A 144,179-nucleotide genomic window follows, 5' to 3' on the forward strand; every position below is an offset into this window, starting at 1 on the left:
GCACTTCCAAATGTAGCCCAGAGGCAGTATCCATTTCCACCCTGGTACAGCCTTCCCTCTACATGTGACTTCACACTGACAGTCGTCCGGAAAAATCAAACAGCACACTAACACATATTACAAGAATTCCTAGCACTACGAGAGAAGTATACGAATTCACCGAATTTTTCACAGATGGATCAAAAACAGCAAATTATGTTGGATGTGCTATTGTGCAAGGCAACAGGGAAAAAGTAGTAAGGCTACCTAATAGTGCCTCCATATTTACTGCAGAATGTTACGCTGTCTATGTAGCTGTAAATAAAATTATGAAATAGAACTGTGAAAAGAGCATAATCTATACCGATTCTTTAAGGGGAGACGCGGGTCTTAAAACGGTCGAAAATGGTCAAAAAGTCGATTTTGGGAAAAACTCATTTTCGGAAGGTTTATCCTTTCGAGCATCTACAGTAAAATTATTAACGCTGAATTCGGTCGGGAAATGCGATAAAATCGGCTTTCAAAACACCACGGCAGCGACGAAATGGCCCCGAAAAGAGAGACTTTGTTCGAACTTCCCGCGCGCGCCGCCGGCGTTGCAGCCGGCCGATCGCCGCCATCTTGGGCTTGTTTTGAAGCTGGTTTCTTTGTGCGCAATTTGAGCTATCTCAAAATGGCGTCGCTCAAGCCGAGCGGCGGTTCGGGCCGGTTTCCCGAAGGCCGTTTTCGGGTCGCTGATTGGCTCGCACGCGGCGCGCGCCGTTCTGCGCCTCCCATTGGCTGGTGTGACCGTCTATGTCATTTTTTTTTCTTTCTCTTGCGTTCGCCGCTGTGGCTGTCGCTTCGTGCGCGTCTGTTTTTGCGCTCGTGTTTCTCTACACGCCGTGTTTCCGCCTTGTGCCGGGAGTTTCTCTTTGCGATCGAGATGCCGGGAGACAGTCGATTGAAACCGAGCACGCAACGAGCTTTTGGAAGCCGGAAGAAACGTCCGTGGAACAAAAAACAGCAGGCAGCGGCCACCAGTGCGTCGCCGGGGCCTGCAGTGCCGGACTCGTTGGATCCGCCGGGTACGTCAAGCACGCTGCCCGATGACGACACCGCGGGACCAAGTTGCAGCACGAATCGTATCTCGGATCGTGGTACACTTCGTGTTGATGCTGTGTACTATTCGTCGACCGAGCAGGCGCAGCGTGTTGAGCGATCGGCGCAAGCAAAGTCCGTTCTGTCGGAAAAGTCAGCAACCCAGCGCAAGTTTGACCTTCTTGGCGTCAGTGCGGATTACCAGACAGCTGATGCCGGTACCCAGTTCGTGATTGTGGACTTGAAGGTTTTGAACAATTTTTTCGCGCAAGCGAAGTGCGGAACCTGCGGCGCAGGAAGTCTGCGTTTGAGCAAGGCAACAGATAAGAAGTACGGCCTTGCTGTAAAGCTTCTGCTTGTCTGCGAAAACTGCGATTTCGAACAGAAGCAGTTCTCTTCCCCAAGAATAAGCGAAGCAGTTCTCTTCCCCAACTGTTTGCCCGGTGGAGCTCTCGTCTCCTTGGCTCCGGTCCTCACTTTCACCTCAAAAAAAAAAAAAAAAACAAAACAAAACAAAACAAAAAAAAAAAAGTCAACCCCTAACTTCTCGAAAGTAACCTCTATAATTTCATCACACTTACACATTCGACATTTTTTTTTTTAAATGTTTCCTTGGATGGAATAAGACACTTTTTGTTTTGTTTTGTAGGGAAACTGATAGGGAACATCTGAGTAACATCCGTTGTCGAAGATTCTTCCCAATATTTTCTGCACTCAGTGTCAAAACTTCAAACGAGTTTTTCTCAGCTTCATGTTTTTTGGTGACATGACTAGCCTTACGGAACTTTTCATTGGGTTTTTGTGGTGCAATTTTAATAAATCTTATACCGTTGAATTCAGAAAGGTTTGAACTGTGGAGCTATGCTATTTTTATATTGCTAAGTTGAACATATCAAATTTATTGAACAATGTCAGCTAATTATATTTTCGAATTGTGGGGCATCTACATAATTGAATATTTTTATACTGTGATGTACATCAATGATAATATAAATAGCATAGCTCCACATGGCAGGTCTTTGGCTACAACTACATTTTAATCGGAACGAAAAAATATTGAGGGAAACTGTCCTAACGACCCGTAAGAAATTACCAAATTAGGCTTTGGTTATTTCCCAATAACATTAGAACTAATTGAGATAGAGTAAAACTAATTACATTTTTGAAAACAGGAGGAAGAAATACATATACACACCCAATTTCGTTATTATATCTCTAAAAATAAAAATTTTCATTTTAAGACCAGTGTCTCCCCTTAAGTGTGCTTATGGCTTTACATTCTAAAAATGCAGTTCAGCCTATAGTAGGAAACATCATTCACGGCATAGAGGAAATCACAATGCAAGGCCAAACCATAATATTTTGCTGGGTTCCTAGCCATGTCGGGATAGATGGTAATGAAGTAGCCGACTCATGTGCTGCACAAGCTCGAAATAAGGAAATAAAGAAAATACACATCCCCTACAATGATTGTATCAGGTTAGTACAAAAAAGCTTGAAAGAGAAATGGCAGAATAAATGGAATAATGAAGAGCAAAATAAGCTACACACAGTAAAACCCATAGCAGGAGAATGGAAGTCATGTACACAGAAGGACCGCTTCAGTGAGGTGATTTTGTGCCGTCTTTGAATTGGACATACACACTTGACACACAATTTTTTACTGAGGAAAGAGCAAAAACCATTATGCGAAAAATGTGGAGGTGAGCTCACTGTGAACCACATTTTGATCTCGTGCTCAGAACTTGAGCAGTTAAGAAAAAAATATTTTACTCCATTTTATAATGAACGCATCCCATTCCACCCTTGCTTACTGTTAGGAGACAACCCACTTGTTGAAATTTCATCTGTATTTAGTTTTCTTAAAGAGTTAGGGATTATAAATAAACAGTAATTTCGTAAACACGTTTCATTTTCACTCATAAAGAAGCTCAACAACCTCGTGTTTGGCGCATGATGGCCTTAGTTGCCTATGTGCCAAAAAACCCGACTCAACACACAACACAAATCTTCTAGCCCTCATGCAGCATTGCAATAGTCTGATCCCTCAGGAGGGTCGTTTATTAGTTTGCTTTGAATAAATTTTGCTCTATGCTCTCTTTGTTCCAATTGTCATGAATCGGGTGCATATTCTTAGGGATCGGTGCAATTTTGAATATTTTCCGCGTCTCAAGCTCCAGGAGTTCAACTACATAAGGTGGCTCACCTGACTGAAGCTGTAGTTCTTGTAGTATTTTTCGGCCCACTACAGTGGAGTTGTGCCGCCAGATCTGGGCCTCCCTGACCGCTTTAGCAATCTCTTCCCAGGTGTTGTGCGTTCCCATAGCTAGAATAAGCTTCTCTGTCAACGAGTTGGGGGAGATGCCTAAAGCCCTTTTGAGTGACGTTTTAGTGAGTGAGTGAGAAGACTTTATTACACCAACATGGACCTCGGGGCAGGGGCTCAGCCAGTGGCAGGGTCTCCTTGCCGGCTGTCCTGCGCCGTGGCCGCAGAGAAGGTCTTGGAGTAAGCCGGCCCCCTCCTCCAGGCGTAGGACGATCTTTTGTTCATCCACATGTGGGCTGCAGATATAGGACTCCCAGGTAATTTGATCAAGGGGATCAGTTTTTGTAGCTCCCGGAGAATCGGGGCATTGCCAGATTAGGCGATTTTGACTCAGAGGTACGTTGCAGAGATTGCAAGCCTCTGGTCCCTTGTCAACTCATTATGCAGAGTAACGTGAGGAAAGAAAAACGATTGGCCCGAATTTTTCGCCAGGCCCTGCATTCTGAGGGTATTAGGGACCTATCTGGTGGTGGATAGATCCTTCTGTTTAGTCTGGGAGTCTCAGAGAGCTCCTTGTAGGTGATGAGGGGGTCTTTGTCTCCGGGTAGCGGGGTCTCTATGGCCGCACGGGTGTATACATCTCGAGCGAGGCGATGGGCAGCCTCATTGCGTAGACACTCGTGAGCTGGAACCCAGATGACTGAAACCTCCCGGTTTAGCGGGTGCTTTCTCAGTAGACTGCAGCCGCCTGCTTGGAAATTAGGCCTTTGCCGAAGTTCCTAACAGCCGCCTTATTATCTGAGATAGCTCTGGCTTTAGTGCCTGTACATGCTATAGCGTTATCGCAGCCTCTTCAGCTATTAAAGCGTTATGCATATTAATAAATTCAATTACTTTCTGGGAGTGGTTTCCATATACTACTGCTATGACCGCGGCCCCTTCTAGCCCGCAGGCAGCATCGCAATAGACTGATTCCTCAGGGTCGTTTATTATAGCTTGTTTTGAATAAATTTTGCTCTATATCTTCGTTCCTTGTCATGAATCGGGTGCATATTCTTAGGAATCGGTGCAATTTTGAATAGTTTCCGCGTCTCAAGCTACAGGAATTCAGCGACATAGGGTGGCTCACCTGACTGAAGCTGTACTTGCAGTATTTTTCAGCCCACTACAGTGGAGTTGAGCCACCAAATCTGGGCCTCCCTGACCGCTTTAGCAATCTCTTCCCAGGTATTATGCATTCCCATAGCTAGAAGCTTCTCTGCCGACGAGTTGGGGGGTGGGGGGTGGATACCTAAAGCCCTTTTGAATGACATTCTGATCATTCTCTCTAACTTCTCTTCTTCACCAGGAGTGAGATTGAGAAATGGGGTGGCATAAAGCTATCCTGCTGATTACAAAGGCACGAGCATGCAGTTTTACTAGGTGTTGTCTGAGGCCTTTGTTCCTGAGAGAGATTCGCCTGAATATCCCCGTTACCTGGTCGACATACGTCTGCAGCTTTTTCAGGATGGTGGTGTTTTTCCTATTCTGCTGTAGGAAATACCCCAGGATCCTAATGCTGCCGACTCTCGGTACCTTGCTCCCTCCCACGTATACCTCCACTGGTTTGTGTAGGTGCGGTAGGTGGGATTCTCTGGTTAGTTGTGATTTGCTGCACATTGAGAAAAGTTTAGATTTGTGAGGAGAGCAAGATAGTCCTCTATCTAGGGCGTAATTTTAAATTATATACTCCGCTTCCGGCAGCCTATGCGATATATCAGCGCTGGAGCTTCCATCGGTCTAGATTGTTATATCGTCTGCATAGATGCTATGTTTGATGCCAATTCTATCTTAAGATGAGATGATGAGATCTTTCATTGCAAAATTGAAGAGTACCGGGGAGAGGACAGATCCCTGGGGCGTTCCTCTGCCCCCGGTGTATGATGGGCTCGGACCTAAGTCCCACGAAGCTAACTTCAGTTTTCCTGCAGGTGAGAAAATCTTTGACATAGTTGAAGCACTTGCTTCCCACTCCAGCCGAATTGAGGCCTTCGAGAACCGCTCTGTGCTCAACATTATCAAATGCCTTAGTGAGATCAAGTCCCAGGATGGCACTATATGAAGCATCGTCCTCGGGAGCGTCCATGATGTCGTGTTTTAATCTGAGCATGACATCCTGTGCGCTTAATTTAATCCCGGTCTATACCCTACCATCTCCACTGGCCAGAGTTCCTTGGTTTCCATATGCCTAGAGATTCTGATTTGGACCACTTTTTCCATGAGCTTTCCCAGACAAGAGGTGAGAGATATGGGCCTCATGTTGGATAGTTCAATTGTTTCTTGCCCGCTTTAGGAATAAGGACCAATCTGGAGATTTTCCACTCCTCTGGAATTTTGGCCCCTTCCCAAATTTTATTCATTACTTCGCAAATGAAGTGTAAAGAGTCTTCGTCCAGATTTTTAAGCATGTTTGTGATATTAATTGTCTGGCCCTGGAGCAGATCTCTTTCTGAGACCCTGCAGGATCGCCCTAATTTCTGCAAATTCAGTTGAAGCATCCATGGCCTTATTCTTGGGCCCGGTATAGCAGGGTAGAGGGGGGCTGGGATCCTGACATGCATATGTTGTCCTGATTGCATCTAGCAGCTCCTCGTTTCCCCCTTGGAACTTATGCTTGATCTTAATCTGGTCTAGTCTGGTCCGTCGCTTAGTGTTATTGGGATCGATGAGGTAGCGGAGGATAGCCCAGGTCTTGGGAAGGCTCATCTTGAAGTTCATCTCATCACACACCTCGGCCCAGCTCCTTTCGGACAGCTTGGCCGCAGACCGCTCAATTTCCATATATTGAGGTTAGCAACCCCTCTTCTGAGATTTCTGTTCCATTTTTTAGTTTTCCACCTTTCCTCCAATTCTCTCTTGGATTTAAGGAGATGTAGAAGGTGTCTGTCTAATTTTGGGACTTGGAGATTCGTCGCCTGTTCTTCCGTGGCCTCCTTTACATGCTGATTAAATTCTTGTGCCACTCAGTCAGTGAAGACCAGGACTTATTACCTGCAGCCCCTCTGATGGAGCGAAATTTATCCCAATCTATTATTTTGGCTCGTAACACGGTATCCCGAAGATTAAATCTGAGCCGATCGAATTTCTATGACCATATGATCGCTGCCGTAGTTCTTTCCCGTGCTGCACCATTCAACTGGGCCGCACCTGATCATTTTCTTTTTGAAGCCCGTTCAAAACTTGCGCGTTATTAGCACAGTAGCTAGACCAGCTAGAGAAGAAGAAAAGTCACTTCGCTCAACTCGACAAGAAATTTTATGTAATCATTAACCTTCTGTTTTATAATGTATATTATTTTGTAATAGAAAATTTGTTAGTACATAACAATTACCATTATGTTGTTGCTTTACTAAAATATGTTAACAAAAAATTTGACTCCGATTTTTTTTTTCCTTTGCGTCAAAATGGCAGCTCCCAGTGCGCTTAAATGTTGTCGGAACTACAGTGTAATCGGAACCTTCCTCTTGTCATAATCCTAGGCGCAACTGGGACAGGGAAGTCCAAGTTAGCCATAGAAATTGTTTCAAAGTTTAATGGGGAAATCATCAGTGCTGATTCTATGCAGGTAGGCTGTCTAGTCTTGCAGTTTTCGCCAACCTTCCTTCATCTTACCGCTCGCGTCGTCTGTCGCGCACACGTAGTTCCAGTGGTGTGGATTGTTGGTAACGATTGTTCCATTTTTGTTGATATGTCAAGATGGCCCAGGAGTCCCGAAAGCTGAGAGATGTCGGGTTCCAAATGGGGACTGGCGGAGGTGGAGGTAGGGTGGGACTCGCACTAGGAGGTGCAAGGACGTCGTGGTGGTATGAAGTTCGGCCCGCGGCGCCGGCGGTGTTAGTAGCCGCCCGGCATGAGGACGCGTCGCACAGAGACGGTGGGCTACCTGGAGCAGCCTCGTCGGCCATGGCCAAACAGGCAGCCGGTAGGCCTAACCTGAGCCAGTAGCCAAAGACCAGAACGGGGGAAAAAACGATCCAAGGGCACGGCCCGCCAGGAAGGAGGCCACTCAGAGATTCTCCCAGGTCTTACCGGGCTCCTCCGAGCTACATGGGTACCAAGACACCCGGCAATTAATATAAAAGCCAAATTGCAAGAGAAGCGAAAAGCACAGCCTGTCAACCATCCATCTTCGTCTTCCTTAAACGTTTTCCACCGTCCAGCCACCGTCCGGCACTCACTGCTGGACGGGGGCTGTTGCTATGCGAATCTTGTAATTTCATGGAGCGTTTTTACCGCGTCGAGCCGGTGTTTTTTGCCCGACTGTGCGCACTCAACGCCCGGCGTCAGAAAAAACGCGCGCCGCCCTGCCAGATATTTGACGGGTGGGCGGCATGGCGTCCTCCCGAAACGGAAGCTGCTGCGGACTCGAGCCAAGAAGCTAGCATTTCCGATTTGAGCGGCCGCTCTCAACATGGTCGTCATGGCCGACGTGGTGTTATTACAGTGTATGTATGGCAGTTTGGCGAAGCTTTGTAGTATTTTTCGGCCCACTACAGTGGAGTTGAGCCGCCAGATCTGGGTCCCCCTGACCGCTTTAGCAATCTCTTCCCAGGTATTATGCATTCCCCTAGCTAGAAGCTTCTCTGTCGACGAGTTGGGGGGGGGGGGGGGGGGGGGGGGGGGGGGGGGGGATGCCTAAAGCCCTTTTGAATGACGTTCTGATCATTTTCTCTTTAAAGCCCGTTCAAAACTCGCGCGTTATCAGCACATAGTAGCTAGACCAGCTAGAGGAGAAAAAATACACCTCGCTCACCTCGATAAGAAATTTTATGCAATCGTTTACCTTTTGTTTTATAATGTGTATTATTTTGTGGTCGAATATTTGTTAGTACACAACAATTAGCATTATGTTGTTGCTTTACTAAAATATATTTTATAAGAAAAATTGGCTCCGGCCTTTTTTTTTTTTTTTGTTTGTTTGTTCCTTTGCGCCAAAATAGCAGCTCCCAGTGCGCTGAAGTGTTGTCGAAACCTTCCTCTTGTCGTAATCCTAGGCTCAACTGGGACAGGGAAGTCCAAGCTAGCCATAGAAATAGCTTCAAAGTTTAATGGGGAAATCATCAGTGCTGATTCTATGCAGGTAGGCTGTCTAGCCTTGCATGTTTCGCCAACCTTTCTTCACCTTACCGCTCGCGTCGTCTGTCGCGCACACGTAGTTTCAGTCAACGTTAATAGAACTAAGATTGGTTTCAGTGGTGGGGATTGTTTGTAACCTCATCCAAAAAACGGCGCTAACAAACGGGGACGAAAGGAAGAAACCACAGGGAAAAAGCGCTGTTTCTGTGGTTTCTTCCTTTCGTCCCCGTTTGTTCGCGCTGTTCGCGATGTATCACCAACTCGCCCGCTTAACTATTCTGTTGGTTGTAACGATTGTTCCGTTTTTGTTGACATGTCAAGGTGTACAAGTCACTTGACATCATCACTAATAAGGTGACGCCCTCCGAAAGAGATGCTGCCCCGCACCACCTTCTCGACTTTTTGGACTTTGTCGAATTTCACCGTAGCCGACATCCAAAGCAAGGCGCTTGGTGTTGTGAGTCTCTGGTCTTCGCTATCTTGATTTTACTCTTGTACTTCGTGCCTCCTTTATAATTAGGAAGCTGGCCCCGTATGATACACGTTTAAAATTGTTGACATTTTTTTTATTCTGCTGCGCTAATTAGTTTTGCGCGCGTGCATTCATAGTGCGATTACAGCGCATGTTGCAGGCTTACGAGTTCAAATAAGTAATGTGAAGTCCGTATTTGCGCGTTATTCCTATTCTTAGAGAAAAAAAAAAGAAAATATCCGGAAATACATATCAGTTGCTTCTCTTCTAACCTGGACCGTAAACATCACCTAAAAAGTAGACAGCTGAAGGCGCGCGGTTATAAGCAAACTTTTAAAAATCTACGTTGATTGCTGGTGAACCAAGCAGGTTATGCTTAAATCCTCATTATAACCGTCTTGGAGGGAGCATGCGCTGTTTGTCTGGAGTGACAAAGCGTTATCTATCATTTCTGCATCTTACTTAGATTGACAACTTGGTCAACAAACGAAAGCTGCCTATAATTGTTGGTGGCACAAACTATTACATCAAGTCCCTCCTGTGAAAGGTTCTTGTGCGGCCCGAGGTATCTCTTTTTTTCGTATTTGGTATTCCTAATGTGAGAGCAAGCTGGCTTGGTTTAATTTACCATAATGTAACTTCTTGATTATCATTGCCCTCACAGAAGCAGTCTGACGACCACTTCATATGCAACAGCAATCGCGTCTTAATAAAAGAAGTCATAACCCATTCCTGAAGTACAGAATTGACAGTGGCAGAGATGCCGAGGCAGCTGCAGCTGCATTATTTTCTGAAGTCTCCGACACTGCCATCCTGGAAGACATTTCGACGGAGCATCTGTACAAGTGCCTGGAGACAATAGATTCAGAACGTACTTTAATGCTCCACCAAAAGGACTGCTGAAAGATTGAATGGTAACAATCTATTTTGTGTCAGTTTGAACCAGGCTGGAGCTGCTGAGTGGTGTTTAATTATGGAGGTGGCTTGTAAGTTGCGTCACATGTCAGGCTCAGTTTTGAAATGGCTTCCACTGGGCCATCCGGGCCAGCTGCACTGCTCCCCTTGCCCTGTGACATATTTTAACATTGTGTCACAAACCTGTTGCTGCTCTCTCATTTTTTTAACAGTCCCATGCTATACAGTGCTTCAGTCGTCTTCTGAGGGTTGTCTTTGGTCTTTGCTTCAATTTTTCTTTAATAAGGGCCTAAAACAATAGATGTATAGAGTATGTCTTGTCTTATAGTAGCAGAACGTTTTTAGTAGAGCACGAATCAATTACTCAAAATCTGCTCCGCTTACCACACCAGGCCGAGTTGGTCCTCATGACGAAAAGAAATCGGCCAAGGAAAGGGGTGTGGATTAGAGGGAAAAGGGACTGAAAAACTAAAACTAGTAGAGAAGGCAGTGTGCAAAATCAATGTAGATTTCAGGGCAGTTAGATTAGAAGGGTTCAGAATGGAAGTGGTGTAATGTTTTGCAGTTGTAATGAGTGTGTTTGTCTACAATCTAAGCAGGGCTTAAGCTTGGGAAATTGAGAGGTGAGAGTGTAGTTTAGTGAGAGTGCTGAAGCTCTGTCTGAATTGACGGTAGAACTGGCAGATGGCGTTCTTTACTGGATGTCGATCATCCCACAGTATTTGGCTAGGCCGGTGGGTTGCTGGAAACCAGTCAAGTATCTCACGGGCAAGCTGATGCGCAGCTCATTTTCAGTTGTTGGTGTAAGCATGATGCTTTTTTAAAATGCATGGAAAGCAACTTGCGAGTCTGTGCGGAACACGCTGCTGAGTCGGGGAAAGGTGAGCAAATTTCTATATGAAAGGTGAGCGAAGTGATATATGCTACAGTGTGGCTGTTTAGGGGTGAGGAATGATGGGCAGCTTTAACTTGTGCGCATCCTGGGTGAAGGAGCGAAGACATTTTGTGGCGAATAGGTGCAGCTTAGAAGCTGGAGGCATGGGAAGCTAGGTATAAGAAATGGGGTGAGTTAGGGGGGGTGTAGTGGATCCATTTTAGGTGACCAAGTTGAGAATCTTGCAGGTGTATATGAACCAACATCATGGATCAGTAGTTGGAGAGCTGCTGTGTAAAGAGTATGAAGAACATATTCTAACTTATTATTTTGTTTTATGTGTAAAAGTGAGATAGAGAACTTATTATTAGATACTACTGAGTGTTAGGGCTTGGACAGGATAATGGGCCTGAGTTTAGAGGAGGGCAATCTTGGCTGCATGGCAGAGTGTCACCGTGTGGCAGATAGAGAGAGCTTGATTGGAAGCATGTACATATTTGTGCATGTCTAAGGCATGACAGAGGGAATCTCTGGGGATGGATGCTTAAGAGTAAGGCATATTAAATGATGGATTAGCTGGTTTTCTTTAGTGTGAGACCTGGGCCAGCTTTGAAAGGAAAATCGGGAATGATGTTAGTTCGCTGCCTGAGATTGGCGCCGACCTTCGCCACCAAGACTGAGGTGCAGTAAGGAGCAATGCTGTCTTTTATTTATTTGCATTTTCTCGCTTTAGGAGCCTGCAGGTGTTCCAAGTCCATGGAAGGCTGCACAGCGAGCTCATTGGGGAGCAGCAGCAGCTGGAAGGAAGTTCTCTTGGTGGACCTCTGCGGTTCTCATGACCATGTGTGTTCTGGCTGCATTGTGACCAGGATGGTTTGTGCAGATTTGCGCCACCTACCTGCATTTAGTATGGGGGCTGATCCGCATCTGAGAGCTTTTAACTGTGCAACTTAGTTATAAATGTTAGCTATCACAAGTCTCAAAATTACAAAGGAATGCAAGCAGTGACCAAGCATATGCCACATATTGGCAACTCATTTTATTAGTGGCCTACTTTAGTCATTGCATGATGCTGAAAGATGTGGGCTTTAGTGTTGATGCTATGGCAGTACGCAACTCTGCCTTATGACCCTACAGAAACATCTTTCTGTTGTCAGATCTAAATTGGAGCAAATGCCGTGAAAAGAGAAAAATCTCATCTCTAATGCTGCTTCCCAGAGTGCAGTTGGCTGCCTGTCGTTGTCTAGAGAAGGGCCGACCACTGATAAGGGGGATGATGATTCTGCCTTGCTGGTACCAGAACTTTCTTTTGGGCTCTGACTGGTCTTTGCGGTGTGCAGTTTTCCATGACTGTGGTGTTTTCTTGGTAGTAAGTTCTGCGTGTTGGGCTTGGAGGCGTAGGTTGTGTTGGTCATGGCTGCTCCAGAATTTCTCGATGTTTACTTGTGCTCTCCTTACTCCTTGTTGTGAAGCCATGGAGTTGTGCCCATGTCACTGAGGATCCATTGATACTGCAGCTCTTGAATTACTTGTCATCGGTAACATTCATTCACAGTGAGCCAAAGCTATGAGGCTGATTCCTGTGAGTACATATATTGACAGCATGAATGTGATAAGAATCAGTGACCATTGAAATAATAATGTGACACTGGTATGATTTTTATTTTTGAATGCTGTTTCGGGGAGCCTTCTTGAGTGGAGTCAGCACACGGTGCCAGAAGGACTTAAGGAAATATATTAAGTTTACGGTGCTAATTTTACCGTAAATATGGTGTGAAAATTCTTGTAGGGAAAATTGGGAATAATGTCAGTTTCCTGCCTGACATTGGTGTCGACTTTTCCTAAGAAGTCTCAGGTGCAATAAGGAGTGATGTCTTCTTTTATTTGTTTATATTCCCCCCCCCCCCCCCCCTCTTCCCCTTCCCTTTCCTTGTTATAATGCCAGAAAGTGATACAATCATTAAATTAAAAAAATATATATATATATTGACACTGCTTCCTTGTGCATTTGCTTCGAGGCTTAAGGCTACTGTTTGAAGTTGGCAAGCATACCGCATTCTCTACAAAAATTAGCTTTTCTGATGTATTTGACGAGTGCCAGTAACGGGTGAAACTTTTGAATAAGGTTTTTGTTCACAGGAGTAAAGTTTCGTCTCATTATTGTGCATCGTCGCATTGTAATGCTTTATGTTAAGTCTAGACTTGTGCCACACTCCAGAATTTATTATAAGCTTGATCCCTGCTACTTTAGGGGCTAGCTGGCATAGCACATGAATATAAAGGGTATGCTGCAATATATATCATATGAACACGGACACTAAGCCTCACTGCGTGGCTTTTGGCATTAATAAAAATGCCATACCCATGAACCTGAACATTTAACCTTATTCATACATCTATGTTTCCACAATGCTCCTGACAATAATGCAGTGCTGGATGAGAGACTGGATGTCCACGTTGACGAGATGACCGAAGCCGGCCTCATCCAAGAGATGGAAGAGTTTCACGAGCAGTACAACAAGCATTGCTTGGACCGCAATTTGTAAGTTTGTCTTATCAGTAAAGCTTAGTAAAAGGAATCGGAAAACAATGCGTTTAGAACAAGTTGGAAATCTTCTGAAGCTTTGTATTGTCACTAACATATTCGTTGTTTCTTTCTTCGTGTTCATTAGGACTCTTTTTATTTGCTTTGGGCAATCTTATTGTTAGTTGACCAGATGAAATTGATAGCCGATTGATTTTTGTATTTGAGAAGCTGCCAACAGCACTGCCCTGTTTCTGCACTATGCGGTTGGCCTGAAAACCCCATTTTAGAACTGCACTTTAAAAAGAAGAGAAAAGAAAAAGGAGTTGCTTTTTATGTCTGCTTCATGTTCTAAATTCTAAACAATTTAAATTGCAAGACAGAATTGGGAGCTTTTTTTCCTAGCTGATGTTAGCTTTGCAAAGGTCTCTCTCTAATCGCATGATTGTGGCTTTTTCGCTTCTCTATTTTATTCTCCTAGAGAAGCCGACTACACAAAAGGCATTTTCCAGTCAATTGGCTTCAAGGAGTTCCACAAATATCTTCTGATGGACACAGAAGAGAAAGCTTCTCCAGAAGGAGGAAAGCATTCACTGAAGGTTAGCCTTATTGCAGTTGTACTTAGCATATTGTTTTTTAAGTCATCATAAGTGCGAGATTGTCACATTCAAGGTTTAACAGCGCTTATATTGAGCTGCCACTTTAAGTAGTAGCTTTTTCATCTGTCGCATTGTTTCTTATGAGATTCATTCTGAGCACAAGTTTTCTTTTCTTTTTTTTCTTTTTCTTTTTTTTTTTTTTTTTTTTTTTTTTGAGACAATGTGGAGAAAGTGTTAATACATCTTCTTTGAACTTGCGGTTACAGGTGTTGCCATTTTGGGTGAAAATTTAAATATACATGAACAAAAGTGTGTGTGGAGGTATTGCAGACACTGCAGTGAAATTTCACTTGAACAAACTTACTTCAAGGGGCTTTATGAAAAATTGTGTTAAAGTGAAAATTCATAATCTGAAGTGAAATAAGTGCGTAGAAGCTTGTTTTCGTTAGCTCCGAGAAACATTGGGCGTTCAAATTTTACCTCAATCAAATAATTTGTCACTGCGCTCGTTTCCTAGCGCAAATGCAAACTTTAGCAGCGCTTTTGAAGTTAGGACCGCAATGGTCTTGAAATCAGTCACCGCGTCTAAGATCTTGTCAGCCTTGTCCAGCACAATGGTTTGCTGGGTAGTAAAGGCCTTTACATTCTCCAATCAGATCATTGCTTCAGCAGATCGTGGTTAACCAGCATGTATACCTACGCCTTTCTTGGACCTAAAAGACCTATTAGGCCTGAAGCTTTGGCTATAACCGTGGAGCCCATTAAGCCTGCAAAACCAGCTATGGATTCGGTCGGCTACAAGCTTGTTTATATAGCTAATTCAGTTTGAAGCTAAATGAAGGCCAATTTATGTCACGCGGTAATGAAACGTGGTCCAGCGTAACAATATGCAGCAAACAAAAAGTCCGGGTTGTGTTTGTTGAAGAGCTTCGTATGACGTGGGAGACACAGGATTTCCGTTCGGGAAATATTCGTCGAACTGAAATGAACAATAACTGAAATTCGTTGGAATGAAAGACATTTGCATAGCGTTTAATGAAGAAATTGAGATTTCGTGGGGGATCTAAGAGGGTTCGTGCAATGGAATACTTCGTTTAAATGACGTGCGTTCAAGTGGCATTCTGCTATATTACGGATTACTTTATTCCTTCAAGATGAAATGTAGCCACTTGTATGTACACATTTTTTCTAACTTAGAATGGACTTCTCTAGAGCTGAACTTAAAAGAGATACAGTCAAACCTTTGTGTAACGAACCTCCATGCAGTGAATTCCTCAATATTATGAAGTTTTTCAATTCTCCTTTATTGAAGTGCATGTATTTGAAAACTCGCTGTAACAAACATGCCATGGTGGTTAACCTTGATATAACAAACTCGTGACGGCGACTATCTCTTAACTTGTGCTGAATTACTAGAAATTTGGCAGAACCCCGCAAGTTTCATGTTAAGCGGACTGATATGAAAGGAACATCTACGGTAACAACGAGTGACCGCAGTTCATACAACATGTCATGTTTCACTGCCAACGGAGCATCTACGTGGAAAACTCAGCTGGCTCAATGCTTTCGCTTTTGGATTGTGGCACTACAATACTTATGCTCAAAAGCAGCGAGCAATAAAGGAATGAAGAAAAGGACATGGGACATGCAGTGTGCATCCATCACCGCCACGCAGTTGCTGGTGTGGTCCCTAGCGTAACAGGAACAGCGGAGAATGCTGGCGACACGAGGCTGAGTCGGCTTCCTTGGGCAAAGACAGTAGGCAAGTGGGAATGTGCGCAAAGACGTTAGCGCCTCCTCACTAGGTGGCGGCGCGAATGCGTGTGTTCTCCCCTAGACTGACTCTTCTGCCACTGCCCTTTCCCCGCTCCCTCATAGACGTGTTGAGAGCCGGTGCGGAAAAGGAGGCTGCTGCTGCAGTCTCGCCGCGCTTTCTGCGCGATTGCGAACAATTTTACCACTTCTTAAACATCGAATAATTCTGATTTACTGCAAATACTTTCAAGGTGGTCTCCTTTACAATCATTTCTTAATCTCGTTATCATTATGCATTATCGTCTTGAGCCTTCACGTGAAAGCTGCATATAACGAAAACCTCGATATAACGAAGAATCGTGGAAATTTTACAATTTCATTATAACCAGGTTTAACTGTATATTTAAAAATGTTGAATTTATCAGAAGCTTTAAGCAAAGGACACATATTTCTTGAAGCACAACTTTATTTAAATTGCACCAACCTTTATTAGTGTGGTGCTCAGAGAAAGAAAAAAGAAATTATCGACTGTGGGTCTGCCTCACATTGTTGGGAATTTTTTTTTTTTACAAATTAAATGTACATCTTTGAGGGGCTCGGTGCTCAAAGTATTGGTGCAAAAGTGCAGCTACTCCTCTTGCTGTACTGTCTTGCGCTTCACTGGGCACAGGGTCAATGCAATCATCACTGGAGGATGATCGACGCTTGGCTTGAACTTGAGCAATCATCTCGAGGCTTTTCTCATGCTTGTATCGGCATCCACCGCCTCCTAGTGAGGTCACTAAAAAGAGGCACAGGGCATTACTTGGCTGAATATGGTGTCAGCTTCAGCATTCTCAGTGGTACCTGCCTCTCCATAAGGTATTGGTTCATATGCTTCGAAACCTGTTTCATGGAAGCACCTGTTCACTTCTTGGTTTAGTGAGTATGTGCATAGGTGGCATTGTCAGGCATGAATTCGAGACTAATTCACTTGAGTTCTTCCGCTTGGATGAAAACAACTTTCCTGCCCTGCTAGCAAACCTTGCGTCTTCCTCCCACAGTCAGTTTTCAGAAATTGCCGCCATGGTTCACGCTTTTCTATTAGCATAGTAGATCACAGGGAGGTTTAGATTGCCCTTGAAGCAACTTGGATGCTTAGACTTCCCTACCACCCGCAGCTTCAACTTTTCGTCTTTTGCCATATTTGCGTTTACCAGTGCAGTAACGCAATCTTCACTTTATTTCCTACCTGTACAGGCTTCACCTTTGTAGGCCAGAGTCTTTCATGGAAGCGCGTCATAAAAAAGGCCCATCTCGTCAATGTTGGAGATGTCATACTGCTCATAGCTACATAGAATCACCCGCAGCAGGCCCTGTTGTCAATTGGTATGAACATATATGTTCACATCAGCACTTTTGCTTGAGACGGTCTTGAAGACTGGACCATGGCACCCTAAATGGGTTAAGCCATTCATCACTGGAAATGAAGTTTTCTACTCTTAATTGCGTGGCTATCTCCTCCATCTTCGGCTCCAAAATAGAACATTTTATTGGAGAACTGGCAGTGTACGCATGCGTAAACCGCAGAAAAAAAAATAAAAAATCTTTTTCTAGACATATGGCATTGTCCTCATTTGCATTTTATTGGAAGCAAAGGTTCCATTCTTGACAACACCTTCAATTGCAGCTTGTTTCCTTTAGCATGTCAAACTTTGACACTTCTGTTTTAGACCGACTGGATGCTTTGCTTAAACTCATGCTTAACTTGTAAGATTCTTCAAGCAAAAGCATGTTATGTGGTATTTCTCGACACTCTCCGCCAAACCAAAGTACCAATCCCGTGTAGGTGTAACGCTGAGCAAAAGTGACAATGAAAACAATTAAAAAGCCTAATGGAGGACTATTGGGTTGGCTGGTCCTGACTATAGTGCTGGCTATGGAGAATTTGTTCGAGGCTTTGAGACTTAGGCATATACTGGCACGAATACACCCTGGCAGATTCGAAATATTTCTATTGTTTAACCATAAAGAACAAGTAACTAACGTTTCAGTTAACCCAAAGAATTTTACTGTGGCATACATAAGAAACCAAGCTAATAACCATACTTTATTTCGTGTATCCGTAATTTTCTTATAACCAAGTTTTGTTTGCTAAGCGTTCACCATTTTCTGACACATTATGAAAGAGATCCAAACAAGGATAGAAGGGGAGCCTCAGCTCCCAAGCCAAGCCAACGTTTTGACAAGAGGCCAGTTGAAGACAAGTCCCTTTGTTAAAGCAGGTGTATTAGACATTAAAGAGAAGGAGATTTTTTTTTTTTTTTTTCTAGATAGTGAAAACAATTGCTTAGCAGATGCTGACACCTGAGTTCCATGCCTACATCTGCAAAGTAGCACTTGTTCCAACAGTCCAAAGCAGCCACTGTTTGCTGGGAATCCCAATTTCAAGCTCCCTCAGATCGTTGCAAATTGTTGTACACACTTTTCAAAGTGGTGACATAGTAAATACCGCTAAGCTGTGCAGAATGGCATTAGGAAATCGAGCGACAGCTCAGGAAACATTGCAAGAAAGTTTGCCTCATTTTCTAGTTTCTTTTATCTTTGCCAACTAACGCAGGTGCAAAAGATTTACTAGACAGTGTTCACAAGTCTACTGTAATTGTCAGTTTGTGTAGGCTCACACTGAATTATGAATTCTTCTTGGCCATCACTCTTTGCAAATGAATGCAGTAGTGAAATATATATTTCGTTCAGTTTTCGCAGCCATGCAAATAGAAAACATGGTAATAATGGTTTTGTTTTTATTGAAGCCTCTGTTTCCATTCCCTGGTCATAGACGTGGTTTGAAATTGCCAATGAATATAGGCATATCTGGAGACGTCCTACCGGAGGTTCACTTTTTAATAATGTCTTATATGTGCATGTTTAATAACTGTGTTCATGTGTGTTTTATAACCGAGGTACTGTCACTGCTTAGATGTGTGGACAGGCGATCTGACTTTTTCTTTTTTTTTTTTTGTTCAACCAAAAGAAAAATTGTCTTGGCATCACCTCACTGCACTTGTAGAAATGCTCAGTGCTGGAAATGTGCATGTTTTGTATTTTGCTTTCTTTCTAGGTTATAGAAATTTCTCACTGATAGTTGCCTCTTTGTCATCAGAAAGTGCCATAATTCATGAACGTAGGCCAACTTCAGCCTGACCCAGATTCATTTCAAGTTGAGCCAGTTGTTGTAAATGTTATTTATGGTGCCATTACCAAGACTAGCATTACCCCCCCCCCCCCCCCCCCCCTCGAAAAATTTACTGCTAGCAGTGGCAAAACCAAGAGTGTGATATAAAATCAGGAATTTGTATGTTGTTCAAAACCAAGGATGATCGTAACCAGTAGTGAGTAATGTAGTATATGTGATACGAGTTGCTGATTGTCAATTACTTTCTGCATATTGGACCCTGCCATGACCGAAATTAGCATCCCTTCACAAAAGAGCATTGTGGAAGGGGTCTGGCTTAACGTAGTCATTTGTTTCGTTAAATATGGGTCTCAAGTGGAGACTCCTCTGGTCGTCGAAAGGCAGTCAGAGCTTGGGTTTGGAGCTGGTTGTGTCACGGGATCAAGTCAGCAAGGGGAGCATGTTGTTTAAAATTCTTAGCGATAGTGGCCATAACCTTGGAGATAGTAGTCTCCAGTCTTCCTGGTGCAGACTGGAAGGTTCATGAGGTATAAGTGACGACTTGGTGAAGAGAACTATCATGATGACAGTGACTTGGACTGGCATCGTGTCTAAAGTGCAGGTGGTGCATTGGCTGTTAGTCACCAATCTATGCCGGGACGTCATTCACCACAGTGTGGCTGAGCTGTGTCTGGCCCTCATAGGTCTATCTGTCATTACAGGCAAGCTTTGCCACCATGGAAGCACGTGGGATATTTGTTCGATGTGCGCCACATGTGTGCTTTCTGACTTGGTATGTAAGCACGGGAATTATTGGGACAGCACAGTAGAAGGACAGTAGAACAACAGTGATGCTGGCGAAGGGCAGCGCTGCACGGCATTTTTTGTCATAACATACAGCACAGGTGGCTGGGGTGATGGCATTGGCTGCAGTGGTTGACATGTTTTTTTCCTGAAAAGCATCCAAGATGGCTCCAACACAGGAGTTGCTTGACCGAATTAAACTTCTGCAGCTCATTGTGCACAATGCTTCTGACAACCTCGCTAAGGGCCGCACCTTCATTGCCGGTCATCGGCATGTGGAAGGAAGTCTACAGGAGTAATATTTTCCAGGCAGCCATAATGCATCAACTTTTTCTGTAGGGCCTGCTCCATGCCTGTCGCATCTCTAATAAAGTTGATCACTGTGCTGGGAGGGTGGCACGCAAACCAAATGAGCAGCTGCGCTTTGACCCCTCTCATAACGCGGTGCCTCCTTTGCTTAGAACGTTGAATGACCAGTGCATGTGAAAAGCCGTGTCGTGTCCTCCATTCATATGGTGGTGCTCTCATTTGGCTGTTGCTGCATTGTGCACAGCAAGGCAAGTTCTGCCCCCTTCTCCCATTTATTGCTGTTGAAGTTTTCGAGCAACTGCCGCTGGAAATCTCATCAAATGATGATTGCAAACTCGGGTGTTCTTTTTTTTTTTTTTTTTTTCAAATCTTGTCTTGATGGCATCCTGAAGAGCAGAATGGACATTCCCACGCTTTTGTTATTCATCCGCCCTATTGAACACAGCGACCCAGATGTAGCAGTCCAATGCCTAAATGTCCTCAAACTTTTTGCTGTAAAACTATGTGACATACGAGCCGCATGAAGACGCAGTTGTGGAGAACTTGTAGAGTGATGGATGGTCTGGCTTGCTGTTTTGGATGTTGTATATTGAGATGCCGTGATGAGAAGCTTGAACTTGGAATCTCAGTTTAAACAGAGTTTCGGTATGAACATATGTGGAGCTTGGCGATTTGGTGCTTCTGACTTTCGCCTCATCCTCTCTTCAAACGCTTGTTTAGTTTTTGGCAGCACATTATCATCTCTGGGTGACTTACTTGAATATGAAGCTCATTTCATTGCATTTGTAAATTTTTATGAAAAAAAAAAAAAAAAGTAACCTTGACTTCTTTAAGTTTTTTTTTTACATGTGCTCATTTTTACTTCAGGGCTATGGCTCATGAAGCAAGTGACAAACCGGTATTCCAGAAAACAAGAAGTGGATCGTGCAGCGCTTCTTGCGGAGTGAGTGCTGTATTCGTCCTTTTCTCTTATTTTTTTTTTTTTTCAATGGTGGTGACACTGAGTGCTGCTGTTGTGAGATGGTTAACTCAAGACCAGTTCTCCGTTTTATTTACTTTGCTCACCCTCAAAAGAAGGCTGAGAAACAGTGGCAGGCCTTTGCCTTTCCAGTAGTTCATTGTCACTTGGAACATTTTACACTACACACTTTGTGTTCTTTTTTTTTATGCTTTTCATAGCCTATTTCTCTAACCATATTGTAAAATGTTTCGAATCCCAGCTCCAGATAGACAAGTGCCACCAATTTACAGCTTGGACGCAACAAACGTTTCGCGCTGGGATGAAACTACGAGAGACAAGGCCTTCGAGATTATCACTGACTTCATAGAGGCAAGTGGTATATTGTCGCTGCTCATTATGACACAGAGTTGGAGCATACATGCAGGGCAGAAACTCCCCATTGGAAAGTTCTTGAAGACTATGCTGGCTAGCATTGCACCAGTAACTGTTGCCAGATCTAGATGCATGCACTAGCGACACCGGATAGCACAGAGCGGTAAAAACTTCCCACATTATGCTTTGCTTGCGGAGTATATGGTGAGATGAAGCACCGGGTGCGCTTTTATTTGTCGGTGCATGCCTAAGTCGGGAACTACTTGGGAACAGAGGTCCAAATGCCCTTCACAGGAAGCCTTCCTTCAGCCAGTGGCATGAACCGATTTTCCCGAGGTTGTAGTTCATCCATGGTTAATCCCATCTAACGTGACAAGGGATTGTCCACATATCAAATGAGATGTTATGAAAATCAGTCGACATTGGCTAGAAGGCCTGGTCGTGGGAGAATTGGCTGCTTCCTTCTTTAGTGGGCAGTTAAATCTCGTTACAAGAGACACTGTTACAGAAGGCACTCAGTTATAAGAGACATTTGAAAATGGTTTGGTTGGTTTTTCTATGTCTGCCATGTATTGCATACAAGAGACACTCGGTTACTAAGGACAAGTTTTTCAGGTTCGTGGAGTAAATTTTTTGCTATTTAGAAGAGACACAGCCCAGGTGTGCTCATGCAATGCATCTGGAACGTACCAACTCGTACATGATGCACTTCAGATTCCCTTAGCTAAATTCTGTTCCATATCAGTGTCCTTTTTGTTGTGTATTTCAGGTGAGGAGTGCTTCCCCATGATTGGAAAGTCAAAACGGCATCGCATTACTGTTACCTACGAAGCAAATCAAAATGCATGAATGACATTCAGCATTTTTAACTCCTCACTGTTAAAATTTGATCACAAGATGAAAGCATAGACTCCTGATGTATGTCTCTTTGTGAATCATCTGAGTGTGACGAGCCTGTAAGCATCTGAGGGTGACGAGCATGTAAGAGTGCCTCAAAGGTTTTAGAGCAATAGGAAGGCTTGCAAAGGGAAGTGCTTTACCTCCAGAATTTGGGAAGGAATACACTCTGCACTCACGAAAATACATAACTTTAAGCTTTCCTAAACAATTTCCTGTTAATGCGTGTGAATGCATTTATATGCTGATGTGCAGTAAACTGATCAACGCAGTGCTTTTAGAGTTTTTGGTTACAAGAGACCTTGCTTACAAGAGACATGTTTTTCAGGTCCCTTGAGTGTCTCTTGTAACGAGGTTTTACTGATTATAAATACGGTATAGTACTAACTCTTAAGGTTTCTCAAAGGAGTCTGAACATCAAATTTTTGGTTTTGCGTTTTCATTGTAATGGTGCTCAACGGATTGACATACACTAGACCACTATAGCATATTTGACTACAACAGCAAAATAGTTTATAATTGGAATTTCTTCTCATATGCTCCTGTTTTTGGTCCAAGGTAGGAAGTCAAGATTTGCTAAGCTGTTTATGCAGCTTTCTCCCTGGTTTCCTCACACCCTCTGACTGCAAGAATACAGCGTGAAAACTTGAACAGTTGCTCTGATGTCAATGGTCAATATGTGAACTATGGGAGGCATAAAAAAACCAGCAATATAATCAATGCTTTATCATTTTAACTCAATACAATGCATTGGCCAGCCTGCCTGAAAAGCCGGAATGACAAAAAGCCAGTAGGACCAAGCACTTTACACCCGAAAACCATTGGGTCCTGTCCGGGTCCACTTTTCATTGGTTAGTGCACACCACTCAACCACCGTACACAAGAGTGACGAAGACTGTCTATTGTTTGCACACAGCAACATTGTAGAAGGTATTTTGATAGTAGTTCCACACTTGTTTGTAATATACGTAAGTATTCATTATAACCGCAGTCAGTGTAAGTCGCCTCCACTGTGCTGCAGTCTTTCGAACCTCATATAACCAATACTGGCATTTCACGTCACTGATATCATCGCCTGGTTTCTGAAACAGAAACCAAAACAGTGGGAGAGAAGAAATTCAATACAAATTATTTAGGCTGCGGCTGGAATCACGCCCGATCCCACACACGTTTTTCCTGCTGCAACGCACGAAAATACTTCGCACTCACGTGACCCGTGCATGATGACGTCAGTGGTTGTGCGCTTCCGTTTAAAATGGCGCGCTACCACCCAAGCCGAGTGGCATTTCATCTGTTTGAAATTTGCTCGTTGCCATAGCTTTAAAGCCATTAATTTTGTTGCGGCAGTGTTAATTATTGCTATTGGTAAGCATGAGTTATTTCGTGTTGTGAGTTGTGCGGTAAAGACGAAGTGTTGCACGCGTGCAGCGAGAAAACGAACTGAATACCATATTGCAACAACAGTCGATTGCTGCGTTCTTGTCTTGTGTACAATACAACATATTTTGGCGACGAGGATGTTAGCTTAAACCAGGACCTCCACGTGGACTACTGACCGTCCATCATGAGTTTGTCGAGTCTTCAGCCACCTCCGCGCTTCCTGCCAAACCCGGTCGTGTCCTTCTATGGGAGCAACGGGAGCTGGCGTTCCACACTACATGCTGGCATCTGGTGCCTTCACACTTCCTGCTAACCGGCGAGGGCTATCCTGCTGAACTGAGGTTTCAGCATGACAGGGCTGAGGTCACGCTGAAAATAAAAGCAGCCGTCTTTGAATGGTCCATCCAATGCATATGGTAGCATGTGAGCATCCAGAACTTCACAGTAGGCTTTAGCTGTGAACGATGGTGGCAGCTGAATTAGGGGGCCGAGTCTCTCTTTGCTGATGGCTCCCCAAACACTCACCGTGCACCGACCGCTGTGAAGAAAGTGAGTGAAGAAATATCCGGAATTATAGGCAAGTTTGGTCTTCGCGAGCCAAATGAAGCTGGGCAGAGGCTAGTAGAGTTTTGTCAAGAAAACAACCTGACCGTAGCGAATACAGTCGTGCCTCGTTAATATGGACACTTTGGTTTCCGACCAAAACTGTCCATAAAGCGAGTCATCCATAATAACGAGTCATGAATAAAAACTAAAAGATTTTCTGAGAAAAAAATTGTGTAATTAATGATTGCTTTTGTGCATACCGTTGTTCACTGGACTCATGCATACCGTTGTTCACTGGACTCAAAATTAGACAGAACACCGGCAATTTTGAGTGCATTATCCCGGTCATCGTTGTCCTCAAAATATTGCAGTGCAGTCTGAAGCGACTCGCGCACTATGACACGCGTAATGGTAGGCTTTATGTTGGTCGTACTCTCGAGCAATCAGTGTCCGATTCTATATTCGCCGCCACTTCCAAAATGACCTCGTCACTGAGCTGCTCCTCCACGTCCGCTTCGTCATCCGCGGCGAGGAGTTGTTCTGCGGCGCTCTCTGGGTCAGCTGCACCTGCCTCTTTTAGTGATTCTCGAAGCCTTGCCAGGGGAATGTCATCATCCAGACTACAACTTTCTGTGTCCAACTCCTGATGCGGTAAAATACCAGTGTGGCGCCAGCAGTTAGTGATGGTCGTTTCACTTACGGCATCTTACGCAAGCTTAAGCTGCCTCAAGCACCAGCGAAGATCTACTGTCTGCGGCTCCTGCTTCTCGGCACAACGAAGGTAGTGTCGGACCAAGGCAGCTCGGTAGTGTGCTTTTGTTGCTCTAATTATGCCGGCATCAAGTGGCTGAATCTTAGCAGTCATGTTTGGTGGGAGAAAGATGAGGTTGATATTTTTGAACTCTTCAGGGGAGATAGTGTGGCAGCCGGCATTATCAACGAGAAGAACCACTTTGCGACCGCTTAGCTTTAGTTTTTGGTCAAATGTTTGCAGAAACCCTCTAAAAGTATTTGAAGTCATCCATGATTTTCTATTTGCTTCATATGTACAGTATATAGATGGGGAGAATGTTTTTCCAAAGCATCGGGGTCTTTTTGATTTTGCCACTACGATTGGCTTCACCTTGTCCGTCCCACTCGCATTGCACATGAGGCCTACCGTAATTCGCTCCTTACTGCGCTTTTTTCCTGTTGCAGGGCCGCGAGCAAGAGTTGCGGATGGACCGAGGTTATAGAAGAAACCGGTTTCGTCAAAGTTGTAGATATCATCCAGGAGATAGCCGCTAAGTAGCTGTTTGAGATTTTCTTGAGACGAGGAAACAGCCGAGCTGTCGATGCTGCCCCCTTCTCCATGAATCCGTCGACTCGAAATGCCATGTCGGTTCTTAAACCTTGTCAGCCATCCTCTTGAGTAGCTGAAGTCAGTCACGTTTAGACAGAGCGCAGAATATTTTTTTCTCAGTAAACATCACCTTGTTTTACTGAACAAAATATTTCGTAAGTCATCACAGCTAAAGTCTATCAAGACGGAGGAGAAGGAACGGTACGTACCCATAATGTTGCCGAGGCAGCGAGCCTTCTCTTGAAGCATTTCGTCGCTCACTACAGCACCATTTGCGCGCACATTCCCGAACCACATCAATAAGGCCGACTCCATCTCTTCGAACTGTGCTGGGCGCTGTCGGACTGTGGCTGACGCTGCGATGCCGACGTTGAGCCATTTGTCGGAGTCTTTTAATATCGATGCTACCGTCGACCTGGCGAGGCTGAGGCCTAGCTTAACTTGGGCCCAGTCCCTCACGGCCTGGACTGACTGAGATGGCTTTTGCCGCTTGTGTTCACAGATCTCCCTCTTTGCGGCAACGTTCAGCTCCGTTCTTTTGCGTTTAACTCCCGCCATGCCAAAAGTTAGACTAAAGTTGAGGGTTACAGGCTCCTCATTCTTTGCACTTTTTTGTTTTTGCCTGGTTAACCTTTCTCTTTTTCCCTTTACTTTTTCTGTTCCTTTTACCTTTTATGTTCTTGAGCTGTTTTTGCTGTCCTGCTTGCCAACTTTAAGGAGAGGCGGGGCCAGTCAAGCTGCACCGCACCAGCTTTCTTCTCGCTTTCCTCACCACGTGTAGATTTTTAAACCTTCGGTATATGTGTGGTGAAAATAAAGTGAAAGCCAAAGCAAGGAAGCGAGGGAGTCATGTTGGCAGGCTGCTATGCAGATGGCTATCGAACAGCCCCTTCTAGCGCCGTTTGTATGTGTTCCTACGAAACAAACACTGCAAGCTGAAGTAAACGACGGCTAGCCGACTACGAAGAGCTCAGACCTTGTCAAGGCCGCATCGTTGACTCAAAGCGAAGCCGACGGTGCAAAATGTGACAGTTCGGCAGCGCAACAGTGACGAAAACCAGGAGCATGAAAGGGAAGCGCGTCCAGGACGGGACTCCCAGTCCCAGTTGCGTGCTCGTCGCATTTTTTTTTTTGTCGCTCTACTCCGTGAGTGTGTCTTAACTCTGACCGAAAAGCGTTAACGGCTTCATGGAACACACTTTGTGCTTTGGGAAAGAAAAACTTCAGTTCCTGCCGCCACGTTAGGCGCTTGTCTTTCTTCCTGTCATTTCTTTCTTACGCCTTTACCGGCCTCTCTGTTCACGTCCAGTAGAATTTATTGCAACCACCTGCTGCTGTTTTCCCGACTGCGGCCTCTCTTTGCGGCGCTTCCGCTGCACCCAGAAATCTCCCGGCTCCCTCCTGTCGGGGTCTTTCTTAGCTGGCCCTCGGTTTGCTCCTGCGCTCCCCCCTCCCCCTCCCTAAAACGGCGACGCGCCCGCTATGGTTCTTTCCAACCCCACAGGACTCATTCAAGCATCCGGCCGTATCGGCTATCGCGTAGGTTCGCGGGCGGCGCGCCTTTCTTTCACTTGCGTTCGGACTCCTCTGCTGTTTTTCAAGCGCTGTCCATATTAACGAGACAAAAATACATGGGCTCAAGTGGGCTGTGTGCATTCTTCCCCTGTCCATTGTCCAGACAGCGAGTTTCCATATTAACGAGGCATAAATACATTGAAAAAGTTTCGTCCCCAGAAAAACTGTCCATAATTCGGGTCGTCCATATTAACGGGGGTCATATTAACGGGGCACGACTGTACTCATTTTCAACAGCACAAGAGGCGCCTGTACACATGGACTTCACCGGACGGTCTGTACAGGAATCGGATCGATTATATTCTTCGCCAGCAGAGATGGAGAAGCGCTATACAAGCAGTAAAAACAAGGCCTGGGACCGACTGTGGCACCGATCATCAGCTTCTTGTTGCCAAAATTAAGCTTCGATTGAGGAAAACGCAGAAAACTAGAAGGCCTTTCAGGTATGATCTGGATCAAATTCCATTAGAATATGCTGTGGAAGTGAAGAATCGATTTCAAGAATTAGATATAGAAGACAGAGAGCCCGAAGAGATGTGGACTGATGTTCGTGATATAATACAAAAAGTTGCTACGAAGGTATTTCCAAAGCAAAAGAAATGCAAGAAAGCAAACTGGTTATCTGAAGAGGCTTTGCAAATAACTGAGGAAAGGAGGATGGCAAAAGTTATGGGGGAAAGAGAAAGATACAAGGTTCTCAATGCGGATTTTCAGAAAATAGCAAGGAGAGATAAGAATTCCTTCCTGAACATACAGTGCCAAGCAGTTGAGGACAACAGCCAATTAAGGAACACAAGAGCTCTGTATAAGACAATCAAAGATATCAAAGGAAGCTTCTGTGCTAAAGTGGGCGTGATAAAGGACAAACGAGGCAAGGACCTCACTGAAGCCTCAGAGATAAAGAAGAGGTGGCAGGAATACACAGAAGAACTGTACAAGGACCCGAATGTGCAAACCCAACATATAAGACTGTTGTGATTACTGATCTCGAGCCGGGCATCCTGAAGAGTGAAGTTGAATGGGCCTTAGCCAGCCTCGCTAAGAACAAAGCTAGCGGAATTGATGGCATTCCAGCCGAGTTACTTCAGAACCTCAACCATGACGCTGTTAACATTCTGCATACATTATGTCAGATTTGGACAACCCTGCAGTGGCCACAGGATTGGAGAAGGTCAGTTTACATCCCCATTCCAAAGAAAGGCAGTGCCAAAGATTGTTCCAACTACCGCACGATCGCGCTTATTTCACATGCTAGCAAGGTGATGTTGAAAATCCTCCAAGGAAGGCTGCAGCAGTATGTGGATCGGGAGCTTCCGGACGTGCAAGCTGGGTTTCGCAAGGGCAGAGGAACTAGAGACCAAATTGCCAACCTTCGCTGGATCATGGAAAAAGCAAGAGTTCCAGAAACCCATCTACTTCTGCTTTATTGATTATGCGAAAGCGTTTGACTGCGTAGATCACAGCAGATTGTGGCAAGCTCTCCAAGAGATGGGAGTTCCAATTCACCTCCTCTGTCTCCTCAGGAACCTGTATGAAGGACAAGAGGCCACAGTCAGAACTGGGCATGGTCTTACTGATTGGTTTCCGATTGAGAAAGGAGTGAGGCAAGGCTGCATACTGTCGCCCTGCCTATTTAACCCATATGCAGAGTGCATCATGAGGAAGGCCGGTCTGGACGAGTGTTCAGCTGGAGTGAAGATTGCTGGAAAACGTATCAACAACCTTAGATATGCGGATGATACCACTTTAATGGCAGAAAGTGAAGTGGAACTCAACAGACTTCTGATGCGCGTACAAGAAGAGAGTGAGAAGTTTGGGCTTAAACTGAAAATTAAAAAGACAAAGATCATGGCGTCTTGCCCTATCAAGTCCTGGAGCGTCAATGGACAAGAAGTGGAAGCTCTGATAGATTTTCTCTTCTTGGGCTCCAAGATTACCTCGGAAGGAGACTGCAGCCATGAAATTAGGAGACGCCTGCTTCTGGGAAAGAGAGCAAAGCAATGGTCAGCCTTGACTGCCTAGTAAAGAGCAGAGACATTAGTCTGCCAACCAAGATCCGTATAACTCGTGCTATGGTCTTTCCAGTTGTGATGTATAGATGCGAGAGTTGGACTGTGAAAAAAACTGACCGCCGAAAAATTGACGCGTTTGAATTGTGGTGCTGGCGAAGACTCTTGAGAGTTCCTTGGACTGCCAGAAGATCAAATCAGTCGATATTGTCGACCATAAACCCTGACTGCTCATTGGAGGGTCAAATTCTAAAGTTAAAGCTCAGCTACTTTGGTCATCTGATGAGAAGAGAGGAGTCGCTGGAGAAAGATTTGATGTTGGGAAAGGTTGAGGGTCGCCGGAGAAGGGGTAGGCAGCGAACGCGTTGGTTAGATGGCATCCTCGAGGCACTGCAGATGAAGTTATATGATGTTAGGAAGATAGTGAGAGACCGGAAAGCGTGGCGTGACATGGTCCATAGGGTCACGAAGAGTCGGACACGACTGAACTGAACAGTTGAACATTCGATAAAAAAATGTAAGAAACTGCTGTGCAGTTTGCATTATCTTTATAACCACATAAGTTGTGATTAAACGAAGTAACTCTGACCCCTGAAGATCTGCCACTGAATGCAAGAGGAGGGTCAAATGTGCGAGGTATATAAGCCCCAACAAAGAAAAGAGTGTGTCAACTCTTCGGGTATATATAGTGTTCCTATGGTTTGTATGTCATATGAATGCATGCTTGCCTGTCGCCCGCTTGAAGATGCCATTTCAGGTCAGTGCCAGTAAAGTAAGTACTATATAGTGCTCTAGAAGATTGGGCAGTGTGCCGACCGCGCCGCGAAATGTATGGGAGCGGGGGGGTCGCTTTTGCGATGATGGAGGTGTCAAAGCGCAGAGGGCGCCACCAGCAAGTGGTGTGTCAGCCATCCGGGCGCCCGCGTATGTGCGCTGTGCGGCGGGCGGATACCGTGTGCACTGTACGTTCTTGTTTTCTTGTGCGTCGCCTCGAGCTATTCGCGACAAGATTTTACAAATATGCGGGTTAGCAGGGCTCAGTACTGTTAGCAATCACCTAATTTATTTTCCATTTTGGCCGTCGGCAACACCTCGGGGAAGCAACATGACAGGAGTTGGGCTTTGAAGAAAGCAGCTTGGAGAGGGCGTACAAATTCAGACTCGCACAGCACGCTTCACTCGTCGTACAGCTCGCATTAGCATTCTTAATGCACCTAATTGACATCCAGAAATGTCATCATCATCATCAGCCTGACTATACCCACTGCAGGGCATAGGCCTCTCCCATATTTCTCCAATTAACCCGGTTCTGTGCTAGCTGCATCCACCTGACCCCTGCGAACTTCTTAATCTCACCCGCCCACCTAACTTTCTGCCGCCCCGTACTACGCGCTTTCCTTCCCTTGGAATCCAGTTTGTTACCGTGAGTGACCATCGGTTATCCTCTCTTCGCACTACATGTCTTGCCCATGCCCATTTCTTCTTAATTTCCACTAGAATGTCGGTAACTTGAGTTATTTCTCTGACCCACTCTGCACGCTTCTTATCTCTTAATGTTACCCCTACCATTTTTCGTTCCATAGCCCTCTGGGTTGTCCCCAACTTAAGTAGAACCCTCTTGGTTAGCCTCCACGTTTCAGCCCCATAGGTGAGTACATGTAAGATGCAACTGTTGTATACTTTCCTCTTGAGCGATACCGGTAAGCTGCTAGTCATAATCTGCGAGTGCTTGCCAAATGCGCTCCATCACAATCTTATTCTTCTTGTTATTTCCTTTTCATGGTCCGTATCTGCGGTTACTACCTGTCCTAAGTAGACATATTCGCAGTCGAGACTTAAACTGCTGTTCCATCCCGAGGTTGTTGAACATTACCTTAGTCTTCTGCATATTGATTTTTAAGCCTACCTTTCTACTTTGTCTGTCTAGGTCATCACTCATTATTTGCAGTTCACCCCCGAGTTACTTAGAAAGGCAATGTCATCAGCAAATCGCAGAATGTACTCATTTTGAAAAGAGGGCAGTGTGGAGACAGGACGCATGAAAACGTAATACATGTAACACGTGCGTTCGAGCGCTGACTAAAGCTGGCCACAGTGACCCCATTACCAAAACAGTCCAAAATGGTACATTCCATTGTTTGACATGCAAACTATGCGGTCTACACTACGTCACCTGAAGCCACAAGAGAAGACGGTATTTCGTTTGAATGAATTAAATGTACGAATGACACCACTCCAGGTAAAGGGCTACCGAATAACGGAACAGAGTGGGTCAGGAAAGGTGGAAATGGGAAGTAAAGGTTGCACAGGGAAAAAAAGAAAAAAAAGAGGCGTGTCGAGGGAGGGAGAAAGGGGTTGGTGGAAAGTACGCAGCGCAGTGAAAAGAGCGACCGCGAATGTGAACAAAGGTTTGGAATTTTCGTGCGGCACGGCAAACGCACGACGGAGAAGAAGGCAGGCAGCTAAAGACGAAGAAAAATGGAGATATATCAAAGGCAATAAAAAAAAAGGAAAGAACCAAATGAAGGCCTGGGAAGAGGAATGTAGTGCACAAACAGGCTGCAATCGAACGCGCATAAATATATATAAGCGTCGAAATTTGAGAGTCAACGGTAAAACTGTACACTAATCTAAGAACAAACCATTTTCTTTTCTCTCCATAAGCCGGAACATTGTTGTAACGGGTAGCTTTAAATACCCAGAGATGCGCGCTATTCTCATTGCACATAATGTGATAATGACTTAATTGTTCCAAAAAATGTCTAGGTAGTTTTTATTCTGCGTGCTCAAGCAACCGGTAATATGCAAGTCATTGCCCTCAGAAGATCTCTCTAGTCCTGTTTTGGTGCAGAGAAGCTCTGAAAAAGAAAGGACGGAAAATAGAGGACGCAGAGGCTGTAGTAAACGCCTAATTCGCTTCCGCTAGATCATCCTTCTGCAAAAGACAGGTTGTGAGGCAGGCACGGTTTCTCGCCACGAACAAAAACTGTGCCATAGGCTCGAAGCTGGGTAGAAATTTACCCAAAACTTTGGCTCGGGTGTACGGTCTTTTTGGACGCCTTTGCACTTCAGATTTTTCAACCTTCCTGTAAAATGTGGAAGTTCAAAAATTTTACGTATCTGGAGCACCAGAAAGCTCGCACTTGAAGTAATTATATAAATTTCATGTGTTTTTGCGAAGTAAGTGAACCCCGACAAAAGTTCCCAAAGGGAAAACAATTAAATTCCCTTGGAAGTATTCCACGTGTAATATCAACCTTGTTAACAATTATAGCCCGATTAGTTCTGCAAAGAGTAGCCGCGGCAAGTAGCCAGACTGTAGTCTGGCAAGCAGTAGTTGGCGAGTATATCCAGTCGATTACTCAGATTTCATACCATACACTCGAAGAATAAACAGGCATTAATGTCCGCATTTGAATTCGGCCTTATATTAATTGCAAGCGCATTAGGTGCCCGTCATCATTTTAGCTTTTTTTTTTTTTTCTCTCGGTGCGCGCCAAGAACTGCATCATACCTGCCAATACGAGGCGCAATTATAAGTGTGTTTTTTTTCTCAGTATAATTTGATGCCAGTAAAGCGTCCGTGCTCAAGTGCCCAATATATGAACGTATTCCCTCGTAAACGTATGTGACAGGTTTAATTTTTCATATTTTATCTGAAGTATTGCCCTAGCTGGTACTTGACCTTTTTTTTTGCATCTGTACAACTGGTTCAGCCTTTGGTTAACGGCACGTAAACAAATGTCCGCGATATATGCATTTGTTAATCACGAACAAAAACTAAATACTTGCGTCGTGTCTACGGTCTTTATTTTATTTTTTTTCCCCGTAACCGCAGTCCTTTAAATTTTCGCACACTGTGTCATTTCTGTAAGCGGTGATTAGGGCACATAAAGGACGATTAAAGAGATATATTACAGATTACTGGTGATTAAAGATAAACATTGTTATGTATTAATAGGCACAAGATGAAAAATGTGTTCGTGAATAAGGCTCGTAAAAAATATAAGGTGTATACTGTCTTTCTCCGCGTTTTAGTAGCGCTCTTCGGCAGTAGCCTTTATTCCCTTACTGGAAGAACGAATGCAAAACATCCCACTTCGTTGGAAGCATTAAGTACAAATTGCTCATCTGGACGATTTATGGCTGTCCGCAGGAAGAAGAAATGTTGAGAGTTTTCAAATAGCTATTCAAAAATCGCGCACTGCTCTGTAGGACTACCCAAGTGTGCATGGCGACTCCAGATTAACGTAAAGGAATGGCAGGGATCAGTTTAAGAACTTGGAATAAGTGGCCTCTTTATTAAATATCCACCAATTACGTAGCGTGTGAAAATAGCTCCAGAGAGAACCGCGACCCTCATCCGTACCGCCACTATCCCCGCGGCTGCTACGCGCCGAGTGGCGAACGTGGCACCCCTGTTGCACATCGCGCCCTCTCGCTGAAGTCGGTTCCTGTCATTGCCAAAGCGGCCCGCTCTCCGGCGCCGGTCATCACACTGCCCAATCTTCTAGAGCACTATAGTAAGTATTAAGACTGGAAGCCTTAGCTAAACTGCCTAATTGGAATGTTCAACTTATTCAGATTGTAGCTTTGAGTGTGTTCCAAAAGCGTATTTACAAATTTTGCAATTGCAAACTATATTTTTTTTCTTGACTGGGCCAGTGTCTCGATGAAAAACATACCATACTGCCCATATCGCAACTTTCACGCAAGAACAAGTCAAAAGTCAATGTGACTGCATTGACTTGAACAAATATCTGAACTATGGCAACTTTACAGAAATATGGGCGGGGAGGCTCCGCGAGAACTGCGGAGTTAATTCAGATACAAGGCATTACTGAGTACAACTGGACCTTCCAAAAATAAGAGCATTATGTCCAGTTTTTGCTGACCTATCAACTGAGCCATAATGCAAACCCAGTTCGCACTCATACGTATAAACTTTCATATAAATACCAAAAGCAACCTCGAATATTCAACTGTTCCTGACTGCAGTTCCTTTCTGACAAGCGATATTAACCGGCCATACAGCCTGTATTTCCTATCTCTACCAGATACATTGAACACTGAATTATTAATTGCAGACGCGTAGCCTAGCTGACCACAAAAAAGAATTCGGAGATAAATAAATGCAGTGCCTTAACATACAGCCTTAGAGCTATGGAACAGAACAGTGCAGCAGGGCTTTCGTATTTAAAGGTGGAATGCCTTTGGCAAAACGAGATAAGCAGCCCACAAGGAGCCAAATTTCCTTGCTTCGAGTGAAGCGCACAGTGCACAGCTGAACCCGAAGCCCAGAGTGAAACTAGAAATTGCACCACGAAAAAAACTTCCTCTGCACCTGTACGTCACAATCAAGTGGGTCCAAACTCCGTCATTCTGCGCGCAATGCCGACCAAGGTAGATTGGCATGAATGGGCCTTTATGCAGACCTAAAGCAGAGCCACGTGTTCCTCCATGCTTGGCGCGCTTGATTGGGAAACATTAAAACAGTCAAGGGGCGCTTAAGGCCCAGATCTAGGGGTCGGCCAAGACTCCTTGGAATCTGGCAGCTTCTAGAGCGAGGCCGATGAGCACTCATTGGTCGTCCAGGGTAGAGCTGTGTAGACGAGCCTCCCAGGTATGTTGTGTGGGTGTTGGCATGGGCTGTCGTGGACAAGTCCACACCATATGAAGGAGCGCGTCTACTGGGATATTGCAGTGTTTACACATCGGCATATACCGCTCAGTAAATATGTTATGGAATCTTTTGGGATTGGGGAATGTGTCCGCTTGAACTTGGCGCCACATGACGGCCTTTGTCTAAGTTCTTGGTGCGAACATGGATAGAGATGGCGAGGAAGACGATAGTGTTGGAGCTGGTCGCGCTTCCTGACCAAGACGGGCATGTTGGGGGCAGGAGGATAAGCTGCTCGAAAAGTGAGCCCTCGAGCTAGCTCATGTGCTCCCTCATTACCCTTGAGACCGATGTGGGTTGCAGCCCATATCAGGAGGGTCAGGTGTTTAGGAGGATTTGATATTACTATTACGGAAACTCGACTGAAATAGGCCAAGATTAAAAGCGCGACCAACGCGCCAATGCCTACATAAAGTAAAATTACTAAGAAAATAAAAACCTTTTTAGCGTGACGACGTAGCGTGACTTTTTGTGCGTGGCAGCAGCAGGTTACTGGTGCCATGGTGCGTCACCAGTTACTGCCTTTGACTTTTTTGCTATTCTGGTGTCTGCGCTGTTCTCACGTCCCCATGGCTATATTTGTGTTTGCGTTATTTTGACTCTGAGCCCTCCAATACAGCATGTTCCGACTGCCACGTGTCTCCGTTTCTTACTGGGCGGTTCAGGAGTCTACCGAGAAATGACAGATACATGCGCCTTTTCTTTCCTGTGAACCAATTTAACAATTTATTCCCACGGCCCCTGAAGTTACACGCCTGTTAAGGTTTCAATGACCAGAGGTCGTTGGTACGATTCCCACACGATAAAGCTCGATTCAACAAGCAATTTGCGTGCATTAACCCAACAAACCGTAACTCCCGTCCGAACCTCGGGTGACCCGCGATTGGACTACAATTTTCAACTAAATCATCCTTCCGCTTAAGGCCTGGCGGTCTTTTGCTCACGACACGAAAATTTATTTGGACGATAGAGGTATACAGCTTCGTTGTAAACACTAGACTGGCTGGAACTACCACGCAAATTAAAAAACGGCATCGAGCGGGTGGGAACACTGTCATGAAACCAAATTATTCCCCAGAAAGACACAGTCGCGGATGCTTCCCCCCTGTGGCCTTCCCTTGATCGCCATAAGGGACTGTGGTGAATCAAGTAAAATTTCTGGGGCCTTGCCTATGGCATCACCTTACGCTTTTCTGTTCCAGTTCACGTTGCGTTTAGAAAAAAGACTGCGAAATAAAATACATTCCACAGAAAGGTTGCCAAGTGAGCAGAGAATACAAGAACATTTTTATTAAAAAGTTCACATAGTTTCGTGAATAACAAGTCAGTTCCACCACTACAGAGACAACGATCCGCACCAGAGGAATTTTCGTTTATAGAGCTTCGGGACTGCCTTCGTAGCTATCTTCAGTCGTCTTAGGTTCGCATTTCCATCCATCCGGCGTTTACCACAGTTGGCACATCTTCCGCTCCACGGCTGGAGTATCTTGGAATAACTTCTATGGCTGGAAAGGAATAATTTCCCTTCAATTCCACCACTACAGAGACAACGATCTGCACCAGAGAAATTTTCGTTTATAGAGCTTCGGGACTGCTTTCGTAGCTATCTTCAGTCGTCTTAGGTTCGCATTTCCATCCATCCGGCGTTTACCACAGTTGGCACATCTTCCGCTCCACGGCTGGAGTATCTTGGAATAACTTCTGCGGCTGGAAAGGAATAATTTCCCTTCAGTTCCACCACTACAGAGACAACGATCCGCACCAGAGGAATTTTCGTTTATAGAGCTTCGGACTGCCTTCGTAGCTATCTTCAGTCGTCTTAGGTTCGCATTTCCATCCATCCGGCATTTACCACAGTTGGCACATCTTCCGCTCCACGGCTGGAGTATCTTGGAATAACTTCTATGGCTGGAAAGGAATAATTTCCCTTCAGTTCCACCACTACAGAGACGACGATCCGCACCAGAGGAATTTTCCTTCATGGAGCTTCGGGACTGTGGCCTTCGTAGCTATCTTCAGTCGTCTTAGGTTCGCATTTCCATTCATCCGCGTTTACCACAGTTGGCACATCTTCCGCTCCATGGCTGGAGTACCTTGGAATAACTTCTACGGCTGGAAAGGAATAATTTCCCTTCGAGCTTTACGGGGGGTCCGCGGCGCCGTTTAATTTCTTGTATACATTTGGCCTGTTTTTTCCCCGTTGATCCACCTTCCGCCGCAACTTTACGTGGCCGCCCACGGCCCCGTTTCTCTTCTCCCTGCCCTCGTGCCCGTTCAGCCATTTTCTTCACCGTTGACCCACCTTCCTTTGGGACTCTGCGTGGCCACACCCTGCCTTGCTTCAATCCTTGTTGCTTAGCCTTCTTCTGTCGTGCCTTCTTGTCCTTCGACCCGCACTCGTGGTTCCTCAGCTTGAACGACATTCGGCCTGTTTTTTTGCCCGTTGATCCACCTTCCGCCGCAACTTTACGTGGCCGCCCACGGCCCCGTTTCTCTTCTTTCTGCCCTCGTGCTTGTTCAGCCATTTTCTTCACCGTTGACCCGCCTTTCTTTGGGACTCTGCTTGGCCGCCCCCTGCCTTGCTTTGATCCTTGTTGCTTAGCCTTCTTCTGTCGTGCCTTCTTGTTTCCTCAGCTTGAACGACATTCGGCCTGTTTTTTCCCCGTTGATCCACTTTCCGCCGCAACTTTACGAGGCCGCCCACGGCCCCGTTTCTCTTCTTCCTGCCCTCGTGCTCGTTCAGCCATTTTCTTCACCGTTGACCCGCCTTTCTTTGGGACTCTGCTTGGCCGCCCCCTGCCTTGCTTCAATCCTTGTTGTTTAGCCTTTTTCTGTCGTGCCTTCCTGTCCTTCGACCCGCACTCGTGGTTCCTCAGCTTGAATGCGTCCACGACGCCAGCGCCACAGTGCGAGCAGTACAGTGGGTAGCGGCAGTAGTGGACCACGTCTTCGTGCCTTGTGGCATGGCTTTGCTGCCTGAACTTTTTGTTGCACACCCTGCAAGGCATAGGGCTTCTCTTCAGAATGGGTCCTGTAGTGAACCTTGAGATTGTCCTGGCGGGAGAAGTGCTTGTTACATAGCTTACACATGAATGGCTACTTAGCCACGCAGATTTTCTCGTGCCTGGCGACATCGCAGTTGCGTTTCACAGTACAGTAATAGGTCCTTCCAAGCCAAGCGTCCTCAGCTTGTATGTGTCCTCGGCACCAGCGCCATAGTGCAGGCAGTATAGTGGCTAACAGCGTGCCTCGTGGCATGGCTTTGCTCCCTGAACTTTTTGTTGCACACCCTGCAGGCATAGGGTTTCTCTCTAGAATGGGTCCTGTAGAGAGAACCTTGAGATTGTCCTGGCAGGAGAAGTGCTTGTTACATATCTTAAACATGAATGGCTGCTTAGCCGCGTGGATTTTCTTGTGCCTGGCGACATCGTACCTGCGTACATCAAAGGCAAAGATGGAAAGGTAAAAAAGGATGGAAATCGTGATAAAAACAAGCTCCGAATGCCTACATCACGTGTTTATGTACGTCTCTCAGTATCACAATTTCGTCCCCGACGTGCCCACTACATCTACGCTTCTATTACTACTGCTTGTGGGTTTTTTATTATTAGTGCTCTTCTCCACCTTTTCTGCAGCCACACTGAATCAAATAAGCTTCGTTTTCTGGGAACACCCTACAATTCTGACTGGCAAATGTGGATATGCTCCCTGAACTTTTTGTTGCACACCCTGCAGGCATAGGGCTTCTCTCCAGAACGGGTCCTGTAGCAAACCTTGAGATTGTCCTGATGGGAGAAGTGCTTGTTACATACCTTACACACGAATGGCTGCTTAGCCACGTGGATTTTCTTGTGCCTGGTGACATCGTACCTGCGTACATCAAAGGCAAAGATAGAAAGGTGAAAAAGAATGCCAGAAAATCGTGATAAAAACAAGCTTCGAATGCCTGCATCACGTGTTTATGTACGTCTTTCAGTATCAATTTCGTCAAAGTGCTCACTATATCTACGCTTCTATTACTACTGCTTGTGGGTTTTTTGTTATTAGTGCCCTGCTCCACCTTTTCTGCAGCCGCACTGGAGCAAATAATCGGCGTTTTCCAAGGACACCCTATAATTCTGACTGGCAAATGTGGATCATGATGTCGCAGACCACGCGATCCAGCTAGCAGTTGGTAAGCGAGGGTGACCCAAGGTCGCTGAGAAAGCGGCGCTAGGTGGAACTTCAGCCAGCCGTATGATAGCGTCTCCGTGGCGAACTTTATTATGTTACTCTTGGCCGCTACTCTTCTACGATATGCCACTGTACCCATTGTCTGATCACCAGCCTTCTTCATGTCACCTTGCTAACGAAGCCGCAGACCAATACTGTCCATCGCGTTTCACACTACAGTAATGGGTCCTTCCAAGCCAAGCATCCAAAACACAGTGCTCGGCCATATTCAATTAGTTAAAACAAAACCTCACAAACTTACCACAACTTGCGCGATTTAGGCCTAAAATACTTTCACCCCAAAAAAAATATTTTTGAGGTGAAACAAGGCATAGTTATAACCATTAATATATATATATATATATATATTGCCGGTTATAAGTCGACCCCCCAACTCTCGACCCCCTTTGGGCAAAAAAAAGTTATACTCTGAATTTAGGTCGACGCTGCCGTACTCTGCGGTCCGAGCTCGCTCAAAAAGTATTTCAGAAGGCCGAGTCAAAGAAACATTGATTCGGTCACGTGACATCTGTCGTCGCTTGTGAGGACACATTCGCGATCATCTTATGAGCCACTGCTGCCACTGGTAGTCGGAAGCGGTGCCAAGATGCCGCATGTGGAGAACGCCGCAGAGGCCATGTCTGTTGGTAGTCATTGAGGCAGGCATCATTGAGCCACTTTGCCCAAAGAAGCTCGCTTCAGTTGCCCTGTTGGTGTTTTTGGGTTTTCTTGCTGGATCCACTCGTAGAATGCACCGATGCGGTCTGAATGACTTGTTCAACGCCACATCCAGTGGCTGAAAAATAGGTGTCAATCCGCCCGGAATGATGACTAAGTGTCACATCCTGCGTCCGCTGCCGCTTTTTTCACACGGTCGGTTATGTGGCCGCAGAGAGAGTCCAGGATGAGCATGCTGCGGGGCTTCAGCAGTGCCCTCGGACGCCTGTACTACACAAGACGAAACCATTCGAGGACCATTTCATCATTAAAAAATCCCTTCTCATTCACCTGCACGATGACTTTTGGCAGGAACTTTTTCTTCGTCGGGATCGTTTTCCTCTTGAACAGAAGAAATGGTGGTAACTTGTTCCCATCTGCCGTACAGCATAACATGACCGTGAAACGGTTGTGCGTGTTGCCCGTTGCCAGCAGGTGGACCTGGCGCTTCCCTTTTGCGGACACGGTCCTATTGCTAGGCATATCAAACCAGACTGGAGTCTGGTCACCGTTGCATACCAAGCAGGAATGAATGTGTTGGCCACAGGTCACTCACGTAGCACAGAAAGGCGCTCCGTTTTTCTTTGTAGGCTTCGGGCAACCGTTGGCATATGGTCGTTCGTTGCCTTAGGCTTCGGCCGTTCCTCTTCATGAAATTCGTCACCCATTTCTTAGACACTTCAAACTCGGTACGCGGGATGCACATCTCCTCCGCGACAGCGCGTGCTTTTGTTTCAATGTCATTGTAGCAAACTCAGGCTCTTGCTTCTCTGGTCGTGAACCCAATCTCGAACGGCAGGGTATTGTTCGGACTTCGGCTCACGAAAGCAATGGCGTGTAGCAGCACACGCACAAAGCTTACTAATTTTTCTCCAGCCTCTCATGCACTTTTCTGAGACGTCGAACTTCTGCCCTGCTTCAACATTGTTTTCCGACACTGCTTAGAGGATGACTTGCCGCTTGAAAGCAGCGCTGTACTGTTGCAGAGGTTGCGACGGCATCTTGCAAGGCGTCCGTCGAGTGATACAAACCACATACACCGCTTTTAGCTGTCACGTCGGCTAGAGTCCAGGCGGTATGACGAGAAGAAATGCGAAATGCACACAACATTGCACAACACGCGAAAATGCTTCTCAGCTCATGTGACTGGTCGTGTGTGGTCCTTTTGGATTGGATTCGATTTGTAGCTGTCCCATTTGTATCAAACATTGCCAGCCCGCCCGGCTTTGGCCGTTTTTCCGTGGAACGCCCACGGTTTGTCGATAACTAGTTGTTATCGCATTAAAACCAACCTTTGGTGCAAATCTCGATTTACATTATGGAATTACGAGCGCACGGGGTGCGATATCTGCGACTCGGTCGAAATTACTTTTGACCCCGCATATAAGCAGACTTTAAGACTTCGCATATACGTCGACCCCTCAACTTTTGGAAGGACATTTAAAAAAAAAAAAAAATCACTTATACGCAGCAGTATGCAGTATACACTGCAGGAAAGTGACAAATTTAGAGAACAACGAAGCGGCGGTGTGCAGCTCAAATCGCTGTGTTGCCACCAGCTCATGGAGAATAATATTCCCCTTTTGACAATTAAGGAGTGGCTGATTCACTTCTTTGCAGGTGGGATGTGCACAAAGTTTTTCACCTGAAGGAAAAGCATAAGCCAAAACCGTGGAAAGAATGCTGAAGGCATAGAAAAGTGCCCTTTCAACCTCAAGCATCCATTTATATCACCTTGAGGTGGCGCTAATCAAGTGAAACATGTGCGATAGCGGGCTTAGCAGACCACTTGATTGCCTTTGATTTCTGAAAATTTTGAAGAATATGCTTGTTTAAAGCACACTAGCATTGTGCCGCGCAACCTACATTACGTGGAAGACCGCCCTGCATATATTACCCCACTACAACCAAGCAGCATGAATGTGCCCGAGTATCCCAGGGGTAAGAGCTTGCCTGATTGTCGATGATAGAACCCCAAAAGGCTTGATGCTCATCCCATCCCCTAATCCCAAAGAGTTACCCGAGTTGATGGCTCCTGCCGTTAGACCATGTCATGTGGTCGATCGAGTGCACACCATCCGACGAACAGTCGTTGCCCGGTCATTTCGCATGTTGCCTACCCCCTGCCAGATTTTTTACTCAAAACACCAACGCCAGACTTTCTGGTAAATAGGGCCTCTAACGCTCTTGCGCTGATGTGAAAGAATTTTTGTGTGTGTATACACCTGCATGTAAATTCAGAATTGGGGGGTGCAACGCTGTGAAACTTTGTGTGGGCTGCGAGGGAGGCAGCAGTGGAGTTTTAAAGATCATGCGAGGCTCTTTAACGAGCACAGACTCTGCCGCACATCACACGGGTGCTTCTGCTTTTTGTCTCTTCCAAAACACGTCGTCGTAGACTGTATTAAACCCGTGTTCATTGCCGCAGTACTCGTGCACCTTTACTAATCCATGGCGGCGGGTCTCTATGCATATGTGACCTATAACCTCTGTAAGTGACTTCGGTAAAAATGCACCTACTGCACACCGGCCTTCACCACTTCAGCAGCTCCCATGTCACTAGAACGAAAACACATTGCTGCCCGATATTAATCGCATCACACCACACGATCATCTATTTGCGTATATGTCTACTCGTTTCGGACTCTGCTTCATTATAATAGGTTTTTAGACTTGAGCTCCATAAGACCAATATAACATTTAGACTATGCTGTCAACACGGCTGAATGCGAGTGATTCGGCCCGCAAAGCCTCATATTTGTACTTCTATTATGCATGTCTTTATTGATTAGGTGTGCGACCCCGGTTCAGAAAATACGACCCTAGGCTGCTGTAGTTCACAAGCTCTGGCGTGTTCTCTGAACTACAGTGGCATAGCACGTCCCCCCCCCTTTCGAGAATATAGGTATACAGCCCCTCATCCAGAGCTCACATGGACCACGGACATAATCACAAGGTGTAAAGAAGTGCACGTTGGTTTTCACGTGCCGCGACGCGATGTTCGAATGGTCTGTGGGACGGCCAATATGTTTTGATGGAGAGTAAGAGAGAAATGGTTGAAAATTCGACAGATATGTCCACTACTTATGGGTGAATAAAAACCCCTTGTAAGAATGGGTGACAGCAATAATAATGCTGCATAATATATAGTGTGTTATTTCATTTGAAACAGCTAGCAATTTTAACCAAAGGGTTTTTTATTTGAAAGCACACTTATTTCAGCATAGCAGTGTCAACAGCGCGGCACAGCGGAAGGAGCCAAGATGTGCTAGCCAGCAGGCAAAGAACAAAAAAAGTGGACGAGAATTATGGCCCCCGCTTACATGGGACAGGACCTTTGCAGATTCTGGTTTGGTTTGGTTTGTGGGGTTTAACGTCCCAAAGCAACTCAGGCTATGAGAGACGCCGTAGTGGAGGACTCCGGAAATTTCGACCACCTGGGGTTCTTTAACGTGCACTGACATCGCACAGCACACGGGCGCCTTGCTTTTCGCCTCCATCGAAAAGATCCCGCAGATTTTGTTTTTGTTCCAGAAGTGTGCCAAAAGACGTATTGGGTGCGATCGCCACCACTGCAGCGAATGGCGCTAGTGTCGATCTAGCGGAGAAAGTGGGATCACGTGACTCCTTTTACTGCTACTGAAGCAGATGCTCGATTGAATTTGTGCTTTTTAAAAGCTAATAGACACACTTATTTCTGTGGTTTGGGTTGATATAGAGTACCAGCCTTGCACTTTTTGATCTTGTATCGTTACGAAGATTGCTGAAGTTTATTTAAGCTGTTGCTACAGTCCGTTACTGCTCTGTACACGGACGTAAGCGAGGGAACCCAGCGCAAGCTCCCACTGCTAGCCGAAACGTATAGATTCTCTTTCCTTAATTAAAATTTGGATGGGCAAATCAGCGAGTGATCATTCTCATGATGTGCGCTGCACATTTCGGCGAGCGAGATTTTGTCCATAGAGTTGACGCTAAAAGTTCGGTGAGCGGCAGAAGAAACAGCGCGGGATCGTGTGAAGGCCAGAAGGTCTCAAATTATTCTGAATGAACACGTTGACACGGAAGCTTCCCCGAGTGAACTAGAAGATTCTGCCGCCTCTGGCAGCGATATGCATGGTGAGTTGTCTCGGGCAGCGTCTCCAGTACTGTAGTAATTTCAAATGACAGATTCCTTAAAGGGACAGAACACTGGCCAAAATATGTCATGAGATTATGATGGAGATGAAAAGATCTTGCCTCATACAGTACAGATCGAGCACAGATTGAGTACAATATCAAAGAAAATAGGCTTTACAATTTTAATTTGCCATTGAAAATCGCATAAAAACAACCGAGGCGCTATCTAGCGGAGAAACGCTAGTACTTTCAGTGTAACCCACCATGTGACTACATGTCATGAGGCTTGTTGCTATGCCCGGCACGTCCCTTCTCCTTTACCCTTGCACATCTACTCTGACTGCTTTTCTCTCTTTCAGGCAATCCATTCTCTTTCCATCCGAGATTTCCGCATTCGCGACATAAAATTTACCCTTGCCACCATTTCTCTTCACCATCCTGTCTTTTTATATCATGTCCCAGCCCACTGTGGTGTCTGGAGCAACGAGCTAACAGACAGGGCAGCCTCTCTGGCGGTGACGCGTGGCATCTTACAACCGTCGTGCCTATCGCCTTTGTCTGTGCGCACTCGTATGTACACTACTGTTAATCTGTGGGCATCCATCTGGACCACAGGTCATTCAGACACCCTCTTGCCTATTTTTGTCCCCTCCATTCTTCGTCTGCCCTCTCTTTCCCTCAGTCTCGTTGTCTTGTTCCTCTCCTAATGGGACACGGCCGCTTTCTTTCATACTTCCACCGCTTTGCACTTCTCTCTTCGCCTTCCTGTCTATGCAATGAAGCTAAGGGTGACGTGATTCGTTAGCTACGTGCCTGTTCACTCACTGCAAAGATGCTGCCTGGGTATCTGAACTTTGTTTCCCCTCAAAACTTCCCTTCTTTGTTATCCTCCGCTCGTTCTCACGCTCTATTTATATGCATTGCCGTTTGTGTCTCTTCCTTGCTTCCACTCGTCAATCACGTTCATTCCTACCCAGATGGTTCGTAGCCTTATAACATGTCTTGTGTGGTCGGGGGCGCCACATGGCCGATTTTGGTGGGCTGAGGCCCTGCCCCTGCCATGTGGACATGTGGCTTTCCTGTTTGATTGCCCTGAGCGTCCTTGTTTATTTTGATCTGTATTAATACAATCCGTAATGTCTGTTAGCTGAACTCTTCGTTTTTTTTTATCACTAATTGCGCTTCAGTTTCCTTGTTCCTGCCTGTTTCTCCTTGTTTTCTTTTCTCCCTCCCACGTTTCTTTTTTTTTTTCTGTTCTCGGAACCTGTATTCTTTACCCCCCCCCCCCCCCCAAATGAACTGCCTCTTTTCCCTTCTCTCCCCCTTTTTTTATTCCCCTCTTCTTGACTTCTCTTCCTTCCCACAGTTCCCCACCCCTTCCTTTATCATAGACTTGCAAGCACATCGCAAGGATCTTGGCTCGCTGGATCCAGCCTTGTTTTTTTTCATCTCTATAATGAGCCATTTTGTCTCGAGGCATTTCTGCCCTGAAAACCACTTTTGCCGCCCAACATTTGTGCCAGTTTTTTTTCTCTTCTGATTGGCTTTCTTTAAATTTTCTCTCGGGAGTTTACCATTGTCTTTTATTTTCAATTGGTTTTTGCCTGTGATAACCTCGGGTTTGGTGTGGGCTTTCTCTCACATTTATTTAGTTGTTATTTTTGTCATTTTGAGAGCGTTTACAATAAAGGGTCTCATACCTTAAAATAAGCTTATACAGGCCCAGACCGAGGTATATATTAAATAAATGCTAACATGCAACTGAACTGCCTAGAAAGCATCCTACAGCAGCCATTCAACGTGCGTTATCCCAATTCATCATCTGGGCGCTTCCGAGAGGTGGCGCCATGGTATGTCCTCGCGCACAAAGGTAGGAAAGGGAAGCTTTACTCATAGTTTGCCTTTGTAGTGACCACCATCGGTAAAACCTTGATGTCTACGATTTTCGTACTGAATCTGTGGCCAATAAAGTCCTGATGTGTGTGGTAATAGACGTCTCCACCAGACACAAGGCCAACCAGGTTGCGCCTGCTCTTGCTGCGTGCGTAGTTCACATTGTTCATCCAGTGACGAGACTCTTCTGGGTGCTTATCGACGACAAAAAAAACTCCGTAACGGCGTACTTGCACAAAGCATGGACCCAAATTTATAGATGCTCAGGCGAGGCTGCGTCTCGTCCGTTAGCAAGGAAAACAGTAGCGAATTTCAAGTGTTCTATGTTGGGTCAGTATTGCAAGTAGCAAAGAAAAGTTTTGCAAAATGCTGAAGCAATGCTGACAACAATAAAGTCGCGTACAGCGTATAACTGAGCGCCATAGCGGAACTGAAGCTCTAGTGTTTTCAGTGTTGCCTATGGCAGCACAATTAAAGAACGTCCGATCCTGAGCACTGTGCTCAGTGCAGTGGGAGTGAGCCACGACTGAACGAGATACGGATTCTGGGCAGAAGCGTTGATAAGAAGGCGCGCAAACTGCTTGAAGCATTTGATATAACGCATTTGATATAGAATAAGGGGGAACGGTGTTAGTGACACGTCTGCTGCTCTGTTGAGGGCAGAAATGCGATTTTTTGATTGGTTTCAGTGAAGGGAGCATGTCTGGTTGGTCTGCGCATGTGTGGTCATTGCTATATATCCCCTTCAGGCGCCAATTAAAGTTTTTGAAAGGAACATTTTTTTTTTTTTTTTGCACCAGGCATGATCAGTAGGCCATGCAGGATTCAAATATAAAAAATTATGCAAAAATATTTATTTTTTTTTCGCGTCCACGCATGTGGACATGGCGCCTCAAGGCTGCTACAGGAATGAAAACATTTTAGCATTTTCTGCATTTTATAACTAATTATTAGGCATGAATAAATGTTTTCCTCTCAGAATACCTTGCGCTTTCAAGACTATGACACCTGCACGCAAATAAGCGTATTACGTACTGCTCTGCACAAAATAACGAAGTGCCGCGGCCACTTTAACAATTTCGGCATTAAGACACCGTGTCCACATTTGTGGACGCGAAACTTTGAAAGTCCACTGAAGCACTTTTTCAATGTCTAAGATAACGAAATCTGGCACGTAACATCTACATTCCCTTGTTGACACCTTCATTACAAGAAATAGTATTATTAGGCATTGGTTTAGAAAGCGGCATGCAATAATTAGAGCTGCTGATTCGTCCTGGTGTGAAACGCTGCGACGTCCATCTTTGCTTGCTGTTTACAAAAACATTTCGCTGTAGCAACAAGATATGGCGCCATGTACTCGACAGGGCGGTTCCAAATGTTATGGGTGCCAAATTCAAAAGCAGAAATTCGCACTCCATGGAAAGATATAGGGAAATTTGGGTCACGTCCACATATGTGGACACAGCGCCTGAAGGGGATATTGTAGGTTTTTTCAGTGCAATAAACCAGATGTAGTAGCGCCTGTCCGGCGTCCTTCCTTTTCTTTCGTGTGCCCGTGTATTTTTAGCGCTAAGAATGACGTCTGAAGCGTATTCATTGGACAATTATTCATCGGGCATTCTTTGCTGCATGTCAGAAATAAAGGATGCCAGAAACTAGACTTTCAGGCTCTCTTCATGCACACACTACTGTTTTCGTAAATATGGACACTACAGCACATGCCAGATATTCTGGTCTCACATCAATAGCGAAACTTATACTCACGTCTCGTCACTGCGTTTCGTCCCCATGCTCTTCGTTTACGGTTAACTCCTCTGGTGGGTTCCCCACTGATTTGTCTGGGGCTGTCTCCTCTGGTAAGTCAAGGCTGCTGTCATTACTGGAAGACGCGTCTATGCCTGTCCCCTCCAGTGCACCAGGGGTGCTGCCGTTCCTGACCGAGAAGTCTGGGGCTGTCTCCTTTGGTAGATCAAGGCTGCTGTCGTTCCCAGACTACTCGTTCATGCCTGTCTCTTCCGGTGAATCAGGGCTGCTGTCGTTCCTGACCAACAAGTCTGGGACTGTCTCCTTTGGTAGATCAGGACTGCTGTCATTACTATACGACTCGTTCATGCCTGTCTCCTCCGGTAAATCAGGGCTGCTGCGTTCCTGACCGACAAGTCAGGGGCTGCCTCCTCTGGTAGATCAAGGCTGCTGTCGTTCCCAGACAACTCGTCCATGCCTGCCTCCTCCGGTGCATCAGTACTGCTGTCGTTCCTGACCGACAAGTCTGGGGCTGTCTCCTCTGGCAGGTCAGGGCTGCTGTCGCTACTGGACGACTCATCCATCGCTGTCCCCTCCAGTGCATCATGGCTGCCGTTGTTCCTGACCGACAAGTCTAGGGCTGTCCTCTGGCAGGTCAGGGCTGCTGTCATTACTATAAGACTCGTCCATGGCCCTCTCCTCTGGTGCATCAGGGGTGCTGCCGTTCCTGACCGACAAGTCTGGGGCTGTCGTCTTTGGTAGATCAATGCTTCTGTCGTTCCCAGACTACTCGTTCATGCCGGTCTTCTCCGGTGAATCAGGGCTGCTGTCCTTCCTGACCAACAAGTCTGGGGCTGTCTCCTTTGGTAGATCACGACTGCTGTCATTCCCAGATGACTTGTCCATGGCCCTCTCCTCTGGTGCATCAAGGGTGCTGTTGTTCTTGACCGACAAGTCTGGGGTGATCTCCTTGAGTAGATTAGGGCTGCTGTCATTTCCGGCTGACAAGCATGGGGCTGTCTCTGGTAGATCAGGGCTGCTGTCGTTCCCGTCGAGTCCAAGTGATTGGATAGGGCAGAAGCTGGTCTTGACGCAGGCACTTTGCTACTCTTCTCCAAACAGTCAAGTTCCTGCGAGAGATGCACATTCAGACTATCACATGACAATGATTTCCTTCAAATAGCAAGTAAATTGATCTCTGTTAGCTGTATGTCCACGTGGCAACACGGTAACAAGCTGGATGTGCTGCATTAAGGTAAATCAGGTTCCACAATGTCAAGTAATTCTTTAAGCAACATATTCAGACACGTCGAGTATGACTTGCAGTAAAAAGTGTGTGTAACGTGTCTGTCAACCAATTCCCTTTGCACTCTAGACGCTGGCATCGAGAGGTATTATTGCTGCTAGTGCCCCCTGGATACCTTGAATTGAGGTCGGAGCCTTTCCCATTGCCTTACAGCAATGAAACTGCTGAGAAGGCATATTGGACGGCTAAATAAGCAGCGAGGTCACCCCACGACGCTCTCGAACAGGCACCCTCAAAGCAAGTTCGTCTGTTGACCCTCTTTTCGGCTCAACCCGGACCTTTAAAAACGGCGGCTATGACACCCAGCACCGAAGATATTCAGGTCAAAAAGAAAGCCCCGATATTCAATGCACAGTATTCGAGGAAAAGCAAGGTAGCAACCTTTCAAACATGGGCTCCCTTGGCAGTATTACCATTTTAGTGGATTTCCCGCTAAATTTGGCAATCTTTTTTGGTGTCTTGGCGGAAAAAATTTTTTTTCTAGCGGCTAGCGGTGTTTTTAGTGGATTACTAATATTTGGCGGGTCCTGTTGGTTTGGGGGATTTCAGGTTTTTCAGTGGATGTTAAGCTCTGTCATTCATATCTGCTTAAAAGATGCCTGTAAGTTATGTGCGAAGAACGGTGGGATTCATCTCGGACAGCGACAGCTGCCCGATCGTCCGTGATGTGGTTAATTCCGTTGGCATTGGTGTGGACAGTTATATAATATGCTTTGAGGTTATTACCACAATATTCTCCGCAGCTGGTGCTGTTCTGCACTTGGCTGCTCTAGGGTGTCAAATAATCCCATCCATTCACCCGTCCGTCGAACCTGCGAGACGCGCTGCGATAGCCGACTTAACACGGAAGTTGAAAGATTGTTTAGCCAGCTGAACTTGCTGCATTTACCTAGCAGTGTGATTGGTATCCTTGTAATTGCTATATCTAAATGCTTAAAATAAATCTGTAATATATATTCCATATTGCCATTTTAAACAATATATTCCACACTATGCTTAATAACGCTAGAATTGCCTCACGGCCTATTTATGTCACTTTTTCTTGCATAAGAATTGCAGGGAAGAACACTCGTTGAAAGGCACGAACAGTACTGTGTAGTGCGAACTGCCCCGGATGCTGGCAACAAATGATGTGCTAAAATAGTGCGAATGAACACTCGAAAAAATAACTCTCTACTATTAGCCACATATATATGGGATACAATTTGACCGCTTTTCTTCTCGAGAATGCTTATGAATACTTACGCACGAGCTTATGAAGCACGCTAGCTGCTTACAACGGCGGTCGAAATTCTGGTTTTGCTTTTGCTTAACCTGTTCTGCTGAAGGCTGACTTCGAATAATAAATTCCTTTTCATTTTTAAGCCATACAGGGGTTTCATTGCACATATTTTCACATCCAGCACCGCAGTACATCTTAGTGGTAATTTTGGTGGTTTCTTTAAAATATTTAGCAGATTTTGAGACTATTTTGGCGGAATGCTGAACAATAGAGGTGGCAACACTTCTCCCTAGGTGAAAAAATCAATTAGGATAAGAGCGGCTGTGTTCCCGGCATAATGATGCGCGCTTACGAGACAGTTATTAGTAAAATACAATAAAATAATGCAAATAACTTACAGTGCACAACAACTTGGGTTTAGTTAGCAATTTTTAGTGGGAAGTTTGCATGCCTGACTAAAGGTGCGGCGGGACATGGCACGCCTCTGGAACCAAGCGACAGAATGATTGGGCGGCCTATGGTGCTTCACAGCAGCCACTTATCACTTCCTTATGTAGGGATACCAATACGAAGATGCATGTGAATAAGAGTACCTATTCAGAAAGAACTAGTCGGTTGCGAATAAAGTAGCTGTACTACCAAAAAGCACAGGGAGAGTAGGTTTAAAACTGCATCGAATTGTGGCAGAAACGAATTGAATGGAAACTGATCATTGGCGGAATATTCTTAAGTTCTCAAAAAATTTCTGCAAACTAATATAGCAATGCTAAAACTGAAGTCGAAACAAAAGCGTTCAGCCTTTGCGTTAGTCGTATCTGTCGGATAATCACGACGCTGACTTCCACTAGAGGTCGCGCGACATGGCATAGCTTGTCCTTTATGAAGAAGCAAAACCGGCTTCTGCTTCCAATGATGGGTGCAAGCCAGTGCAATATCACGATTGATTACACCGACGACATTGTAGCGCCAACCTCCGATGTCGGATATTAAAGGCAAGGTCTTCTAATCATGGCTGTAACAGCTCCTGCCGCGCAGTCTCGGGCCCTATATACAGTCGAACCTCGATATATCTGCAAAATAGTTCAATATAGCCGGAATTCGATATAAAAAATCACGTAGAAAACGCGTCAAAAACTAGTACAAATCAATCAATGAACCAATCGTAGCACAGTGGCGCAATAAATACTCACTTGAAGTTTCAAACAAAGTATTTATTCCTTTGGCTTAAAGTACTGTAGCAGCGTAGCTTGCTTCAAATTGGCAACCGCGTGCTTAACCACAGCGTCCTCAACGTAGTCTAAACGGTCCACAAGCGATAGTCCAGCGCCTTCTATTGCGCCGCAGTAGCGGCGTACAAGGTCCAAAGCAGCTACAGCCTCAGTTGCAGTCGGGAGCGGGGCAGCGCTTACGGGATCAACCTCGGCAGCGTCTTCGTTTGGCCACTCAGCAGTAACTTCCGCCGCAATCTCTACATCTGTCAACTCCGCCACTGTTCCGGTGCTGTCATCACCGCCAACGAAGTCATCAATGCTCATGCTGTGTGGCTCAGCACCGACAAAGCGCTCCAACTGGCTCCAGGTTTCTTCGAGCTGGCATTCTTCCTCTGTGCCGTCGTCCAACGCTGATTCTTCAGTTGCTTGCTCGGAAGCTTCTTCAATGCGGCTTACAAAACCCGCATGCCGAAAGCAGTGAACTACTGTCGACTGCTTGACGCTGTCCTACGAGGCTTTCAGCATTTGAATGGCACCCAAAAGGTCTATCTTAGCTCTTGACCCATCCGCAGCTTGAGAAGCAAAATGTCGATCAGCCGACGTTTATAAATGGATTTGAAAGCGCGAATAATGCCCTGGTCCAATGGTTGCAGCTTCGACGTCGTGTTCGGCGGCAAAAACTTAATTTCAATGTTGCTCAGCTGGACATCAGTGTGGTGTGCTGTGCAATTGTCAACGATGAGGCAAACCGTCCGGCCTTGACGCGCCAGCTCCGAGTCCCATGCCTTCAACCATTTTTGGAATATCTCCCGAGTCATCCACGATTTCTTGTTCCATGCGTATGTCACCGGAACACTGGGGCAGTTGCGCATGCATCTCGGGGTCTGGAACTTGCCTATGACAAGTGGCCGCAGCTTCGTGCTGCCGTCCATATTCGCAGCCAACAGAACTGTAATACGAGCCTTGCCTTGCTTGCCGCCGTGGCACTCGTCTCCACGCGTGTCGAGCGTTTGCCGCGGAAGCATTTGCCAGAACAGGCTCGTCTCGTCAGCATTGAATATCTGATTGGGTTCATACTTGACGAGAACCTTAGGCCACTCTTCTTCAAGCCACTTCTTGATCTCGCCTTCATTGGCGTCCTCACTTTCCCCCGGTACTGTCTTCCCGACAATGTTAAAGCGGGCCTTAAAAAGTTGCAGCAACCGCTGCTGGCATTGAAGTTCTTAGCACCGAGAATGAACGCAAAGTTCTTGGCCTTCTGTTGTATCATCGGTCCCGATACAGGAATATTCCGGGCCCTTGCGTCGAACCATTTGTGCAGCGCCTTCTCAACGTCTTCAAAGGCAGCTTTGCGCACCCGCCGCGCGCCTGAGTGCTGGTTTTGTTCCGCCTTGGCCTTTATGTCACTCTTGTTTTTCAGCAGAGTGCTCAAAGTGCTCCTCGGTATGCTGAAAGCTTCGGCGACGCTTGACTTTTTTTCACCATTTTCAACGCGGCGGATCACTTCCAATTTCGCAGCAAATGTCAGGGTCGTCCGCTTCGCATTTGCAGCCATCACAACACCGACCACGCTGTGACAGGCCTAGGCCACACACGATAACAACGACTGGCGCAGCACAAGTGGCGGCGCCGAGACGCGGTTAGTCGTTGACAAACTAAATCAGGCTAGCCACCCTAGCCCGGCCAAGCCGCCGCGTGCATACGCCGCTACGTTCAAATGGCGCCCTCGGCACGACCGATGTATGCAGCGATCGTGCGCAGCAGTCGGGAACGCCCATCGCGCCGCCACTATCTTCGAGGGCGTTGAGGGAAAGCTCGCCTCCTGTCAACAGAGTGCACATGGTTTGGGGTGGCGGAGTTCGATTTATCCATTTGGCAACCGACGCCGTTCGAAATAAAAAATTAAAAATGCATGCAATTTTCCGTGTGATATAGAAAGTATTCGGTATAATCAATAATTCGATGTGTTCGATATATCAAGGTTCGACTGTATACAACAATTACAAACGCTGCCACGCCTTTTCTCGCATATACTGATAGCAGCACATGCCATGCGGTGGAGTCGCCGGCTCTTGAAACAGTGGCGAAACAATTGGACTGTGGGATGTGCAGTAGTCAGCAGGCTTAACACAAATGCTCGAGTGTGGGCTTGACTGAACTTAAATGCCGCTCAGCTCTGGCAAATGAAATGGAATTTATTTCAGCAGACTCGGGGTACTTGAGAAATTTTTGCTGTTACGTTTGCCGAGGTTCATGAGAAAAAGGCGTCTATATGGTGCCTGACGTGGCGTCGTGAAAGTCGCGCACGGTGCGAATTTAATGAAGTGAGGTTTTGCAAATCACAGAGAACATGTCACATTCAATCTTCGTGCAGCCAACATGGCACACTAACACAAAACAAAAGAAATAAGCATTAATAATAAAAGCAAAAACAGAGCGATAAGAAACAGCCAATGGGTTGGACATCATGATAAGATGGTTAAAGGGCACCATGCTATCTCCACTGGCCTCAAACACATCGTGCGGCATGATTTCAGGCTTAGCGGCTAGCATTGAGTGGTACAAATTTTAAGTCCCTGCCACGCTTTCGAGCACTCGTTTTAATCGTGCCTATGGCTGCACGTGTAAGAGGGAAATGTTCCTATATTTTTTCGGATATGCAGCCTTCGATCCAATTTCTAATTATTTTGATAACCCACTATTTGATTCGAGCAGCAGATTGCTTCTAAAGGACATCCGATCACGTAATCCAAAGTTATTCGTGCATAAGTAACATTGATAACCATTTGCTAACAGGCAAGGTTTAACAGTAATTACAGTGCTATTTTGCCAGCCAATAATGCATTTATCTGTTCCATTTATTTTTTTATATCTGCTAATGCTGCCTCAACCTGCATCAGTCTTTACCGCAGAATGCTATGCCATTGTCCTAGCTGTGGAAAAAATAAAAAGCAACTTTGAAAAGTGTGTAATCTACAGTGACTCCCTCAGCATAATCACAGCAGTGCAGTCAGAAAATGCAACAGAACCCTTAGTAGGAAATATAATTCATTGCGTCAAAACAGCCAAAACTCAAGGTCATGATATTAATTTTGCTGGGTACCTAGCCATGTTGGAATCAGTGGCATTTAGACAACTGACGTATGCGCAGCAGCTGCCCGCAATGCTAAAATAGAAAACGAAAGCATACCTAATAAAAATATAAAATTTATACGAAGAAAACAGCAAAATGGCAGTTTTTGGCACATGGATATAAACAACAAACTCCACCTTGTGAATCCAGTCACAGGGTTCGTACAGGTGGGAAAGAAAAAAATTCAAGGATATTCAAGGAATTTCAAGCCCCCATAGGAGGATTTTCAAGGCCCCCTTCGAGGGCTTAATTTTTTTTTCCATGTCAAAGATCTTCGAACAGTGCTCTCAAAACGTCTGAAATATTTATTCCACAAAGAAAAAAAACATCACTACGCAGATTTGCTTCTATTGCACAGAAAAAAATTTAATATAGCTTCATAAAATATTACAGTGAAAGTTTGGTCATATCCCGCAGAAAAGTAAAAAATTAGTTTTATAAAATTGTTGGTTATTTCCTATACCCTCACAAAACATTATACACTGCTTCAACTGCACAAAACAAAAAAATCCTTAGGAAGCAGCTCCTCAGGGCTACTTCAGGGGAGCTCCAGCAGCTTTTGTTGAATTTGGAGCTTGATGGCGTGTAGCTCCTCACTCTTGTCTTTGGCAGTCTTTCTGAGGCTCTTGGACTTTACAATGTGTGTCACATTGTTTTCTGCCTCTGCTTTATCAGCATAGGCATTTGCAGATGCCATGAGATCAATTGTCAATCCCAGCTTCTTTTTCTTTCTTTTCATTGCATCAAGCTCTTCCTCAATGCAGTGCTTTTTTCTCTGCTTTGAAGCTTCAAGGTCCTGCTTTTTCTGGGCTTCCAAGTATGCTCCATACTTTTGCCTTGCAGCTGACACAGCGATCCTCAGTTCCTTGGTGATTGGAATGTTTAGAACACCACCTGCTTTCTCAACCGCATCGCATACGATCCGTTGTGAAACATATGAAAGGTCCTTCAGATTCTCAACGCACACCTGTCGGTTTACACTGAATCCACGCTCGACAATTGCCTGGCCATGACTGAGGACAAGCAGAAGTTTCACAATGCTCCACAACTTCGAGTAGGTTGAACCGAACTTCAAGAGATCAGGGTAAAATTCATCCAGTCTGTCAGCGCACTTGTCAAATTGTCTAAGCTGATGTTTCTGCTCGTGCAGGAGCTCCGTGTATTCGGCCAGCACCGTGTCTCGAAAGTGATCAGCCATTCTACCTGCAGTGATGAGGGTGTCCAACACTTTCCTGAAACCTGCAAGGCATTCCTCTGGCTTCGAGCACATCTGTCGTGGGTTTAGTGAAGAAAGGCCCCTAACAAATGCAAACTTCAAGGGGCTTCTGTCTAGAACTTTCTTTGTGGCACTGATCAAAAACTGTTTACATTCCATCTGGAATTGAAACACATCCTTTGATCTCACTTTAGAATTCTTGAGAACTTGCTCTGCTTTGTAGCCTATATCCACCTTTTCAAGTGGAACATGGGTTCTCGGCATTATCAATGTCGATCTTCAGCAGACCCACTATCCCTTTGGCAGACAGGATCGAACATTTCAAAAACTTCGTCAGCAGCTTTCTGAGAACAGTTTCTAAATCCCTTGCAAGGAAAAAAACCATTGGTTTGTCTGTCTGGTACTCTACCAGAAAAGGGTTCAGTGCCATCGCCACACATAAGGCAAAATTCAACTTTGCTGGCAGCAAAGCATCACAGCAGAACTCCCACAAGTTATTGAACGATGCACATTTTGGCAGGTTGACTTGTCAAGTCCCCATTTAGTCGCTGAAACTCCAGCCTTATAAGCATTGTGCACTGTGTGTAGCCCACAAGTGCCTAAGTCCACACACAGAACTTGGTGGTTTTGTTGCAAGTGCTCTTGAAGACCTTTGAAGAACTTCAGATTGACATTGGGCCCATCCATTGATATCTGAAGAATCTTGGCAAGAGGCAAAGGCTCGAGGGCGCTTAGCAACTTTTCCTGAATGTCATCGGCTGTGGAATGCCCCATAAAAACGGAGGTGTAATACCTGGTCGTCACTTGGTGAGCAGAGTCCCAACACCTCATGTGCACATCCATTTGCTTACTCTGCAGAAAGTCATTTGCCGACTTTTCAAACAGTACGACATAGAATTCACACTGTTCTATTTCTCGCTGCAATGCTGAAAGAAAGAAAGGCCCGAGACCGTGACGCGTCATATAGGCGCATTTCTTCTCACCACAAGAAAACGCCTTTGCCACTTCACTGTCCGGGAACATGCGCTGAAATAGCTCCCCTGCTTGGGATGACGACCGATACGAAAAGTGGGATGTCACAACTTTCAGAGTCCAAAGAATTTCAGCGTCAGTGACAAGCTCGTGCGCTTTGCAAGCATCGTTTAGGCTTGGCGACTGTGAGGAACATGCGCTAGTAGACTGCTCTACCGCGACCGGCGTCAGGTACCTTTTCAACGTGCTCCCTTGCGCTACCTTCATTGCGCCAATATGCTTGCCGCTTTTCATGTGACTTTTTAAAGCGGATTCACCCATGGCAGTCACATCCACAGTTTTACCGCAAAGCCTGCACTTAGCCCGATGCGGACTCATTGTATCAGGCGCAATCCATTGTTTGTATTCGTCATGCTGGAGCCACGTAGCCTGAAACTTGCTCTTTCCAGGCATTGTGTCACATATGAAAATATCACGTGCGCTGACAGGCAGAAGCCACGCTCATTCCAAAAATGCAAGCACTAGGGCAACGCCAGCGTAGACACGGCCGCACGGCTCGGTAAACCTATCTAAAAACGTTGGGCTCGGTGAGTGATGTCGATGCGATAGCGATGGGACGACGCAGCCGCGCGCCCACTGCAGTGTTGCCAGCCGCCTAACGAGAATGCGCTAAATAGGCTAAAAATCGATACGTTTCCTTCCCCGCAGTTCATTCAGAACTCAGTCAAGAATAAAAGTTTAGCAACAAAAACGTTTTCATGACAAAAAACACCAGTTCAAATTTAGTATTCAAGGAATTCAAGAATCTTCAAGGACTAGTCGTAAATTCAAGGTTTTTAAGGGCCTTGAAAACAGACTTCCGTAATTCAATGGTATTCAAGGTTTTCAAGCACCTGTGTGCACCCTGAGTCATTGAAAAATGAAAATCACGCAATCATCAAAAACGCTTCATTGTAGTAGTATTGAAGTGCTATTTCTGACAGTGGAGACATGCGATCAATGGTCAGCTGTTTTGCCAATTTGTTATTTCATAATAATAGCGCATTATTTTGGGAGCATAAAGTTTTGCGATATCTGGCTGTAGCCAAGTAGACTAGAAGCACTTGTTCAGAATTACTGCTAATAAAAACAAGTCCAGTATGTGCCACTGTACAGTCATACTCTGACCATAAATGCTACAGTAGCTAAATGGCGCGGTATGTACGGTTGTAACTTCGATATTCGAATTAGAGCAGCACTTCTATGCTGGAATATACTTTTCTTTTTGCACAATGCTGCTTATAATCCTGACAAAATATGTATACCTAACAATACTATTACTAGAATGCACTTGCAGATGGTGCACAGCATATAACTGAGCGCCATAGCGTAACTGAAGCTCTAGTGTTTTGAGTGTTGCCTATGACAGCACAATTAAAGAACGTCCGATCCAAGTGCCCTGCAGAGGATCGCACAAGCTCACCTGAAGAGTGCGACCGCCTTCATCCCTGCCAATCAACTTGACGCTGTGGTACAGACCGATGCGAACACGCCACCCTTGCCAACCTTGACAGTGGTCGACTTGCGGACTTCCAGGACAACACGATAGCCCGTCAAGACACCAATGGGTTCTTCCCAAAGCACCTGCACATAATTCCACCATGTTTGCCAGCCACCGACCTTTAAACTGTAGTTGCGCACAGGCACAATTTACGTTGCTTATCTTTATGTCTAAAGATGCCGTGTTTAACACCGTTGTCGAAATTGCCATCGCTACAGTCGTGGCGTGTGTTTGCAATTAAGTGAACATTATCATAGGTGTGCAAGCAACTAGAAGGAACAGAAGTACAGTAGGAAGACAGCTGAAGTGTTATATCAGAAAGCGACGTAGCTATAGGAGAATGTCAAGATATTCTGCAGCCTTCTTGACGTAATATGTTCCCGACTACAAATCACACAAATCACACTGCGCGGAGAGCGTGTATTCCATATAGAAAGCAAAGAGCACCCAGATGGAGAAGGGCTTCTAAGCAAAAAAGTTGCAGCACAGTTGACTGGTCGCCCATTCACAGAATAAAAACAAAAAGAAGTCCATCACTGGTGGGATGCCAGCCGAAAGCGAGAGTAAAGCAAGAGTGCGCAATAAAGCAAAAATTAAGACTTCGCGGCAGACACTTAAGACTGCCTAAGTGAATGCAGGTAAAAGGTGGCCAATGCGATGCACTGCCGATCCGCACAATTCCTCCTGTGCGGCGCGCCACCTCATGATTAAGCGTGAAGGCCTTTTTTTTTTGCTTCCATGACGGCACTTTCCCAATCCTGCTCCTCGGATGGTTCATAGGGTCGAATTCCTATCGCAAACTAGCCTCTAAACTGAACAGAAAACGCGTGCCAAATGAGAAGCGAAATAGTATGGCACCAGCCAAAACACTGCATGGAAAATGGTTGCGTTGCAGTCTTGCTAGGAAGGAGGATTATTCCCTCCAGTCTTCCTTTTATAAATCTCATCAATCTTCTCTTTGACCTTCACTTTGGCTTTCCGTTCAACCTTCGTTTCAACCTGTGATGTCTCTTTGGTAAAGTCAGCTGCCAGAAAGAATTCAGGACATGTTTATCAAAACGTGAACCGTAGAAAGAAATCAACAGCAGAAGCATCGTTAAATAGGCGACCTTTTAACAAAATGTGACACTCCTGAAAAACAATATACTGCCAAATCGAATTTAGTGAGCTGATCACATGCCACTATATAATATAAACTCACTTCAAAACAACCCAAAATCAATGCAAAACACTTCAGAAATGTGAGAGGAAGACTTTTTGTGTTCCACGCATGCCTGCCAGTTAGATTGTTGAAGGTGTGATGGTGCTGCATGTACAAGTGACTTCAAAAGAATACGGGATGCATGTTCAAAAAAAAATATTGGAAGACGCCTGGCAACCAAGATGTGTAGCATGTGCTGTCCTCTCACCGAACATCTGATTCGTCCACTTGAACTTGAGGCATTCCAGGGGAGATGCTACTTTCACTGACAGTGTTACCCATACACCCATATCTACTTCTGTTTGGTGAATGCCCCATTCCTTGGTATACCAGCCGAATATATCAACGCTCCGGTAGGGCATCATAACAGCTCTTCCTAATGAAAGGAACCAGCTGGGGAGTTCTATGGATAATTCAGCACCCAATTCCCCCTCCTGCAAAATCTGATACTCACCCATTCTACTTGTCACCTGTAATTACACTACCACAAAGGAATGTCTGACGTCCCGAGGCATGTCCTTGCTGCTAAATTGGGGAACTTCCTCTACTGTATTTATGTCAAAAAACGGTGGCATTCTTCACCTCCTTCATAGCAGAAGGCGCGAGTGATGACCAGATAAAACTTTATACAGTGACTTGTTCTCGCAGCTTCATGTATGATATTTTGTTTGCTGTACTGCTTCAGCAGTTTGTCCAAGAGTAGGCGATACACATGCATTTGCACGTGATTAATTTTCAATACGGCTTGACTGGCCTACAAAGGGACAGGCTTGATGTGAAAAAATCCAACTGTTAGTGTCACTGGTTCTCTCATTTGTGTGCCTTCTTTTGTCCTTGTCTGCCAGGTGCCATATTCATTTAAAAGAACTTGTAGACGGGCTACATGGTTTTCAGCTTCAGACAGCATACACACGCACATGAAGGAAAAGGAAGGACACTGGACAGGTGCTACTACATCTGGTTTATTACACTGAAAAAACCTACGATATATAGCAATGACCACACATGCGCAGAATCAACCAAACACCAAAACCACTAAAGAAACCACATCTCTGCCCCCAACAGAACGACAGATGTGTCACTAACACACCCCTGCGGACTTTGGGCAGGCACAGAAGGCTCTGCTTAGTTAAGAGTCACAATCCAAAACAGTTAAGAGGGACATTGCTAGCCTTTGCTTAAACTCCGCACTCGTGAAGTCGTGCCCGCATGCCATGGCTTCGAGGTAAAGGAGGCAGTTCGAGCGGCTGCATACAGCAAGCTTCCCCTGCACGGTCGTCACGTCTGTAATAGAAGGTCCGGTCAAAAACACAAAGCCATGTCAGGAAGGGTAAAAGAGCGGAGTAGGACTGCGGCTAAACCTGAAGTGGTGCCGCATGTCCACAAGATATCCCACAACATCAAAGAGGTAGCGAATAGACATGGTGTTCCTGTCGTGTTCTCCGCTCCCCAGAAGCTTTCAAGGCTGTGCTCATGCGTCATGCGTGACGACAGAAGGCTCGCCTGTGGCGTTAGGCACGAAAAATGATTTGTGTAGTGTCGCATGGGGGTTGTGTATGAGGTACCGTTGACTTGCGGGAAGGTTTACATAGGCCAGACAGGCAAATGTGTTGACTGCGCGGCTCAACATTTCCCCTCCTTGAGCTCCGACAAGGGCGCTAGGCTCCCCGAGCACTGTGCTCAGTGCAGTGGGTGTGAGCCGCAGCTGAACGAGATAGGGACTCTGGGCAGAAGTGTTGATAAGAAGGCGCGCAAACTGCTTGACGCATTTGATATAAGAAAGAAGGGGGAGCGGTGTTAGTGACACGTCTGCCGCTCTGTTGAGGGCAGAAATGCGATTTTTTGAGCGGTTTCGGTGAAGGGGATGGGCATGTCGGATTGGTCTGCGCATGTGTGGTCATTGCTACATATTGTAGGTCTTTTCAGTGCAATAAACCAGATGTAGTAGCGCCTGTCCGGCGTCCTTTTTCTTTTGTGTACACATGTATTTTTAGCGCTAAGTATGACGTCTGAAGCATATTCATTGGACAATTATTCATCGGCCATTCTTTACTGCATGTCAGACATAAACGCATTTTTGAATCTACTGTTTTCATAAATATGAACACTACAACACATGCCAGATATTCTAGTCTCACATTAATAGCGAAGCTTATGCTCACATGTCTCGTCGTCCTGCTTTCTGTCACTCTGCGTTTCGTCCCCATGCTCTTCGTTTACGGTTAACTCCTCTGGTGGATCTGGACTGCTGTCGTTCCCCACGGACTTGTTTGGGGTTGTCGCCTCTGTTAAGTCAAGGCGGCTGTCATTACTGGACGACTCGTCCATGCCTGTCTCCTCCGGTGCATCAGGGCTGCTGTCATTCCTGGCCTACTCGTCTACGGCTGAATTGTCCATGGCCGTCTTGTTTGGTGGATCAGGGCTGCTGTCATTCCTGACCGACAAGTCTAGGGCTATCTCTTCTGATGTGTCATGGCTGCTGTCATTACTGGGCGACTCGTCCACGGCTGTCCCCTCCACGGTGAATCAGGGCTGCTGCGTTCCTGACCGACAAGTCTGGGCCTGCCTCCTCTGGTAGATCAAGGCTGCTGCCGTTCCCAGACAACTCGTCCATGCCTGCCTCCTCCGGTGCATCAGTGCTGCTGTCGTTCCTGACCGACAAGTCTGGGGCTGTCTCCTCTGGCAGGTCGGGGCTGCTGTCGCTACTGGACGACTCATCCATGGCTGTCCCCTCCAGTGCATCAGGGGCGCTGCCGTTCCTGACCGACAAGTCTGGGGCTGTCTCCTTTGGTAGATCAAGGCTGCTGTCGTTCCCAGACTACTCGTTCATGCCTGTCTCCTCCGGTAAATCAGGGCTGCTGTCGTTCCTAACCAACAAGTCTGGGGGTGTCTTCTCTGGTAGATCAGGGCTGCTGTCATTCCCAGACTACCCATTCATGGCCCTCTCCTCTGGTGCATCAGGGGTGCTGTCGTTCCTGACTGACAAGTCTGGGGTGGTCTCCTTTGGTAGGTTAGGCCTGCTGTCATTTTCGGCCGACAAGTCTGGGGCTGTCTCTGGTATATCAGGGCTGCTGTCGCTCCCGGCCGACTCAAAGTGGTTGCATAGGGCAGGAGCTGGTCTTGACGCAGGTGCTTCGCTACGTTTCTCCGAACATTCGAGTTCCTGCGGGAGATGCACATTCAGACTATCACATGGCGTAATGATTTCCTTCAAATAGCAAGGAAATCGGTCGGTCTCGGTTAGCTGTATGTCCACGCGGCAACACGGTATTAAGCTGGATGTGCTGCATTAAGGTAAGTCAGGTTCCACAATGTTAAACAATTCTTTAGAAACATATTCAGACATGTCCAGTATGAGTCGCAGTTAAAAGTGTCTGTGACGTCTGTCAACCAATTCCTTTTGCACTCTAAACACTGGCATTGAGAGGTGTTGCTAGTGCCCCCTGGATACCTTAAATTGAGGTCGAAGCCTTTCCCATCACCTTACTGCAATGAAACTGCTGAGAAGGCATATTGTACTTCTCATGCTAGGTGTCTGCTAAATAAGCGGGAGTGAGGTCACCCTACGACGCTCTCGAACAGGCACTCCCAAAGCAAGTTCGTTTGTTGACCCTCTTCTTTTCGGCTCAACCCAGGCCTTTAAAAACAGGGAGGCTATGACACCTGGCGCCGAAGATATTATAGGCCAAAAATAAAGCCCCAAAGTTCAATGTACGGTATTCGAGGAAAAACAAGGTAGCAAGCTTTCAATCATGGGCTCCCTAGGTGAAGAAATCAATTAGGATAAGGGCGGCTGCGTTCCCGACATAATGATGCGCACTTACAAGACAGTTAGTAGTAAAATACAATAAAATAATGCAAATAACCTACAGTGCACAACAACTTGGGTTTAGTTAGCAATTTGTAGTGTTTGTGAAGTTTCGATGCCTGACTAAAGGTGCGGCGGGACACGGCACGCCTCTGGAACCAAGAGACAGAATGATGGACAGCACATGGTGCTTCACAGCAGCCACTTATCACTTATGTAGTGATACCAATACGAAGATGCATGTGAATAGTAGCACCCTTTCAGAAAGAACCTAATCAGTTGCGAATAAAGTTTTTTTGCAAACATTATTATTTTGCTCGCCACTTGTGATCGGCATGGGTCTTAGTTACACTACTTTGTATGGAGTGTGGACTCATCCGATGCAAAATGGGCTCACACGCATGGGGTTGTGCCCGTGTGCAACTATATGCCAAGAACCGCTCTACTTGTGAACAGCTATTTCTTGCCAGAACTAAGCAACATCCACAAATCAGGTAACCCCATAAAGAGGCCTTAAATGAGGTGGAACGTCGCCATGACGCAGTGTTTACCGACAACCAGCAATGCCATAATGAGAAGCAGCAGCATAAGACGCCTATTATGATTCAGGACTTATAAAGAACAAGTCCTTCAGTAACTGCCTGTATTACAGTGCCTAAGATACCCACATCCCGCTTTCCCAAGTTGTCTTCTGTCGCTGCTACCGTGCTCAGATGTGTGGGTGAAGGAAAATGGGGCAATTTCACGCATGTTCTTAATTTGCCGGTGAAGCTTACTAGCGCACCTGATTTATTTATTATACACCAAAGGCCCCAGATATGGGGCATTACACTCCTAAAGCCTTGCTTTCAAAATTCCGAAAAGTGATTTTCCCGTAGTTAGCAGGTGGAGTGGCGAACCGAATTATGTACGACGCCCTGTCTGACTGTTTAGAACTGGTTGTGTCGAGACCGTAGTTTGGGTCGGGCCCATTCCAGGTACAAAGTATGATGACAGCGGCACAATATGTAAGCACAAACAAATTTCTCATGCTTTCTTTTGCTACAGGCTCAAATCCTTCGCCTCGTCTGTCTAAAAGCATTGTCTATCGTCTTCAAAGCAAAACATTTGGCCGTGCTCGCAACTATCCAGTATGGTAAGTCCAAAGCATTGTCTTCGTTCAGAAAAGGGCGATTTGATTGGTGTGCATACTTCTATGGCACATAGTAGTACATAATGCTGACATCTGCCGTAGTCAATGTGTATATGATTCCCGCATTTTTTTTCTCTGCGATTTGGAGGCGTTAAGTGTAATGTACCCGGACTTTAAGGAATAAGCAAGTTTTTTAGCATATTACATTTTGCAAAAGTTAGAACAGTAAATGTGAAATGCTGGCAGGCATTAGGGTGTAATGCGGGACTAAAATAATATTTTTCATGAGAAATATGTTTTAAATATTTGTTGTTTTCGGTTAGGCAAGTGTAAAGAAACCGCTGACAAAGTTGGTTAATATCTGCACATTAGAAAAATTTTTTTTCTTCATAGATAGGATGCACTCACTACAGAAAGCACCTGTGAACGCCGATTTAAATGCGCTGTCCCACAGCAGGAAAAAAGTTGAATGCAGAGTATATCCCCAAGCTGGAAGTAGATAATGGAACCTAGGCGAAGAGACATGCCCAGCACCTAACCACTATAATGGCATAGTTCTTCCTTCTGCAGTTTCTGATGTTCAGGCATTATGTTAGTTGCTTATAGCTATTATGGTAATTGGCTGGTACTCAGCGATTACCTTATTGAAAACATGTACTATGTGCCAGCAGTATTCTAGCATAAATCTAGTTCGCTGTGTCAATTATTTCAAATAATAGGTGGTGGCAAGCTTTGTTACGCAGGGGTGCAACAGCTCAAATAGGATTTCTAGCAATTTTTGCAGCAGCAAAATCTTAGTTTTTGAGCGGTAAAATCCATATTTGGAGCAGCTAAGAGGAAAAAAAGTACTGCACTTTGCAGCACGAATTCAAATTTTGCAGCCGTTAAAAATAGAATAAACCTTACTTTCGGCAAAAAAAATAAAGCGATGTGGATATCAAACTGTAGAGGATCAAATTCATACATTCATACAATTTGATCAAAGGGCCACCTATAACTGGCACTGTGTGTACATATTTTTTGTGGCTAAGCGGTTTACACTGCAAGGCATGCTATCATAATAAAAAAATAATGCGAACCATAAGACCAAGGAGGTTAATTTTTCACACTTTTGGGGCAAAAAAAAAAAAAAGAAAGGCCGGGGAAAAAGCACTTTTTTTTTTTTTGCATATAGCGCAGTTTGACAATCTTAATCACAAGATCTTATATTGCTTGCAAGACGCATAAAACAATGTTTTACTGTTTGTGATAATCACAGCTTGTGTCGTGCGAGGGCAGCTCCAGAATAGCTTAATTCAAAGCCGTGACTGCAATCAACCTGTGCCCAAAAGCGAGCCCAGTACAGAAACAAAACAAAATGTTGATTCAAAAGCAGGCACAGAAAAAAAAAAGAAAAACAGCTACCAAAGGCAAAAGGGCAAATGCCGGAAGAGGATAAGAAAGCAATTCATATGCAAAGAAAACTGACGAGCGAGCACGTCTTCAGCCTGTAATTTACATTTTCTATCGGCTGGTGAAGACTGAGTAGTTTTAGGCACAATATTTTGATTCAGGGAAGGTAGGCGATGACTCGGGATATTAAATCATATATTTTGTGCACAGAGCAGGCTTTACAGTATTTCGACATTCCAGCATCCATAAATGTTAGTTTTGGTAGTCTTAGGCTACACTGCGGCGTTATGGAATTCAATGCTGCTGCGCAAATAACTTTTACATGTTCCACCTTAGCACTAACACAGAAGCCATGACTGACGCACCTGCTACACTATATGATGATTGGAAAGTGAGTCTATTGATGAGGCAGCATGTAAACTACCTTGCTGTACAGAGTCGATCACAATTGTCTAGAGCGCTCAAACAGCGCCATACATAAAACACAAGTGAAATTCTAAGGCAGTTAATGGTATAACAGATATTTGCTCTATAGCACAGCTGCAAATTCATTAGCGTGCCCCCTCCTGACAGAACAGCTGTGCTAAGAATTCACTTAATTTGCTCCGAAGCACATCGCTCGAGCGCTCTAGACTAGTATGATCGACTCTGTGTCCGAAAACTTCCAAGAGCCACATAAAAAACTAAAGCTACACCCATTAAAAGCATGCAGCGCTTAAAACATGGTGTTGAAGTATTACTCCAAAATCACTAGTACCACAACGCCCGTTTTTGCAATGGTAGCAGTGGTGCGGATCGTTACAAACGGCCCCTTTGCGTGATAGAGACGCTCCACGTACCACACGAGCTGTGACACATGCGGTGAAGCATCCTCAAACAGCAACGGTTCAGTGTACTCAAAAAGTGGAGGAAGCATCTGGATGCAAGAGAGAAAACTGAGTACGGCATTAAAACGGCGTGACGCCATTTGAAAATAGAACTAGTTTTGTCCACAACATGATTTCTCTGCGATCCTGCTTAGCTTCACTTCTCTCGGAGCTCACTTTTCCCACCCATTTACGGACAGGTCTCTACAGTTCAAAATTTTCAGGTAATGTCTGAAAGAGAGTGATTTGCTACAATGAATATGTTCAGTCACCGGGGATTTGCTGCGGGAAGTTGAAGAACCACACATGATTCGCAGAATGATCCTGGCACCAGCAGGATGGGTTTGAGCTGAGTTGTCGTTGCATTCTCCTGGTCAACTCTTCGCACTCTGTCCATTCCAAGAACACAGCCATCAAATGTGGTGGCCTCAATCGTCTCACAGGAATAACTGATGTCTCGGACCAGCTCACACTGTGATTATATAAGTAGAATTTTTTGTTACGAAACCAGCGATTCGTATGCGCTCTTCCACTATTTCAAGCAGTGTAGCATAGCTTAATAAAAAGTCTGTCATATATAAAAAGATTCTGTGCGCACCAACTTTTCTTTTTGACAACGAAAAAACATAGCCAAGTGAAGCATTCTGACAGTGACCTGCGCTGCAGTGCCTGAAACGTCACCACTGACTACATCACAGCCGCAGAAATTTGTCCCCGAGTACGGAAAATTTTTTCAGCTTCTCGGGGCATTTTGGCGCAGCGTGGCACAAATTCAACAAATTTCACATTTATGGCGCAGCTTGGCACACAAATATGCAGCTGTATAGAAATGACACAATTGGCGCAGCTGTTGCACCCCTGGTTACGGATAAATCTACTATTGTCTGTAGGCCAGCAATGGCCTGGAATAAATCTAGTTTGTCACTTATTGCACTTAAGAAGTGGTGACAAGCATTCTTACCAATAAATCTGGAACCAGGTGTTGTAATTCTATAATGGAACTCAATGTCAAAGTATGTGAGTTGTGAAGCACCTTCTTGACGGTATTTTTGGCTTTTGTTTAGAGTTTGAGTTACAACCTACCATTACGCTAATAATTCGTTGGTACCTTCTATTGCAATGTACCTGGCAGTAGGAGGGGTATGCGGTGTACAAGTACTATCGCTCCTGCCACTAAAGGTCAACCTGGCTTCTCCTAAACTGCACGAGGGCTCATGGCAATATGTGTATCTAGTACTACTGTGATGAAACCATTCATATATTTTGAGCTGCTGAGGAATAAATTTTTATAGCAAGTAATGGATCAAATAATGGCAACCTCATCTCATCCTGACTATCAATGTACTCTTATTTTGAAATTAATCTGTTTGCATTGTTCACACTCATTTTCAGGAGGAAGGTTATGTTCTCTGATGTAAATAATTTTGATTATTTCACACACACCTAATCAGTAGGTACAGCAGAACTGCTTTTACAGAAAAGTCGCTAGGACTAGTAGAAATCTACTATATCAGGGTCTTCATTTTGATGCTTACATGGCCGTGAAGATGCTGTCTGTTAAGTGGCTACCTAAGAACACTTGTTGCTGCTTTATGAAAAAAGCTACAAAATACCTTCCATCCCTCTCTTATAATCATTGTGCAATTTTTTTTTTTTTTTTCAGTTACATAGGATTTTTTGTTGCCATCTTGAGAAAGCACATCTTAAGCATGACTGCAACATGCTATGAATACCACAAAATTTGATTTCATGGGAAAACCACAGCCTTGCATGAACATGGTGTAATTTTACACTGTTTCTGTTATTTAAGAGGTAATAGACAAGACATGCACATGACATAGAAATGTGGAAAACCACATATAGTGTGCCTCTACTTCTTTCCACTGTCTTGTGGTTCACGCTGCGCAGTGCTGTGAATTTTCAGCTGTTTCTTCCCTTCCACATTTCTTACTGCAAATTTTTGCTGTCTTTTACTTTCTGAATGGACCGCACCACCTTCTTTTCATGTTCGTAGCTAGCTTTACTTTTTTTCCGACAAGCCGCATGCTTCCCTCACGGCTCCAAGGCCTACGCAAAGCTGACTTCTTAGAGCAGTTGAGTTTGGTGGTAAAGCCAAATAAACAAAAAGAACTTGGCGTTTTTTATTCTTTTTCAGGAAGAAAGGATAAAAAACGAATGGGTCTCCTAGACATCTCTTAAGAGGAGAATGACGAATGCATACCCTTAATCTCCTATCATTTCCCTCTCTTCGTTTACCAGTTATTGGCATTCACTGCAGTACTACATATAATTATAATTGGTTTTGCAGCAAAGGGCAGGTGCACTATCTGTCATACTTCTTCTAGAAAGTGTGTGTTTGGACGGTACACGATCGCTCCAGTCACGTGGCGTTCCTTGGCGTGCGTTCTAGTGTGGGATTGCAGATGTCAGGAACGCGTGACAAGGCGAACACACCTCGCGGAATTCTGCACACAATCCAATGCTTCCAAATAGGAGGCTTTGACAGATCTCATGCACAGATCTCGCGCGGAACTCTTGCACACGGGATTTCGTTCCATGAGCCTAGAAAGGCTTTCGCCTTAAAATTTGCTGTGTCATCCTTGATAGAACACGTGTGGCAATGTCATTTCACGAAAGTATGTCGGCGCAGCCAGATGCACTTTACTATAACTGATATTTATCAGAATGTCTACAATAAAGGGGGGGAAATGTACTGTCGTTTATGAAAGACAAACTAGGACTTTGGTTTCACACTGTTACTATACAGAGTTTTTACTATACTCAAATTTATTATAGCAGGTTCTGCTGTATTTTCACAACAGAATTACCCTTTAAAATATAATGATATGCTAGAAGCATGCGCATGACATGCCAGTGATATTTAAATTGTTTTTTTTTTTTTTTTCTTTTTTTTTTCTTTTTTTTTCTTGAAAAATACAATAAAGATATGTCCAACACTGTTTGGACCCGTAGCCATAGGCTAGTTATGGGTCCAAGAAATGAGATACAATGATGCAGATACTTCGTCTCGTGCACAATACAAACCAGGAACAGCGGGGAGTAGGATGTATACATCAATACAAATTCTAAAAACAAGCAGAACAATGAACAATCGCTTCATTTAAAAAAAGAGAAAAACATCGTGCGTGCTAAATTACAGTAATATATCAGATGCCAACGGTGCACAGTATTAGTATCACATATAATGAATGCGCTGAAATATGTTTTAGCTGTCGACGCGAAAGTTCGAGCGTATTTTATTTCTTGTGGTAGAGTGTTCCATATTTTAGCACCTATGAAAGACAGCCGTCGTTCTCCATACACATTATGGGTGGGCGGTAGATTAAAGTTTCCTAATACTGCATTTCTGGTAGTACGTGATGATGCATGAAAAAGGGATATATGGAAGGGGTGGTTATATCTTACGATGCTGTTAACTACAGTTGCTGTTTTTAGCTGGCGCAGTGAATCGAAGGGTAGTATCTGTAGGTCGCGGAATAATGGTTTGCTGGGGTGATCCAGTTTAGAATGTGTTATGATTCGTAACGATCGTTTCTGCAATTTTCTGATCGGCTCGAGATAGCTGTCGTACGTCCACCCCCATGATTCCAGACAGTATGAGAGATGACTGTGGATAAAGGAGAAATATAAAATACGCAGTGTATTGGTGTCAAAGAAGTCACGTGCTTGCAGTAGTTTATAGCACCCGGATGCCACCTTCGCCCCCACTGCTAATACATGATTTTGCCAGTGCAGATGCCTATCAAAGATTACACCAAGATATTTAAAATAAGGTGTATATTCTAGTACGGAGTTGTTAATGCTAATGCTAAAAGAGTTGGTATCTACTTGTTTGCTACGAGAGTGAAATATAGTATATTTTGTTTTCTTGACATTAACAGAGAGCTTGTTAGCTAAAAACCATTCAGAAAGGTTTGCCAAATCGACGTTTGTTTTAGCCTGTATCTCCTCGATGCTATTGCCTGTGATTATTATAGCGGTGTCATCTGCATACATCAGCATTTCTCCGAATTTTAAGGCACGTGGAAGGTCGGAAACATATACCGAAAAAAGCATTGGGCCCAGAACAGACCCTTGGGGCACGCCTGTACGTATAGGTTGTGGTGACGATGAGACATTATTCATGACAACTACCTGATGACGTTCATTAAAGTAACTTGAAAGCAACTCGAAAATCCGTTCCCTAAAACCATAGTGCTTTAGCTTGTACAGAAGGATGGAATGGTCGACCGTATCAAAAGCCTTTTTTAAATCTAGAAAGACTACAGCCACAAGTTTGTTATTATTTAAAGCACTGTTTATAATCTGGGCTAATGACTGCACAGCTGATGACGTTGAATGATTCGGCCGAAAACCGTGTTGCTGTTGGCAAATTATGTTGTATTTCTCTATAAATCTATTAATTCTGTTTGCAAGGATTTTCTCGAAAAGTATATTAATGGCACTGAGCACAGATATTGGTCGATAACTAGAAGGGTTTGAGCGATCACCGTCCTTGTATATCGGGGCAACTCTGGCTGTTTTTAGCGACGTTGGGTATTTGGCGGTTTGCAGTGAGTGGTTGAGGACATGGCACAATATAGGACCGAGGATATCGATGTTTTCTTTTAACATACGTACTGTAATTTCATCCATACCTGCAGCTTTATTACTATCCATAGATACCAACGTTGAATGAATTTCGTTAAGTTCAATGTCATTCATAAAAAAGGAATTTGGGAGTGGGTTCGGTAAGAAAGAATTTATATGTGTGTCATTTACACTGGTACCTGAAGAAATTCCAACGGTAGTAAAATATGAATTAAAGCTGTTTACAACATTCTGATCAACCACGTCAGGAAACGTCTGTTTGTGTGGTTTGCCTATAACACCGTTCACTATTTCCCACAGTTTTTTAGAGTTACCGGAGCTCTGTTCGATTAAATGCGTGTAGTATTCTTTTTTCCGTTTACGCATGAGTGCCACTGATTGATTGCGCAATTTTTTATACTGACCAAGGTAATAGCTATTATCCTTATGCTGTTTCCATTTGTGATACCAAAAGTCCTTCTGCTGCAGTACTGCTAAAATCTGCCTCGTCATCCAGGGCGATACGGGTGCCCTATATGAGCGAACAGATTTTTTACTACTACTGTTAATTTTTGCGCGGGTCAAAGTGTCAATTAGATTGGAGAATTCGGTGTCAACGTCATCGTGGTATAAGGTACTAGTGTCGATTGACTGGATGTTCGATCTCAGTAATTCGTAGTCAATCCTCGAACTTACTTTGGTGTGTTTTAATTTTGGTTTGGGGATGTTTCTGACCGTTACATATGTAGGCAGATGATCTGAAATGGGTTGGCTGTATACCCCTGCAATAATTTCCGAGGCTATATTCGTTAAAACATGATCAATGACCGTTGCAGATGTACTTGTAATTCTAGTTGGAATAGTGATCAAGTTTTGAAAATTAAAGGACTCCAGTAGATACGTGTAGTCACTATGGTTTGCGTGACAGGTGTCTATGTTAATGTCCCCACTAATTACAACCGGACCCTTGTGTCCTGATACTAGAGTGAAGAATATAGATTCAAGTTTTTGAAGAAATAAAGCTGCAGGTGAATTAGGGGGCCGGTACACGACACCTACGATAACAGAGTTGTCCAGTCTGATAAATAATGCTTCAATATCTGGTGTGCTGCAAGAAAGGTTGGGCAATGCTGAATAGGCGCGACTGTTGTGAACAAAAAGGGCTACACCACCACCACGTGAAAGGGAATCACGCGGATAAGAAATTGTGAGATAATCAGGAATAACAACATCTTCACCTTTTTGGAGCCAAGTTTCTGATATTGCAATGACATCGTAGTGTTTTTTGTGCTGACAAAGATAAGCAAGAAGCGAATTTAAGTTCCTTCTTATACTACGTATATTGCTGTGGAATATGTGCAAGCTACTGTTGTCATTCGTCATGAATGCCATATCTCTGCCCTGGGGTAGCCGTGGCTAGGAATCAGCTACTAGACAATTTTCGCAAGATCATCTTCACATGTCACATGTACGACTTTCGAGTTGTCTGCTTTCCTCGCCATGATTTTACCATTAGAGACCCAGGCAAATTTCCAGCCTTTTTCTTTTTTCAGTTGGATGGCCTTGCCTAGCAGGATCTTATTTTCAGGGCAGAGGTGGTCATTCACAAAAATTGGGTCGTTTTCCTCAAAACCAAGCATCCTGGTGTTCAACCGGTTTGTCTTTGCTGCTTGAAAGAATTTGTCCCTCACACACCTTGAGTTGAACTTCACGACTATATTTGGCAGCCCTGATCTTTTAGTTGGAACTCGATGCGCGACATCTATATCAGAAGCAGAGAGCTCTACTTTCAGGCACTTGGCCACCTTCTGGACTGTGTCATCTATGCTCTCATTCTCTGTCTCTGGTACTCCTTTTAGTTCAATGTTGTTGCGCCTACCATATTGCTTCAATTCAACAAGCTCCTTTTTAAGGTTCCCCAGGTCATTCCTTAGCAACTGACAGTCTCCTTCGCTATCTTGACTCCGTTTCTTCAGCTCCGTGAGCTCTTGGCGTAGATTCCGAATTTCGCTCTTGAACTCATCGAAGCTGTCACTGTTGTACTCAACTGATTCTTTCATAGCCATAACGTCAGTCCTAAGCCCGCCTACGGCTTCAATAAACTTCGCTGTCAGTTCAATGAATAGTTTGGCTAGTTCCTTAATGGAATTTGGTGTCTTTTCAGACATGGATCTTGCAAAATCCTTTAACTCATCCATAGTGTGGAAATTCGGTTCGACAAGACGATGCAAACAAGGAATAAATTACAAATTTTAGACCTCGTTCAGAGCAGACTGGTAGCTACGAAAATAGGTATATCATGACAAAATGTCTCAATAGCCCACCTGCGATGCACAAGAGCGGAAGGTTAGCAGTCCGTGCACAACGGCCACCAGCCTGCTCTGAAGTGTGGTCCGTCGGTGTCCGTGCAGTTTTTATACGCGTCGGAAACGCCCCCAGTTGCGCAGGTATCCCGTGATCGATGATCTCGGCACGTGCTGAGAAGCCGGGGGTAGTGCGCGTGCGTGCAGTCGATGAGTCCTTTTTTTTCCCGCCGCTGCCTTAGCCTGCTGTCAGTAGCTGTGTCTCGTCAGGAAGGCCTGCGATGCACAAGAGCGGAAGGTTAGCAGTCCGTGCACAACGGCCACCAGATTAGCTGCACAATAAATGGGTGGACTGCACAGCAAGGCAGACACTACGCCCACAACAAAACATGATTAATGAGCACAATTAGCTTATTTATCATTTCCAAGGGGCAACTTAAAATGTAAAGTTGAAGACTTTCAACATGGAAGTTATCTGATTGACAGTGTAGTTTGAAATATTCAACAATAGAAAAGTGCATTATTAGAAGGTTTGTTGATGGGGGCTTTGCCACACTAAAAAAGTAGGAAATGTCACTGGACTTGATATCATTGCCAAAGCAGACTTTTTATGCCATAAAACAATGCAAATCACATCTGTCCAAACGCACTTGACTTGAGCAAGTGGTGCAACACTTGGCAGGAAGTAGTTGCTGTACTCGCACACCCAAACAAAATTCCCCTCATACTAGTGTACGCTCGTCCCAGGAACAGTTAATATTGCTTGGGTTACACATATACGACGTTCATACCCTGGTACTCTGATATTAATAGGTGGAGATTTTAACGCTCCATACACAGCTCGGAGATATGATTCTGATTTCAAAAGGAGAGATCAAGTTCACACTGCCTTCACAGAAATGGAGTTGCCACTGCTAAATCATCAGGGGTGGCAACACTTCCTGTAACATGAATACACTGACCAGACACGGCGTGGTGAAATGGCTCTGGTGCACCACATTGGCAGGCAGAATTATATGCGTGGGGTGGTGACCAAGCCCCCATAGAATAAGTTTTAATTTGAAACACATGAAGGAAACGCAAAGGGAAGTTTCTGCAACACATTGGGATGGTGTACAGCAGGATACTAGAACTTATTCGGAGTACCCTCCAAACGGTACTCAATGACCACACAATTATGAAACTGAACGAAGATCAGCCAACTCCCAACCAACACCTTCCACAACTCTGGGTACGCTGAAAACAGGTCGAAATACAGGCTGCTTGGCATCCTGAAGACTTGCAAAAAAAAACAGAGATGAACCGAGTGATGGCACAGGCACAGCGTTATGAAAAAGAACTGGCTCATGAGAGGTGGGATGAATGATGCAGTCATTTGGGCTCAGGAACGACCAACAGGGCACTCCGGAAGAGTTTTTGTAGCATAGAAAAAACAGATCAAAGAGCATGCAGAGAGCATAAGACTCGCTTACAACTCATGCCAGAGGAGTTTGCAGATCGCTGCAGTCTTTTTCTTCTTGAACCATGCTCAGTGTCCCGGCTTGTCCACTGACAAAAGATTTGGTTGCTAAAACGGGGATAACATCACCATTTACAAATGGAGTTATTGGCTGCTATCGAAGAAGCGAAAGGTAAAACTGCGCTTGGGCATGGTGATGTTCCTTATGACGTATTCAAGAATTTAGAAATATGCAATTGACAGCCTGCTCTGAACGAGGCATCGCAAAGAGCAGAAATTCCAGACGGCTGGAAATGCTGGGTGGTGGTCCCAAAGCCCGAAAAACTGCCTACAAGCCTACAATCTTTGCGGCCAATATCACTAACACCCACAATTTACAAGATTTATGAAAAAATGATAGCCACCCACCTGTCATTGTGGTTTGAAGGTCAGCGAAAATACCATGTTCGTTTAATTGGGTTCTGTACAAGCTTTGGAACAGGAACTGGGTTGGCTATACTAACTGAAGAGATTTTATATGTGTAACCTCATAGACACCTTGTACGCACCATGGTTGCTACTGATGTGGCAAAGGCATACAATAATGTGTTACATGCCAATGTACTTGGCAACATGGAAAGTATGGGCATTCCCCTACAGGTTGTAAAAGTGGGGCATAACCCACTTAAGGACAAGACGTTTTCTCTCCGGATAAACGAACAACAAATCGGCGATTGCACTTCAAAGAAATGTGTGACGCAAGGGTCAGTTTTAGCACCTTTGCTGTTTAATATCGCGCTTATCCCTTTATTACCTCATGTACCTTATAAAGATGTCATAGCATGTGTGCAAAGAAAACTGAAAGAGAAATGACAGAATTCATGGGACAAGGAAATAAATAAAAAATTGCGCCTATTGAAGTCACTGATAGAAGAATAGAAAACATGTAGTCACCAAGAGCGCTTCATTCATGTGGTTCTACGTCACCTTCCTATCAGTCACACTCATTTAACACTCTTCATTCTTGCAAAACAAGATGCCAAACTCTGTGGAGAGGCTGTCACTACAAGCCCACATCCTAATCACACACTCAAAACTTGACGAGGTAGGACAGAAACACTTCTCACACCCAAGCTTACTTTTGGGAGAAAGGTCACTAACTGACAATTTCTGGATATTTTCGTTCATAAAATAAATCTAAGCTTTCTTAAACAAGCTGTAGAACCTAAAAGTACTTATTAAAGCCCTTTAAATAAGCAGATTTTAAACCTTGCTTCTGGCACAGGTGGCCTTAGTTTCCTATGTGTCATAAAACACAAGTTTCTTTTCCATGCAGGTCAAATACATGGTGTGCTCCTGCCTGCCTATGTGGAGAAGATTGTCGAGTCCATTGCAGCTTGTGTGTAGCGTAGACGAAATATATGCCATGGTACGTTTCTTTAACTGATTGTTCAGTGAATCCTTTGTGTTCATTCACCAGCAAGACATTGTTCAGTGAATCCTTTGTGTTCATTCACCAGCAAGACCTACTGCATGAACACGAGATGACTCGGCTCATCTCACCTGAAACGTTTTTCACTGTCACGCATTGATGGCACAGAAAAAGACTCAGCATTTCAGCATTACAAAATATCCTCCCATAATATCTACGGCTTGCACCTTATAGGTAAACTTTAGTCCTGCATTCAGTGAGCATGTTTATGCGGCAGAGGGGCAAATAGTACTGTTGCATAGGCAGCATATGCATAGCACTAGATGGCGCATAGATATGCTGTGCAATCGAATCTTTCTTGTTTTCGTGGGGTGCAGGCGCAGTTTTGGGGCACTCTTAGAACAGTACATGCTGACCGGGACCAGGTGGGTTGGCAACAGCGGAGCGAAGGAACAGCGCCATATGAATGAGTTTGTTCTCTTATTACAGTTGCTTATAGTTTGCTGTAGGCTAAGTAGTTGGGTGTCCTAGTGGCTAGGTAATTAGAACTGGTCGCTCGGCATTGTTGATAAGATTCGTGTCTAAATTGCCTTAAATTTGTGTCGAAATTTTTTATATGCTAATGTGGTTAAAAAGAAAAGGGTGAAGTGCATGGAATGCGAGGTGTGAATGATTGTAGAGGACACGAGGTGCAAATCGAGTGAAGAGGTTGATAACAATTTCATGTGCAGAGACTGCAGCTGTGAGATTGCATAGAAAGAGTAGATGGGGAAAATGCCGCACTGATATCACGTTTAGTAGCCACAGAAAGGAGCTGGAAAGGGCAGATACTGCAAGCTCAAGATACTGCAAGATACTGCAAGGAGAGAAAACGCAGCCTACAAGTGGTAATCGGCGCTGACTCAAACATGGAAGAGGGCTGTGGTGCTATCAGGGAAAGGGTGAAAGAAATAGCTGAGTTGGGATCGGGGTGTTTCCCAGAAAGACCTTAAGCCACATGCGATACATAATGAGAGACAAACTGTCAGAAATCTCCAAAGTGTAGCGTTGTAATGGTAGGGGCAGGACTAAATGATGTTTGAATTGTGACAGGGCGAAAGTAGTGGAAGATTTGTGGGCAGTAGCTCGAAGGGTGCAGATATGTAGCATGCACAGAACCAGAGGTGCTTGGAAGGAACCCAGAGATTGAAATGGAAGTGGCCAAGGTTAACCAGGAAATTAGAGAATTAAGCTGAGAGATTCATTTCGAGGTAACAGATATTAACAGGGAAGTACATAGAGCAGGTCACGGCACGTGACTTCCGTTGAGATGGAATCCATTTGAGGGAAAAGGTGGGTGCTGAGATAGGCCGGCAACTGGCAGGTCATGCGATATCTTTTTTAGGGGATCCGCGAGCGTAGGGCGTCAGAATGAACCGGAAAATGTCAGGCTGGAGAACAACTCCAACCAATAACCTATCAAAAGAAGACTTGGGAAGAAAGCCGAGAAAAATTTAACTCCACTATCCACTGCATAAAGGAGGCAGAAATAGAACAAAGTGGTTAGAAATAGAACAGCAGTTAAGAGGTGGTGAAGTTGGTGTATATATATATGCTATGTGCAAGACACAGCTCCGGGACCTAGAAGAACCACTGGTTATCGAAGGCTGTTTGGGAGTTTGGGAGCGATGCAACAGAACAACGGAGAAGGGTGGTTGGTGGTGTTAGCATGCTGATACACCAAAGGACCAATTGGCAAAGGATGAAACCAGCATGAAAAGAAAATGTCTGGATTTGAGAAATAATAGCAGGTAAAAAGGCAAGGCTAGGGCAGCCTATTTACGGAGAGGCGACAAACGGAAACAGGAAAAAAAGGGATCTAATTAAATGTATTAGTGATGATTTCAGTTTGCAGACAAGGCCGAGGTAGACTTACCGTAAAATTCCGAGCAAGCGCTCCCCATTCAAGAGCCGAAATTACAGGAAAAGTGGAGGGGAGCGCTTTCCCAAAATGGCATCCCCCCCCCCCCCCCCCTCCCCCAGATAGCATGTCCCAAAAAAAAAAAAAAAAAAAAAACGTGGTGGATGCTCTCGACCACGAAAATTTATTGCCTGGCTGTACAACAGAGCCGAAATTACAGGAAAAGTGGAGGGGAGCGCTTTCCCAGAATGGCATCCCCCCCCCCCCCTCCTCCAAATAGCATTTCCCGAAAAAAAAAAAAAAACAAGAAAAACCTGGTGGATGCTCTCGACCACGAAAATTTATTGCCTGGCTGTACAACTGATCTCCATTTCAAATCGCGTATCTCAGCGATATACGCGGCAAGCTTGACCTCCAAGCTCTGGACAGCATACCACCTGTATGTATCCCTTGGAAGCCTCTTCGCTTTGCATCAAAGTTCAGAATTTTGTCTCGCTGCCCCCGCTACCACTGCGACTCCCGCATAACCACAGAAGCTTCGAACCTGCGGCCCACAGCGGAGTTGTTGCTTCGGCATAAATGACAGCCGCCTCCTTGAACGCTGCACAGAAAAACCGCCGAATGCTTTTTGACTCTAGCCACTGTACCCGAACTCAACGAATGATCGGTATCGGCTCTTCCATCAACCATCGACACTCCCTGGAAGTGCCGCCGTGTCGCGTGACCCGACGCGACTGACCCTGCAGGACGGCAGGAGCCCTGCCTGGAGCGCCAGCAATGGCTGGCTCGCCGCGCTGTTACGCCCCCCTTGCTGACTAAATAAAGATGTTTTGTCCTCTTTCGCAGCGGCTCTTCCGTAAACTATCGACACTCCCGCAGCTGCGTTACAGAAAAATTCTTCCCTAGAAGCACGCACAATAACTGAATGTTGCACAATTAAAGCCGTAAAACAAATTCGCCGTAGTCTCGCTGATATGGTCTTGCTCGTTATCAATCAACCCCCCCCCCCCCCCCCCCCCGACAACGGATTTTCGAATTTTAAAAAGGGGTCGACTTACAATTGTGTAAATACGTAAGCGCTGATGAGATAATCAGCGATGTCCTGGATGTGGAAGATGAGGCGTCCGGCTAAGAGGGCTCGCTCGATAATGATGAGTCCCCGGTGCGTCGTACCGCTACAGAAATCGCGGGTGCTCTCGCAGTTGAGGATTTCTGTTATGATGCTCCTGGCAAAAGCCCAGGAAGGGTTGTCCCATGTCCACGCACTGGTCCTCTGCCCAGCTTTCCGCGGAAAAGCAAACGAGGATTTCTGGCTTCTTCACGATGTAAAGGTATGCAATAAAAAAAATTCACATGCAGTTTTTGTTGTTTATTCGACATTCGGATAATTCAGATAATCCCGGCTTCAAACTCTCAATGTTTCATATTCGTCCAGTCCTGCATGGTCGAAAGCGCACTTGAAGGTTGCCATGCTTGACACGGGAATATCGGTGCGGGTGGATCTGAGAAGGCGGTGCACGAAGTCACAGTTCGCCCAAAGTCCGCCTCTGTTCTTACACTGACAATGGGAAACAAAGACGGCAAAAAGGGGAGGTCGGTGGCCGTTGAACGGCGCACGTGCGAACCGTAGGAAGCGCTTGCTCTGCCATCGGCCACAGCACAAGGGGAGAGTCCACTTTCGGCGCGCTTCGAAATTCAAAATGCCGCAACGCTTTATGCCGCCTTGCTGGGATGGTCCATTTATCACAACACGAGAGGCCGGCAGTCACAGAGGAAAGGACGCCTAACGCCGTAGCGTACTATCTTGCAACACCAGCTCGCTTTGTTTACACGAGCCAACATTCGCGGCTTTAGTTCCCTTTAGGTAGAACTGCTAATTTTCCCTGATATAGGCACGAATTCCCTGATTTTTTCCAGACTATTCACATTCCCCGAGATTTCCCGGTTGGTAGACACCCTGACTGGCTATAGCAGCCAGTGCAAGAATACCGTGACTGGCCAGTTAGCGCCCTTTCACCGCAAATCTGGATACCTCACTGCATATCATATGGACCCTTTGTTACTTGGCCAGTCTCGACAACCCTTTGCGTAGGGGCGAATGCGTGAATTCCCAGTGGCGTTAGGATTCGCATCCAAAGCGCTGTTCTCTACGAAGTCCCCCCAGAGCGACTTATTATTATAGGATTTGGCGTTCGCTGCTAAGAGCTCGGATATTTAGCTATAGCACGAAGTACATTTTCCCGCCAAATGTTCGAGCTACTACTGCCTCTGCGACAGTATACCTGACTGACTAGGGTCGGAATAGCACTGTTTCGGTGAAGCAGAAGTCGAAATGTCTTCCCCGGCCTGCCTGCCGGGGCCGGAGAAGAGGACGGGCTTTTACGGTGGAAATAAAAGTTGTCCTTGAACCAACCGACCAACTGGTGTCTTAATTCGGCCAGCGCATGATGGCGGCAGCCCTTGGGCTGCCGCCATCAATGCTGTGAATCGGAGTGCTGTAAGGCCATGCAACTTAATTGTGCACATAACCTAGCTTTTATAATAAGACTCGTGCGCGGCACCAAAAGAAGGCAACAGGAAAGAGGACGGAATGACCTACCGTGCCAGGCTTTACATGGGCGACCGTCTCGAACAGGCACTGGAATTTGAACAAATGAAAGGGCATTGTTGTGTCGGCGTGGCTGCCATAGACGCCACGTGGCGTACGAGAGTTCATTCTTAACTGCAAAATAAGGCACTAATTCAGGAGCTAGAGCCTTCTTCATGGCCCACCCATGCGAGGTAGCTCCTGTAAGTCAGCCTTACTGAGAGGCATGGAGTAACTGGAGACATTTTCCTCCTCAAACTGTTCAGCTGCAGAAATCTGAAGAGGTAACCTAGACAAGGGATCCGCTACGACATTGACCGTTTGCAGTACTGTACGGTAAAATTGTAATATAAGAGTCTAGCACACCATCTTGAAATGCGTAGCGGGCGTCGTCCCGCTGAACCAGCTGACAGCAATGTAGTTAACGCTTGATGGTCAGTACGTAAGATGAATTTCCGGCCCGACAAGTACACATGCAGTATCACAAGCAAACAAACACGCAAGCGCTTCGCGTTCACCAGCAGAATACCTGCGCTCGGCAGGAGACAATGTTCTCGAGGCAAAAGCAACAGTAACCAGCTGGTTACCTTTAATCTGCTGAAACGCTTCTCCGAATCCGACATCTAATGCATCAGTAGTTATCACAATGGGAAGGCTTCCGTCGAATATATGAATTACCGGTTTTTCTACCAGAACTTTTTTATCTGACAAACTAGTATGAGCTTCCTCAGACCATTCAAAGGTCTGGCCTTGCCGGCACATACGGCGCAGTGGTTCAACAATATCAGCATAATGCGGTACAAATTTTGCATAATACCCTGCTAACCCAAGAAATGACTGCAATGCCTTTTATCCGTGGGAGGAGGAGCATCGCAAATGGCATGTACTTTTGATTCAATTGGTGACAATTCTTGAGCATTAAGACAATAACCAAGAAAATGCACTTCACTCGCAGAAAAGACATTTCTGGTTCAATTTCATACCGGTAGCATCAATCCGGCTTAAGGCAGCTTTTAAGTTTGCATCATGCTCCGCACGATCTTTATCCCAAACCAAAATGTCATCCAAATAGCAAATTACTCCACGGCAACGTTCCAACACCTGAGACATATTTTCTGGAAAACAGCAGGGGCAGATGCTAGCCCGAAACGAAATAACCCTTTGTGAGTGATGAATGTAGTCAAATCTCAGATCTCTTCAGCCAATTCAACCTGATGATATGCGGAAGCAAGGTCAAGTTTAGAAAAAAAAAAAAGTAGTACCTGATCACTGATGAAGCAGTTCCTCGATGTGAGGAAGGGGAAAACCGTCCACCACAATGGCCTTATTCGGTTCACGGAGGTCCACGCATAGTCTAATGGAGTCGTCCTTTTTCTTTACCACCACCAGTGGTGACACCCAGTCGGAAGCGTTGACTCTCTCGATGACTCCTGAAGTCTCCAAGCGACGAAGCTCGTCCGCCACTTTCTGGCGGAGCAGTAACGGGAGTCGAAGCAGCTTGGACGCCACAGGTTGCACCTCCGGCCGCCGAGTCACTTGATGCACGTAGCCCTTTACCAGATCCAAGTCTGATGAGAAGAGATGACTGAATTCCAACGTTGCATTGGGCGGAACTGTAGACGGAGGAGCAATCTAGATGAGTTTCAAAGCCTCAATAGCATCAAGTCCTAGAAGTGAAGACCCGCGCTCCGTGACACAGAATTTCACCATAGCCAATTTTTCTTGATACTTGATGGTGGCGGAGAAAAAGCCCAGGGTCTTCACCACTTGCTCCGAGTAATTCTGGATGATTAGGTGCGATTGAAGCAGGCGGATATGTGAAAAGTATGTCTGGTAGTCCCGAAGATTCATGATAGAGACAACCGCCTTGGTGTCGACCATCAAGGGGAGGTAACGCTGTTAACCTGCATGGGAAGGCGCATAAGTGACAGGCCACTGCCACTATCTTCGATGTTGAGCACAGTTAATGTATTTGTTTTAGTAGTACCTTGTGGAATTTCCATCTCGTTGACTATTCCCGCAGTCTCTTGCGATGATCAGCACAGCTGGTAGAAATGCCCCTTCTTTCCGCATGTCTGGCAGTATTTATGGCGAGCGGGACAAGCTGAAAAATTCGCCCAGTGATCCGGCGAGCCGCAGCGAAAACAGCCGCCCGGTGGACACGACGACGCGGAGACGCCCGGTTGCCTCCTTTCCTGCTGGGGAGCCTGGCCTCCTCTCTCTCGGCGTCCGCCATTGCTGCCCGATCGGGGAAGAAAGCTGGTCCGTCGATCGCCATCTTGAAGGGAAGTTGAGTCGGGGCGGGAACCGCCATCTTGGAGCTGCCGACGCTGAGTAACGGCGTCTACTCGCAGAAAGCCTAGGTGCTGCTTAACTATCGGCGCGTTCCTCCTCCGCTGCAGTTTCGAGCGCCTTTTCGATAGTAAACTGCTCGCCCAGTTGGATGTACCGGCGCCGAATTTCGTGGGACTGCAAGCCGCAATAGATCTGGACTTGTACCATGATGTCCGTAGCGCTGCCAAACTTGCAGGATTTGGCGAGCCGTTGAACGTCCCGAATGTACTCGGATGTCGACTCCGTCGGGCTTTGTATTCTGCATTTGAACTGGGCACGGCAAGCGTATTCACTGTCTTCTTCACTGAAGTGTTTGTCGAGCACTTGAAGCGCCGCTTCGTATCAGTGCGGTGCGTCTTCCTCCATGAGGCTGTAGTAGATGCTGATGCCCTCGACCCCGAGCGCGTTCAGCAGGAGCGCTTTCTTGTGCTCCGGCGTAGCGTTGTTGGCTGCGGCGTCGACGTAAGCTTGAAAAACAAGTCGCCATTTACTCCATGGTATAGCTAGTACGCCGGAGTACGCCAAGGGTGGTGGTGGAGGGATCGCCACGTTCATGTTGGAGACGCCGCTGGATCGCCGAAAGTAGGTTGGCTGAAAAAATACTGCTGGAATGCAAGGCAGCATAAGTAGTAGAAGAACGGCAGTACTTAGTGGAAGGTCGTTACTCACGCATAGGCCTGATTACTTCGGATTGTCGACTGCGCCAATTTGTTGTCTCGGCGTGGCTGCCATGGGCGCCAAGTGGCCCGCCGAACGGCGGCGTGCAGGAAGAATCAGACAGCCGTACTCCACGACAGCCAAACGCAGACTGAGACTAATTTATGAGAGAGGGTGCAGGACGGTAGAAAGAGCACTGTGGCGCCGCCACTGCGCAAACATTGGTTCCGAAACCAAAAGGACGATACCACAGGCGTAAAGCTCAGATAGGGCGAAAGCAGGAAACTCCGTTGATGGTAAATGTTTTCATATCCGTAATCCATCGGTTACCAACAACGCCAAAAGGTCTCGATAGTTCCGAAGTGCCTACCGTTTCTTATGGCGTGAAAAGAAGCGCACGCATGGCGGGTTGGCGGTAAAGTCCGTTGGCGGCGCAAAGACTCTTCGAAATGCTTGGAGAAATCACTCCTCTCCACGCGTGGAGAGCGCGTAACATTGCACGCTTTAGGCGTCACCCTCTCTATATCACTCGAAGGCGGCAACGTCTGGCCGGTGGAGAAACCGACCAATAACGAGGAGCGCCTCGGCGGGAGGCAGAGAGGCCACTTGTGCTGCAAACGTTCGTGTATGTGCGCGCCTGCCTTGGTACGTTGTAACAAACAGACGCGACGGCGGTTGCTCGCCTCGCCGTCATTGCACTCAGAGAAAGAGAGAGAAAACTATTTCAAAAAGAAAAAGAAGGAAAAAAAGGGGGGGGGGGCAGTTGGTGGAGTTTTCATTTCAAGACCCCAGTGGCCTGGGCTGCCGCTATTGCCCGAGTTATCAGCCTACGCTGGGTCTCAGCATAGCAGAGTGGCCTCCCACTGCGCCTCCGAATGGTGCATGTTTATGTGTGCAGGTTTGGGGCCTGTGCACCCCCATGTGACGTGGTAGGCTGGTGGAGTTTTCATTTCAAGACCCCAGTGGCCTGGGCTGCCGCTCTTGCCCGAGTTATCAGCCTACGCTGGGTCTCAGCATAGCAGAGTGGCCGTTGGTGGAGTTTTCATTTCAAGACCCCAGTGGCCTGGGCTGCCGCTATTGCCCGAGTTATCAGCCTACGCTGGGTCTCAGCATAGCAGAGTGGCCTCCCACTGCGCCTCCGAATGGTGCATGTTTATGTGTGCAGGTTTGGGGCCTGTGCACCCCCATGTGACGTGGTAGGCTGGTGGAGTTTTCATTTCAAGACCCCAGTGGCCTGGGCTGCCGCTCTTGCCCGAGTTATCAGCCTACGCTGGGTCTCAGCATAGCAGAGTGGCCTCCCACTGCGCCTCCGAATGGTGCATGTTTATGTGTGCAGGTTTGGGGCCTGTGCACCCCCATGTGACGTGGTAGGCGGTGGGCTGGTCGTTGCACCAAGAGCATATGTTTGTGTAGTGTTGTGGGAAAATTATGCTGCATAAAAAGAGGGGGGGGGGGGGGGCAGTTAGAGGAGTCTTCATTTCAAGACCCCAGTGGTCTGGTCTGCCGCTCTTGCCCGAGTTACCAGCCTACGCTGGGTCTCAGCATAGCAGAGTGGCCTCCCACTGCGCCTCCGAATGGTGCATGTTTATGTGTGCAGGTTTGGGGCCTGTGCACCCCCATGTGACGTGGTAGGCGGTGGGCTGGTCGTTGCACCAAGAGCATATGTCTGTGTAGTGTTCTGGGAAAATTATGCTGTGTTGATGTAGGTTGGGGTAAGTGTTGGTTTGGAGCTGTCTCTATTCCCGCGTTTCCTGTGCATTCAGTCCCTTGTGTGGAGGGGGATAAATCCTACGTTCTCGTAGGTAGTCGCGCGTCGTAAGCCGCGGGGACAGGAATGCTAGTTGAGAGATATCGGGATTGGTGGCCGCTCGATTTGTGTGACCTCGAGCTAGCCTATCCGCGACCTCATTACCTTCCTATCCGAAGTGCCCCGGAACCCAAGTGATCTGATGTTTGAGCAGTGAATTTGTAGCCAATGTGTTAGTTGTGAACCGAGCTAATTTTGTAGGTATTCTGCCTGCAAGAAGGAGCCGACATGCCGCTTGTGAGTGAGTGATTACGTGTAGCTCTCGATTGGTCGCGTCTCCGTAGGTAAGGGCCAGAACGATCGCCGCCACTTCCACTTCTGTGATAGTACAGTGCGGGATGGACATGCAGGAGGCGTGTAAAAAGAGCCCACCACCACGGCTGCTGCTGCGTTCGGTGTATGCTCGTATAGAGCAGCATCCACATAGACAGTTTTCGGACTGCGTTCCACTGCACGCTTAAGATAATTCACTCGGGCGTATCTTCTGCCTTCGTTATGGACTGGAGACATGTTCTTTGGGAGCAGGGACACATATATACTCTTGCCCGGTACGGGACAGGAATGTTACCTCGGTCACACGGTCACTTTCGATCCTCATTGAACTCGATCTGCATTCAGGTTTTCAAGAAGGATTGAAGCGTCGCGGGCTACACGAGCGTTTTCAATGAGCATTGAGAAATGTTCATCATGTGCGCTTTAGAGCTCACTGGTGATGAGGGTGTCGATGACCGCTTTCGAGTGCGCTTGAAATCTCGAGCGCTTGAGGAAGCAGCTTGAAGTCAAGCAGGATCGAGCTCGATTGCACTTGAAAGTTGCCGTGTGACAGCCTCGATCTGCATTGAGTTGAATGCAGATCAAGTTCAATGAGGACCGAAACTGTCCGTGTGACAGGGGTATTATTGACTGGATAGCTTATAGATCCGAAGGATAGCCAACGCGCTCGAGAGTGAGCCGGCCTGTCTCAGTTGACAGAAGGCGTACCTTCTAGGACAGAAGGTCAGCCTCGAATTTCAAATGTGTTGTGCAGTCCAAGAGCTTCTAATTTGACGTTGAATGTGTATGGTGGGAGGCCTAAAGCGTTCTTGTAAGCTGCAAGTATCATTGCATTTACTTTGTTGAGATCTCTTCGAAGCAGGGTGAGGTAAGGTAGCCCATAAGAGAGGCGACTGATGACCAGCGCCTGCACCAGACGGATCGTGTCTTCTTCCCGCATGCCTTTTCTGTTTCTGGCCGCCCGGCGGATCATTTTAGAGATCTGCTGTGTTGTAGTCTTGAGGAAGTGGAGCACGTGGTCTACTTTTCTATCGCTTTGGAGCCAGAGACCCAGGATCCGTATGAGTGGCACTTCCCGGATTGGGACCCCATGCAGGAGGATGCTAAGATATTGCCTGGTGATGTATAGTGGTATTCATGTATGGGGATGGCTTCAGATTTATCGGGGGAGCATTGGAGCCCGCATCGAAAGGCTGTTTCCACGCAGGTTGCTGCTGCTTGAAGTGTGTCTTCCTTCTGACCTAGAGAGCCGGTGGTTGTCCAGATCGTAATGTCATCAGCATACAGGGTGTATCCGATGTTCCGGACCTGTTGCAGAGCCCTTGCGACTTTAATCATGGCGATGTTGAAGAGATGCGGGGAGATAACCGATCCCTGTGGCTTGCCCTTGTTTGGCATGTCTTTAAGATCCGATCTCATGTAACCCATTCTTATCGTTGCCGTTCGGTTGTACAAAAACGTCTTGACGTATAGGAAGGTGCGTTCGCCGCAGTTTAGGTTATTGAGCTCGGAGAGGATTGCCTCGTGAGAGCTAGTGAGTGAGTGAGAAGACTTTATTTACACCTACATGGACCTCGGGGCAGGGGCTTAGCCAGGGGGAGGGTCTCCTTGCCGGCTCTCCTGTGCCGTGGCCGCAGAGAAGGTCTTGAAGTATGATCTAGCGCCATAATGAGGTGTTCGCCTCCTCTCGGAATGTTGGAAAGTACCTCTGAGGAGAAGAAAAGCGTCTTGAGTGGACAGGCCCGATCTGAAGCCGATCATGGAGGGATGGAAGAGGCCGTTATCTTCTATGCAGTGTTGAAGTCGCGTCTGGATGACTCGCTCGTAGAGCTTGCCCAGGCACGAGGTGAGTGATATGGGTCGTAGCGTTTCGACCGCCGGCTTCTTGCCCGGTTTCGGAATTACGATTATCTCTGAGCGCTTCCACTCAGAGGGAATTTCATTCTTCTCCTACAGTGAGTCGTTGGGATACTTGGTGAGGTCGCTGATTTGTGCCTTGCTGAAGTTGCGGATCATGGCGTTGCTGATCTTGTCCGTTCCCGCCGCCGTGTTGCGGGTGCATGATCGAACTGCAGCATACACCTCGGCTTCAGAAATGGGAGCATCGAATGCCGGATTTTCCTCGGCCTGGTAGGTCAATGAGCAAGGTGGAGCTGGGCTGGTGCCGATGTATTTGTCCTTAAGAGCCTGAAGCAGCGTGACGTCGTCCCCCGGAAAAAGGTGACCAATATGCTTCAGAGTCCGTGTAGATGCGGATTTTGATTTAGAGGGGTCAATGAGGTTCCGCAGGATTGCCCAAGTACGGGTGGTTCCCAGCGTTCCTCTCAATGACTCGCAAAACTGTTGCCAATTTTGTGCTAGGTTGGTGGCATATGTCTGGGCTTCCTCCGTGAGCTGCGCAATCCGCAGTCGGAGAAGTCTATTTAGGCACTGTCTTTTCCATCGCCTTAAGGCGGCTGCGCTTCTGCCATAGCTTGAGAAGATGGCGGTCTACCTTTGGGGCTTCCAATGTCATCATCATCATCAGCCTGCTTATACCCACTGCAGGGCGAAGGCCTCTCCCATATTTCTCCACTTAACCCGGTTCTGTGCTAGCTGCATCCACTTGACCCCTGCGAACTTCTTAATCTCATCCGCCCACCTAACTTTCTGCCGCCCCCTGCTACGCTTTCCTTCCCTTGGAATCCAGTTTGTTTCCCTGAGTGACCATCGGTTATCCTCTCTTCACACTACATGTCCTGCATGTCCATTTCTTCTTCTTAATTTCTACTAGAATGTCGGTAACTTGAGTTATTTCTCTGACCCACTCTGCACGCTTTCTATCTCTTAATGTTACCCCTACCATTTTTCGTTCCATAGCCCTCTGGCTTGTCCTCAACTTAAGTAGAACTCTCTTGGTTAGCCTCCACGTTTCAGCCCCATAGGTGAGTACAGGCAAGATGCAACTGTTGTATACTTTCCTCTTGAGCGATACCGGTAAGCTGCTAGTCATAATCTGCGAGTGCTTGCCAAATGCGCTCCATCCCAATCTTATTCTTCTTGTTATTTCCTTTTCATGGTCCGGATCTGCGGTTACTACCTGTCCTAAGTAGACATATTCGTCTACTACTTCCAGTATTTCGTTACCTAATGTAAACTGCTGTTCCTTCCCGAGGCTGTTGAACATTACCTTAGTCTTCTGCATATTGATTTTCAAGCCTACCTTTCTACCTTTCCTGTCTAGGTCATCAATCATTATTTGCAGTTCATCTCCCGAGTTGCTTAGCAAGGCAATGTCATCAGCAAATCAACTGCTCCCATTCCAAGTCTCTGAATACTTCCTCTAAACAAGCTGTGAATAGTACTGGGGAGATTGTGTCTCCTTGCCTAACACCTTTCTTTATAGGAATTTTGTTACTTTCTTTATGCAGAGCTATGGTTGCTGTGCAGCCACTATATATATCTTCCAGCACTTTCACGTACGGCTCGTCTACCCCCTGATTTCGCAATGCCTGCATCACCGCCGAGGTTTCAACTGAGTCAAATGCTTTTTCGTAATCAATGAATGCTATGTATAAGGGCTGGTTATATTCCGAGCATTTTTCTATCACCTGATTGATGGTATGGATATGATCGATAGTAGAGTACCGTTTCCGAAACCCTGCTTGATCCTTTGCTTGATTGCAGTCTAAGGTTGTCCTGATTCTATTAGCGATTACCTTAGTAAATACCTTATACGTAACAGACAGTAAGCTGATTGGTCTGTAATTTTTAAGGTCCTTAGAGTCCCCTTTCTTATGAATGAGGATAATGTTTGCATTCTTCCATGGTTCCGGTACCGTCGATGACACCAGGCACTGCGTATACAGGGTGGCCAGCTTTTCTAGCACGATATCCCCCCCGTCCTTCAGCAAATCTGTAGTTATCTGATCCTCTCCAGCTGATTTCCCCCTTTTCATAGTTTCCAGTGCTTTCTTGACCTCGTCCTTCGTCACTGGTGGAACGTCTGACTGTTTTTCCCTACCGCCAATCTCATTACGGTCCTGACTACTTTGGCTACTGTAGAGATCTGTATAGAACTCCTCGGCTACTTTGACTATCTTTTCCATATTAGTGATGACGTTGCCCGCCTTATCCCTTATCGCATACATCTGGTTTTTGCCTATGCCCAATTTCTTCTTTACCGCTTTAAGGCTTCCCCCGTTCTTTACAGCATGCTCAATTTTCTCCATGTTATACTTCCTTATATCGGCCACCTTGCGCTTATTGATTAGCTTTGATGTCTCGGCCAATTCGATCTGGTTTGTTGGATTGGAAGCTTTCATACTCTGGCGTTTCTTAATCAAATCTTTCGTCTCCTTAGACAGCTTACCGGTATCCTCTCTAACTATCCTACCCCCTACTTCTACCGCGCACTCAGTAATGATATCTCTGAAATTATTGTTCCTTGCCTCTAGGGTAATGTCGCCATCCTCAGTTACAGCTGAATACTTATTCTGTAGCGAGATCCTGAACTCTTCTGCCCTCCCCCTCACCGCTAATTCGTTGATGGGTTTCTTTCTTACTAATCTGTTGCGTTCCTTCTTCAGATTTAGGCTAATTCGGGACCTCACCATCCTGTGGTCACTGCATCGCACTTTCCCGATTACCTCTACATCTTGCATAATGGCGGGGGTTGAGCACATTATGAAGTCGATTTCATTTTTAGTCTCTCCGTTAGGGCTTTTCCATGTCCATTTCCTGTTCTTCCGTTTGCTGAAGAAGGTATTCATGATTCGTAAGTTATTGCGCACTGCGAACTCAACTAGTAACTCCCCCCTGCTATTCCTAGACCCAATGCCATAGTCACCTACTGCCTTGTCTCCTGCCTGTTTTTTCCCTACCTTGGCATTGAAGTCGCCCATTAGTACAGTATACTGCGTCTTTACTTTTCGCATTGCCGATTCTACATCTTCATAGAAGCTTTCAACGGCCTGGTCATCATAACTACATGTAGGTGCATAGGCCTGTACAACCTTCAGTTTATACCGCTTATTAAGCCTAATTACGATGCCTGCAACCCTCTCATTGATACTATAGAATTCATCTATATTGCCCGCTATATACTTATTGACAAGGAAACCTACTCCTAGTTTTCGCCTCTCTGGTAAACCTCGATAACACAGTACATGCCCATCCTTCAGTACAGCATATGCCTCATTCGGCCTCCTAACCTCACTAAGCCCTATGACATCCCATTTCATGCCCTCTAGTTCCTCTAACAGCACTGCTAAACTAGCTTCACTAGCTAGGGTTCTAGCGGCCTGTCCAGCGGAGCCAGGCTTTCTTCACAGGTCACAGACCTGCTGCGTCACAGGTCTGACCGCCGCCGTGGTCAGTTGTTCCGCAGCCGCTGGTGACTGAGGGCCGGGGTTTTATGGAGCTTATCATAGGAGGTTGGGGCCAATTACTGCACCAGGGTGGCCAACTCCTGTTCTGGTGAGGGAGTGAGTTGCCGGAGGTGTTCACCGGCATCAGGTCGCACCCCAAACCTGTGTATGCAATTCCATCGACACGCGGATTTTTTTTTTTTTTCATCCGGTGGAGAATTGCGCGGCACCGGGATTTGAACCCCGGTCCTCTTGCATGCGAGGCGGATGGTCTACCGCTACGCCACCGCTGCACGCTTCCAATGTGCGCTGCATTTTTTCGGTGGCTTTCTTGTGTGCTTGTCTGATGTCTTCGTTCCAGTTCCTGTATGGACTGGATTGGACCTGATGGGACGTATGCGTTGCGGAATTGGGGCCAATCGGTGATGTGGGCAGCGCTCAGATCCTTCCGGATTTTGGTAGATGATATGGATGTGCTTAGTATGCAGTGGTCACTTCCCAGGGTTTCTTCTAGGTTCGTCCATGTAGCCTCAGTAACCTTCTTGATCAGGGTGAGGTCCGGGCAGAAGTCACGGGTGACGCTGTTGCCTTCCCTTGTTGGATATAGAGGGCTGTCACTCCTCTGGCTGAGGTTGACTGGTATCCCCAGCCCCGGTGGGGCGCGTTGAAGTCCCCGACCACGATAAGCTGATTTGCTTGCGCCAAGTGGGTGACTTCAGAAAGGAGGTTGGTGAAGTCGGCTTTTGCGGGTCGTGGCGGCTTGTATATGTTGATGACGAATGTACTCTTTCGGCCTCGTTTGTTAGGAACTATTTCTATCGCTACGTGCTCAACGTCCGGTTCGGATAAAGAGTGCTCGATTACAGTAATGGCGTTTGCGACGAGGATTGCAACCGAAGGCATGTGGGGTTGGCGGACCGTGTAGTAGCCGGCTAGCGTCGGTGACCTGTCGGCTCCTACCTCTTGCAAACAGATGTCATTTCTGATGAGGGTGGTGCAGAGATATTGTTTCAGCAAACCCTGTTTTCGTCTGAAACCCCTACAGTTCCATTGCCAGATATCTATGTGTTCGATGTTTGGGCTGCGGTGTGGGGTGCCAACGGGCAAGGGACGCGAGGCCCCCTGGCTGCTAAGGCCCATACTGAGTTCGAGCGCGGATTTTGTGCGAATGTTCGTGCAAACCAGAGCACGACTCATGTCCTGCATGATGATTCGACGGGCGACCGGCGGCAGCACAGGGGGCACACTTAAGGTTGGGGTCCCGGACGGAGCGAGGGCAAGCCGCCAAGGCATGTGGCCCCGCACAACGGGTGCAACACGCCTTCGAAGGATCATTCTTGAGCTTGCACTTCTTTAAAGCGTGGCCATACTGCGCACAAAAAGTGCACAAGGGAACGTGCAGGTCCTCACGGACCTCGACCGCAGTCCAGCCGATGGTTACACGACGCGCCGCACAGAGATGGGCAAAAGCGGGGGGGGGGGGGGGGGGGATCAGTTTCAATAACGTGAACAAACTGTCCGGAGCACTGAGCAAAAGAGAGCCTGTCCTTACAGGAAGAAGGGTCTAGATGAAGAGCGTGGTTCCGATGATTGAGTGCCGCGATAGCTCCTCCGACCTTATATCGGGGTCAACCCCAGACAGTCGAACGTGGGGATTCCGCTGCTTGGTGATTAGGACGTTCACGGAGGTCCGCGTTGCCTCAATCCGTGAGATGGCGGACTTCAGACGGTCGAGGTCCTCAGGGTCCCTGGAGGTAACCGTCACGGCGCACGAGAGGCCCTGAGAGTAACAGCTCCGATTCCGTCAGCTTCTGGATCGATGTTCGCCTTGAGCAGAGCCGCCACCTCGCTGCCAACGTGGCCCAAGGGCGCAACAGAAGTTAGGAACATCAGGTGCGGCTGGGGATCGGGGCAGGAGTCTCCAGACTGATGAGGCCTGAACGGATCAGTGGTTGCAGCAGGAGCTGCAATGGCAGCGCCTCCCTGTTGATGAAATTCTGAAACGCCGTTCAATGTGACTGCATACGTGCGAGGGACCTGGGGTTGCCGCCTCACGTCGCAGAGGTCCGCCGCAGTCGGGGTGTCCTGGGTAGCCCCGCAAGCAAGCCGCATTCGGAGGACACCCAGTTCATGCTCTCGCGCAGCCAAAGAGGTCCGGGGCGTTTCTTAATGATTCAGCTCAGCGACCGCACACGCAAAGAAGTGCGTAGTGTGACGGTACTGGACACAGACCAGAGGCAAAAGGACTGCCCTGGTTGCAGGACCAATCTTGTTATCTTTGTCCAGAATTGCCGCAACGATCTGCTCATGGACGCTCATGGCGTCGGTGTCCGTGCCAAGCTCCAAGCGGTTGGATTGCGGCGACTCCGAGTACGCAGTTGTCCGCGGCGCAAGGCCCAGGAGTCCCGAAAGCTGAGAGATGTCGGGTTCCAAATGGGGACTGGCGGAGGTGGAGGTAGGGTGGGACTCACGAAGCGCACTAGGAGGTGCAAGGACGTCGGGGTGGTACGAAGACCGGCCCGCGGCGCCGGCGGTGTTAGTAGCCGCCCGGCATGAGGACGCGTCGCACAGAGACGGTGGGCTACCTGGAGCAGCCTCGTCGTCCATGGCCAAACAGGCAGCCGGTAGGCCTAACCAGCCAGCAGCCAGAGACCAGAACGGGGGAAAAAGCGATCCAAGGGCACGGCCCGCCAGGAAGGAGGCCACTCAGAGATTCTCCCAGGTCTTACCGGGCTTCTCCGAGCTACATAAGTACCAAGACACCCGGCAATTAATATAAAAGCCGAATAGCAAGAGAAGCGAAAAGCACCGCCTGCCAGCCATCCATCTTCGTCTTCCTGAAACGTTTTCCACTGTCCAGCCACCGTCCGGCACTCACTGCCGGACGGGGGCTGTTGCTATGCGAATCTTGTAATTTCATGGAGCGTTTTTGCCGCGTCGAGCCGGTGTTTTTCGCCCGACTGTGCGCACTCAACGCCCGGCGTCAGAAAAAACGCGCGCCGCCCTGCCAGATATTTGACGGGTGGGCGGCATTACGTCCTCCCGAAACGGAAGCTGCTGCGGACTCGAGCCGAGAAGCTAGCATTTCCGATTTGAGCGGCCGCTCTCAACATGGTCGTCATGGCCGACGTGGTGTTATTACAGTGTATGTATGACAGTTTGGCGAAGCTGTAGGTCTTGTAGTATTTTTCGGCCCACTACAGTGGAGTTGAGCCGCCAGATCTTGGTCTTCCTGACCGCTTTAGCAATCTCTTCCCAGGTATTATGCATTCCCCTAGCTAGAAGCTTCTCTGTCGACGAGTTGTGGGGGATGCCTAAAGCCCTTTTGAATGACGTTCTGATCATTTTCTCTTTAAAGCCCGTTCAAAACTCGCGCGTTATTAGCACATAGTAGCTAGACCAGCTAGAGGAGAAAAAATACACTTCGCTCGCCTCGATAAGAAATTTTATGCAATCGTTTACCTTTTGTTTTATAATGTGTATTATTTTGTGGTCGAATATTTTTTAGTACACAACAATTACCATTATGTTGTTGTTTTACTAAAATATATTTTAGAAAAAAAATTGGCTTTGGTCTTTTTTTTTTTTTTTTGTTCCTTTGCGCCAAAATGGCAGCTCCCAGTGCGCTGAAGTGTTGTCGAAACCTTCCCCTTGTTGTAATCCTAGGCGCAACTGGGACAGGGAAGTCCAATTTAGCCATAGAAATAGCTTTAAAGTTTAATGGGGAAATCATCAGTGCTGATTCTATGCAGGTAGGCTGTCTAGTCTTGCAGGTTTCGCCAACCTTTCTTCATCTTACCACTCGCGTCGTCTGTCGCGCACACGTAGTTTCAGTCAACGTTAATAGAACTAAGATTGGTTTCAGTGGTGTGGATTGTTTGTAACCTCATCCAAAAAACAGCGCTAACAAACGGGGACGAAAGGAAGAAACCACAGGAACAAGCGCTGTTTCTGTGGTTTCTTCCTTTCGTCCCCGTTTGTTCGCGCTGTTCGCGATGTATCACCAACTCGCCCGCTTAACTATCCTGTTGTTTGTAACGATTGTTCCGTTTTTGTTGACATGTCAAGGTGTACAAGTCACTTGACATCATCACTAATAAGGTGACGCCCGCTGAAAGAGATGCTGCCCCGCACCACCTTCTCGACTTTTTGGACCCTTTGTCGAATTTCACCGTAGCCGACTTTCAAAGCAAGGCACTTGGTGTTGTGAGTCTGATCTTCGCTATCTTGATTTTACTGTTGTAGTTCTTGCCTGCTTTATAATTAGGAAGCTGGCCCCGTATGACAAACGTTTAAAATTTTTGACAATTTTTATTCTGCTGTGCTAATTAGTTTTGCGCGCCTGCATTCATAGTGCGATTACAGCGCATGTTGCTGACGTACGAGTTTAAATAAGTAACGTGAAGTCCGTATTTGCACGTTAATCCTGTTCTCAGAGAAAGCTATATATCCGGAAATACATATCAGTTGCGCTTCTTCTAGCCTGGACCGTAAACATCACCTAAAAAGTAAACAGCTGAAGGCGCGCGGTTACAAGCAAGCTTTTAAAAACCTACGTTGATCGTTGGTGAACCAAGCAGGTTTTGCTAAAATCCTCATTATAACCGTCTTTGAGGGAGCATGCGTTATTTGTCTGGAGTGACAAAACGTTATCTATCTTTCCTGCATCTTATTTAGATTGACAACTTGGTCAACAGACGGAAGCTGCCTATAATTGTTGGTGGCACAAACTATTACATCGAGTCCCTCCTGTGGAAGGTTCTTGTGCGGCCCGAGGTGTGTCATTTTTTTTTTTTCGTATTTGGTATTCTTTTGTCAGCGCGAGCCTGCTTGATATAATTTACCATAATGTAACTTCTTCATTATCATTGCCCTCACAGAAGCAGTCTGATGACCACCTCATATGCAACAGCAATCGCGTCTTAATAAAAGAAGTCATCAACTCATTCCTGAGGTACAAAAGTGACAGTGGCAGAGAGGCTGAGGCAGCTGCAGCTGCATTATTGTCCGAAGTCTCCGACACTGCCATTCTGGAAGACATTTCGACAGAGCGCCTGTACAAGTGCCTGGAGACAATAGATCCTGAACGTGCTCTAATGCTCCACCCAAAGGACCGCCGAAAGATTGAACGGTAACATAATCTATTTTGTGCCAGTTTGAACCAAGCTGGAGCTGCTGAGTGATGTGTAATTATGGAGGTAGCTTGTAAGTTGCGTCACACATCGGGTTTAGTCAGTTTCACTGCTCCCCTTGCCCTATGACATATTGTAACATTGTATCACAAACCTGTTGCTGCTCTCTCAATTTTTTAACAGTCCCATGCAACGCTGTGCTTCAGTTGTCGTCTGAGGGTTGTCCTTGGTCTTTGCCTAAATTTTTCTTTGAAAGGGTTTAAAGCAATAGATGTATAAAGTGTGTCTTGTCTTATAGTAGCAGAACGTTTTTAGTAGAGCTCAAATCAATTACTCAGAATGTGCTCCAATTACCACACCAGGCCGAGTTGGTCTTCTTATGAAAAGAAATCGGCCAAGGAGAGGAGTGTGGATTAGGGGGAAAGGAGAATGAAGAACTAAAACTAGTAGAGAAGGCATTGTGCAAAATCAATGTAGATTTCAGGGCAGTTAGATTAGGAGGGTTCATAGTGGAAGTGGTGTAATGTTTTGAAGGTGTAATGAGTGTGTTTGTCTACAATCTAAGCAGGGCTTGAGCTTGGGAAATTGAGAGGTGAGAGTGTAGTTTAGTGAGAGTGCTGAAGCTCTGTCTGAATTGATGGTAGAACTGGCAGATGGCGTTCTTTATTGGATGTCGGTCATCCCACAATATTTGGCTAGGCCGGTGGGTTGCTGGAAACCAGTCAAGTATCTCACAGGCAAGCTGATGCGCAGCTCATTTTCAGTTGTTGTGCAAGCATGATGCTTTTTTAAAATGCATGGAAAGCTACTTGCGAGTCTGTGCGCAGCATGCTGCTGAGTCAAGGAAAGGCGAGCAAATTTCTGTCAAGCGTGAAGCATTAAGTGATTACGCTACAGTGTGGATGTGTAGGGGTGAGGAATGATGGGCAGCTTGAACTTGTGCGCATCCTGGGTGAAGGAGCGAAGACGTTTTGTGAGGAATAGGTGCAGCTCAGAAGCTGGAGGCATGGGAAGCTAGGTACAAGAAAAGGGGTGAGGTGGGGGAGGGGGAGGTGAAAGAGGATCCATTTTAGTGACCAAGATTAGAATCTTACAGGTGGATATAAACCAACATCATAGGTCAGTAGTTGGAGATCTGCTGTGCAAAGAGTGTGAAGAACGGATTCTAACTTATTATTTTGTTTTATGTGTAAAAGCGAGATAGAGAACTTATTATGAGATACTATTAAGTGTGAGGGATTGGACAGGATAATGAGCCTTAGTTTAGAGGAGGGCAATCTTGGCTGCATGACAGACAAGCTCTGTCACCATATAGCAGATAGAGAGAGCTTGATTGGAAGCATGTACATATCTGTGCATGTCTAAGATATGACAGAGTGAATCTCTGGAGATGGATGATTGAGAGTAAGACAGAATAAATGATGGATTAGCTGGCCTTCTTTAGAGTGAGACCTGGGTCAGCTTTGAAAGGACAATTGGGAATGATGTTAGTTCGCTGCCTGAGATTGGTGCCGACCTTCGCCACCAAGAGTGAGGTGCAGTAAGGAGTGATGCTGTCTTTTATTTTTTTATGTTTTCTCGCTTTAGGAGCCTGCAGGTGTTCCAAGTCCATGGAAGGCCGCACAGCGAGCTCATTGGGGAGCAGCAGCAGCTGGAAGGAGGAAGTTCTCTTGGTGGACCTCTGCGGTTCTCACGACCATGTGTACTGTGGCTGCATTGTGACCAGAATGGTTTGTGCAGATTTTCGCCACCTACGTGCATTTAAATGGGGCTGATCCACATCTGGGAGCTTCTAACTGTGCAACTTAATTATAAATGTTAGATATCACTAGTCTAAAAGTTACAAAGTAATGCAAGCAGTGGCCAAACATATGCCACATATGGGCAACTCACTTTCTTAGTGGCCTACTTTAGCCATTGCATGATGCTGCAAGATGTGGGCTTTAGCGTTGATGATATGGCAGTATACAATCCAGCCTTACGCCCCTACAGAAACATCTTTCTGTTGTCAGATCTAAAATGGAGAAAATGCCGTGAAAAGAGAAAAATCTCATCTTTAATGCTGCTTCCCAGAGTGCAGTTAGCTGCCTGCCGTTGTCTAGAGAAGGGCCGACCACTGCTAAGGGAGACGATGATTCTGCCTTGCTGGTACCAGAACTTTCTTGTGGACTCTGACTGGCCTTTGCGGTGTGCAGTTTTCCATGACTGTGGTGTTTTTTTTGGCAGTAAGTTCTACGTGTGGGGCTTGGAGGCGTGGCTGAGTTGGTCGTGGCTGCTCCAGAATTTTTTTCAGTGCTTACTTGTGCTCTCCTTACTCCTCGTTGTGAAGCCATAGAGTTGTGCCCATGTCACTGAGGATTCGTTGACACTGCAGCTCTTGAATTACTTGTGATCGGTAACATTCATTCACAGTGAGCCAAAGCTATGAGGCTGATTCCTGTGAGTACATATTACTGACAGCATGAATGTGATAAGAATCAGTGACCATTAAAATAATAATGCGACACTGGTATGACTTTTACTTTTGAACGCTGTTTCGGGGAGCCTTCTTGAGTGGAGTCAGCACACGGTGCCAGAAGGACTTAAGGAAATATATTAAGTTTACGGTGCTAATTTTACCGTAAATATGGTGTGAAAATTCTTGTAGGGAAAATTGGGAATAATGTCAGTTTCCTGCCTGACATTGGTGTCGACTTTTTCTAAGAAGTCTCAGGTGCAATAAGGAGTGATGTCTTCTTTTATTTGTTTATATTTTCTCTCATGCTTATTCCATCCACAAGAGCTTTACAGTTTACCCCCCCCCCCCTCTCTCTTCCCTTTCCTTGTTATAATGCAAGAAGGTGATACAGGCTCTAAATTAAAAAAAATAATAATAAATTTATTGACACTGCTTCCTTGGGTACCTGCTTCAAGGCTTTAGGCTACGGTTTGAACTTGGCAAGCATACTTCATTCTCCGCAATAATTAGCTTTTCTAATGTATTTGACGAGTGACGATGCTTTAGGTTAAGTCTAGAGATGTTGCCACACTCCAGAAATTATTGCAAGCTTGATCCCTGCTACATTAGGGGCAAGCTGGCATAGCACATGACTATAAAGGGTATGCTGCAATAGATGTGATATGAACATGGACACTAATCCTCACTGCATAGCTTTTCTTAATAATGTTATACTCATGAATCTGAACATTTAACCTTATTCATACATCTATGTTTCTACAATGCTCCCAACAATAATGCAGTGCTGGACGAGAGACTGGATGCCCGTGTTGACGACATGATCGAAGCTGGCCTCATCCAAGAGATGGAAGAGTTTCACGAGCAGTACAACAAGCATCGCTTGGACCACAATTTGTAAGTTTGTCTTATCAGTAAAGCTTAGTAAACAGAATCGGAAAACAATGCGCTTAGAACATGTTGGAAATCTTCTGAAGCTTTGTATTGTCACTAACATATTCGTTGTTTCTTTCTTCATGTTCATTAGGACTCTTTTTATTTGCTTTGGGCAATCTTATTGTTAGTTGACCAGATGAAATTGATAGCCGATTGATTTTTGTATTTAAGAAGCTGCCAACAGCACTGCCCTGTTTCTGCACTATGCGGTTGGCCTGAAAACCCCATTTTAGAACTGCACTTTAAAAATAAGAGAAAAGAAAAAAGAAAAAGGAGTTGCTTTTTATGTCTGCTTCATGTTCTAAATTCTAAACAATTTAAATTGCAAGACAGAATTGGGAGCTTTTTTTCCTAGCTGATGTTAGCTTTGCAAAGGTCTCTCTCTAATCGCATGATTGTGGCTTTTTCGCTTCTCTATTTTATTCTCCTAGAGAAGCCGACTACACAAAAGGCATTTTCCAGTCAATTGGCTTCAAGGAGTTCCACAAATATCTTCTGATGGACACTGAAGAGAAAGCTTCTCCAAAAGGAAGGAAAGCATTCACTGAAGGTTAGCCTTATTGCAGTTGTACTCAACATATTGTTTTTTTTTAAGTCATCATTAGTGCAAGATTGTCACATTCAAGGTGTAACAGCGCTTATATTGAGCCGACGCTTTAGGTAGTAGCTTTCTCATCTGTTGTATAGCTTCTTATGAGATTCATTTTGAGCACAAGTTTTCATTTTGGTGCTCTTCTTTCTTTCTTTTCTTGAGACAATGTGGAGAAAGTGTTAATACATCACCTCTTTGAACTTGCAGTTACAGGTGTGCCATTTTCGGTGAAATTTTAAATATACAAGAACAAAAGTGTGTATGAAGGTATTGCAGATACTGCAGTGAAACTTCACTTGAACAAACTTCATGGGACTTTATGAAAAAGTGTGTTAAAGTGAAAATTCATAATCTGAAGTGAAATAAGTGCGTGTAAGCTTGTTTTCATTAGCTCCGAGATACATCGGGTGTTCAAGTCATACCTCAACCAATTCATTTGTCACTGCGCTCGTTTCCAAGCAGCAAATGCAAACTTTAGCATCGCTTTTGAAGTTAGGACTGCAATGGTCTTGAAATCAGTCACCGTGTCTAAGATCTCGTCAGCCTTGTCCAGCGCAATGGGTTGCTGGGTGGTAAAGGCCTTTACATTTTCCAATCAGATCATTGCTTCAGCAGATCGTGGTTAAATGAAGCTTCCGATAAATTTAACATTTTTTAAATATACAGTTAAATCTGGTTGTAATGAAATTGTAAACTTTCCACGATTCTTCGTTACATCGAGGTTTTCGTTATATGCAGTTTTTACGTGAAGACTCAAGACAACAATGCATAACGAAAGCGAGATTACGAAATTATTGTAAAGCAGACACCTTGATAGTAATTACAGTAAATCAGAATTATTCGAAGTTTAAGAAGTGGTGAAATATCGGCAAAACTAGTCTTGAAAGCAGACCGCAATGTGATATCGGCCTCGTGGTTGCGGAACGATAGGTTTGCAACGTCCGTTAGGTAGAATATGATGTTATTGAATTTTTGGCTGTCATCCCAGTGGTTGTGAGTACTGACCCGCTCGCATGAGGCCAGCCAGGCTTCCATGTCGTAGTCGCCAGTTTTGCTGAAGATAGGAGGATCCCCCTAGTGCAAAGCTCCAGCGCAGAACACGGGGGATGAGGGGTCGGTTGGACTAGGGGTGGTAGCATCGGTCATTGCTGGTGTCGGGAGTGTGCGGCTGCGGAGCTCCAGGGTGGCAGGAAATCCTCACCTCCACCAAGTGAAAGGGGATTTTAGCTGTGTTTTAACAGGGATAATAGCTTCGTCATTCTCATCCTCGTCTTCGTGATATCATCGCATAGTTCACTACAGTTTGATTAAATACGGGTGTCAAGTGGAGACTCCTTTGGTCGTCGAAAGGCAGTCAGAGCTTATGTTTAGAGCTGGTTGCGTCGCGGGATCAAGTCAGCAAGCGGAGCATGTTGTTTAAATTGCCTAGCGACAGTGGCCGTAACCTTGGAGATAGTAGTGTCCAGTCTTCCAGGTGCAGACTGGAAGCTTCATGAGGTACAAATGACGACTTGGTCAAGAGAACCATCATGCTGACAGTGGCTTGAACTGGCGTTGTGTCTAAAGCGCAGGTGGTGCATTGGCTGTTATGTGCTGATAATGTCGTGAGGTCATTCTCCACAGTGTGGCCGAGGCGTGTGTGGTGGAAATCCTCATAGGTCTACTATCTGTCATTACAGACAAGCTTTGCCACCATGGAAGCATGTGGGATATTTGTTCGATGTGTGCCACATGTGTGCTTTCCGACTTGGGGTGTAAGCACGGGAATCATTGGGACAGCACAGTAGAAGGACAGTAGAACAACAGAGATGCTGATGAAGGGCTGCGCAGCACGGCATTTTTTGTCATAACATACAGCACAGGTGGCTGGGGTGATGGCATTGGCTGCAGTGGTTGACATGTTTTTTCCTGAAAAGCATCCAAGATGGCTCCAACACAGGAGTTGCTTGACCGAATTAAACTTCTGCAGCTCATTGTGCACAATGCTTCTGACAACCTCGCTAAGGGCTGCACCTTCATTGCCGGTCATCGGCATGTGGAAGGAAGTCTACAGGAGTAATATTTTCCAGGCAGCCATAATGCATCAACTTTTTCTGTAGGGCCTGCTCCATGCCTGTCGCATCTCTAATAAAGTTGATCACTGTGCTGGGAGGGTGGCACGCAAACCAAATGAGCAGCTGCGCTTTGACCCCTCTCATAACGCGGTGCCTCCTTTGCTTAGAACGTTGAATGACCAGTGCATGTGAAAAGCCGTGTCGTGTCCTCCATTCATATGGTGGTGCTCTCATTTGGCTATTGCTGCTTTGTGCACAGCAAGGCAAGTTCTGCCCCCTTCTCCCATTCATTTCTGCTGAAGTTTTCGAGCAACTGCCGCTGGAAATCTCATCAGGTGATGATTGCGGACTCGGGGTTTTTTTTTTTTTCAAATCTCGTCTTTATGGCATCCTGAAGAGTGAAATGGACATTGCCACGCTTTTGTTATTCATCCGACCTATTGAACGCAGCGACGGTCCAATGCCTTAATGTCCTCGAACTTTTTGCTATAAAACAATGTGACATACAAGCAGCATGAAGAAGCAGTTGTAGAGAACTTGTAGAGTGATGAATGGTCTGGTTTGCTGCTGTGGACGTTGTATCTTGGGATGCCGTGATGAGATGGTTAAACTCGGAATCTCCGTTTAAACAGCGCTTCGGTATGAACATATGTGGAGCTTGGCGATTTGGTGCCTCTGACTTTCGGCTCATCCTCTCTTCAAACACTTTAGTTTTTGGTAGCACATTATCATCACTGTGTGACTTACTTGAATATGAAGCTCATTTCATTGCATTTGTAAGTTTTTATGAAAAACAAAAGTGACCTTGACTTCTTTCAATTTTTTTTTTACGTGTGCTCATTTTTACTTCAGGGCTGTGGCTCATGAAGCAAGTGACAAAACGGTATTCCAGAAAACAGAAGAAGTGGATCGTGCAGCGCTTCTTGCGAAGTGAGTGCTGTATTCGTCCTTTTCTCTTATTTTTTTTTCAATGGTGGTGACACTGAGTGCTGCCGTTGTGAGATGGTTAACTCAAGACCAGTTCTCCGTTTTACTTACTTTGCTCACCCTCAAAAGAAGGCTGAGAACCAGTGGCAGGCCTTTGCCTTTCCAGTAGTTCATTGTCACTTGGAACATTTTACAGTACACACTTTGTGTTCTTTTTTTTTTTTTTTAATGCTTTTCTTAGCCTATTTCTCTAACCATATTGTAAAATGTTTCGAATCCCAGCTCCAGATAGACAAGTGCCACCAATTTACAGCTTGGACGCAACGGACGTTTCGCGCTGGGATGAAACTGCGAGAGACAAGGCCTTCGATATCATCGCTGACTTCATAGAGGCAAGTGGTATTGTTGCTGCTTATCATGACACAGAGTTAGAGCATACATGCAGGGCAGGAAATTCGCCGTTGGAAAGTTCTTGAAGACTATGCTGGCTAGCATTGCACCAGTAACTGTTGACAGATCTAGGTGCATGCACTAGCGACACCGGATAGCACAGAGCGGTAAAAACTTCCCACATTATGCTTTGCTTGCAGAGCATATTGTGAGATGAAGCACTGGGTGCGCTTTTATTTGTCGGTGCACGCCTAAGTCGGGGACCACTTGAGAACAGAGGTCCAAATGCCCCTCACAGGAGGCCTTCCTTCAGCCAGTGGCATAAACCGATTTTTCCGAGGTTGTAGTTAATCCATGGTTAATTCCATCTAACATGACAAGGAATTGTCCACATATCAAATGCGATGTTATGAAAATCAGTCGATGACATTGGCTGGAGGGCCTTGTCTGGGGATAATTGGCTCCTTCATTCTTTAGAGGTATCTAAATACTGTATGGTACTAACTCTAAGGTTTCCTAAAGGAGTCCAAACATTAAAGTTTTGGTTGTGTGTTTTCTCTGTAATGGTGCTCAACACATTGACGTACATGAATCACTATAGCGTATTTGGCTACAACAGCAAAATAATTTATAATTGGAATTTCTTCTCATATGCTGCTGTTTTTATTCCGAGGTAGGAAGTTAGGATTTGCTAAGCTATTTATGCAGCTTTCTTCCTGGCTTTCCTCACAACCTCTGGTTGCAAAAATACAGCATGAAAATTTGAGCAGTTGCTATGATGTCAAAGGACAAAGTGTAAACTATGTGAGGCTTGAAGAAACTGCAGTGTTATAATCACAGCTTTATCATTTTAACTCACTACAATGCATTGACCAGCCTACCTTAAAAGCCGGAATTACAATGAATGGAGAAACGGTGATTATGCAAACCCGTAGGAACTAGCACTTTACACCTGAAAACCATAGGGCCCTGTCTGAGTCCACTTTTCATTGTTTGGTGCACACCACGCGACCACCATAGACAAGAGTGATGAAGACTGTGCTGTTTTCACGCAACAGCATTGCAGAAGGTGGAGATAAGATATAGATATTTTGATAGCAGTTCTACACTTGCTAGTAATAAGTAAAACCTCATTACAAGAGACACTCAAGGGACCCGAAAAAAATTGTCTCTTGTAACCGAAAATTCTAAAAGCACTGTGTTGATTAGTTTACTGCACCTCAGCATATAAATGCATTCACATGCATTAACAAGAAATTGTTCAGGAAAGCTTGAAGTTATTCATACTAGTATGGTATTTTTGTGAGTGCAGAGTGTATTCCTTCCCAAATTCTGGAGGTAAAGCACTTCACTTTGCAAGCCTTCCTGTTGCTTTAATACCTTTACAGCACTTACATGCTCGTCACCCTCAGATGCTGACACTTTTCCTCTGAAATGTCCTCGTAGTCATCCTCTGTGGAACATGTGCCATTTACTTGTGCGAGAACAGTCTGTAAGCTCTTTGGGAGCACACAAGGTCGACATCTGCAAATGCGAATTCCTCAAAAGATTCTGGTACCTCAGCAGTCTCTTGGATGTTCGCCCGAGCTTCATCTTCAAGGAAGCTTTCCACAGTATCCATATATGGGCCCTCTCACATCATGTCACCACATTTAAAGACTGCTTATTTGAAACGGTTTTCATTTCTTATTCATTTCTCAGGCCATTCCAGACACCTGAAATCACCTGAACAGCAAACTTCGCATCATTTACTATTGTACAGTCTTGCTTCCTGTCGAGCAACAGGCATTCTACCAACCTTGTTTTGTACAGCAACTTGACAGAGCACGCTTTTCGATGGAGGCGAAAAGCAGGGTGCCCATGTGCTGTGCGATGTCAGTGCACGTTAAAGAACCCCAGGTGGTCGAAATTTTCGGAGTCCTCCACTACGGCGTCCCTCATAGCCTGAGTCGCTTTGGGACGTCGAACCCCACAAACCAACTTGACAGAATGCATAATGCCTTTGTCTGTTGGTTGAAGGTAGGGCGCGGAGTTTGGAGTGAAAAATAACTGGTGGCTTTGAGCACGAGAACTTTGGTGCTTTTGTTGCTGCAAGAAGCATCATTCACAAAGAGAAGGACATCAGGATTGTGAGCTTTCATCTTGTAATCAAATTTTGACAGCAAGGAGTTAAAAATGCTGGATGTCATTCATGTATTTTGATTTGCTTCGTAGGTGACAGTAATGCAGTGCCTGTAGCTGAAACAGCGAGATTGTTTGGACTTTCTAATCAAGGGGAAGCACTTTTCAGTTCCTGACATATACAACATAAAGGATGCTGATATGGAACAAAATTTAGCTAAGGGAATCTGAAGTGCATCATGTACGAGTTGGTACGCTTCAGCTGCATTGCATGAGCACACCTGTGTTGTGTCTCTCCTAAATAGTGAAGATTTTACTCCATGGACCTGAAAAAGTTGTCCATAGTAACCGAGTGTCTCTTGTAACCACATCTCTTGTATGCAATATTGTCAACAAGGCAGATGTAGGAAAACCAACCAAACCATTTTCAAATGTCTCTTATAACCGAGTGTCTCTTGTAACGAGGTTTAACAGTATACATAAGTGTTCATTATAACGGCAGCCGGTATGAGTCGCCTCGACTGTGTTGCAGTCTTTCATGCCTCATATAACCAATACTGGCATCTAATGTCACTGATGTCATCGCTTTGTTTCTGAAACAGAAACCAAAACAGCGAGTGAGAAGAAATTCAATGCAAATTATTTGACGATCATGGGCAAATGCCATAGGGTGACCCATGCTTTATTACAAAGAAGAAAGCGTGCAACCGTAATTTGGTGTTTTTGAACTCTAATAGTACCTCTCTTTACTCCTCATGAAACCTCTTTCGTGTTTATATGTAACGATAGGAACCAGCCATTGTGTGATGCTGTATTGTGTGAAAAAAAAACAACAGTAAATCACCCTTTTGCTAGCTGGGCCCATGGCAAAGCATTCCACATGGAGGGAGTTAGATCATCGCCCAAAAACCAAGCACGTGTTGAGCTTCTGCGTAGTGCTCCCCGACGTGAATGAAGTTCAGCATGTTGGTGTGTGCTATTCAAAGAAGTGTTCCTCAGGTTGGCTTTAAGCTGAAGCAGCCAGTAAAAACTTGTTAGCATTTTGAAAAGGGCACACAATCACAAAAACTAACACCTTCTATTTTGGTCAAATGGCAGTCCTTGTCTTTTCTGAGATTAATTTTCACAAATAATTCTTATGTCAGATGTTTGTTGTTGTCGTTGTCATCACCGTCAGCCTTAACTGGCTTCGTTACAGACCAAACGCTTCCCCTAAGCCCTCTCCAGTGCTTGTTGTAGCCATCTTGTCCCCACAGACTTCCTAATCTCATCCACCTATCCGACTTTCTGCCACTGCCTGTGGTGGTTTTCTCTCAGTCCAATATGTTGCCCTTATTGACGAACTGCCATCTTTCTGATTACGTGCACCGCCCATCTCCATTTCTTCTCTTTTATTTCATCTAGAAAGTCATCAATTCACATTCCTTTTCTGATCTGCTTTGCTCTTTTTCTGTCCCTGTCATAAGCTACCATTTTGCATTCCATATCTCTTTTGCATTGTCCTCAACTTAAGTAGAACCCTTTTCATTATAGCCTTCATGACCCCACTCATGCAGGCACTGGGCGATATTCCTGGCCTGCGTCATGCTCTGTACGGAGACGATATCACATCAAATTTTATATGGCGGCAAATGCTTGGCCTGGACCGCAACAACGATACTGGCTAGTTGGTTGTACATATTGAAGATTCAACACACTACCAATAAGGAACTATGCGGCGGCTAACAGAACACAGGCAAAGGCAGTGTCGAGCTTGTGTGGTATTTGTCTCATGAACCGTTGAGTAGTTTCTCTGTGAGCCTGTTAAACCTTCGTTATGTATGCATCGGCCCTCGAGCAAGCTGCATTTTTGCCGATTCACATCTGTTTGAAGGTGCTGCGAAAGACGCAGGCTGTGTCACGAAAAAAACAAAAAGTAAAGCTTGCCTGGTTTAAATTTGCCATGTTTGGTGCTTCATGTTACAGGGCAGGGAGCCTAGCCACAAGCCGGTCCCTCTGCTCGACAGCAACAATAACCAGCCACGTCTGTTCACCTGTGACATCTGCGATGTCTCGGTCATCGGCAACATCACCTGGGAGGGTGCGTTCTCACCTGCTCGACTCCTCTTGACCGAGCAGAGGATTTTTATTGTGCAGGGAAGGTAGAATGCTATGAATTTTGTACTTGTAAAATGTCAAGTTATATTGCTGTGCGATTCTTGTTTCAGGGGTGGGAAAATATTCAAAATTTGGAATACGAATTGAATATGTTATTCGATTCAGAACTTTAAAATGTTCGAAAATTTCCGAACGCGCGAAGCTTCCTCGCACTGCACACTTCATCACAATGCTTCGACGCATGGGTTGTGCAGTGAGGCATCCCCAAAACGTGACGGGGCTGTTTTGTGAAGACTGGACAGGAACCTTCTTTTGACGAAACCAGAAAAAATAAATAAATGTCTGGTTTATCTTGAATGAAGGCATCTATGAAGGCTTGTCAAATAAAATCATTGTGGTACAAACGGTTTTCGGCAGTTTATTCAGGCCCATTCCATAATTCGAGCATTTTTCAACCCACTTGAAGGCCGAATTAATGAGAGTTTATGTTCAGCAGTGATATGACAGCTCCACTAGGTTTCATGCCGTTCCTACCGCTACAAAAAACTAACTGGTACACGGAATCCTCTGTGAAATTTATGCCAGATTTTTCAATTAGGTTATACAACTCAGAGCAATTCTAGTTTAATTTTATTTGCAAATATCGTAGGATTCTGAAATAAATGAGATTAACAGTGCTTGTAATTTTAGTTTTAATTTTTTTTTTCCGCTGATGCTATATTCGATGTTCGAAGGCATTTTTCGCCCCACAGTCGATTCATATTCAAAAATTTCGATATTCGCACACCCCTAACTTTTTTACTTGTAAGAGCAGCACAGTGGACAGAGAGAGCTGTCGTAATAAGCAGGTCCAAAGCAGCACCACAGTCATTGATTGGTCTGCTATTGATGCGGTGCATTAGTCCACATTGATATCTGCACACGCATAGCCATTTTCAAGAGCTCTGCATTTGCATAGCATGTAGTAGCATGTAATTGTAACAGAGTGGGTATTGCCACACAATTTAAGGTATTGAAATGAGCACTCAAGGGGAAAGGAGGGGATTCTTCCTATCGTAGCAAGCCAGTGAGTTTACAGCCGGGTCATTCACACCACTGATGGGTGACGCGGTTCAATGCTGTTGGGTTGCCTTTGCTCGTGGGAACGTGCTTTTCTCTTTTTTTTTCCACCTCGTAAGGCTTATCTGTGTTTGCCCATTCTAAATTGTTGAACCAAAACAAATCTGTTTTTGTTCGTTCTATGGTTGAGGAATCTCTTTGCCGGGTGAGCACATGCTCACGAACCCTATCGAGATGAAGGCAATATTTCAATATTGCCAAATTGGCAGTATTCAGTATTTCATTTGACGGCTTGAAATTGGGGTTGCCATATATGCGTTTAGATGTGGTGGTAGCTTGCAGGGCTAATTATAATAAACTACAGTTTACACATTTGCATCAGCATAATTTCAACTCCTGGCTGTAACTGGTGATGCAGGCACCTTCCTCAGCTATCTCCATAAGCTCATGAAAAATAGAATCATCAAATAATGAAATATCAGTGCTACGTAGCCATTGAGCTCTTAGTCTTCTGTGTGTATGTGTGACAGTGCCTACGGTAACTTTATTCTGTGATGCACTCTTCGAACTCGTTGCAGCGGAGCATTTATGAAAGCAGCTGCAAGATTTTTTGTTTTGTTTTTGCCTTGACATTCTCTCTCTCTCTTTTTCAGCTCACAGGAAATCAAAGAAGCATCTTGCATTAGCAAAGCAGAAGAGAGAGAGACAGGAGAGTGCAATGGCTTAGACAGGTAATACGGACAACAAGAGAACTCAAAAGAAGATTATTAACTTTATGTACTCATCACCTCTAGCCACTATGCTAAGTACTGCGAAAACAGTCTGACAGCTGCACATATTGTGCATAAAAAAAAAAACATTCAGGGGACATTTGAGCTCCGCCTTTAAGGTTATGACGTGATAGCATAGGCTACCAGCCCACATACATATAAGCCCCGCTGTAACCAAGCCGTATGAGCATGCCTGTGTGGTCTGTAGGGTTACGTAAATGCAAGGGTCCTGACAGAGCTGATTGTGATATCACCCTCCCTTGTGAAAGAAGAGGCCTGATTTAGCAGGTCGCACCAAACGTAATGTCAGGCAATCAGATGTCCAGTTAGTGCTCGGTCATGTCAGTTGCTGGCTACCACAGGAGAGCACCAATCGATGCTCGTGACTTTTCGCTCACGGTGCCAGTGCCGGTGGACCCCCCCCATCCGACGCCAGATTTTCAGTGAACGAGGCCTTTAATGCTATCGCATTAAAATTGTCAAGTACTCTAAACAGCACGTATTGGGCCAATTCTGTCACAGTGGGAATTACTGAGAATTTTATGATGTGACCCCGTTAAAGGCCCTACTGCAGAAAATTGAGCATTGTCGGCACTGCTGTAGTCGTGAGACTACAGATGACACAGGTTGGGTGGGGAAGGTGGCCTGCAGAGGCCGCCTCCTTTTATCGAGGGGGTCCCGGTAGCCGCGGCTGCTCGGCTGGTGGTGCGGACTGGTGACATGGCGTGGCTGCTGGGGCTGTTCTAACTCGACACGAGCATTCATGCTTGGGCTCATGGTTAACTTCCTCTTCGCCGTTGACACCACTGGCGCCAAAGGCACATTTGAGAAGCTCTTTTGATATGGGAGAAGGGAGATACACATGCAACACTTACACCTCATAGACGCATTCTTGAGAGTTGGTTGAAGCGAGGCCTCATATCTACGGCGGATAGTATTTCACGTAATGTGCTAGCTTACGCAAGGTGTTGTATTTTATTCTAAAGTATGCAGAGCCAAGCTTGACTGAATTTCAGTACCTGTTGTGAACAGCATCAGTATGATGCATGAGATGAAAACATACCTATCCCACCTTGCACACTTGTGACTAGTGTTGGTGGGCGGAGCATCGATATCGACAATGGCAGCTCTATTTCCACAGCCATGGCATGTATATCCAAGACTGCAAACTGTACATTGTTAGCAGTGTGGCTTGTCAAAAATTTTATGTAAGGAATCACAGCTGAGATTGTGCGTCTTATTTTTCAGGAACTGCTCAAAGGAACCTGCCATGGTACAAGACACCGTTGGGTAGTTTAGGAAGTACAATTGGTTCCGACACGAGCCTCAGGTGTTGCCGCATTTACTGGAATCAGTGATTCAAGCAAATTGTCACCTTTGTCACGATGTGGGTTTACTGTGCTATACCGACACAACTGTGATGAAGCATCTAGCTTAAAAGGCCGGTTTATGCGTGAAGGCATCACTCATGTTCACTTTCAAACAAGTGCAGAACTTCAGGCAAACACACATGACGATAGTGATCAATTCAAACCAGAAGTTAAAATCACCTCCTTGAGCAAGGTCCACATTTTTCTATTGACCGCTTTACAAGACAAAGACGATGATATGGTTCTGTTTTTGAAGTAAAAGGTGTCTTGTTTCCCATGTTTTTCAGGCTTTGGATCTGCCTTTGAATCAGCATACATTGGTGCGAGCATTTTCCAACTACTTGGCACTCGGTTTCTTGGCAATTGGTTAAAGCGACTGATATGGTGTTCATGTGGTAACCAGGTTAACAGGAGAAACTGGCTACTTTGCTGTTCCGTTTTACTTTACTGGCAGTCATTACTACTTCTTATGGAATGTGTTTCCCAAAGAAACACATAGGCTACGAGGAACCCTGTGTGACTTTGGATTAATTTTGGACTACCTGGGGATTTAGGCATGCACTGGTATCGCACTGATCCACTACTGTAGGTCATTACTAAATGTGGCCATTTTCCTTGTCTTTGTTTTTTGTTCTCAAGAACCATGCATGCTCTGCCATGTTTTTGCCTCAATGCAAAGCAGAAAGGGATGGAAGCCAAAACATGTGGGTTTGTCATCAGCGGTTTTTCAAAACTAATAATGTAGTATTTCCTCGATGCTGGAAAGATTTTCAACCCCTGGTTCAGGTGTTAGCCGACGCTGTCACGACCCATGGGTAGCTTTAAGGTGATGAGATGGAAAGGCATAGCAGAGCCAAGGACTACTTCCAGAGACCTGCTTGCATTGGCTGAGCTAGAAGACCCTCTAGTACTCTATATAATGACACTCTTGGTGTGCATTACATTATCATAGCAATCTCTAAGCGAGCACCATTTATCATTTTTTAATGATTAATTGTTGCTACCAGTGGTGGAGCATTTAGAAGTAGACCATTCTCTACACCCCTTGCAAAGGCAGCGTATAGTTACCTTTTTCTTTCAACCAGCCTTTTCTTTGTCCAGCTCTTAGTGTTGTAACCCCATGGTACTCGCTAACGATTTCCCACACAATTGGTAAACACACTCTCACCTCTCTCTTTCGACTCTCTCCACATTCCTTGGGACAAAATACAACCACAGTCAAGCTAGCCTGGAACTACGGGAGCATTGACCAAAAATACACCATTGGTGTATTTTGCAATTGGAAAAACAGCAACCATGTTAACTACGAACAAGATAGAGGCTCACGACCTAAACCGCCAACGATTGCTATGCCCACAGAAGAGCACTGTCTGCGCCGTCGATCCTGGTGGTGTTTATTGTTCGCATTCTCTTAGCCTTGTGGTACCACTAGCACTTCTGTGTCGCCGTCATTTCGGGCTTGCTTCTCCATGACACAGCTTTGCACAGTTTCATACATAGCGTCCAATGCTCCCAATGCTTTCATGCCTCTTTCCACTGCCTGTGTTTGCACTAGAAAAGTAGTTTACCATATGACTAGAAGCACAGACGAGTATATTTCATTATGCAAACTACTTTTAGTTTGCGGAGTCTTTTGTCGGCAGTGGAGAGAAATGCGCAGTATTGGGGCATCTAAAGCTGTGCCACTTTGCCAGCAACTGCAAGTTGGTTGCCTGGCACGTTTGCCATGCCTTGCTCCGTGGCTGGCACCATATATGGATGCGTCTTGTAATGTGAGCAAAAGTGGTATACAACACTCAGCCGGTGGCGGAGCTCGGGAAAATCGCATTGCAAGGCCATCTAGCAATAGCTGTCTGGGATCGAGACAACAGTGGTGGTGCCCCATTTTATCCACAGCATGTGCCACTGTCGCTGTCCCTGTTGCTAGATGACATTTAGATGCAGTTTTGCCCTGCCGGGGTGGTGCAGTGGTTACGGCGCTCGACTACTGTGCCCAAGGAAGCGGGAAGGCTGCGTTTCGATGGAGGCGAAACGGAGTGGCATCCGTGTGCTGAGCGATGTCAGTGCATGTTAAAGAACCCCAGGTAGTCGAAATTTCTGGAATCCTCCAATATGGCGTCTCTCATAGCCTATACTCCGTTTCATACATCAGGTGCAACGCAGCGAAAGCTACGCAAGTAGTCCGCAAGAAAAAAAACAGGAGGTGTATCACTACGCGCTCGTTCTGTAGGCGAGTGGTTCCTGCCGAAACGGGCTCTATTCCGAGCATACACGTTTGCAATAACATGCTTCGCATGCTTAGACATCTTCACAGAGCGGATCTTATAGAAAAATGCGCACCAAAGAACCATTTTCTCAAAAAGAGATGCGCAGCGCGGAGGGCACAGCCAGCGCCATCTGGTGGCACAGTTGGCAAGGTTGCGGGGCAGCAAAACGCGGCACGAACAACAACAACATAAAAAAAACATACAAATTAGCCGAATCGGACTTTTTCTCCCCAAAAAAAGGTGCTTTTTATGAAGTTAATGGCAAATGTAAAATGTATTAAGCTTGCAGACAAAGCAACTATTATTTTCTCTCGTCAAGAGCAGGCACTATTTTTTATCGCGGATGCGGTGAGCGCAAACAAGAGCTGTAGCTTTGGTAGTGTTGCACTTGATGTATGAAACGGAGTATAAGTCGATTTGGGACGTTAAACCCCACAAACCAACCAGATGCAGTTTTCTTGAGCTCCGTCACCGGCTGAGTGTTGTATACCACTTTTGCTCACAACCGTACATGTCTAAACAATTCATTGTAATTCAACTGTTTGCACTGCTACCCTCTAACCGTAAGATGCGCAGTTATTCTAGAAATGGGTCTAGTATTACCGCTATACTGTTTCAAGAATAACCTTCTAAATGCGGTCAGGGACTATATTCACTATAGGAAGACTGGGCACGTTCCAGCTCTAACTCTGGCTGCATAGCGTGTATGGAGTTTGAAACCTTGGAGCTGCATGCAAGCTTTGATAAATGCCATAAAGGACGGCCCCACTTGCAGTTCTTTAATGCATGCTGGCATTCTTAGTTTGCCTCCAATGAACTTCATTTGCTGCACTTGGGTATGACCTTGAGGCCTTGAGCTCAACAGTAAAGTCCCATTTTATTGCGCATCTGCAATAGTGGCACACAGAGCCTTTTACTTCACCCGGATGAAAACTTTACAATTCCTCAATACGACAAACATGAACAGTATTGCAAAGTGACTACATTGAACCTTTCCAATAGATTGGTAAACCTCTTCTACATTTGAGCGTCCGCACTTTGTCATGCAATGCTCAACATATCGGTGAAGTCGTGTATAAATGAGTGACTCGGTGCATGGAGACCACACACATGGAAAAAGGAAGCAACTTCTTTGTTTCTAGAAAAACGGGTCTCTCTGCACAGGTGTTTCAAAGAGTGCTCGAGCAGCGGCTTTTCCTGGAAACAGTTGTACTCTCCCCAGCTCAGTTTTGGGCTCCCCAATGCGACGACTGCAAAGAAGAAGAAGGAGGGAGCAAGCATTAGTAAAGCATACGGTACTGAATATTTCCTATTTTCTATTTTGTGGGCAGTACAGCCGATGCTGTACGATTCCTTCAGATAGTCGATGGTTTATTGGTATATTGTCGAAAAAAAAGTCAACTCTGAAATGCAAGCTGCAAGCCATTGAAACATGCTTAATGCATATACGCAAAAAAAACCCCACAAATACACATAAATTTCTCGCAGATAGCCGCCATTTATTTTCACCATAACTGCAGAGTTGTCAATTGCGAGCACTTTTTTTGTAGGAAAACGGAGCTCAAAATATTTAAGAAGTGGCTCCACCATTTGGCGTACAAATGGAACACTCTCTAAGCCACACTCCTGTCGTGCTGCTCTCAAAAGTTGTCACAGCCAAGTGCATCACCCTCGACACTGCCAATACTTTGCTCTGTCTCAACGCAAGAGTGGCAAATTAGCTCCAACAAGCAGTGATTTTTTCATTTCAGGCAAATTTCACACCTTCAGTATTGTAATACAGATGGTTTTTTTTTTTTTAATGCAAAATAGCAAACGCAGCAAATATTTCACTGAACACTAAGGACGGTAGTGCATCGTCCACCATTTTTAAGCACACACATTTTGCCACTAGTAATAGTGTAATTGTTCTTCTTTTTTTTTTTTTTACACATTTAAGTATAATGTGCACCCTTGATATAGAAATTATCTCCAGATGTGAAGAGCAATTCAATGGCCAACACTGGTTTCTAAAATATGCTGCATTAATGTTTGCCTAAAAAAAAAAAATAGCAGAATGCACAAAGTGCAAAGGGTCTACAAAAACGCTAGATACGATTCACGCAGTCTTTCATGAGGCTGCCCAATTCCATGCAGCAAGGAACAAACCCACCTCACAACTTAATCTGTGACGAAATACAAACATGCATGCTGCCCAATGCCTGAAACAAGCTCGAAACTGCACTACAGTTGAATCCCGCCACAACGAATACCGCCACAACGAAATTTCCGCGACAACGAATAATTTTTTATTCCCCGCGAGTATCCTATAAGAATTAATGGCCTAAATTTCTCTGCACAACGAACCATTTTTGCAGAGCGTTTCCGCTTCAACGAAATTTTCGCGTTCAAAATCGAAACCGAAACTAGTTTTATTGGCGAGAAGTCCAAGTCAAATCCAAAGCCACATTAAGCATGAAATCACATGATTGCAGTTCCGCCATTTTGGCTTTGTGTCGTGGTCGCGTTGTTCACTCGCTGCCTTTCTCTTCGACAACGACGAGTTTTCATCCGCAGGACACGATGGCAACGCAAGTGAAAAAACGCAAAACTCTTTCCCTTGAGCAAAAAGCTCAAATAATCGCCCAAGCAGAAAGCGGAAGGAAGAAAGCGGCAATTGCTGAAGACTTCGGAATTCCTGCAAGTTCGCTGTCAACGATTCTAGGCAATAAGGACAGCGTGAGAATGGCACTTGCTTCAGGCACATCCTCGAAGCACAAAAAGGTGACGCGGCCCCTCCATGAAGAGTTGGACAAAGCAGTGCATGCGTGGTTTGTGGAAGCACGAGCCAGCAACGTCCCCCTGTCCGGAAGCATCGTCCAGCAGAAAGCCTTGAACTATGCATGCCTACTTGGCATTGATGATTTTAAAGCCAGCATTGGCTGGCTAAACCGTTTCAAGGCCCGCCATAACATCGTTGGAAAAGTGTTGTGCGGCGAGTCAATGTCAGCAGACGTGGACGGAGCAGCTGCTTGGAAGGCGAGTAACATGGCCGGAATTTTAAGCAACTTCGCGCCTGCAGACATTTACAACGCCGACGAGACCGGGCTATTCTACGAGATGTTGCCGGCTAGGACGCTCGACTTCAAGGGGCAGCGCTGTCACGGCGGCAAACACAGCAAAAAACGCATCACAGTGCTGCTTTGCACATACATGGATGGCTCGGACAAGCGTCCGCCGTTAGTCATAGGCAAAAGTGCCAAGCCGCGATGTTTTAAGGGAACTCGTAGCCTACCTGTGCAGTACAAGGCGAACAACAAGTCATAGATGACCCGCGCTATTTTCACCGAGTGGATGATGGCATTCGACCGCGACATGAAGCGGCAGGGCCGTAAAGTTTGCTTGCTTTTGGACAATTGTTCAGCGCATCACTCCGACGAAGTCAAGCTCACTAACACGGAGCTGAGGTTTTTCCCTCCCAATTGCACGTCTGTCTTACAGCCTCTCGATCAGGGCGTGATTCTTAGCCTGAAGCGCGCTTACCGCGGGAGGTTAATTCAGCGGCTGCTTTTTAACACTGAAACCGGCCGAGACACGAAGGTGGACTTGTACGTGGCACTGCAGATTATGTCTGCTGCCTGGAGCACACTGGGGCGCTCAGTAATTGTGAACTGTTTCAGGCACGCCGGATTTGCCGAAGGTCGACCCGTACACTCTGCTGGCCTAACACCAGGCGTTACAGACGACGACGAAGAGGCGTCACCGGCTCCGGGGATCGCGGCCGCCTGGAAAACGCTGGGAGAAATAGGAACCGTGCCGCCTAATCTCGAGCTCGACGAATACATCGGCGCTGACGCTTGTGTTGTTGTTCACGAAGATGTGAGTGATGAGCAGATCATAAAAGCTGCCCGGAATGATAAGGACTCTTCCGATGAAGAAGACGACGACGTACAGGAAGCGCCGGCTGCGGCAACCGCCGTACAGGTGATGGACGCTTTTGATGTCATCAGGAATTTCGTTGCTGTCCGAGACGACGATGTTGCAATGGGTTTGCTGACCGAGTGCGAAAATCGCGTGACGGCGTTGCTCGCCGTGAAGCGTAAGCAAACCAAGCTTACAGATTTTTGGCATTAAACGCCTTTGCTGCTGCTTGGGCAATTCTTTCTGCGTTTCACGTCAAATTTTTGCGATAACGAAGTTCCGCGAGAACGAATTTTTTTTCGTGCACCGTGAATTTCGTTATAGCGGGATTCAACTGTATAGTAGTTGTACGACCAGTGGGGTCAGCAACTTTCCTAGTCGCGCGCCAAGAAATGTTGCATCCTTTGAAGATCACTACAGAATAAAACCTCACTAATGCAACCCAGACTAATTTGGAAATCCGGAATGTCATGATCCCTATCTCTGTCCATGTAATTCTATCTCATCATGGCTATGGCTCTGGGTTGCACACCGGTCAATATGGCCGGGCTACCAAGCAAAGTCATGACCCCTACTTGAAATGGACACAACAGCAACCAAGACGACAATCAGAGGAATCGGTCTCTGAAAAACAGTCTAACCATATTGTTTTGCTTTCGCTTTTGCATTGCCTCGGGCTATCAAGATAGCAGCTATTGGTCCTGCACCAGTCAGCCAATCAAGCTCAGCTGTGCGCTATTTTGGATGCTGGTCATCATGATTCTGGTTGACATGGCTAATCAATGATTCACTAATCTCATGCAGTGAGGCATTCCTCACCTGCCATGCAGTTCTTATCTTGAAAGAAGGGTACTGTAGCCCAGTATTCCATCATATAGAGTAAAACCTCGCTGATAAGTTTAAAAAAAGAAAAAAAAAAATGCGGGGAAAAAATACATTATCCGTGAAAACATATAGTCCGAACAGCCTGATTTAAAACATTTTACTGCGCAATAAGCTATAGTCATTTATAGTTGACACTGCATAAAATTGTTACTATTTCTTGACATCAAGTAGTATTAACAGCTCCTCTTTTTTTAATTCTCGCAGAATTCAGTCATTAGTTGCCTTGCCATAAGCACAGAACAGATTTAATTAAAATCTGGTTGTAGACCGCAATGACAGGCCTGAATTGCTTTTACATGCTTCGCCCCCTCGCACCTGTGAAATGTGGAGAAGCCATCGTGCTGGCTTATAAATAGGTTGAAATAGGTTATAGGCTGAATTCCGAAGGTAGTACTTGGAATGGATGGGAAACTGCAATCACGACGAGACGCCGGCCGGGCAGCTCAAGAGAGCACCGCTCGCGGCTGTGCTTGGCTCTATTTTGCCAGCGTACAGCTCCATTTCCACATTACATCCTGTAGTTTCAAGATAACCGGGATTTCAAACAGTTTAGACGGCACTGAAGACAACAGCTTGTGGGGTGAACGTGCATCAGAGCCCAGTACCAGCTCAGAGTCGGAAGTCTCTGCAAGTGGCGACTGAGTGGTAAATAAACTCCACATATTCACATAATTCACTGATTGGTCTGTTCTTACTTGGGAAAAAAAAAAAAAAAATGTAAATCGCATGTATGGGCCACACCCCGAAAATTGGCCTTTAAATCTGGAAAAAAGTGTGGCCCTTACACGCGTTTATGCAGCACATTATCTGAGCTTGCAGTGGAAAAGTAAGCACTCTTTTTCTGCGCATATGTATGTGGATTTTTAACGCAGACAGATGAACATGTTTGCACAAACCAGACGAATCAACATAGTGCCATACATCAGTTGATGCAGCACCTAGGACAACTTGTTGTTCTGAGTAAAAATTGACTGCATGGCCTTTTCTGGCTAGGTTTTTAAGGCATGAAGCACCATGACTGCAGAGAAAACTAGATTCTAAACATCTTTGCTCCCATCACCATAGGTCAGTGCACTCATCAGCGCAGTCATATTTACTTGCACTAATTCAATACTCATGATATCACAGGTTAAAAATACTGCAGTCACTGGACAGAAACGACTGATGGCGTGGCCTAGCTCAAGTGGCTGCAACGACTACAACAGAAACACTGAGGACACAGCTGCTTGCTTCTGAAAACAGGCAGTCACAGTGTGTACCCCATCAGTTGGCCTTTTTTGAGTTATCAGTTTTTTCTTGCTGTTAGAGCCAGGGCAACCTGTCGATACAGGCCAAATCCAATTTATCCCCACTGTCCTTTTGAATCCCAGTCAAACCAAGAAAAATGCTTGCCACTCAGTTTGCCTCGTACCATCTTTGCACCTCAGGGCTCCTGCTGCTTGCAAGCTCAGAATAAGGACCCAGGTGTCGGCACCGTCGGTCATTTTCGCAAGCAAACTGCGGCGAAGAGCAATTTCCATACGCCGGCCTCTTTGACAAGGCTACGCAAGTTGGAATCGAGTGGCAGGGAAGTCCAGTTATCGCACCAAGGGACAAGTCCTCTTTTGCTGCCAGAATGCAAGCGCAGCCACGCAGCCAATTTTTACCGGGGAACAAAGGTTGGACCTAGTTGCGCCCTGTTTTCTTTTCAAAAGGTGCTCACCCGGTCCGAGCTGCTCAGTCGATGCTCCAGGTGTCCGATCTGCTGCTGAGAACGGAAGTGCAGCGCCTGGGTCTTGTCGATGAGCTGCTGGTACGGAGACACCGCCTGGGTTCCCATCACCACGTGACCCTGAAACGGATAATGCAGCAGACCGTTCAGCACATGCCGGCCATCTGCTTCCAGCAAAATAAAAAAAAAGGGGGGGGGTCTTAATCCGCCTGCACAAGCACTGCTGAGCAACAATTCTTATCAGCTAAGCACAAACACGGCCCTGGGTCGTATTCAGAGTTTGCACCGTTATTGAAAGTGTCGCTATCTCCCCGACCTCGCGCCATGTGGAAATACCGGAACCGAATGTCACGACCACTTCTGATTCCGGCGTTTCCGCCAGTCAAATGATTTGAGGTTGAGGAGATAGTGACGCTTTCGATAACGGTGCAAACTCAGATTACGTACCCCGGTCTGTCTGACCAGGCATTTTGCGTCCGTTAACGTTGAGTGATCTAAACTTCCACACAGTGTAGTTACTGATGGGTACAGTATGTGGAGTTTAACTTCCCAAAGCGACTCGGGACTATGAGAGACGCCGTAGTGGAGGGCTCTAGTAATAATTTCGACTACCTGGGGGTTCTTTAACGTGCACTGACATCATGAAGCCCGAATAACTACCGGCACAGCAAACTGCAAACAGTACCGTAGTTACGGACTCAAGTGCAACACATTCCCTGGAGGTGTTATATGAAGTCTATCTCGCATTACTTACTGCCCATCTGAGAAAGCGAACACCCTTAGCAGAACAGAATTGCAAATTAATTAGCGTTTCCTTGCTCTTGAAGCACCATGCATACTGCCAGAAACAGGCAATGAATGACACGGGGTGCGTATTACACGCCACTCAAGTTCGCATTACTGATGTGCTTGACAGTGACTGTACAAATCACTAACCACAGTCATTAGTGTGTCATTGAGTGCTAGTAAGGGCGACCTCTGAGATCTGCGCATCTCTCAAAGACAGCTGTGGACACAGAGAACGAAAAGCAACGGCACTCTACAAATGTTTCATACGTTCGGCTGAAGCACAAAGACATCCCGCTTGGGCTGTTTTAACGTCAACTTCCTGCACACCAGTGCAGAGGAGGCAATGTGTCTCAGCTAGAGACGCCATTAGACGTGGTAGGCCATCAAAGCTTGCCATGGTAACAACCCCACAGGCTGCTGAACAAACAACATTATGAGAAAAAGAGGGATGTACCAGCTTAGAATCGATCTTGGCATCAAGGTGGGCATTGCGGATGAGGTTGACGATCCATTTTTCAGCTGCTTCAGGGGTCATGTTGAGCTTCTCTGCAAGCATGCTGAAAGGGTCACAGAAGAAAGAAAGAAAAACACACACCTCAGTGACCTTGACAATGAGTCACCACTTACAACACCCAAGGGCCAATCAATACATTTGGCCTAGGTGCCTCACTACTCAATAGAAATATTTTTCTTCCTTCTGAATTTTTAAAATAAAATAACTATGTACTACTACAACAACTAATGTGCAAAGCACACTCAACTCGTAAGGGCAGGCCATAACAACAAACGCTATCCAATACTCAAACCAACATACAATCTTTGCATTAAACCATGCTAATGTAATGCTTCTATCTACATTTCAGTCACGCTAATTACAATATGATCAATTAAAAACTTGCACTTAATTCCAATTGATTTCAGTCCCGTTGACCACGCATGTATTAAGTAAGCTCCTTCAGAATGGAACGAACTTTATATCCTCTTTAAATTTCATTGACAGAGAATCAGCTGCACCTTGTAAATTTTCTTTCCTGCCGTTGGTGCAAACATGGAAGAATTAGGGCTTTAAAAGTAACCTTAGAGGTTTAGTAATGTCCTCGGCCTATTTTTTTTTATGTTTGGAATAACATACCATGAAGTGTCTTGCATGAAAATTTCATGGCAGCGTGAAATTATACGCAGTTCTGTGCATGCTTTACGACCGTACAGTCGAATGTGAACCAGGCTACATATGACACAGCTTGCCAATATGAGTGAAACTTGAACCGTGCTATACTTTCCTTCACGTAAACTTGACAAGTGAGAACAAGAGCTGACAATGAGCAAACCGCAAATGCCATCCCAGCCTCGTGCAGGGAAATTTAAAAACCAGAGATTATTCCGAGAAACTACACCACAAGCCTGCAAACACTTGCCAAAAAAATGGATAGCGCTTTTATGAAACATCCCATGAGATGCGACTAAGGCCCCTGAATTTCCCCCATTTTCGAAAAAAAAAAAAAAAGAATAGATTTCAGCTAATTATGTGGCACTGTTACAGTGGTCACTTGCTTTTGTTGATAACAGTTTGTAAATCAGTAGGAATGTGAAAAGAGAGGAAAGAATGTGGTTAACTTAATTCCCTCAATTCTCTGAAAACACAGAATCTGCAAACAATGTTCTTTCGATGCCTCGACAAACTTCCGTTGTTAGCCGTTGTTCGGAGACCAGACAACGATCTGAAAGACGGATTCTTATGTTGTGGTGTCAGCTAGCGCAATCAATACATAGTAAAAAAATATGCCGTTTGTATACCAAATTTGCTTTTCTCGTATCCTGAAAACTTCTGTCCCCATAGCTTCTCTGAATAAACTATGTTTTTAAGTACAACAAAAAAGCATAGTTGACATATTTAAACAGTTCTTTTCTTGTTTCGGAACCTAAAATTTTCTGCTGCAGAAAGACAGGGGCCCTGACATGACCAAGTAAATATGAAACTCTGGGTTTATGACTGATCATCAGTGGAGTGAATGCCGAGTGAATGCTATTAACCACTCATCCCTAAGAATCATTCCATTTGGCAGAATGGATTGCTCAAGGGCCAAAGTGCTGGACCCTGCAGTAAGTGTTGTGTTAGAAATGCTGTGAAACCTTGAAAAACTTTTCCACTGCATAGCTGGTACTCTCGTCGCAAAGCATTCAGATGCTAGAAGCATTTGTAACCAAGCATGACTGAGATCAGACAACAGCAATGATATAAAAGCAAATGTTTCATCCACTGCAGGCCTTCAAGAATGTACTGCAATTGCGCAGCAAATGGGTGTGTTTTGCATTCCGACACCATGAGAATATGACAGCCATGACAGGGATTTAAGGGCTCAGGAGCCGAAACACTAAAAGCCACCACAGTGTGCCAACCATGGAACATGGTGCGCTGCACGCATCTGCTTTTCCACCCCCAAACCTACTCTGCCCCGACATGAACTGAAAACTAAAAACCAGGAGAAAGGCCTGCTGTCCTTTGCTGGTGCAAAAATGAGGTCCAAAACAAAATTTTAAAATTTTTTTCTTCATGCCAGCTAAGGAGCAGAAAGAAAGATCAAGTTGACTCCAAGTATGTGTAGACCATCATCCCTCTTACCAAACAAATTCTATTACCCAAATCTCTTAATTCTGTAGGGTGCTCATTGTCAACATGAAATGAGAGACACGAAATGAGCAAGGTGAATAGATTCGTTACCTAGTTTCACTGCTGCTTAAAAATAAAATTCAGTCAGCAATTTTCAGAGCTTTCTTCCAGCCAGGGGTTCTCAAACTTTCTTGCCTCAAGGAGCCCCAAGAGCCATCTATGTGTGCCAAAGAACACCCCCACCCCACCACCCCTCCTGGCAACCAGGCGATGTTGCTTGTGCATGGACTTGTCCTGTTTTTCTTTTTCTTTTGTCTTTTTACTCATCTTGTAAGCATTTTAAACACTCAGGCTTCTAAATCCAAGCAAAGCAAACATAACCCCAAGGGACCCCTTTCAAAGCCAGGAGTCCGTACTTGATGGAGATGCACTCGTGGATGCGACAGAAGGTCTCGAAGATGAAGAGACGGGCGTTCTCGATGAAGTCGTCCTGGCAGGCCACCAGGAAAAAGTCGTTGGAGAGGACCACCTCGCACTCGCGCAGCTTTTGCTGGGCACCATCGAAGTCAAAGTTGACGAAGAGGCACTCCACAAACTCGGTGATGGGATCATGGTAGGTGTACGACTCCTGCAACAAGTTGCCCGGACGAGCGATAACGTCAGCAGCACGCACTTTCAAGTGAACACAAACTCACAAAACAGACCTCCATGCAGCAAATTCTTCATTAGTACAATTTCTCAAATCCTCAACGCCGCCCCTATTGGAGCACAGGCATTTGTAAACTCCAGTCGGCCTTGCTATAACAAACCAGCTAGGCAAACTACCTGTTAGCTACAGCCAAGTTGCTTGAAACTTGGCAGAACTATGCAAAACATTTACGATGAACAGAGCAACTACAGGGTTTACAGTTAACGTTTTCCACATAGTTTCATCCACGTTTATTTATATTATTTTGGTTTTGGTTCCGCAATGTCCTCGCGAATTTCGGCGCTAGGACTGCATGTAGCAAAAATCTGGACACAATAAAATATTATGGAGTTCCGATTTCTTTGTGTCCTGGTTTGCCGTGGAAGACGCACGATTACACGCTAAGTACCCCTTAATTGTACTCTTAGACTAGCACCTCCATTCTAACTTGGCACAAGATCTGTCAGGTCACCTCTGCAAGGAAAAGGTCGCTCACTTCACTCAAAACATTTCCGCCAATTTACATATCTAGTCTCCGAAAAATACCGCCAGAACACTCGAAAAAAAAACCCTGAACATGTAGTTGTGCTAACAAAAGCATCATTCCATTCAACGAGAGCCCGCACAGCTGGAAGATTGATCACACGATTGCTTGGACACAATTAAAAATCTACCTCAAGGCTGTTTCACCTACTGCCAACAAACTTGAGTATGAAGTATAAACCTGGGGCAGTCAGAAAATTCAATTCTACACAGAATCTTTCACCACTTTTTCATTGCCAAACGCAAGAAAAAGCTTTATTAGCAGCACATCAGTTAGATGCCGATCTCAAGCTAATTTGCGCACGCCCAAAAAATAAGTTGTTCTTGAATATGGCTTGCCACCCTTGTCATTACAATATCCACAAGTTTCCATTCATTACGAGTGAATTTCACGTAAACACCCAAGTAAAAAGCTCCGCGTGAGTGCCACAACTTACAAGACATGTTCATTTAAAAGTGGCAACACTTAAACCAATTAGGGCGACGCCACTTTGTGCAATCTACATGTATTTGGACACAAAAGAGATTTACCTGCTGAATAACCTTGACCAGGTCACGAAGAGCATTGCGCTTCTGCTTGTTGGTGATGACGGCACACGTAAGATACCTCAGGATGTGTGGGCAGATGGTCTGTATGGTGTTCAGATACCTAAGAGGTGGAGGCAGAAAGCAGTGGCCAGAACATAAGCAACGCTTTTCTTTAGAATGTAATGATGATTATGACGATGGTAGATTTATATCAAGGGCCCAAGGGCAGCCTGGCCAAAAAATCGCATCTAACATATTTTTCAGTGTGTGTGCGGACAGGTCAGCAGTTTTAATAAGGTTCCACCCTAAAGAGGCCGAACACTACACCAGGGGAAAAGTTGTGCTCACTGGTAAAACAGCCAGCACCTAGCAGCACTTTGGAAGGAATCATGCATTTCTCACATACTCAAGAGGCATTCACTCAAACAACTAAGCCACTGCTGCAGTCAAATTGTCCCTTTTCGGCCGTGCTAAGCTGGAAAACTGCATTATACTGAAATTGTAAAAAAAAATAAAAATAAAATAAACATCTTAGCATGAGCATGTAGGATACACTAATGCCGATTTCAAGTTAGCTTGGACTGATGCAACAGCTCTTGCTACTGAGAAAGTGGCTACTCTGTTGTGAAACAGACCATTACAAGCTATAAACTGAAGAATCCAAGACAAAGGGTCACCCACGAATGCTCCTTAGCTCCGTATACATGAACTTGACAGTCAGGTCGAGTAAGGTTGTCGAGTAAAAAAACCAGTTTTGGGTTCATGTATATGCAGTTAGGTCTAGTAAAGTGGGTAGCGGAGCGGGTCGAGTTAACTCGCTTGGCTACTAACTGATCCGCTTTTCTAAAAACATGTAGATGTTGTCAAGTCAGGGAGTTGAGTTATGGGGAACTATGAGATCAAAAAGCTTTCAGAACAATTAGGAGCATCAGAGAAATTCAATGATTTTTATCCCTCATCAAAGATAGAAAATGCTCTCTCTCTGTCGGAACTCTCGACAGTAAAAGGCAATGGAATCAAACACGAACGGGAGGCTTGCACAATAGGCGTAGATTACGACACTAGGCGCCGCTGTTAAACTTACTCGCTAGAAGAGAGTTCATGTAGGCACCAAGCGGGTTGAGTGAGGGTGACCTCGCTTACCCGACGCTGACTCGACCCAGTGCTGTCGAGTCCATATCTACAGGGATTATGCTTAACGGAACGTAAAATGGAGAATTACGTGCCTGAATAGTAAGCTACCTCTTGTGTCACTACTGCTAGAGCACTTTTACAGATTACAGAGGGCAGACACAAAAAGTAATCATAAATAAAAAATTACTGAAGTGCACTAGCCACAATATGTAATGACAATGCATTAACATTACTGCCCCTTCGCCTCTCCGTGGTTTCATTTGCAGTCACTTTGCGTCTACCGTGGGCTGCCCTCACCAATTTTCAAAGTCATTCTATGTACACTTGCTACCACCAAAACTTGTGCTAACTACTAATAAGTGTACCAACTCCCACACTGACAACTGCGTGGATATTTTCCACTGCAAGCAAATAGACTCATTTCTGCCTCTCATGGCAACGAACTGCTTGGCACATCTGCAAATGGAAGAGAGGAGCTGCCAACAGCAACCTCAGAGCCGCCGCTGCTGTTAACCTCTGCTCACAATGTGGTAATGGACAGTGACCAGTCTATATACGAGGGCTTGAGTACTTGTGCATTAATAGAAACAAACACACAGAACTTGACATCATTGCCAATCAACTCATATCATACTGGCAGGTAAAAATATTCCAACCTTCACTCAAAATATCTAAGGACATCAAGTGCACTTTGCTGCTCAGAAGTCGTTCAGACAGGAAAAATCTTTAGTACTACATCAGCTGTCAGCAAAGGCATGGCTCTGAAGATGCAGTCTTGTAATTTGGCTACTTACAAGACCGTGATGTTAGTTCAGAAAAGTGCTTAGAAGTAGCTGCCATGCTCCTCTAGTAATTCTGCTATGCGTTAATTATTTGCTTTCAGTAATGAGATTTCATACCACCACTTTTTCGATCCCACTTGTCTTTTCAGTAGTTATAATGCAAAGAGTGCAGTACAAAGCATAGAGAAGATGAAACACTGACAAGACACGCAAGTACTGAGAAGTTAACAAAGCCTGAAGGACGAGAACTGAAATTCACTAAAATGAGGCTGCAGGCTAGCATTTTATCCATGACGCAGGACTTCAATGCTGACGTGACTTCTTGCCAATCAACTTATATCATACTGGCAGGTATGATTGATGATGATGACGTGTTTCATCATCTCTCCGTTACATGCTGCAATTCCTGCATCATAGATTGTCAATTAACCCTACCTTCACCCTAGTACTTCCGGACGTACTACAGAGTTGCTTTACTATAGCCGAGCTTAGTGTAACACCGCTTCACTGTACTACTTTGAGAGAAAAAACATGATGCAGTGGTCCTCTGTGTCCTTTTTAGCATAATGTACTCGCTAATGCAACACTCCATTGCTTACGAGGTACAAAATTTGACAGGACCAAAGCAAGTTACACATAGAAATGAAGAAATTTGTACATTCCCACAACTTTAAAAGTACTGCTAAATGTGGTTCTAGGCATGCCACAGAGTTGACGGCCAACCGATTACTAACTTAGCATACCAGATGTCTGAGCCACTGAGAAACACAGCCACAGATCCATAACAGTGCATCCATAATGTAAGATAAAATGCAGGTGGCTTCTTTATATAGCAGCGGATAACACTGAGCCACTGGTTTCAATGCAAACCCTGCAAGCAGTTGTTCTAAAATGTAGAAAGGACAGGTGCTTCCACAGCCATTCACTGCCACTCCAGGTAGCGTACGAGCTGATAGCTTACTGTGGTTGCCCAAGAAAGAGCTCAATGATGAGGTCACGGCCCTTGGCGTGGTTGAAGAAGACAAAGAGGCTCCAGTGGATGAGCCAAGTGCGCTGCTGAAGCGACAACAGCGGTGACGAGAAGTTCTGCACAAAGTGGCAAAGGACAAAGCAAAGGTTAGCCCATATTTCGTGTAAACGCTCCACACAATCATCGCCAAAGGATGAAATGCTCACCCATCCCAGCATCTGCAGCTTTGACCACATGCAGAGTTTACGGAGGAAGACACTATGGCTTCAGCACTTGTGGTCAATGATAAGCGTTTTTGTAGTAATATACTGCAATTAACATGTTCTATTCAACGGTCACGTGCACAGGTGAAGTAAGGAATGCCAGGCTATGAAGCCCGAATCAGAGTACACAGTTCTGTTGAACAAAAACACACGACAATAACTGTGTGAGACAGCCTTTGGGTATCACACAGCTGATACAATGAAGCACAGTGTACAGACGAAAAGGAAAAGCCTCAAGAAAGACAAGCTAAAGAGCAAAAAGATAAATAAATAAATAAATAAACATTACAGAGCAAACATAAAATGTTCGTACGTTAGGTCAGTTATTGCTATCAGCCAGTTTTCCAAGTAATGCCAATGATAAATTCCAACAATTTTACCATATTACTGCAAACCATAAATAATGAGGCAAAGGCAATCAGAAAGAAAAAAAAAATATATACCTATGCACCATAAAGGCAGAGAAAACTCAGAAAACACACATGTATAAATTAGGGCACTTATACCTATCACTTGCATTTATAATTCAACTGCAAACGAAGCAGACATAATGCAATAATCAGTTAATTCCTCTATGAAAGTTACACCATAATTTGAAAGTTCCGTGCTTGCCTAGAGTAAGACCAAAAGGGGCTCTCACTATATGCTTTAGCCACTGCACATATCTCAAGCACTACTGACTAAGTTATAGTTGTAACACCTGTAAGCAATATGGATGACCAATGGGCATATTCGATGATCAGTCCCGGACTGTCCAGGACTACTTGCTGACACCTGTCCGGCGTTCCGATATTCCTTGGGCAGCCCAGAAGCTCTGCCTACCACTAAAGCTCCTGGGCTGGCGGCCATTTTGAGTTAGACCCCAAGCGCATTCTGAGTATTTTTCATATTTCTGCGTACGATATTGTGCACTAAACAAAAACACTATCTCTCTAAGCCGCTTAGATGTTCGAATTTTGCATCTCTGCTTTTTTGTCTTGAATTTTCACTACACACAGCAGCGTCCAGAGCCCCGAGCACGAATTGCTTTTTCGTGCTGCCCAGAAGTTCACCTCTTTCGCGAGCTTTTCAGCACGCAGTTTCTGAAAGTGTCGCATGCAAACCGCTTTGTACTGGAGCAGCTAGCGCTTGTTGCAAATGTTTTTACTAATGATTTCTTTTGCTTTTGTGTGCAGTGACCTAGGCCCTTGGAAAACTTCGTGAGTAGCAGCTGCAAGAAAACCCTAGCTGCCAAACTGAGGACTGCAAAACGCTTCCCATTCAGGCACGTCACACTCCATTCGTGAAAAGCACAGATTGATTCACACCTCTGTAATCTATTTTTAGCATTACACATACGCCAAAAGATAAATGTGCACACAGCATCACTGTGAAAGAACTGGGTTGTGGTGACTGACGGTTGGCATCATCTGCTAAAAGCAGCCAAGAGCAAACAGAGGGAGCTCGCAAGGTCATATCGCCACCATGCTGGTTCCTGTCAGAACGGTAGTCGAGACCCATCAACAAGTAGTCCGGGAATGAAAAATCGAATGTACCCAATGTAGCAGTGATTGCTGCAATGGCCACAATGGTCAGTCAGCCCAATCCTGCACATCTAACAACCTCAAGTTTACAATTTAAATTAACCCTCAAACAATAACTGCGGTAATATTCTAATTAAGAAATCGACAGAGGTAGTCTTTGTGAGTATTCGAGAGAAACTGAAAAGCTTTGCCTATGTTTCTGGCAGCTACTCGCAACCGATTAGGGCGACACATTCACACACACGCCATTCCTACTGATGTTGGGCTTTCTGGGTGCACCCGCTCACTGGGCACTCCCAAGTGATGCGGGTGGGCCAAGGAGTGGTGCGGCGCTGCCAAGACTAGTTTTCTTCATTTTCTTTTTTCTCGTGCAAGGCATGTGCCGAGTTGATGGGGAAAACAGGCGCATTACTTTTAATTGCTGATATGATTGGCATTAGTGAAAATAGCTAAACATTCTTGCCCTGCAGAGAGGACTCGTGGAATATCTATTGCTCGTGCGCGGTTTATACATTTAGTAAATAGCCTTCATGGTTCATTTAGTCGTAAAGGCCTTTAAAAACAAAAAAGCTTTAGTAACAACGCATCGCTAACTGCACAAAAAATGTTCCTCACTTTGCAAAGGGACTTACATTGTTGTCAATATACTCCCGCAGTCGGCTCAGGTCATCAAGGGCCACATCCCAGTTCTGCATCAGAATCTCTGAGGCCAGCTTACCCCAGAGGTTGTTTAAATAGTTCTTGTCATTAGGAGATATCTGGAACAGAACAAATGGGTCAGCTTACAAACAAAAATGCACACAGTAAACAGGCTGCTCAAAGTATAACAGGATCAAGCTGCACAGCATGTAAGAGGCTTGCATGTAAAGTCACAGGCCCCATCTTGACGCTCAGTGCACAGGTTCAATGTTGCAAGTAAAAGCAGTGAAACTAAAAATGGCAGCCAGCACGGCTTTAGTGCAGTCTCTATATAATGCAATTCAGAAAGGCGTAGCGAATAACTTCCTTTCGCAGGCATTACCGAGCTAATCAGACAGGAAAACTAAACTGCATTAACTGCCAAGCATATACGCTGCTATGTGATGAACTTTACACTCACCAAGAAACGATGAAGGTACAGGCACTCTCCAGCCCCTGTGTAGCTGCCAGTCTCATACTGGTGCTTTGCATAGGCATAGAGGCTGTCAATCATCTCTGGGTTGATCTGGAAATAAAAAACAAACGAAGAGTCACGCCAAAATCTCAAGACACATAAAAACATTAGCCTTGCTAGATGGCCATCAAGAGCATAACAGGGACACCGGGTAATGTGTAACACCTGAAACTATGATCCAGTCATAGATCATGTATCTACACAAAGTGAGATGACTGCATGAAAATACAGCTCTTCCGGGCATCAAGATTTTCCTTTTACATCAAAATAATGCAATAAAACGGAGTTTTCGTTGGCCCATTTTACTTACAAGATCACAGTTTTGCATCAGGTAGTCCATGACCTGTCGGCTGTCCCTAGTTGAAAGAAGAAAATGGTTTTGTCAAATTATCGTGCAAAAAAAAAAAAAAAAAAAAAAACAACGCGCGTAATAACGCCTACTAAGTAGGTCACATGAATAAATGTATTTTTAGCCGTAACTAAATTTACCTTGAACTCTGGATATACTTGCACACTTCATCATTTTGACAGGCTTCGATCAAAGCGAGCGTTTGGTTTTTCAGAACAACAAGCGTTTGCACGACTTCAGCTCGCCGCTCGATCATCTCTGCAGAAATGAAATTAAAGCTTCATCAATTATAACGGCACACGACTTTAAGCAATGAACTAGTCTCAAACCTTGCGGGACTTCGGCGTCAGGGTAACACATCTTGTAGACATCGATGTTGAAATCGACCATCTTGGTGTTCTGAAGTAAGTCCAACTTGGCCTTGAGGAGATCATCTTCATTGTAGACCTGGCGATGGCGAACAGCAGTTAAAAAAAGGCGCCCAACATTTGCCGCTCTCGACAGTATGGACCCTACTAAGGTCGACGACTTGCGCTCCGCCACTTACGTCACATACAATACGACGACTGACAGCGTTGTTAGTACCCATTTAGCGACGGCAAAAACAGAAACATGTCTACTGTAGTTTACAGAGAAACTATTTAATTCGAGGATTAAGCCACGTTTAGACATTCCAAAACGCGAAGACCAACATGGGAGGCGATGCAGCATGACACATGGTTCGGGAGCAGAAAGGCATTTCCCAGGTGGTTTTTGAAGAATCGCACTTGTAATGAACAGCAGCGAGAACATAAAAAACACTCACACTTTTGTTTTGAAGGAATTCCAGCAGAGGAAATACCATATGCCGGTCTATGTACTGGCCTACAATGCACGTCAAGTCCCATTCCGCCATGTTGACTGAAAGCGATATACAGAGTTGCCAAACGACGATAACGCAAACCGCTGAACCAGCTGAACCTGCAGCACAAGTTCTCCGAGATGAAACCGAAACCGCTTTGAAAGTCGCCGAAAAACGCGGTCTGACGGCCACATCACGAAGCCCATTGATCGTCTGGAAAATGTTTCTTTTTTTATAGCAATAAAGTTTTCACCGCCACCACCGAAATCACTAATGTCGCCAATCCCGCAACGAAGCTCAGCCGTTCGGGTTCCTTTTCAGATGCTTTTCAGTTCCGCATCTACTCGGCGCGCCCGCACCGCGGCGTTGGTGTCGACCTTTGCGCCAGGCAAGAGCGTCGTCTGCTACAGAAGCGCCGCGCTCCACTCGGCTTTCCAAACTGCTTTGATTATTATTATTTGAAACTTTATTGCCGCCGATACAGGAGGTTCCCCTACTCCCCCACCCAGGTACGCAGACCCGAACTGCTTTGAAGCGTTGCTCGCGCTCTGTGGCGTCATTATCTGCGCTTTATAGCTTTATGGACTTGAGTGCCGTGACAGTAAGTACGATTGCTGCTTACAAAAAACGGGCGTCTGCGATAATTATCGCTTTAGGCAGAACAGTCACCTTTTTTTGCGTGTGCATTTCGCTATTTGGTTTTAATGACTGCGTACATATACATGTACAGCCTTTGTCAAAAGTATAGAGCCCAGGGGGTCTGCTTCTGAGCCGCTTCGTGCGGCTTGTAATGCATGTGCAGTGTCCCGGATCTCTTGAAGCTAAGAAGATTTTTTGTCCTACCCTCTCCAATGGGAAATACCTTCATTAACACTAAATCAGTGCCGCTACACGGCTTAAAAGCAGACCCCCCGGCCTCTGCACTTTTGACAAAAACTGTACGTATAGAGAGCACGGTGAGAGGGAGCTTGCACGAAGCGATGCATGCTGGGTGATCTGCCATGATGTTGTCGTTGGCAGCAGACGACGCAGCACGGCTCTGCCACACAGCTTCGTCTATATGGTCGCATAGTGCGCGCAGACGATGCTGGCGCGATTGGACAGGCCGGCTGCGAGTTCTTCACGATTCCAAAAATAGGTATGCACGGGGGCGAGAAGAGAAATGATCTCTCTAGCGACGGCGACGCGAATGGCTCGCGCGGGCGAACACACGCGAGATCGACGCCAATCCGGGCAAGTATCAAATGCCAGAACTAGAAATCATGAATGTCGGCGATGTCGACGGGCGCCTAGGTCCAGACGCATAGTGCAGTCACTCGTTCTCGCGTAGCTGGAACAGGTCCCCGTCGCACTGCTTTTCTTAATAGCGCGCCCGATTTTTCAGGTACAGCGTCGACGCGTACGTTCCTCAGGAATATGCCGACAGTTGCAGGCACGTAAGGTCAGCGCACGAAAAGCCGCATATTTGCTCGGTGGACAGTCGATAACGACAAGGCACTTGCTGGCTGCGCTGCGTGCCCTCTGCTGCCAGCGACAACATCATGGCGGATTACCCAGCATACACATTTTCCCGCCAAACTGTTTTCGAGCGACCTATGTGGCAGTACTGTACTGGGACCGGAATAGCACTGTTTTTGTTAAGCAGAAGTCGAAATGTCTTCCCCGACCTGCATACCGGGCCGGGGAGAGGACGCCCTTTTCGGTGGAAATAACAGTTATCCAACCAACCAACCGACTGGCGTCGTATTTCGGCGCGCGCATGATGAATTAAGAAGTTCGCAGGGGTCAAGTGGATGCAACTAGCACAGAACCGGGTTAAGTGGAGAAATATGGGAGAGGCCTTCGCCCTGCAGTGGGTATAGTCAGGCTGATGATGGTGATGATGGCGGCAGCACAGAGGTTCGAAGTGATCATGAGTGCTGTGTTCTGTTACCGTGCCCGGCTGTCCATTCTGCTACCCTGCTACCACCACCGACAGGACAGGTACCGCCGCGTGCTACAACACTCGACGGTGTTTCAGTCTTGCCAGTCGCGTTTACGCGATAGGTTATGCAAGTACTCCGGTCGAAAATCCGTTGGCGTAGTAGTTGTAGTCCGCGCCGCGCTTCGGAAATAATAGGGGGCCTGAGTAAAAGAAATCTTACTGTGGTAATCTTTAGTTCTAGTGATTGATGACCGATTGGTTTGTGGTAGACGATAGGGAGTTAACGAACTGAAAAAAAAAATATGAAAAAGGCGGTTCAATGATGTCAGGATGCTCAGAGTGGAAGCCAATGCTCTATGATGCTAACAAAGTAAATTTCAGAGTGTGCAATTGATCAATTAAATAATTTAAATAGTTGAAAAATGAAACCTGTGTTAGGATGTGTACTGCACAGAATGAAAAGACAACGTTTAGCCGATGCTATGTATCGGTGAGTAAAAATTGTAAAAATAAAAAAAAATAATAATAAAAGTAACAAGAATAAGCGAGTGCGTGCTCGCTATGCTCACTCCTTTTTCATTGCGTTCCGTACAAATTAACGTTTTCATAATCATTATGGTTTTGAGCAATAGCAGACACGCCACCCGAAAAAAAAAAAAATTGTGAGGCGCACGTGTGAAGCCTCTGACAGTTGATGCCATCTGAACCCGAGGTTTGAGGCGATTAAAGGACTGCCTTATAAACGATCGACACACCTCCTGTTATTGGGATATTTTTTAACCTGACAGGTCTTGTATACTTTTATAAGAGCTTTTGGCGCTTACTTCGCCCCTTTCCTGAGTTGTTTAAATTGTTTCTGTGTTCTCTGCTGGCTAAAACGGCACGAACCAACCAGCCTCTTCAAATTACGGCCGCGAAGCGCACTTTTTTCATGGGTTAATGTAGTGCACTTTATGTTTTCTGAACCATCCTTTTCAAAAGCTTTAGACCCCTTTCATCGTTAAAAACAAATTCGTCCTGTTTGTAGCAGACAGCCCCTCCTCTTTTAAAGGTCCAACGAGCCTTGCATAGTTTCCAAAACGTGCACAATCGCATCTACATCTTTTAGCGAAGTGGTTGTCAGATCCACATGGGCAACGTCGACACCAGTTGTCCGCGGCTATAGATATTCCGCAACTAATGATCATCATCGCGGATCATCATCGCGTAATATTCCTGCATGAAAAAAAAAGAAAAAAAAACAGCCTATGATCAATGCACATTTTCATCCAGAGCTGCCGATCTCTATGTAACCATAAAGCGGAAATGTTTTTCCCTAGTCAGTTGATTAAATTTCACTCGTCTGATTTACACGGTATCTTTCACACATCGTTTTGCGTTGTGTCACTGAGTGCATCTTTGGCGGTACTTATTTTTAGATTGTCGCCGTTCCTGATGTAGACAGGTGTATAATATAGATGATTAGGTCATATCCTAGGAAATGTATGACACCTGAGGAACCGTGCCGTGCCGGTCGCTAGAGTTTGACCACTCCTTCGGTGAACGCATGTTTGTAGAATTTAGTAATATAACCTCTTCCCAGAAGTGTGTGTTGCACACGGTTCATGTTGTTCGTCACAATTCGGCTCTCCGGTGTACTGCTGTCTCCCAGTTGGTGGCAAACGGCCATTTGGCGGCGGAGAGAAGTGTCTCTTCTCCCAGTTACGCCGGTGCCATGCTGAAATATTATGGCTCAAAACGCATTGTAATATGTTTCCTCTGTCCTGACACATTCTGAGAAAGATACTGAAAGTCACCACCTACACTCTGAATGATTATTTCCAGTTTTGCGCTCGATAAACGTCCGGCAGCGCGTGGTACTTGTAAATCAATTAACCCTTTCGCTATCGGACGTTTCTGGCAGTGACGCACCCCCAGTGTCGGCTTGGTTTCAGGGAACTAGCATATCAGGGAACAAGCATAGCGATTTATTTTTGATTATGATTGCTATGTTGTTAACAAACATCATTATCATTTTGGGATAACAGCGCGAAGGACGAGGACGAAGATCAGAAGGACACGAACACAGCGCTGACTGACAACTGATTTTATTTCCAGAAGTTGGCAAGTATATATACATGGCTTGAAGCGTGACAGAAAAAAACAGATAAAACAGATGCAATGCGCATGCCGAAACCAAAGCCAATTATCCGAACCATCATTATCATTATCAGCCTAATTATAAATTAGATAAATGAGGATAATATAAGAGAAAAACTGCTGGTTACTTCTTGAGAGACCGAATCCGAGCTCGACTCTGTATTTAAAATCAAAAGAGCCATCGCTTCAGTCAGCTCCCGCGCGGTCAGCTAACCGAAAGTAACCGCACGCACGGAGGGCGTACTTTCGGTGGCCCGCACAACGGAGGAAAACGACACGTTGTGAAATCAAGATGGCAGAGAGAGATGGACAGAGGCTAAAACAGCCTCCATTGCTGCTGCTAGCCGCAAGCAAGAGCGCGGCAAGAGAGCGCGAAAGCGGGGATCTAGTCATGTGTCGAGAGGCAACGGCGCGAGCCCATGAACGTGACGCGTCGTACCAGACACGCCAACAGAATAAAAATAAAAAGTTGGAAAACCCTTGAACCCGTAATCGCACGCACGAGTCGCGAAACGCGCGCGCCGCAAGATCGCTTAGCGCGATTGGGTAGCTATCGCGGAGCGACTTGGCCGGGTGCCGAAACTAAAGGTCTATTCACACTTGCGACTAGATGAGGTCGCGCGACTACCAGTCGCGCGACTAGAGGAGAGGAGCTATGTTCACACTTGCGACTGTCGCCTTCACGAAAAACGAGTTGGGAGTAGGAAAGCTGCAGGGCGCTGACAGCGAACGTCGGTAGCAGCCGCTTGCCAGACACTTCAGCTTTTTCAGGCGAGAACGCCGACGATGAATAGACGGTGTCGATATAAAATGTTGCGCCTGCGTGAAAAACCCATTTCTCAAAAGTTCATAGTACCGGATAGTCCGAATATCTCTCCAATCTCCTCCCAGGCCATATCCTTCTCCCTGCCTTTGAATTCCGGATGCCGTTTGTTGAAAAGGAAGGGGTATTCTTTAATTGCATCGAGAAGGTGCTCGATCGAGTACTCCGGGACCTCGCTGATTGGTGAAATGGTTTGCGACTAGTAGTCGCGCGACTAGAAATTCGAGCAGTGCCCGATCGGCACGCGGCAGTCGCTTTTCGACCGATGCGACCATTTGCGACTGTCGCTTTTCGACCAAAACGGTCGCGCGACCGCTGCTAGTCGCAAGTGTGAACGGGCCTTAAGGCCTGCAAAATCAAGCTGCAAATGCACCGCACACTCAAGAACAGGGGGCGTAACAAGAACGTTGAAAAAAATTAAAAATGCGGCGTAATGTTTTGCTGAAATAGTTTACCTATTTTATTTTATAAAACATGGCATTAAAATATTTATTTATTTACGTTGTTTGATAGCGTTTTTATTTGTGCTTTTGAATTTCATTATCTAAGTGTTTTGCCCCCCCCCCCCCCCCAAAGTGGCTGTGCTGCTGTCGCGCTAGACCGTTTTTGGGCCCAGCCTTCGCCACCATTTTACATCCGCCTTGGAGCGACCGCGCCCCCCAGCAAAGAAGGTGGCGGGGGTGGGCGTGGTCGCTCCATACTCTTCTGTATATACGTATCAACACAATGCGATACCAAAATATGAGCTTGTAGAAAGATTTAACAGATGACGCAGCCTGTCCAAGCGCGCCAGCATCGCGCTCAGGCGCGAAGTTTTGAATGCACGATAGAGAACGTACCGGTACGTCAGTGACACTGTGGAAAAGTAGGAAAAGTATGAATAACACTGTGGAAACGAGGAAAAGTGTGAATAATCAAAATATGCATGTTAGGTATACATATTTGACCAAACAGAGCAGAACAACGGGGCAAGGAGACAAGTGGCAAAGATACAAGACCCGTGGTTCTGTGGTGTTCTTACGCAGATTTGACATACCGCCGCCGTGAAACAGTTGGCCGGTCAGCTTTGGAGACATGCAGCACCTTGTGTCATTCGAAACGGGCATACTGCCACGGCATGCAAGCCACATGCTCAAAAAAAGAAAAACATGAACTTAGCCAAAGTAAATGAAAACAAAATTGTTATTGTCGTGTCCTTGCATATATTCAGAGGATCCCCAGAACCTCACTGCATTAGTGACAGTGAGCTCGAAGCTACACCAGAGCCACGCGGTGCCTTACAGTGGACGATACTGAGCATATGTCTTACACTGGAAGCTCTTATCGTGCTCTTAAATTATAATATTAAAGCAGTTTTAAACTCTTGCTTGTTAATGCAGTAATAGCCATAAATTGAATCTATGACATCATATTCACATGCAAGGCTTCTGATAGCCGTTGTACGCATGCTATGGGCTACATCAGAAACCTGTACATGGTCATCCTAGAATGTGCAGTTGGTGCTTTTAGTGTGTTGTGAAGGTGCTAGTGTTCTACATCTCTGTGGTAATGCTGTTCTCATTGAAGACTAATATATGACTTCTTTACATTGTTTCAAATTGCAGTAGCCGATTTCGGAGGCCAACATGAATCAGCACTGTGAGAACGTGGGCAAAAGTTCTGTTGGCTAAACTGTCATCCCGAACGATGAGAAAAAAAACAACAACCCTTTGCATTCTAATTTCTTTAGCATGATTAAAGATGAGTATTATATCACTATCGATATTGTCAGGTGTCAGGTTAACAATATTATTAATATCGAATCATGATTGCCAGTGTTCAGTTGTTTGAGCATCATAAAATTTTAAGCACACAGGACTCCCCTTGAACAGTAATGTTTCTAATGTAGCACTGGCTTAAACAATCTTTTTAGAGAAAATTCTTTTCGTATTGCCCACCATGTTACTTCCTGCAATTGCTCCTTGAAGTAAACAGCAAGTATAATAAGTGTACGTGCTCATCCAGTCTTAGTTTGAATATGCTAGTGAGTGGCATGCGCCTTACGAAATGTTATTGCATCTGTCGCAGACGCGCATCGAGGCAAAGTGGCTTATGTGTAGAGGGATCAGGAGCTGCTGTGTTACGTCGGCTGTCTCTTTGCCTCGGGGCGCAGCCGCACATAAGCAATAAGCAAAACTGCTTATGTGTGTAGAGGTGCCAGGAGCTGCTGATTCACGTCCCCCGCCAGCGGCTTGCGTAGAGGGACCAGGAACTGCTGCTTCACGTAGTCTGCCTCTTTGCTCCGGTGCACAGACGCGCATCGAGACGAAGTGGATTATGTACAGAGGGACCAGGATCTGCTGTGTCATGTTGTCTATCTCTTTGCGACGGTGCGCAGCCGCACATAGAAGCAAAGTGGCTTGTACATAGAGGAACCAGAAGCTGCCGCTTCACATCTCCTATGGTAACCAGCCGTGCTCAGAGGCAAAGTGGCTTATGCATAGAGGGACTAGGAGCTGCATGCTTCACGATGTCTGCCTCTTCGCTACTGTACGCGGCTGCGATGGACGCAATGGCATATCGAAGAGCACATGCCACGTGCTCGCGTGTTCAAGCTAAGAGTAGACGACCATGTATATGCTATAACTATGTTATTCATAGCATGAAGCCTGTGGGGTTGTAAGAGGGCAATAAATGCGTTTTTCCCGCTTAGTCGCGGCTGTCAGTCCAAACCGCCGACCCCACCCAGTGATCGCGTATGCTACCGAGCGCACGCCGACAACTTCGGGCCGTGCTCTTGGAAACAAAAGAACACACGTGCTGACAACAAACAGACATTTATTGCTACAATAACGACGCGCTAACTAGCAAATAAAACTCGCTAATGAATCTGTGTCGTCCGACTCATCAGCAAGGTTACGGGTGAATGTTCGCCCACGCTAGGGCAGGGGAAAAACTCCGAGGCCGGATAGGACGGGCAAGCGGGAAAAGTCCCACGATACGAGGCTTCGTCTCGAAGGCGACTACGTGCCACGAGAATGCGTCCGCTCGCGTTCAGTCCCGATGCCGAAGACGCGCGTGCGCAGGAAGGCCTTCCGTGGCTCTCCAGCTGCCCCGACGCTGGCTTCATCTGTCGACAGTGAGTGTTAACCACCAATGCTGACAACGGCCGGACTGAATGCAGCAGCGCGCGCTCTTCTAACAAAACACGCGGCGCTGCTTTGAGTATGGCCGTGTGCTGGCGCAATGTCGTGATGGATAGAGTAACCACCGTGGAGGAAAGCTGACTTTAAAGGGAACGATGGGAGATCGTTCCCCACAAGCTAGGTCAAGTTGGGTAAATTATAGAGCTCCTCATGCGTGGCCACCAAATGCAAGCCATTCCAGAAAAATCAGAATTGTTCAATGTCATAGGACCCTTATTATCCATATACACATTATTGACAAGTCAGATTCTTCACCCTCAGAAATACCACACAAAAATAACCAATGGTGCTTCTCTGATAGTCTAGCTTGCTCTTTCTCTTTTAATGCAGAGTTGAGTGAGATGTGAGTTGAGTTCATTGTTATGGGTGAGACCACGGTGGAATAATAGGGTGAGACAGACATGAACCTTGAGATTTTAAGTTTGCAACAAGTATGGCATTGTAATTAAATACAAAATGGTACTAATAATCATCTATCCTTATGCCCTTATAATAGTGTTATCAGAATTTACTCTGCATTGTTTTTGTCTAGCTGATGTGCACGGGTGTACACATACTTATATAACTTGGAGTGATAACTGCGCTTAGAATCATAGTAACATTATCTGATGCCTTGTTTTCATTCCTTTAATGATTTTCATTTGTATATAACTCTTTGTTAGATGCCTTTCTGAAGATGGTGAGCTCTTGTCCAATTCTGCAAAAAAGCAGCAAAGAGCTGCCAAATCTTTCACAAAACTATGTGATGTTTTTAATGCTAACTGAGGCCTAAAAGCATATAATATTATCTGTTGAGGTAGCTTTATATTGCCCCCCCCCCCCCCCCCTCCCACACTCTTTTTTTTTTTTTTTTTTGTTCAAATGAGACCCAGCACACATCAATTCTTGCCTTTGTAATGCCCTAGACCCAGCCGCAAAGCAGTACTCCCATGTCAATACCAATTTTATAGCTATGGCTGTGGCACAGCACTCATTTCTTTTATACACTTCTTATTACTAATATTTTACCCGAGTGGTAGCTTGTACATAGGGCCAAATTTATGGACCGCCCTTGGACAGGGGCAGTTCAGGTGGCCCCCACCACTCGCACTCTTAAATCTGCCCCTGTCTTTACAGTGTTTCTTGTGAACAGCTAGCAGCATCAATACAAACCATAATTTTTTCTAATTTCTGGTGTGCAGTTGAGAAATCCATGGCTTGCACGCATAGCTGGTTGCCAAAATTATGCAACCATGTTTCAGTAACTATCTGTCATGCATACTGCATATTCCCGGTAATATATCAGGAGCTTATGTTTGTCGATGATGAAGGACAGTAGCGCCCAGAAACACGGACAACACGAAGATGGCAACACATGCGCAAACTTTCAACTGAATGTCACATTCAGTTGAAAGTTAGCGCATGTGTTGTCTTCTTCGTTTTGTCCGTGTTTCCGAGCGCTATTGTCCTTCATCATGAACAACTAACTCGCCCAATCTGCCACCCTCATCACTTATGGTTGTCGGCTTTCTTTTTGTGGTTTGTGTAACTATAAGCCTTGCCATTGTAATGTCACATATAGAACTGTGGGTAAACAAATAACTTTGCTTTTAACTCTCGTGGAAGCATGAAAACTGCACAATTACTGCAGCGGGCCATGCTTTCATATTGGGCTTTAGCCACATGTTAAATCTCTATCTTTATTCCGGTGCAATAGCTTGTATATTAATAAGTTACACAAAAATATTTTCTTACAACTGCTCTTAGGAGATGCTTTCCTGCTAGCCTACGTGCTGATGTCGATATGCCCCTGACATGCCCCGAGAGTGTCTTCAGGAAGGGCACATGGAAACCAGCAAAACGTTGAGTGAAAAAAAAAAAAAAAAAAAAAAGACAATTTTAAATGATTCTATTATTGATCACTTCTTTTTAGAGCTGTAACAATGACTAGAAATTTGCTTGTTAAGCCACTTGAAATGCAGATTTTAGCCACCAATGCATGTCTGTGTAATACTGCAATGCTGTGGCTATGATATGTTAATATACAGCATCATTTATGCTTAGTTTCTCTGCACGCGAACTCCATGCCTTGATCATTGCTGAGGGCCCATAGAAGGAAACATAACATGCTTTGTTTGGTCAGAGTAGCATATTGAAAAAAGACGACAAAGCAGCACTAAGATACCGAATGCCAGGTTCTGGCCAAACTATATATGCGTGTATCTTTTGGTATTCTGCATGGACTTTGCTGCAGATATTTATATGACCTTTCTGAATGGAGATGCACACATGCAGTGCCACCTGGAAAACGAAATTAAGGAATACTGGCAGTTCCCCCACGGATCTAACCAAAGTTCAGCACAGATAGAATTTTATTCTCCCTTCTTTTGAAGGAGGAAGGAGCCAGCCTACTTTTGACCAGCTCAGACCTGCAAGATTAGCAACGGCTGATCGAGCGAGTGTGCCGGATAGTAGCGGCTCCCGGCATCCCGGCCTGAGGACGCCGCCTGACGAGAACTCGACCATCTCCTCACCAGTTTACAAATATTAAGTTTCAATAAATACATTTTCCTCCTCCACCTCCCTAAAGGAAGAGCTTTCAAGGCCAAGGACGTATATTTAAGAATTATTCAAGTAGATTCTTAGTACTCCAGTTGGCCTGCTTTTTACTATGCTATTATGTCTACACATACACAATCTACATTAAAACATTATTAGTTAAAATTGCATGCTTTTACGTGCAGTTTCAACGGATCATTTTTATTTTAGACTGTTTATGCAGCTTTCACAATAAAGCCTAAAAAGAATCAAAAATGCTCCTTCTACAACCACGTATTCTGGTGTGCTTGTGCACGTAGCATGTTTTCAAAGACGGTGCGCTTATGTGGTGGTGGTAGTGGTTGATTTATTATTATTTTTTTAATAATCAAAAAGAAGGAAAAGAGTATTGCCGGCCGCGGCAACTGCTATCTAAAAAACTGAAGCACTTGAGCTTCGGCGGGAAGGAAAAGGGGATAGGGAGAGGATAGCGAGGGGAAGTAAAGCAGACAAAAGAAAACCTAAACACCAGTTGCATATCTTGTTGTCTGATTTACTCTTTCGCGAGAAAGGCATTGAGCACTAGTATGTGAGGGTAATTTCCGTGACACATACTTGCTGAGCTTTACACTAATGATAGTGGCAAGTGTGAAGTTCGGTGAACTCTCGCGCCATTCGGTTTCGCGTATAGAGCGTACGAACCGAGATAGATACTTTGAGATGTGCACCTGTCCTCGGTCACAGCAAATACTAATTTGGTGGAACTGCGGACGCACAACGGAGACGCGATGGCAGCTCTATTGTTGCTGGCGCGGAGCGCTCCTTTCCTTTCCTTTGTGAGGTGTTGTGTTGAATGCCATATCGGGGACTAGTGGAGGTTTTCTTTTGTATGTATTCTGGTAATGCTACGTGCGCGTCTTTCCCTCTGCTCAAGTACATACTGCCTTTGTGGGGTAGCAGGTGTACGGTGGCTGACCAGTGCGCGATGAGGCGCAATGGGTCATTGAGCCACAGGTGCACAGAAGAAGCGCGTGCTCAATTGGGAGTTTCCATGTGGTGTTTGGCCCCTCAGTGGCAGCTTTCTGTTTTTTTTTTTGTTTTTTTTTTTTATAAAGAACTTCAGCTGTTCACGCGGCAAACTTTGGTCCCGCATGCACGTCTACGAAAGAAAACAAGGGAAAGCAGAGGTTTGGAATGTGGTGACGTCAGTGCCGTTCATATGTTTGCGTGGGACCTCTCCTTTCCCAAGTGTTTGTTTAGTTAATATCCTGTCCCCAGTCTTTGATTGGTGAGAAAAGTTGCCTTATTGCTTATTGGTTTCTGTCCCCGCCAAGGACGCAGACAGATGGCTTAAAAGTAAGCGCCCTGGGTTAAGCCAGGGCTGATTTTGTCCGACCAACGGGTCAGTCATGTAAATAGTTTTCTCCTTGCTTGTGTCATCTTGTTTTATTTATGTGTAAATAAATAGTTAATATTTTTGTCTTGCCATCAAGCAACGTCATTGTTGCGGGTCCGAATCTTAAGTTTATTAACTACATCGATATCTTCAAGTGTTTCCTCCCCTGACCACCTGAAGGGGAAAGGTAGTTTAACAAAGTTGGGCTAGATGGTGCATTGTAACTTGACTGAAGATAAAGTGCACGAGAAGACACACACAAGAGAAGAAGACACAGGACAGGGGAAACTCAACTGCAAGTTTCGGGAAACATTCAGATATCCGCCTCGGGGTGTCCGCCGGACGTCCGTGAGACGTGATCTGGAGCCACAAAGGATAGTCCGACGGATGTCCATGGT

General features: G+C 45.5%; 2 protein-coding genes and 1 pseudogene across 3 annotated transcripts; 2 read left to right on the forward strand and 1 right to left on the reverse strand.

Annotated features, from left to right (window-relative positions):
- Window positions 1-7,060: 7,060 nt before the first annotated feature.
- Window positions 7,061-76,060, forward strand: LOC146178984 (tRNA dimethylallyltransferase-like; annotated as a pseudogene). Its single transcript, XR_014700982.1, has 12 exons — window positions 7,061-7,286; window positions 8,245-8,444; window positions 8,762-8,897; window positions 9,379-9,477; window positions 10,220-10,224; window positions 11,435-11,574; window positions 13,132-13,243; window positions 13,707-13,813; window positions 20,702-20,789; window positions 21,067-21,176; window positions 63,949-64,036; window positions 75,959-76,060. The product of XR_014700982.1 is annotated as a tRNA dimethylallyltransferase-like (transcript).
- Window positions 76,061-94,566: 18,506 nt separating this feature from the next.
- LOC146178985 (tRNA dimethylallyltransferase-like) lies at window positions 94,567-111,724 on the forward strand. The gene is made up of 12 exons (XM_084578686.1): window positions 94,567-94,712; window positions 95,029-95,166; window positions 95,638-95,736; window positions 95,841-96,091; window positions 97,680-97,822; window positions 99,333-99,444; window positions 99,915-100,033; window positions 102,982-103,059; window positions 103,339-103,448; window positions 107,533-107,647; window positions 109,377-109,454; window positions 110,742-111,724. Exons 1-11 carry the CDS (start codon window positions 94,569-94,571, stop codon window positions 109,448-109,450), a joined length of 1,383 nt encoding a protein of 460 aa, XP_084434812.1. The 5' UTR covers window positions 94,567-94,568; the 3' UTR covers window positions 109,451-109,454; window positions 110,742-111,724.
- Window positions 111,725-114,241: 2,517 nt separating this feature from the next.
- Window positions 114,242-131,913, reverse strand: eIF3e (eukaryotic translation initiation factor 3 subunit e). Its single transcript, XM_084578687.1, has 12 exons — window positions 131,762-131,913; window positions 131,286-131,403; window positions 131,097-131,214; window positions 130,918-130,963; window positions 130,554-130,658; window positions 130,087-130,212; window positions 127,660-127,784; window positions 124,786-124,903; window positions 123,440-123,651; window positions 120,870-120,972; window positions 119,618-119,746; window positions 114,242-114,380 (listed from the first exon to the last, which is right to left on the reverse strand). Exons 1-12 carry the CDS (start codon window positions 131,849-131,851, stop codon window positions 114,354-114,356), a joined length of 1,317 nt encoding a protein of 438 aa, XP_084434813.1. The 5' UTR covers window positions 131,852-131,913; the 3' UTR covers window positions 114,242-114,353.
- Window positions 131,914-144,179: the final 12,266 nt, after the last annotated feature.

The sequence above is a fragment of the Amblyomma maculatum genome, chromosome 9 (genome assembly GCF_055883805.1).
Source record: "Amblyomma maculatum isolate TAMU_Amacu chromosome 9, ASM5588380v1, whole genome shotgun sequence".
Taxonomy (NCBI): Eukaryota; Metazoa; Arthropoda; class Arachnida; order Ixodida; family Ixodidae; genus Amblyomma; species Amblyomma maculatum.

Coding starts and splice junctions, on each gene's coding strand:
- eIF3e (XM_084578687.1), bottom strand. CDS start 131,851: ATGGCGGAATGGGACTTGACGTGCATTGTAGGCCAGTACATAGACCGG. Junction 127,785..130,086: donor GGGAGTATATTGACAACAAT/GTAAGTCCCTTT, acceptor CACTTTGTGCAG/AACTTCTCGTCACCGCTGTT. Junction 120,973..123,439: donor CACGAGTGCATCTCCATCAA/GTACGGACTCCT, acceptor TGACCCTTTCAG/CATGCTTGCAGAGAAGCTCA.
- LOC146178985 (XM_084578686.1), top strand. CDS start 94,569: ATGGCAGCTCCCAGTGCGCTGAAGTGTTGTCGAAACCTTCCCCTTGTT. Junction 95,737..95,840: donor AGGTTCTTGTGCGGCCCGAG/GTGTGTCATTTT, acceptor TTGCCCTCACAG/AAGCAGTCTGATGACCACCT. Junction 103,060..103,338: donor CGTGCAGCGCTTCTTGCGAA/GTGAGTGCTGTA, acceptor TTCGAATCCCAG/CTCCAGATAGACAAGTGCCA.